This window comes from Phocoena phocoena, chromosome 3 (assembly GCF_963924675.1).
Source record: "Phocoena phocoena chromosome 3, mPhoPho1.1, whole genome shotgun sequence".
NCBI lineage: Eukaryota > Metazoa > Chordata > Mammalia > Artiodactyla > Phocoenidae > Phocoena > Phocoena phocoena.
In genome coordinates, this window is record NC_089221.1 from 105,481,980 (window position 1) to 105,588,164 (window position 106,185).

The 106,185-nt window shown below is 41.4% G+C and overlaps 1 protein-coding gene and 1 non-coding gene across 2 annotated transcripts; one reads left to right on the plus strand and one right to left on the minus strand.

The window, feature by feature from the left end:
* The first annotated feature begins 31,870 nt into the window (after window positions 1-31,870).
* On the plus strand, window positions 31,871-101,692 carry LMNB1 (lamin B1). The gene is made up of 11 exons (XM_065873304.1): window positions 31,871-32,589; window positions 65,175-65,331; window positions 65,969-66,094; window positions 69,079-69,249; window positions 70,670-70,795; window positions 85,204-85,424; window positions 86,487-86,712; window positions 88,556-88,660; window positions 91,847-91,966; window positions 97,227-97,334; window positions 100,901-101,692. Exons 1-11 carry the CDS (start codon window positions 32,231-32,233, stop codon window positions 100,940-100,942), a joined length of 1,761 nt encoding a protein of 586 aa, XP_065729376.1. The 5' UTR covers window positions 31,871-32,230; the 3' UTR covers window positions 100,943-101,692.
* TRNAG-ACC (transfer RNA glycine (anticodon ACC)) lies at window positions 54,066-54,138 on the minus strand. Its single transcript has one exon. It is a non-coding gene; the product is annotated as a tRNA-Gly (tRNA).
* Window positions 101,693-106,185: the final 4,493 nt, after the last annotated feature.

The window sequence follows — 106,185 nt, forward strand, 5'->3', positions numbered from 1 at the left end:
GGCCTTAATGGGATTGTTTTCTGATGTTTTACCATTAAATAGAATGTTGACTTTTGGTTTGAGATATACACTTTTTTTTTTTTCCTGCGGTACGCGGGCCTCTCACTGTTGTGGCCTCTCTCGTTGAGGAGCACAGGCTCCGGAGGCGCAGGCTCAGTGGCCATGGCTGATGGGCCCAGCCGCTCCACGGCGTGTGGGATCTTCCCGGACCGGGGCACGAACCCGTGTCCCCTGCATCAGCAGGTGGACTCTCAACCACTGCGCCACCAGGAAAGCCCGAGGTATACACTTTTTAAGTCAGGTCAAGAAGATATTCATCTTGGACTAGTCAAAATTCTTGGTTTCAAAATCCCAAATAGAATCTGGGTAACTTATGGGAAGAAAATTTTGGAAGCCTATTTGACAGCCCATGGAATCTCTGGGACAGCTGAAGTTCCAAACTTGGCTCATAAGAACAAGAAAGATTAAGAATTATAAAATTGGGGGTTCTCTTGAAATTTTGGGTTTTGTTTATTTCTGGACTGAGAAACATCCAGTAATAAATCTCCAGTTTGCAAATATGAGTTCATCTGGTCCAAGTATCCATATGATATTTGACTCTTCACTGCAACATTCCTATCAAGTGGAGATCAGTTAGCCTCTGTCTAAATGCCAATAATGGTCTTGCCAATTCTTTTAGACTTCCTATAGCATTTACCCATCGTTACTAGTTTTATTTTTTTATTTTTTTTGCAGTACGCGGACCTCTCACTGTTGTGGTCTCTCCCGTTGTGGAGCACAGGCTCCGGACGCGCAGGCCCAGCGGCCATGGTTCACGGGCCCAGCCGCTCCGCGGCATGTGGGGTCTTCCCAGACCGGGGTACGAACCTGTGTCCCCTGCGTCGTCAGGCGGACTCTCAACCACTGTGCCACCAGGGAAGCCCTCGTTACTAGTTTTATGTCTTGGGTTATCGGAACAAACCCAATGCATTCTGTTCCCTCTACCAAGAATGCTTTATTCCCACCTTCAAAAGAAACAATAATACTGATCTTTTAAATGTAAAATAAAATTATATCTGTTCTAAAAGAAAAAAAAAATGCTGGGAAGCCAGACTGCAGACAAAATTAGGCCCCAAGAGGAGTCAGGTTGAGACTGCCTCCTGCCACCTGTACTTCTTTGTATTACCCACTTCTGACTCAGTACCAGGTGAGGGTCTCTGGTTGACCAGGTTTGGGTTGGTGCTTGCACTGTGTCTCCCAGGGTCAGGAAAAGCAAGTGCCTGGCTTTTCTAGTGGGACCCCGTGTCCCACCAAGATTCACACAAACTCCATTCCGCAGAATAGGAAGCTGATGCTGGTTAGCTAAAAATATAAATGACATGTGTCTACCACTCAGCTATTCTGACTTTACTAAAAAATTTCACCAGGACTCAATACTGATTACCTTTCCAGCATTTGAAATGACCATATGATGTTTTTGCTTCAGACCTATTACTATAGTAAATATATTAATAGATTTCACTGAACTATCTTTCCAAGTTTGGAATAAAGCCCACTTAGTTGTGATATTGTATTCTTTTAATATACAGCTGGATTCTATTTGCTAATATTTCATTTAGGATTTCATGGTTAATTCATAGGTGAGGTTGGTGTGCATAATCCTTTTCAGGATTTGATATTCATATTTTGATTCCATTATAAAGTACTTTGCATGATTTCCCTCTCTGTCCTCTGGAACAGTTTAAATACTTGCAAACATATATTACATACCATGTACTTCTAAGTGTGTTACATGTATTAATTAATTTAATCTCTGCAACAACCATATGAAGTAAGTACTGTTATTTCCATTTTATACAAGGAAAAACTGGGAGAGTGATTTAGTAACTTGCCCAAGGCCACAATGGTAATCAGCATCAGGATGACATGTTCATTGAAAATTAGAAAGATTTTACCTGCAAGATATATCCAGGAACGGTATTTACTTGGATAAGGAGCTCTTTTAAAATTAAAAAAATAAATTCCAAGACAGGGGGTCTCACAGTGTGGTCTTCAGACCAGCAGCATCAACGTCACTTAGAAAGAGATCTGCTGAATCAGAAACACTGGGGTGGTCCCCAGTAATCTGTGTTTTAACAAGCTCTCCAGATGTTTCTGATACATGTTAAAGTTTAAGAACCAATGAGCCAGAAATATAACCGTATTAGTCAAACGTTCAGTGGAACATGGCTGAACCAAAAGGTAAGGGCAGATCTGAATTTGGAATCTTCAGGAATGTCTTTTGGTTTTGTCCATGTAAAAAGCTCTTCCTTTGCGGAACTCGTTCTCTCCCACAGCAATGCAATCGTGTGATTTTGGTGGGGCTGCTAAAACCAGGACCCTATTCCACAGTGGGCACAGAACATTCCTGATATCCTGCTTACCTGGCTTTAGTAGGCAAAGGCATGCAACCCAAGTCAGGCCAATGAAAATCCCTCCGGGATTTTACATTTAGAGTTGGAGGGGAAAGTGCTTTGCTTTTCGCATTGTGGAGGTGGGGGTAGATGTTAACTGGGGGACATGGTCTGATAATTTGCCTGCCATGTGGAAAAAGCCCACCTGCACAGAAGCGAATAGGTCAAGAACAGTGAAAAAGCATAGCTGAGAGACCTAACAAGTTCATCCGAGATCTTGGATCTGTCATCCTGAAGCCAGCCATAACCCGAAATTACCAGTTACAGTAAACTTACCAGTAAGGTTTTTTATTTACTGGCAATACCAGAAATTACCAGTAAACTCTCTTATGCTCAGACAATTTTACATCGGGTTTCTGTCACTTGCAAGGGAAAGCATTCTGCTTAGTACACTAGAGGCAGGGCGTGTATGGAGGGTGTTAACGTATTTCATAATCACAACATTTTAATTTTCAAATCTACTGGTATTTTAGTAACACCAAAGGGCTTATCTAAATTATGCTTTTATGCTACTTCCTACCTTAAGCATTGTGTAACTAAGGTAATTTGCTTTTTGTATATTGTTGGTCCATAGACTTGCAATTTTTTTTGAACCCAAGCCATTACTGCCATCTGTCACCAGTGAGCTATGACACTGTATTTCCCTGTGGCTGGCAGCTGCTACAGAAAACATCAAGTCTAAACTGTGGACTCCTTTGGGAGTTTGTTCACTTGGAAGAAAACTGAACAGGGCAAACCTTGGCAGCTCTCTTTCCTCTGTTTGGCTTAACCAAAAAGAAACCCTAACACATAGGAAGCACTCAATAAATATTTATTGAATACATGAAATAGAACCCGGTAGAAACTTAACAATTTAAAATGAAAAACACTGCAGCTAAATTTAGTATCCATGCATGAATTTAGGAAATGTATTCACTTCGGCAAATGTTAAGTATCAGGGGTGAGTGTAGTTACAGTAACAGAGATTGGATCATGGTGTCTTGAAGCCTTAGACAGGAACAACCAGGACACCTGCACTTCACAGCCTGGTGTCTGGGCTTGTCAGGTGGGAGGTGAACTATAAACGTTCAGTGGGAGCTGCTTATCTCTGACCCAACTTCACCCTCACAGCTGTCCAAGTGGATTACTGTATTGTCTTGGCTCCTAGCCGAGGCTGGCTTAGATGTGTATTTTTGAAATGTTTATAGCTGGTGAGATTCCAGCCTGAGTGGTGCTAAGCATTTACTCCACTGAGATATCATTCCTAATGGGATATACATTCCAGTGAAAAGGAAGCTCAGGGAGACCTATTCATTCCCATTGGAGTACTAGAAAGATTCCCTTCACAGTTGTGGTTTTCTTTGGGTTTCTGGCATTTTTGAAAATTGGCCTTGTTAACAATGAAGTCTCCTGGCAAATTCATTTGTTTTTTTCCTAAAAGCAAATTTATTTAACCTCCAAATATGAGTATCCTGTGGCTACCTGAGTCTAAAAAGTAGATGCTTTAAGAAATGAGCCCTTTGGGCTTCCCTGGTGGCACAGTGGTTGAGAGTCCGCCTGCCGATGCAGGGGACACGGGTTCGTGACCCGGTCCGGGAAGATCCCACATGCCGCGGAGCGGCTGGGCCCGTGAGCCATGGCCGCTGAGCCTGCGCGTCCGGAGCCTGTGCTCCGCAACGGGAGAGGCCACAACAGTGAAAGGCCCGCGTACCGCAAAAAAAAAAAAAAAGAAAAAAAAGAGCCCTTTGAAAAAATCCGTAACTGAAACTTTTATGTATCCCAGCTGTAATTTGCTAATCCTTTCTGGGCATTCTGGACATTCATAGAAAAGAAAAGAATATGCCTCATGTTTTGAGTCAATCTGTTTTTTAAAAATTTTGATGAATTGATGCTGCTACTAAATCAACACTTTAGTCTGCTTTTGATGTTTCCTTTGGGTTATTCCTTTAAAGATCCTAAGGTTTTGATTCTAAATGGATTTAATTAACTGAAAGATTCCAAATATTTAAAACGTGAAACCTAGCCAATATTCTTCTAGAGTTTTCATTGGATATCATAACTGTAATGGTCCATATAGTAGACCCTCAATATTTGCAGAGTCGGTCCAATTTCTTTTTTTTTAAATACATTTATTTATTTATGGCTGTGTAGGGTCTTTGTTGCTGTGTGCGGTCTTCCTCTAGTTGCAGCGAGCGGGGGCTACTCTTTGATGCGGTGTGTAGGCTTCTCATTGGGTGGCTTCCCTTGTTGCAGAGCATGGGCTCTAGGTGCCTGGGCTTCAGTAGCTGTGGTACGTGGGCTCAGTAGTTGTGGCTCAAGGGCTCTAGAGCGCAGGCTCAGTAGTTGTGGCGCACAGGCTTAGTTGCTCCACGGCATGTAGGATCTTCCCAGACCAGGGCTCAAACCCGTGTCCCCTGCATTAGCAGGCGGATTCTTAACCATTGTGCCACCAGGGAAGCCCAAATTCTTGACTCAAGCAGATTATACAAGTGGCTATGTTTGAGGGATTTTCTGTAAATCCCACCTCAACACAACCAAATTGATACAGCTCTCTGATGACATTTATCTTTTGTTAAGATATTAAAAAATAATCCTGTAGATCTGTTTCTGCAGATTGGATTTTGTTTGATTTTGGGGAGTAGACAATTTCACCTTTCTTTAAGTAGTTGAGGAACAAACAGAATCACATTATTTATCATGGAAATATACAAGCTCTAATTTGCTAAAATAAAGCGTCTGACACATACCGGGGAGGTTTTGGCATGCCCAAAACCATATGATCATGGGTGTCTTCTGAACCATGTCACAGGCACTCCCTTTTGGGCATGGAAAGCTTTGGGAACATAAACTAAGAAAACAAAAACAACACCTCTTCTTACAGAGTATTTTACATAGATATGTACTATTACAAAATAGAAGTCAGTTCCTTTTTAAAACTTTGTCACATAATACCAAGGATGATGACAAAGTTAAAAGATTTTTAAGAAAAAAATTTTACTTCAAATACAAATATCCAATAGACGCACTTCTTTAATTATGTATACTAGCTGTCAAGTTGAGTTCAAGAGCTTTAAACCTACATAAACACTATTTTTCCAAACTTATTAGAAGTTACTGACTCAATCAGCTCTCTCAAATAATTGAATCTAATTCTTTTTTGGTTTGTCAGAGCCACTTGCCTCTGCTCCATTCTACCCTATGTTTTGTGACATTGACCTCAAAACCTCTTTTAAACTTTCTTATTCTTCCTATGTGTTCTATTCTGGAACATTCCAAAGCATTCAGCCTGACCAAGCAACATTCTATTAGTAGAATGTAAAGCTCTGCTTTAGGCAATTACTAAAGCCTCTGAAATTGCTCTGGAAGTTTCTCATTCCTCTGCTGTATTGGAGGCGTTCCTTATTCTTACCTTCTCTGGCATCTGACTCCCCCGGCTCTGCACCTCTCCCGGTTCCTGTCTCTGGCCACTTGCTCGCTCTGATAATTCATTTTAGACACACCTTCCCGGATGGTGCTCTCTTGGAGGGACTGGATCCATACACTGTAGCTGGGGGTGAAAAGTGCTCATCCCCAACCTGACCCTGAGACCAGCAGGACCAGAAGTTTCAACATATCAGCCCTGCCCAGCTCTATTGGGTGCTCCGCCTTTGCTCTTAGCTGTTTCCGATGAACACTGTCAGGCTCTTTGTGAGTGAATAACCCAGACCTGACCTTTAAAAAGTAAAAGAGGGTTTCCCTGGTGGCGCAGTGGTTGAGAGTCCACCTGCCGATGCAGGGGACACGGGTTCGTGCTCCGGTCCGGGAAGATCCCACGTGCCGCGGAGTGGCTGGGCCCGTGAGCCATGGCCGCTGAGCCTGGGCGTCCGGAGCCTGTGCTCCGCAACGGGAGAGGCCACGACAGTGAGGGACCCGCGTACCGCAAAAAAAAAAAAATCAGACTAGGTACTTTGGGCAGAAATTCCACAGATTTCTCAGTGCACTATATCAGGAAGCACATGATGTCAATTTGTTCTCTACCTAATGATTTTAACTTTTATCCCTGGATAAGAAGCTGTTTGCCAGTTTTCTCCACTGTAAGGTAACTAATTTTTCTCTTAGTAATTAAGAAGCATATTGTAGGGACCTACGTGTCTCAACCGCCAAGCCCAAGCTCCTCTTGGGCCAGGTGGGAAGCCTAAGGGTGCATAGGAGGCCCGCTCCGCAGCTCACCTCCTTCTCCGCCCCGCCCAGCCTGCGCCAGCAGGTCTCAGCCCCGCCGGCCCTTCCCCCGCGGGTACGCCCTCAGGGTCCACCAACCTTCCTTAGCTTTCAAGGCGCTCTGCTTCTCCACGCTTCCCGGCCTGTGCTGTCATTTGTCCTTCTGTAAATGGTTGCATAACAGTCAGTAGACTGCTCACTTCTTGGGGGCAGGATTGGGTTTTATTTATTTTTGTGTCTTGGAATGCGTTAATTTGTTGCTTTTTTCAATGAATGGGTGTTTAGGTAGGGAGAGACCTAGGAAAAGTGATTTGCTTGGCTTTCAGTGCTTGTGTCACGTCACTGGGCCTCTAGACTTACTGAATAGTGAAATGTGAAAGCAGCTCTTTTGAAAGATAACAATAAAGACTCTTGCTTTTAAATTAAACAGTTTATTTCTTGTAAAGACCTAGGTGACCAGATATTCCAATCCTGGAGTTTTTTTTTTTTTTTACAAAGGCGTAGAGAGGTTAAAGGATCCCCAAGATGAAGCACAGCTGGCACTATAAACTCAAGATTCCGAGTCCAGGGCTTCCTCACAGTGCTAGATTCCTTCTGGTCTTGTCCAGCCCTTTACAGACACAAAGTAGGATGGACAAATTTAATGACCCTGGAAAGATTTTAACAGCAAATTAAGGTTGCTCCACTCTTTTTTTTGGCCACACTGCCCCACATGTGGGATCTTATTTCCCAGACCAAGGATCGAACCCGTGACCCCTGCGGTGGAAGTGCAGAATCTTAACCACTGGAGAGCCAGGGAAGTACCCCCCACACCTTTTTTTTTTTTAATTGGGATAAAATTCACATAACATAAACTTAATTATTAACGATTTTAAAGTGTACAGTTCAGTGGCATTTGCTGTATTAGGTTTTTGTTTCTTGTTTTCTTACTTAAAAAATATCACATGTGAGATCCCATTAGACCTGGTTCCACTTAAACTTCAGATAGAGTTATTTTCAGAGGCAGATGAGTGAAAGCTTGTGTAGAGAAGGAATGAAGTCTGTACTCCTGCTGCCCCCCTCCTCTCACACAAACTACGGGGCGGGAGAGACGCTGAGTTAAACCCTTCAGTAGACACTTGCCAAAGACAATAAATGTCACTCCTTCGAGCGCACTGTTTTATTATGAAGGGTTTGGGGTTTGTTTTTTTGTTTTTGTTTTTTGTCTTTTTACTCTCCGTGTTATGCCTTAGGTGCAAAAAGAACAGAGGGAAAAATCCTAGCAGCTTTGATGACAGTTTTGGTTTGACTCATCAACCAACAGACGAGAGTAGGGTGGTGACTATTTATGAAGCTCTGTGGAGGTGGGAGTGGTCTGACTCTCATCCAGTCACTGCAGTTGCAGTGGGTTCCACCTCTCACCTGAGGCTTTCCTCGAAATCTCCAGCCCCACCACCCCTTCTCTGGGGACTACTCATCTGGTTCCAAGTGCAGAGCTCTGAGTTTTTGAGTGGTCTTTTTATATACCTTGTTCAGGTGCTGCAGTTTGACTGAAAGCTCTATTTTTGAAATCTCTTTGTATTTGCCAAACTTACTACTTTTTCTTTTTTAAAAAAATTTAATTTATTTTTGGCTGCGTTGGGTCTTCGTTGCTGCACGCGGGCTTTCTCTAGTTGCCGCGAGTGGGGGCTACTCTTTGTTGCAGTGTGCGGGCTTCTTATTGCAGTGACTTCTCTTGCTGCGGAGCGCGAGATCTAGGCGTGTGGGCTTCAGTAGTTGCGGCACGCAGGCTCGGTAGTTATGGTTCGTGGGCTCTAGAGCACAGGCTCAGTAGTTGTGATGCATGGGCTTAGTTGCTCTAAGCATGTGGGATCTTCCCGGACCAGAGATGGAACCCATGTCCCCTGAATTGGCAGGTGGATTCTTACCCACTGCACCACCAGGGAAGTCCTAGTTTTTCTTTAATTTGATAAATATGTGTTGCGATATGTCTTAAGTTCTTTCCCTGGGCATGAAATTTGTCTGTATTGCATGGAATCTAAAGTATAAGTCCACATGGTTCTTACTCCTTTTGAGAACTAAATTCTAATAGGAAAGATGAATAAGATATGTTCATTTGACAAATATTTATTGAGCTTCCTTCCTAATAGCCCACATGATGGCAGGTGCCGGGGATGCAAAGATGAATTGAATGGCACTCAAGGACTCATTCACAGTGTGATGAGAATTGGCAGTTTGGGCTGACAATAAGTTCACTCCTGAACTTAACTAGGGGACCCCTAGGACATGTTTGAATTTCTCATTTAGACCAGGGAAGGTGTAGTCTTATAAGACAACTTCACAAAAAGGTAGGCCTAAGAATTCTTTTAATATCTTCTCTTATAAACAATTACTTGAGTGATAAAGAACCTTAATGAACTGGTGGGAGGGGTCAGGGTCAATAAAAGGATGTTCTAGTTAGGGACAGATTAGAACTCTAACTCAAATCACCATGTCTAATCTTACCCAACACTGCCCTCAGGGCTTCCCTGGTGGCGCAGTGGTTAAGAGTCCGCCTGTCGATGCAGGGAACACAGGTTCGTGCCCCGGTCCGGGAAGATCCCACATGCCGCGGAGCGGCTGGGCCCGTGAGCCATGGCCGCTGAGCCTGCGCGTCCGGAGCCTGTGCTCCACAACGGGAGAGGCCACAACAGTGAGAGGCCTGCGTACCGCAAAAAAAAAAAAAAAAAACAACACACTGCCCCCAGTTTTAGGCCATTTATTTTTGGGCAAAAAAGGAGATCAGATAAATTCTATGAGGCCTACTTGTGCCCTCAATGGAGATTTTTCAGGTACAGAAAGATAGTGCTGCTTCCAGAAGAAAGGGGTGGGCCTGGGAGGAGCAGAGCCGTGCAATTAGTTTTCATGAGAGAGATCCTGAAGAAGAACCCAGAGCTGCTTGCTCTGATTTTAGTTTAACTGGAAACACACCCTGAATGTTAGACAAAACCAAAATGGTTCTTTCATCTGACCTTGAGAAGAATTAAAGACTCTGGGTTTAATTACACTGCCTACACCCACGCTAAACAATATGCACCTATTAATTCTCCAGAGTTAACTGGGCCTATGAAACAATATAATCCGGCCCAGTGAATGTGGCAGAACAGGATACTGTGTATTTTGTGGCTGCTACTGTTGTCTGCATGTGTTGGTAAGAGTTCTGCTCTATTTCCTGCTTTTTAAAATTTTTTTGAAACGTCACTGCCATGTAATGATTTAAGACTTTTAAATCCTGAGTAGGCGAGCAAGGACATTTATATCTGGTGCTTAAGCCAAAACAAAGACCCTCCTTTGGTTATAGGAAATTGAATAGCTTTTAGTGATAGTCCACAAATAGTCTTCTGTGTGATGCTGGGATTCTGAAAGGAAGTCTAACAGACCTTTTTATTTTTTTAAAGTTAGTGTTCAAGTTAACAAGCCCCACATTTCCCCGCAAATTCCTTAAATCATTTTCTCTCATACTGTTTTAACCTACTTCAAATAATTTGGGGTTCTTCAGAAAGGACAGTGTCAGGTAGTGTCAGTGTCAGATGGAAGATGAGTCTATGATCTTCATTCTACCATAAACCATAAATTCCAGGTTAGCACTGAAATAATGTCATATTACATATGTGTGTTGTATTGTGTTAAATTGAATTTCCTCTGTTTACAAGTGAGCAAAAACAAACAGAACTTAAGCAAAAAAGTCCTGAAGGGTGGAGGCCCTTGTGGGAGAATACTCGAGCATGGCCTTGAATGCAGGGAAGAGTGGGTAGCAGCATAACCAGGACATCTCTGGGGACCTCGGTGAACCCAGACACAGTCAGAGACTTTCTCCTTAGAGGGCTTGCTGCTTCAAACACTTCTTGGTCAAAATGTACTTCCTGGAGAACAGAAGCTGATAGTCCCTCTTTGTTCAGGGTTCTGCTCTGGACTGGTCAACTATTCTCGTAGGACAGAACCACACAGCAGAAACAAGACTTAGGATGACCCACTCATCTGGAGACAGTGGGAAGTTCTTTTTTTTTTTTAATTGTTTATTTTATTTATTTTGGCCGCATTGGGTCTTCATTGCTTTGCGTGGGCTTTCTCTAGTTGCAGCGAGGGGGGCTACTCTTCGTTGCGGTGCACGGGTTTCTCTTTCCGGTGGCTTCTCTTGTTGCAGAGCACAGGCTCTAGGCATGCAGGCTTCAGTAGTTGTGGTGCATGGGCTTCAGTCGTTGTGGTGCATGGGTTTCAGTAGTTGTGGCTCACGGGCTCTAGAGCGCAGGCTAAGTAGTTGTGGCGCACGGGCTTAGTTGTTCCATGGCATGTGGGATCTTCCCGGACCAGGGCTCGAACCCATGTCCCCTGCATTGGCAGGCGGATTTTTAATCACTGCGCCACCCCGGAAGCCCAAGTGGGAAGTTCTTAAGGAGAATGGTGGTGAGGGAGGCAGGGACGGGGGGTAGGGAGGGGTGGGGAGCAGTCCACTGCCCCCCACACATGGAGTTTAATACAATAACCATGTATTACAATTAAAAGCAAACTTTATTTTCCATAGCAGAGGGATGAACACATTAAATGATCTGTTCTTTCCTAATACTCTATTTTCAAGACTTTACAAAATTAAGGCTTAGCGCAGTGATGTGAGTCAGAGGCGTGACCAATGGAAAATAGAGGATGAGTCTGGCATCTTGATATGCAGTGGAAGGTATGTGAGAGGCAAACAACTTGCAGTTATTACTATAAACATACAATCAAAAACAGATCTCTTACTTAATTAGCTTTTTTAAAAAAATTGTATTATTATTTGGCTGCTTCGGGTCTTAGTGGCGGCACGTGGGATCTTCGCTGTGGCATGCGGGGGGCGGGGATCTTTCACTGTGCCACGTGGGTTCTTCATTGCGGCACGTGGGCTTCTCTAACTGTGGCATGGGCTTCTCTCTAGTTGTGGTGCAGGGGTTCTAGAGTGCGTGGGCTAAGTAGTTGTGGCGCACAGGCTTAGTTGCCCCGTGGCATGTGGGATCTTCCCCGACCAGGGATGGAACCTGCGTCCCCTGCATTGGAAGGCAGATTCTTAACCACTGGATCACCAGGGAAGTCCCTAATTCGCTTTTAAAATAGAATTAAAAAAATTTTTAAAGGTCTAAAATGTATCATTATTGTTCTATGCCACAGATGTTAATTGGCTTCTATTCTTGAATATGTATATATACATATAGACACATGTACATATATTTTAACATCACTGTCCTTCATCACACCCAAAAATTACGCTATGGGCTTCCCTGGTGGTGCAGAGGTTAAGAATCTGCCTGCCAGTTCAGGGGATACAGGTTCGGGCCCTGGTCGGGGAAGATCCCACATGCCGCGGAGCAACTAAGCCCGTGCGCCACAACTACTGAGTCTGCTCTCTAGAGCCTGTGAGCCACAACTACTGAGCCCACGTGCCACAACTACTGAAGCCCACGAACCTAGAACCCACTCTCCGCAACAAGAGAAGCCACCGCAATGAGAAGCCCCCTCACTGCAAGGAGGAGTAGTCCCTGCTCGCCGCAACTAGAGAAAGCCTGTGCGCAGCAATGAAGACCCAACATAGGCAAAAATAAATAAATAAAAATAAATTTATTAAAAAAAACACACAAAAATTATGCTATTACAGTCTTTTTAAATATACAGATGGAAAACCATAATTAACAATGCCTATATTATGTACATGTAAATGTAGCTGTTGGAGTCACTAGTTTGGTAGCCTGTGCTTGTTTAAAGACCCATTTTTTTTTTTTGTCTCGCACAAATGTCCTAAGTCGGTTTCCCATAGCTATATGATACATTGGACATGATACACCTATTGCAAGTCCTGAGGTGAAAAGACTGTCAAAATGTTTTTCTGGAAATCCAGAGAACGGCTCAGCATGCCTGCTATGACCCCCAGATTTGAACACTTCATTACTAGGAACAGGATTGTGTCAGCCCCTCTCCATCCCCAGTTCCTGGTGCCATTAGAAACTGTGAAGGAGGCCAAGAATGCAAATATAACTTCCTGCTTGGTTAATAAGTTGTCTTCATTTCTAGAGACACATATAAGAAAATGTTTCTCCCTCTCCCAGAACTTAATATATATGGGAGTCCTGGAAATCCTCACTCCAGGCAGCAACAAAGACTATATTTCATATAAATAAATGAAGATGTTGTTTCTTGAACTATTTATCTCATCATCGCATTGGCTGGGATTTTTTTTTTTATAGTTCTCTAGAAAAATCAACTTTGGGGTTTTTTCCTTTTTCTTCCATTATTTAGCAATAGAAAAGGTACCTATTTTATTCCCTCTGTCAACCTCAACCCACAGATGGTGAAAACACATTAGTCACGCAATTTACACCTCTGAAGGAAAACAAAACACCAAATAGAAAAAAGAAAAATCTATCAAAGCAAATTCAATGATTCTTAGATCATCAGATTTTTCCAAACAAAGTTGACATGTTTTTACCTCAACTGCCAGACTGAAATCCCAGAAATCTGGGGTAACAAAGCAAAAGAAAGTGACCCATGCTCTCAATGGAATCTGCAGTGTTCATGGGAAAGCTCAGTCTTGGAGTCTTTAGCTCTGTGCTTATAGCTCCGAGGTTCCCCAGGGAAGCAAGGTTAATTTCTCCCGCAGAGCTTATTTCTGCCCTTTGTTCTTGCAGTATTTTCCAGGAGGGCCTACAAAGAAACTGGGGTTTTCAGTCAAGCAGGCCTGGATTCCAATTGCCCCTCACACCCCCTGCTGTGAGGCTCTGACTGTTCTGTCCTTAGTATTAGCTTCTTCCTTAAACTGGAAATAGCACTGTTTGGTCCAGGACTGTGGCAGGATGGTAAGCAATAGTGTCAGTGGCACCGGGAAGGAATGCTGGAAGTGATGGTGGCTGCTAGTGGTAACCCTGGGTTCTCCCTGTAGACACCTTCAAACCTGGGGTGTGCAGGTACAGTAAGTGCCACCCTGAGAAATTTAACACTTATTCCTCATTCCATAGACTCCTGAGACTTAACTTTTAAGAAGACAGTGGGAGATGCGGAGGGAAGGCCTCCTGCTCTGGCATTTCTTCATTTGTGTTGTGCCGCAGAGAAATGCTTTGAAAGGGGTTACAGGCAAATAGATCAATACCAGAAGTATTGATGCTTCTGCCCTGAGGGAGGCTGCATGGATGAGGCTGCAAGAGTCCAGGGACCCGTTTTCTTCCAAGGAGCAGCGTCATTGTTTCACCCCAGTGTGCTGTACAAATACTCACATTTTCATGCCAAGTGCTGGTGGCACTGTAGGCCTCTAGGAAACCTTATGTACAGCTTCTAGATGAGCGTAGGCAGTGTAGAGAGCAGTAGAGGGTACGTCATTGGGATGAATGTCTAGGTACCCTATGACCCGTCAGTTCCCTCTCAAGGGGCACGTACGAGAGTATTTACCATGATCAGGTGTTTAGAGACAGGGAGCCGTGCAATCAAGGTGTGTGTCTCTGGGGATGGGTGCTAATGTAGGAGATGCCCTCCAAGAAGTCCTGAGTAACAGACTAGATGCGCACACAGCAACACTGTGGGTCTCCAAAGCTGTGCTGAGGAAATGAAGGAAGAAACAGAATGAGATCTTCATCCTGACATCACTTACATAAATTAAAAATGCAGGAGTACAAAATAACCCTACATTTACAGTAAAACAGAAAACAAAATAATATACATTCAACATGTCAAAATGGTTGCCTATGGGAACTGGAAATAGGAGTGGGGAGTGGAGATAAAAAGGGATAGAGGGATGGATGGATGGATAGATGAATGAATGAATGAATAAATAAATATGCTCCCTGTGCTGAGGGATTGGGGATATGGTTGACTCAGCCTTTTGCTTCTGTATTCCTAAATAAAAAATTATTTTTATTGGTGTGACTTTTAAAAGATTGGGAAGCAGCTGTTTTAGGTAATGCAAACATTTCCTTGGAAGCCACCAAAAGTAGCAATTAATAGCAATTCAACAAAAGTTAAATGTCAAACCAGGAGAGAAAACAATGTGCATACAGGTGTTTTTCCCATAATATTTAATTATAGAAGAATAATTTGTAAAGAGAGGCCATTACTTTGGTTTTTTTTGCTGTACGCAGACCTCTCATTGTTGTGGCCTCTCACTGTTGTGGCCTCTCCCGTTGCGGAGCACAGGCTCCGGACACGCAGGCTCCGGACACGCAGGCTCAGCTTCCATGGTTCACGGGCCCAGCTGCTCCACGTGGCATGTGGGATCTTCCCGGACCGGGGCACAAACCCGTGTCCCCTGCATTGGCAGGCGGACTCTCAACCACTGTGCCACTAGGGAAGCCCCGAGAGGCCATTACTTTGAATGAAGATGTTAAAACCACTAGCTACATTACATAAGTAATTATTTTAAAATGCCTTCTTTGATATTGAAAGATCATCAGGTGATCTAGGAAGTCTAAACTTGTAGAATGGTAGGGAGCAGTAGGGATAGTATTTTCTCTTAATACAATTTTGCTGGTCTCCCCCCTGCCAGCGATGAGAGTCATGTTACACTTCAGATCTCCATTCCCTACCCCCTGCCTGGTCAAAAATATCTGAGAGATGTGTCTGCAATCATCCCTTTGAAATCAATTTGGTTTTTCTCAGCAGCATCCCTCCTGCTGGGCCCTAGGAAAGGAGAGAATGCTATTCTGGCTGAACCTTGAGTGATCAGTAGGATTGGGAAGTCTGCTGATAAGTGGAAAGGACATTCCAGGTGTAGGGAACAGCATGAGTGATGGCACAGACGTAGGAACAGGGCAGATACAGGGACGGGTCTGGAAAACTACTCAGCAGCTGCCATGTTTGGCAGGCCTGGGCTCCCGCCGCAGCTCAGACCCTTCCAGCTGCGGTTGATCCAGTCCTGGGAGCTTTCAAGTGGGCTGTGTTACACTTTGTGGGCCTGGAGCCAGCAGCTTCTCCTTTAAACCTCATAGATTTAAAAAAAAAAAAAAAAAAAGTAGCCAATTACTGCCAAGTGTGGTTTTCATTTTCTCTTGAATATTCTCAACTTCCCTCCAGCAGTGCTGCCAGTTTCTAGGTGAGCTGTCCATCTCTGCTAGATTCTTGTGATTCGTTACATTTTATTTCTTTTCAATGATAAACCCCTGATGTATTCCAAATCTTGGGATGTTTGTGTTACTATTGTCCCAGATATATGCCTCTAACGTGCTATGAAAGGGAAGTGACTGGTCATCCATTAGACAGGAGGAACAATTTCTCAGTTCCCAAAATACCTCTTGTTCAAAAAACCAGTGTTCAGCGCCAAGTGTCAAATGTTTAAAAGTGAAGATCCCTAAACACTTAGAATAATTTTTTAACTGCTTTTTTTGAGATATAATTCACATATGATACAATTCACCCATTTAAAGTGTACAATTCAATGGTTTTTGGTATATTACATTATTAATATTTTAAAATTGTGTTAAAGTAAATCTAAAGAAATTTGCCACAGTCACCTTTTTTATTTTTGTGCGGTACGCGGGCCTCTCACTGTTGTGGCCTCTCCCGTTGCGGAGCACAGGCTCCGGACGCGCAGGCTCAGCGGCCATGGCTCACGGGCCCAGCCGCTCCGCGGCATGTGGGATCTTCCCGGACCGGGGCACAAACCCATGCCCCCTGTATCGGCAGGCAGACTCTCAACCACTGCGCCACCAGGGAAGCCCCACATTCACCATTTTAAGTGTACAATTCAGCGCCGTTAATTACGTTCATGATGTTGTATAATCATAACCGCAGTCTATTCCAAACTTTTTCATCACCCTAAACAAAACTGCTCACAATATTGCAATGGTATAATTAGGTCTAGACTGAAAGAGTTTTGTTTATAAAAGAGGGTGTTTAATATCATCATCCTCTGCCATGGTTCCCCACCCCCGGTGTTCTTACAACCCCCTGCTTCCTGTTGGTACCTGAGCTGGGAGCACCAGCCTCATGGTGAATCCCATCAATACCTGCAGGCTCCTCTCCAAGCCCGAAGGATGGGCAGCTGGGGTTTCTTTCTCTCCTGGAGATCTCAGAGGCAGAAGAAATGGCACCAGGCATGTGCGCCAGATGCTTTCAGATAGAAACTCTGCATTTTGCATGAGTTTATTCAACCATTCCCTTTTAACTCCACTCCCCACTCCTATTTCCAACTCCCATAGGCAACCATTTTCATGTGTTTAACGTACATTATTTTGTTTTATGTTTTCGTAAAATGTATACAGTTTTGTACTCCTGCATTTTTAACCTGTGTAAGTTATCTAGGCCTGGACCTAGATAAAGGGGTAAGGCTTCCCATCCTTGTTTCTAGACTATCACTGAAACCAGCCTTTCCCCATATATCCTGGACACACACTCCTGACTTACAATAAGGGAAAATATGCACATATCTCATCACTAATGAGCTTACCTTCAACTCTTTTATGAGTCATATATAGCTTCTATGAGAAATTGTTATCCATTCCCTCGTTCCTCTCTTTTAAATTCTATGTCAGTATTCCAGAGGCTCTGTGTGCCTTAAGGTTTTTGACTATAAGCAACAGAAGCTAATTCTGACTTAAGCAGAAAAGGAAAGTACTGAAAACATATTGTGTAACTCACAGAATGGTGGGAAGGCTAGAGGTCCTAGGTCAAAGGAGGCTTCATATCAGGGGCCCAGAACTTGTCTGGGAAGGTCGTTAGTGTTCCAAGTAAAAGTAGGTTCTGTAGCTGCTATCCACAAACCCTGCAGGTAGGATGGTACTCTGTCCCCAGTGCCTTTGGGAAATTGAAGGTCGATACCAGAATGGATTCGCCAGTCTTGCATTGCTTTGGGTCAGATTCTGGACCTGCTGCATCTGATTGGCTAAACCTAGGCCTGAAAAAGAAACGGCTGGCTGGCTGGCTTTTTTAGCATCTAGAGTGGGAGGCAGACCCTGTCTCTTGCTAAGACTCAAATGGTAAGGAATTCCCCAAACATAGGAAGACAGTTCAGAGTGAGCAACCAAAAAAGTTACAGATGTCCTCTACAGGTAGGAAGCATCTGGTGCTCTGTACAGATCTGAGTCACAGCTTAATTTTATCTGTGTTCGAAAAATACTCTAAACTGGTTTGTTGGCCTCCCTTTCTGTTCTTAAAAAGATACACTTGGGCAATTTATTTTAGCAAGTTCTTTTAGAAATGTAAAAATCCTGACATCAAAACCTCACAGTATTTTTGTCTTTTTCAAGTTTACATTATTGTGTTGAAATATAGCTATGGAGCAAGTCTTTTTATAGTAAACTTAACTATAGCTTACCTTCAAGATTCTAATCAGGTTCTTATTCTGACCCAATATTTACAGTTTTGTAATTTTCAGAGTTTGTTTTCTATTGTCTTTCTTCTTTTAAACTGGAAGTTAGATTTTCTTTAAAAAAAAAAAAGTACAGGGCTTCCCTGGTGGCGCAGTGGTTGAGAGTCCGCTTGCCGATGCAGGAGACCCGGGTTCGTGCCCCGATCCGGGAAGATCCCACATGCCGCGGAGCGGCTGGGCCCGTGAGCCATGGCGGCTGAGCCTGCGCGTCTGGAGCCTGTGCTCCGCAACGGGAGAGGCCACGACAGTGAGAGGCCCGCGTACCGCAAAAAAAAAAAAACAACAAAAAACCCCCCCAAAAAACTAGCCTTGCTATTGAAACTATAGATTGCTATTAGACTGTCATGTGAGCAAAAAATAAACTTTAAAAAAAAAAAAAAGTACATAGCGTGTATTACTACAAGGTATAAAAAGAGAAAAAATAAGGCAGAACAAGAGTGAAGTACAGGAAAAAAATAGTTAGTTTTGTAACCAAATCCAAGGTTAACAAGGATTTTTGTTAGTGAAACATCAGTTTATCCAGATTGCATTATTTCTCAGGTAAATAGAACCATATTTCTTGTGTGTTAATAGCTAGTCTGTGTTTGTTTACTAGTTCAAAGACTATTTATTCTTTAAAGTCCCAAAATCTTAGTCTGCTTCATTGATGTCCTATTTATCTGATATCTTTTTAATGAGTAATGACGTTTGAGCTGTCCCTGCCGTTTCACATTGAATGTACCCTCTCATCATTTCCTGTGGCTTTATGGTGAAAGATACTATATTTACTTTGTGATTTCTTATTCCATCTCTGCCCCTAAAACTAATTGCCCCTAAAGAAACTGTCGAGAGAGACTAAGTGTACAAATTAGGTACTTGCCTATCAGACTATTGTCCATTACAAAGTGGATTGGATTCCAGACCTACCAATTTCCTTGAACAGGGAAGAAAAGATGTTTCACGTAAGATTTCATCAGTGAAAGAGAGCACCATTGGTGGGAGTGGGGGAGGTAATTTGTGTAATTTCCTTTCAAATTTTAGAAATTCATGGCCCAGGATGCTGCTGAAGTCCATTCTTGTCTCTTCCTGGGATGGGCAAATGTCTCTAACCTCCCCAAGCCATAGGATGCAGAAAGAAGCTGGTGTGAGAGGGAAGGGAAGGTCAGCCAGATGGTGGAGGCATGGAGAGAAGGGTAGGGTGGAGGAGAGGAGGGAGGGTAGAGGCGTTAATTAGCTTTCCTTGGCTCACCCAGAGCCAGTGTCAAGCAGATGGCTGCACCCTTAATACCACCCTTTTTTTTTGTCCAGCAGGCAGTAGTGGTTGAACCTTGTGGTCAGGCAGAAAGCATGCACTATTTTTTTTTTTTTTTTTTCCTGTACGCGGGCCTCTCACTGTTGTAGCCTCTCCCGTTGCGGAGCACAGGCTCCAGACGCGCAGGCTCAGTGGCCATGGCTCACGGGCCCAACCACTCCGCAGCATGTGGGATCTTCCCGGACCGGGGCACGAACCCGCGTCACCTGCATCGGCAGACGAACTCTCAACCACTGCGTCACCAGAAAGCATGCACTTTTTTTTTCCTCTTCAAAATGTGGAAGTGGTGGAGAAGCATACAAAGGGAAAATCTAGATTTAAATGTTATATGTATCTAAGAAAAATAGATCGTATCTCCTTCCATCTTTTGCAATAAGTATATGTGCATTCATATTTTGACAATTGAAAGTGATTTGTTCTTTCTATTACAAAAATCAGTCCAAGGGACTTCCCTGGTGGTGGTCCAGTGGCTACTGCACGCTCCCAATGCAGGGGGCCTGGCTTTGATCCCTGGTCAGGGAACTAGGTCCCACATGCCGCAACTAAGACCCGGCGCAGCCAAATAAATAAATAAATAAATATTAAAAAAAAAAATCCAAACTAATCAAACTGTGTCTGGATATCTAAAAGATAATCGATAAAATGATAAAAACGGCTATGAAGTTCAAACTCAATACCATAGCACCTTGTGTTTGGAGAGAGGTTGGCTTATAGACAACTGTAAGAAGATTCAGCAGGGCACGTGTCAGAGGTACTAACATTGACTTCGCTCCTTGGACACCAGCAGTTTCTGTATGGCAGGGATTGTGGCTTGATCATTTCACAATTTCTCTGGAGCTGGCCATAATGATATTCACTGAAAGTTTATTAAATGGAATGAAGTTATAGTAAGTCAACCACTATATGTACTATTCAATATTTGTATAATTATTGACTTTCTGCAAGATAAATATTAGTGAGCATGACAAAGTTAAACCGTTAACATTTTGAAAATGTGGTGTTGTAACAGGCATGGATTTTTCTCAGTGCTGGTATAGGGCTTTATATGCTAAATTAAATAGCTTTCAAAATTGGGAAGTAAAGATCCTGATACCTGTTTTTGAGGAAGGGAAAGGAATAAATATTTACTAAGTACTGACTATGTAACAGATATAATTTACATACATTAACATATTCAATTCTTTCAACATCCCTACATGGTAGTTCTTTCTCTGCTTTTTACAGATGAGGAAATGGAAGTTCACAGATGTTAATTGCTAGAGGTCACATAGTGACTGAGCAGAATACACACTTGGGTATGCCTGACTCTACTGTCCTGCCTTTATTCTACCTGAACCCCAGTATCTCCATTGGTCCCCCCAATATTCTGTTTTATTTGTCCAGTGATTGGTTGAATCAGCCTACTCTACCTCTAAAGTAGTCTCCACATTCTTTCTTTCCCCCATCCCAATGGCAGACAGAGATCTGGTATCCAGGTCTTCAACTGCTTAACTCTCTCACACTAAATCATTTTTAGAGCTTTAAAAGACAAATGGGAAGTGAAATAGTATATTGCTGGTAATCCAGAACAAAGCATTAATTTGATCCTAATGTACAATTCTGCAATTCCCTTCTACCAAATTTTCAACCTTCACATTCACCTTGTACTTGCTAATATGTGACACATGTATCTTATTCTTGTATTTGATATTTATCCTATGGGCTGAACATGTTTTAGATCTAGCAACGTGTTGGATGTTAGCTAGATTCCATTTGGGGCAGGTGATACATCTTTGGTTCTCTTTCTCATTGCTTAGCATCAATTTTTAAATATGCATTTTAGGGAATTCCCTGGCTGTCCAGTGGTTAGGACTCCGTGCTTTCACTGCTGAGGGCCCAGGTTCAACTCCTGGTTGGGGAACTAAGATACCACAAGCTGGGCAGTGTGGCAAAAAAAAAAAAAAAAGAAAATCAAGTGGTCAAGTCGTTGATTTCCTCCAATTTCTTCATGATGAAGTTTGCTGGAAGCATTTGAGATGACATAGTAAACCTGAAACTGAAATAGGCTGTTCATATTTAAGGAGAAAAAGTCTTATATTACATCTTGTTATTTACTATATTTGGTACTATTTTATCAATAATAGATAGATAATCACAGAAATAAACATTATAGATCAGACTCTTATTTTCAGGCAAAAGTTATAGAAAATAAGAAGTTTTCCAAATGGAATTCTTACAAAGTCTTTAAATAATTGTTTTGGGAAGTTTTACGGGTGTCTCTTGACTCATGCTTATTAGAGTTCTTTGCTCACTTCCTCTTAGATGAGGTAGACCCATTATGAGAAATGAGAGATTGGTGAAAGGTCAGGATACTTAGATTATCCATTGTTGTATATTGCTCTACTCCCATTTGGGAGTTGTGGACACAAAAGTGACAACATTTCATCATTTGCACTGTCCCCCAGGGAAATTCTCCTACCTTAAAGAATCTTATGATTTGGTCAAAATAATGGACCAAAAAGCAATATGCTTGGTTCCGAGTGACTGCTATAGATGATCATGCCATGGGGGTTCATAGGAGGAATGACATTTAAATTATTTTGGGGTGAAACAGACATTTTGGATTCACTTTACTTTTAAAAATAATGATGCTGTGTTCATCGCTGTAACTTCTCTTTTCCCTATGACGGTTGAGATCTTGTTTTTACATCCCTCACTTTGAGATCAACCCAACTTAAATCCCTTAAAGGAAGTATATAGTAAATGAAAAGAACTAAGAAGTTAAGATTAGAGAAATGAAACCAATTTCTTTTAAATGACAACACATTTCTGAAAACCTTGTGAAGGAGTTGATTCAAGTTACCACAGGGTGACTTTTCCAAATGAAAGTCACAGTGACGGAACTTTTCTGCAGTCATGGTTGTCATGGTGGGTTGTCTGACTTAGTTACTTCAGGTATGTAATGGTATACAGGCTTGTATTGTTCTGGATGTAACTCAAGAGCCCCAGTGAGACCAATGGCAGGAGCTATGTGCTTTGCTTCCTCTACGTTCTCCACTGCAGTGTCTCATAACTTTATCATCCCACGATCTCTTTTGATAAGCATAAAAATCTCATCCGCCCCCCCAAACCTGAGAAAGCCCCTTATAAACAGGGTGCCTTATGTCCTTCCCCACCTTCAGTTGAGAATCACAGCTTTTACAAAGGCTATCTGGCCAAGAAGATTTAGTCAAACTTTTAAATATGTTTATTAAAACAATAGGTAATTTTTTTTGCTATCCTAGATTTTGATAACTCCCTTTTTTCTTCCCTTATCCTCATCCCCTTTGAAAATTTCGTCTCTATCCTTATTTAATTAAACTTGTGGTGTGTCTTTTTTGTTTAGAAAGTTGTTACATCAATAAAAGAATTTAGGTCCTTGGATTACTAGAAATAAATATTTGTATCTTATCAATAGGATGATCAGTGTCCAAATATGTCAACTTATAAAACAAACATAGTAGTAAAAAACAGAATTTCATAGGTAGAAACTACTGTTTTAGGTTTATTTCTTTCTTTAGAAATTTATTAAGTTCTCAGTTTTTTAGTATTCATATTCCAACCTTTTTAAGACAAAAATGGCAGTAGCTCTCTTCAAGTCACCAGTTTCACCCTTAACACCTGGCTTCATTACTCAAATACATGTTTTATTTATTTATTTTTTAAAAATTTTTGGCTGCGTTGGGTCTTCGTTGCTGTGCATGGGCTTTCTCTAGTTGTGGCGAGCGGGGTCTGCTCTTCATCGTGGTGCACGGGCTTCTCATTGCAGAGCACGGGCTCTAGGCGTGAGGGCTTCAGTATTTGTAGCTTGCGGGCTCAGTAGTTGTGGCTCACGGGCTCTAGAGTGCAGTCTCAGTAGTTTTGGTGCACAGGCTTAGCTGCTCGTGGCATGTGGGATCTTCCCTGGACCAGGGATCGAACCCATGTCCCCTGCATTGGCAGGTGGATTCTTAACCACTGCACCACCAGGGAAGCCACTCAAATACATCTTTTAAATCTGATTAAGTCATAGGCTTAAAAAAAAAGGTTTTATACAATTTCTGACTCCTGAAGAAATCACACAGGTTTATAGCATAGGTATAAAAAATGAAGAGTCCACAGAAAATTTAAAATTCAAGCAACAAATAAGGTGGAAATGGTATCCACTTACCAGAAAAGAAAAAAAAAAGGAATAAAAAAAGCTTCCAAGTATACCTTATGAATTTTTAAATCTAATCTGTAAGAGACCAGGTTATGTTTTCATCATGGTAAAATTTACATATAGTGAAATGCACAGATCTGAAGTGTACAATTTAATGAGATTTGATTACTGTATTTGTCCATGTACCTATGACCCTATCATTCCAGAAAGTTCCTCAATGTCCCCTTCCAATCAATCCTCACCACAGTAGACAACCAGTGTTCTGACTTCTTTCACATAGATTACACTTACTGTTCTTGAATTTCATATAAACCAGTCACATAAAATGTGCTTTGTATTGCTTGTGTGATTCATCCATGTTGTTACATGTAACTGTAGCTCATTCCTTTTAATTGCTCAGTAGTACTTACACCATGATTTGTCTATTCTGTTGATGGGCATTTGGATTGTTTCCAGTTTGGGCTATTTTGAATAAAGGTACTACAAACTTCTTGTGCAAGTCTTTCAGTAGACATGTGCTTTCATTTGTCTTGGAAATAGAACTGCTGGAATGCAGGGTAGGAGCATTTTTAACTTTATAAGGAGCAGTTAAACAGTTTTCTGAAGTGGTTGTACTATTTTACACTCCCATCAGCAATATATGAAAGTTTCAGTTCCTACTTTACGCACTATACATGTAAATCAGAGAGGTCACTAAGTGCTTTTCAATGTCATCTCTTTTCAGTGACTTTAACAGAATATTTTTGATATTGTTAAATCCCAAGCACGTGGGTATCCAAATTCTGGATACATCTTGCCCAGTTTCTAATATATGTACTAAACATAGACAAATACAAATATTTCATGAAAAATATAAAATCATTTCACTTTATGGGATAGTTCTATTCCTGAAAAACTGTGTAAAGATTTTTTTTGGGGGGGGGCACAGCATGTGGCATGTGGGATCTTAGTTGCCTGCCAGGGATTGAATCCGCACCCCCTGCAGCACAAGCGTGGAGGTTTAACCACTGTACTGCTGGGGAAGACCCTGTAAAGACAATTTTTTATAAATCAAATCACTTACTGGATAACACTTTCTCTACTTCAATGTCTAGTTAAATCCTCTTTTTTCACATTGTCCTCTCATTCTCTAATTTCTTCACTCTCTAAATTTTAGCAGCCCCAGAGATTTGACACCTGTCATCGATGTCATTCCTTTGGGCCTTTGTCACTCATGGTTTAGTTTCCTAACCTAATTATTCGCATGTATACATCTCATTTCCACACACACAATACAATACCTTTATGGAGGAAATGAACCACATTTCATACTTTAAAAAGTTTCTTTGATAGCATGTGGTGCTGCACTTTGCACACAGGAGTTACTCAATAAAATTTCCTGCTTAGTTGGTTTTCTATTTTTGTTTTGCTTTAGGCAAAAGGCATAACTGTTATTTTACGACTCAGCTTCCGTAATATTTTAATTATATGGTAATTTCCTCAATTTTCCATTTTCTTGACTAATGTAAGCCATGTTTAAAGTTAAGATTGTTGGGACTTCCCTGGTGGCGCAGTGGTTGGGACTTCCCTGGTGGCGCAGTGGTTAAGAACCCACTTCTTAACCACTTCTTAACCACATCGGAGTTCAAGCTCCGATCCAGGAAGATCCCACATGCCGCGGAGCAACTAAGCCTGTGTACCACAACTGCTGAGCCTGTGCTCTAGAACCCGTGAGCCACAACTACTGAGCCTGTGTGCCACAACTACTGAAGTCTGCCTAGAGCCAGTGCTCTGCAACAAGAGAAGCTACTGCAACGAGAAGCCTGCACACCACAATGAAGAGTAGTTCTGCTTGCCACAACTAGAGAAAGCCTGCATGCAGCAGCAAAGACCCAACACAGCCAAAAGTAAATAAAAAATAAATAAATTTTAAAAATAAAAAATAATAAAAATAAAAGCAAACAAAAAAAGTTAAGATTGTTGACTAAAATCTGTTTCCCTTACCACCTTACTAATTCCTAGTTTGAAGCACCCCCTACACAGTGTGGTTTGAAATAAAAAGCACACCACAAGGAGGTTAAGGATTCCATCTGGGGTTTCCCTCTAATTCCCCCTGGAGATGTTGGTTGCCATTTACAGGTCTCCATTAAGTACCCGATCCATTTGCCAGTCCCTGAAGACTGACATTCTTACCAGCCCAGCTCAGGGATCATCTGTCTGTGAGTGGTTTCCTCCTCCCAACTCAGAGGCCTGTCTGGTCCTTGTTGAACCTACACTACCTTGTTCATGCCTTACTTTTAGTACCGGGCACTGTGAGGCAGAATTTATTTACATGAATGTTTGCCTGTCCATCACTGGACTGGCAAGCTCCTCAAAGCAGGGATCATGCATGGACTTCAGTCATCCTTGCTCTGAATGTAGTAAGTCCTCCACAAATGTTTGATGAATAAATGCATGGATTAATGAGTGAGAAAATGGGCATGACTTTTTAGGTATCCTGAGCCTTTAAGAGTTTCTACTTTAATGTTTTTTTAATATGCAAATTTATGGAGAATTTTAGGCCAGAAGAGCACTATTTATGTTATTTCTCTTACTGTCCTTCCATGAGGTAGATATGTGCTGGGTTATTTTGTCTAGCATCCCTTCATTCCTGTTTAGGATGAACTCTTCATTGCTGATGGAATCCCATCCTATGTGGTCTGGTGAGGCCAGCCTTGACTCCTGACTCTCTCCCACCCCTGACCGTCAAACAGGTGATTTTGGGCTTGGACTTGGTTAACCAGAGTACATACTAGCTCTGGACACAGCAGTCCATTCAAGGCTGGGCATGTGACCCAAAGAGGCAAATCAGTTTTCCTGAGATTTGTTATATTGTGAGTTAGTAGAACTTTGGCTTCAGTGTTTAGAAGCCAGGTTTTCAACCTTGTGGAGAGAGCTCATGTTAGAATAAAGTCTACTTGGGAGGAAAAGCAGTGTGAAGAGATCTAGAAGGAGACCATTTTGATGATGGGATTGCAATCTCCCAGTGGCATGGACCAGTTGAGGTTTATATATAAATTATATTCGAGTTGAATATTCCAAAGATTTTTCACCTCATCCTTTCTGTCCTTAGATTGATTTTAAGTCCAAGGAGATTCTTACCCACCGTAGGGAGAGCCATCTGCCTCTTGGTTTTGCTCTGTCTCCATTCTGTGCTGGCCTTTTCTATATGTGACTTCTTTTAGTTCCTGAGTACATTGGCCTCCGTCACGCCTGTCTTCAATGCTTCTGCTGAATTGTCTGCAGTTCCACCATGCCTTGAGTGGCCAGTTCACCCAGCTCAGTCTGCAGCGTCCCTGTGCAATTCTCTCAATTCAATCTGTTGGCTTTCCTTAGCTCCTCCATTCTTCTTATGGGCATAGGAAAGGTGTACGTAAGGGTTCTCCAAAGAAACAGATCCAGTAGGGGGTGTATATATAGACAGATTTATTTTAAGGAATTGGATTGTGTGATTAGGGAGGTTAGCAAGTCCAAAATCTACAGGATAGGCTGGAAGGCTGGAGATACAGGAGGAGCCAATGTTGCAATTCAAGTCTGAAGGCTGTCCGCTGTTAAAATTTTGTCTTGCTTGGGGATATCAGTCTTTTGTTCTTTTCAGGCCTTCAACTGATTGGATGAGGCTCACTCACAGCATGGAGGTCAATCTGCTTTACTCAAAGTCCACTGATTCAAATGTTAATTTCATCTAAAACACCCTCACAGAAATATCCAGATAATACTTGACCACGTATCTGGGCACTGTGGTCCAGCTAAATTAACACATAACATTAACAATCACAGAAGGTTAGGCTGTTCTGCACTCCCCTTGTTGCTCTTCATACCCCTTGTTGCCATTGTTTTGAGGCTGCTGTCTACAATCGTTCTAAGGAAGGCTGCTCTTGGCTTCTGTTCTGTTGCCTCAAGACAGAAGGAAACAAGAGACTTTGTTGTGAGGCACAAACCATCTCTACTCTTGGATCCTTCACCCCTCTCCTCAACTCAGCTCAGGAATGGGACAAGGGACCATGACTCCCACAGTGCATCTGGCTTCAAACTCTCCTTCCTTTCCCAGCCAGGAGGCATTCACTGGGGTTGGGGTGATAGGGATGGGAAATGGGGTGGAGGGGACTGGTTTAGCCAGATTACACTTCTTTTCAAATCTTTTCTTATACCAATGTCAACGCTATTGAACTTAAAAGCTGAGAATGGTGTGATTATCTTTAGTTCTGGTTTAACCATGCCATTCTGGGAAGAATGGCATCCCAAAACTGTGGTAATGAGGAAGAAGAAAAGAACATCCTGACAGCTGGTTGAAACTTCATTCTTCTACTTTACCATATCAACTGTGCAAATATTGTAACTTCCTTTTTCCTCTGCATTCCTGAACTCAGCTGTGGGGTCTGGAAACAGTGCCCTTACTTTTCTAGATTGACCTAAAAGACTAAGTTTTATGGGGAAATATCAGGCAAAGTGACAGAGGAAGGCTGGGGGGGAAGATATTTTAGGCAAGGAAAGTCTTACCTCAATAATCTATGAACTAAATGAATAAATTAAGTGTTATTGGGAGGGATAAACCATACATCCAGATAAAGTGACTAAAGACTTTGTTTTTTCATGAAAAACTCTTTGAGTGGGGTCAGTTCCAATCAGAGCAGAAACAGCTGAATTACATGTAAACTCTACACTTAGACACCAGTCTTTTTTGTTATTTTTACCATTCTAAAGGCAAAGATGCAGAATACAGGGTGAAGGGGCATACTTTTGTACGACTAAAAAAAAAGCTGTTAAAAATCAGATGCATAGTTTAGTTTAACAAATGCTTGAAAGGTATCTTTTAAAAATAATTTAAATAAAATGTTGTAGGTTTATGAGCATATTTTGGCATAAAATAAAACTAAAATACAAAAGTGCAAATTGGTTTTTCTTTTTGAGTAAATCACAAGCGATCAGTCAGATGGAACCATTGAGTTAAAATAATCCTGCCAATCCTACTCTTGCCATGTATCCAGATTTTAACAAGCAATTTGGAAAACAATTTTGAGCAGTGTATAAACTTCATGGGGCTACGCTAAGAGAACTCTCTTGAGGGTGGTAAATACCCTTTAAAACTCTTAAGCTCTTTTTAAAACACAAATATTATTTTATCAGAGTTGGAGTGGATTCTGGATAGTCACTCAACCTTCTAAAACATGATTTATTCTTATGTTTTTACGATACCTAGAAAAAGTATTAACTTTGCAAAGTATATTAAATAGAAACAATCTGGTCTAGTGGAAGACCATGTATTAATTTATTTCGTCATTCAAATATTCAGAAAACATATACTGAAGGGATACCAGTTAAAAAAAGAGACACTGCTTAGCAATACTTCTCTTCATTTTGTACCGCATCCCTAGCTTCCCCATTTGTTTACACTGTATACTCAGCTAACTGCCAGCTGTCTCCCCCATCTCCTGGGACAAAATTGGGTTACTTGCTAGCTTTCAGTCTCTCCTTCTCTTCTCCCTTCCCACCTACCCCCATCCTAGTCTGGGTCCCTTCTGCCCAGACCTGATAGGTATCCTGTGTTGTTTTGTCCCAGATCCATAAGACATACAGAAATTAGGGCAAATGTCAAATAAATTCGCTGCATGTAGCGAGGCAGCTGTGTGTTTTGGGAGGAGTTTCAAAGAGGTAAGTGATGCCATGGGAAGTTGAAGCTTGGTGGCAATATATATGGCCTAACCACTAATCAGAATACGTGCACTGACAAGTAAGTGAAGGTTTATAGAAAACAATCAGACAGAATATTTGAAATCATGATTGTCTTTGTAAATGCAGGAGCATTGTCACCATACTCATACAGTATTTGCTACTTCCCATTTATTGGGGAAAACAGTGGTGGTAATGGGATTGCAGGAATTCTTTAAATGAAGAGGGCTGGGCACATTTAGTATGAAAGAGCAGGGATGAAATAGGCCTTATTCCAGGTACAGAGTTATGCTTGGGAAAAGCCAAGAGAATAAGAGAAGTTTACATTTAGTAAAGTGCCTGACCAAATGTTTGCGCAAGTACCTAATTCTAAGGCTAAGAGGTTTTCCATCTTTTTTCATTGCTTTTGGTAGGAGACACAGGATTACTATTAGTAAGGATTACTATTTAGCCTTCCCATATTATGTCTAAACACTACACATATTACTTTAATTATTGCAAACCCCTGCAAGGTAGGAATCATCCCCATTTCCTATGAGGAACCCGAGGAGTAACTTCCATAAAGTTACATTGCTATCAACAGCAAATCCCCAACTGTCTGACTCCAGTGTATTTGTTGTTTCAGCTAATAGGATATAATCTGAGTTTCCTAAAACAATGAGATTGAGGGATTCTCAAGCTTTCAAGGGAAAGCTTAGTGGGGTTGAGAGCAGTAGAAATCATGCCTGAAATCACTTCACATACAGTCTTCAAAAATGGAGAGAAAATAACTTTCAAATATTTCCAAATATATTTTTTTAACGTCTGAGGTAAAAGGAGGGTATGGAGTGAAAGCCAAGCTGTCAGTGTAGTGGAAAGGGCCTCAAGAAGACTGGAATTACATTGCAATCCGGATTCTACCACCTTGGACCCAGCACTCACCTTCTTTAGGCCTCATTTCTTTATAAGTAATTTAGATTTTCAAGGTCCTTTTAAGTTATTAAAACTTTACTTGAATACTTATAAACTCCTAACACCAACTTCAAAAAAGAACCTTTTCAACTTTTTAATTGTCAAGGGCGTTAAGGAAGGAGGTATTATAGATAACAAACAGGGTAGGAAATAGAACCGTTAACAAGAAGAGTATCGCCACTAATAGAGTGCCCGGAAATTCAAGGAGGATGATATTCAACCGGTGCCCTTCACTAATTCTTATGTGCATGATTAATATTTAAAGAACATTCTAGGGCTTCCCTGGTGGCGCAGGGGTTCAGAGTCCGCCTGCCGATGCAGGGGACACAGGTTCGTACCCCGGTCCGGGAAGATCCCACATGCCGCGGAGCAGCAGGGCCCGTGAGCCATGGCCGCTGAGCCTGCGCGTCCGGAGCCTGTGCTCCGCAACGGGAGAGGCCACAACAGTGAGAAGCCCGCGTACCGGAAAATAAATAAATAAAGAAAAAAAGAAAGAAAGAAAGAAAGAACATTCTAGTCTTCATTTCTGCCATTATTAAGGTAACTAACCTGTAATTACTCTACTGATGCGTCCCTAAAGGGTTGAGTTGGCCTTCCAGCTTATAGTTGAGGGCGAGGCTCTGGAGGCGATTGAAACCGCCTGGGTTCAAAGGCAGTCCTGTCGCCTGCCGGGCTGCTGTAAGGAAATTCATCTATTACGTGGATACATTTTCAAATGGAAGGAATCTGGTTCCCACACCACAGAATGTGTGGATGGATAATCCACGAAAAGCCCAGGGCAGGGCACATAGTAAACTTCAATAAATGTTAAGTCTAAAAGTTTAAAAGTTTTAAAAGTTTTCAAAGGGATTGATGGACATTCTATTAGAACTGTGGTCAATTACATTTCAGGGGAATCCCTTTTCAAAGCAAAAAGCATTTCTACTTAAGTTTTCACAAGTTTCGATTTTGATACATGGGATTTTAGTGAAGCATGACCATGAAGAGCTTGTGCTATTTACTTAGTAACATGTTAATCATATCACTTGTGAGGTGGTTTTGATTTTATAAAGCCCTAAATTGTTAAGAAATAAACGGATCGGGGACCGCCCATCAGCACTGGCTTTTCTGTGGTCTTTATCCATCCGCTTCAAGACACGCGTGCGTCAATTTGATGGGAGGAGGTGTTTTGCTACACCGTTTTCCACCTGAGAGAAAAATAAAGGTTTGCACTTGGAACGCGCACGCAGTTGGTCTTGAACCTCGGACACCAGCGCTCATTATATAACTCCACAGCGGCCGGGCCTCCAGGCCTTTTTCCGAACCCTCACCGCGGGGCGGGGATAAGGTTACAACGCCCGCGGTCGTCCCGGGCTCTACGAGTTGTGCGTGTGTCAGTTAGAGACGTTTACATTTGAATTTCCCTGAACCGCCGGGTGTGGGCGGCGGCACGGACCCGCCCCGGAAGCCTCTGGGCCCCTTCCCGCCATCCGCCGATCCGACCCGACTAGCGGTCCCCGCGGGCTGGTGGGAAAGCACAGCCGGCGCGGAGCCCAAAGCCGCCGCTCGAGCAGTCCCCGGGACCCCTCCCCACAGCCCTCAGTCCTTCCGCCCGCAGCCACGCCCAGCCGGGCGCGCCGAGCCGACGGTTGCCTGAGGGCCAGATTTTGAATTTACAGGCCCGGCCCCCGAGTTGCCGGCCCCCCATTGGCCAGAGACGGTCACGTGGATACGCCGGAGCGCGCCGGCCATCTTGGGGAGCGCGGCGCCGCGGCCCGCGCCACCTCCGCCCCCCGCGGCTCGCAGCCAGACCGCCCCTCCGCCCTCCTCCCCCCGCCCGCGGCTCAGCGCCGCCTGAGAGGAAACAAAGTGCTGCGGGCGGGAGACTCGGCGGCGGCGGCGGCGGCGGCGGTGGCGGCGCGCGGACTCTGCTCGGCTCTCCCGGCCACCCTCACCCTGTATTTCCTGAGCGTGTGTGAGTGTGTGCATGTTTTCTTACAAAGGACGTTTTACGTTTAATTGATTCGTAGTCCTCTCCCTTTGCCCTTTGTGCTGTAACCCCTCTCCCGCCATCCCAGGTGCTTCGTCCTTCCCCCGACGTCTGCCTCTCCGCGAGCGCGGATCGTCGGTTCGTGCTTTCCCTCACGCTTCTCCGACTGACGCCCCCTCCGTGTTCCGGCGCTGCCCGCGGCCTCAGCGCTCAGCTCTCCTCGCCGATCGCCATGGCGACAGCGACCCCCGTGCAGCCGCGGACGGGCAGCCGCGCCGGCGGCCCCGCCACGCCACTGAGCCCCACGCGGCTGTCGCGGTTGCAAGAGAAGGAGGAGCTGCGCGAGCTCAACGACCGGCTGGCCGTGTACATCGACAAGGTGCGCAGCCTGGAGACGGAGAACAGCGCGCTGCAGCTGCAGGTGACGGAGCGTGAGGAGGTGCGCGGCCGCGAGCTCACCGGCCTCAAGGCACTCTACGAGACCGAGCTGGCCGACGCGCGACGCGCGCTCGACGACACGGCCCGCGAGCGCGCCAAGCTGCAGATCGAGCTGGGCAAGTTCAAGGCCGAGCACGACCAGCTGCTCCTCAAGTGAGTGCCGGGGGCGCAGCTCGGGCGGGAGGGCGAGGGCCGGGGTGCTCACGTCCTTCGGAAGGGGCAGGGTCTCGGTCTCTAAGAAGGAGAAAGAATCTAGTGTTTTTCACCGGGGGCGGGGGTCGCGCGGGGGTCTCAAGCTGTAGTGATGGTGGGACCGGGATGCACATTTCCCGATCCTGGATACCCAGTGGGACTCGGCGAAGTGCGCGCCTGGGGCCGCCAGCGACAGGCGACCGGCTTCGGGCCTCGGACCCCGGGATCCAGAAAGCTTTAAACGCGCGGAGATCGGGCGGGCGCCAGGTGCGGGGAGGTTGCGTCTGGGCGCGCGCTCGAATGCGCGCCCCGGTTTCCGGCCGGGCCCGAGACAAAGCGTCTGGTGGGTTTGCGGTGCAGGAATGGCCGGCCGGGGAGGACCGGCTGCCCGCCTGGAGAATGAATGAGCTCTGCGCGGGCGGAGAGAGGAAGGGGAGGGACCTGCCTCCGGCGTCCCGGTCTCCCGGGGGTGGGTCCCGCTTTGGCGCGCTCAGTCTTGGCCCTGTGACATTTTGCGATCTTTCTGCGCCTGCCTTGGGCGAAGAGGGAGGGGCGGAGTCTGAACTGCGCGCCACTGTCGGCTCTGGGCAAGTTGGGTGTTCAAGCTGGTTAGCTTTCTCTGGAGAAAGGTGTTCTTTCTTTATGCCGAGACAGGCCGCGGTCTTTGGGTGTTTCTCTGCACCGGACTCCGCAAGCTGGGTTTTTTCACGTCTTGGCCACCGTTCTCGGATCGACGAACCGCCTGCCCTCCCGCAGCAGTCCTCTCCCCTAGCTTTTGTATCGCCCAGACATAGTCACTTGCTTTTTCGGGTGTAGAGGAGACCCAGCTCAGTCCCCGCATCTGTCCTTATGTTGACAGGCCAGGGCAGGTGAAAGGGTGTTGTGTAAATGTGGAGAGTTGTGGCGAGGGAGGGCTTGTAATTTTTTCACATAAGAGGGTCTGAATTTTTCAGTTAGGGCACACGGATAAACTAGCAAGCCTTTGCCGATCCTACCTTGCCTTTCTGATGAGCAAAATGTCATAGTTATCCTCAGTAGGCAGCTAGTGTTGAAGTCACGCTTTAGAATATTGCTCGGTTTGCCTCCAGAATTCCGGTGGTCTTCATCCCCTCTTGCCAGTTGAAATCTGTGGAGATACCTGATTCTGACTTTGACTTTGTGTTCCCCTGAATGTCCCTCTGTCTCCGTGTAAATGTTCCTGTCTCAGTCTCTGTGATTTTCACTATGTGAATCTCAACTTCCCCATCTTGTTCAATACTTGAAAAACGGTTCATAAAGAATGTGTGCACTTGGTAAAAAAAAATGTATAGATGGGCTTATAGTGAAAAACGATGTCTCTTGCCTTCTTCCAGGAGACAATCACATTTAGCCTTTTTTGTTTTTATTTCTTTGAGTATTTAGTTCCACAAAATAAAAATAATAAGTTTATGTTTCTGTTTCCTGGATTTTCTAATCTTTGGAGTCGTCTTTTGAAATGGGTCAGTTCACTCACTACTGTCTCCATCTTCCTCCAAACTTTTCATTACTGAATTTCTTCATATCTTGGATGCCATTGCTTATATGATTCACCATTATCACATGTACCACTAAGAAGAAAAACGTAAGGGCCCACTATGCAGGATCCATCCTGTTGGACCCACCCTGTTTTCAGAGATGTTAAAGTGTGACACAGATTAAGTATGTTACCTGCCAGTCACTGTTTTATGTAGAGGATACAGAGATTTGAAAAAAATAAGTTACTGCCCTTATGTTGATGATAGGGGAGATACCCAGCAAGCGAATAAAAATTGTATTTCAGCTAATCTGAAACATTTTGATGCTGGTGCTTTTATAATCTTTTCAGAAGGTATCCACTGAAGGTTTTTCACACAGTAACAAGACTGCCACCTGGCTGACTGTAGTTGTAAAATGCTCTGCATGGATTGTAAAAATGCATGCTGGTTTCATCAAGATTAAAAAGTGAAGAATATATGTGTTAGAATCAATGAAATCAGTGAATGTGATATAATGTTAGGATAACAGATACTAGGGGAATAAAAATAGAGCAGGGTGAAGGGATGGTATAGTTAAGGAAGGCCTGTCTGAGGGCTTGACAATTGAAAACAATTTTCTTTGAGATATCAGGTAGTGTACTGGGATTTTATAGATAGATAAATGTCTATATATAACTATATAGAGAGAGCCTGAACATATATATCTATTAGGATTAGATGTATTTTATTTTCTGATGTGCCATCAATTCCTCAAAACATACCACATTTTACTTTCATATTTCAATCCTGACTTTCTTTGTACAATTTTGTTCCTAAATAGCCTTCCATTTTTCTTGCTGATTAAAGAAAATTTTGCCTTTAGCATATCTTCAAACTTTTAAAAGATATCTAATCATAATATCTATTATATGAGGCTACTTTCTTCCCTTAAGCTCTCTGCTCTTAAGACATGATGTGCAGTTGACGTCTTAGGAATTTACCTGATTTAGACCCAGTTTCCTCCTGTATCATATATTTTCAGTTCCTTGGTTTCTTCCTTCATTTTATTGGAGAACATCCTTAAGTTACTTATTCAGAAAAGATGGCAGGAGGTAGACTTTCCAAGTCTCGTGTATCTGAAAATAATTTTGATTTTTGTCTCATGCTTGATGAATAGTTGGGCTAGGTATAGAATACTGGTTCAACATTTTTCCTCACAGCTTGGAAAGTATCATATTGCCCCGTTGTCTTCTAGTAGCCAGTTGTTGTTCATGTCTACCTAATGCCAGTCACAGTTACTTTCTTTTGGTAATTGCTTTGCCTCTCGGGAAGCTTTGGAATTTTCTTTTCTCCTGGTTTTCTGGGATTGCATGGTGATAGGTCTAGGTATGGATATTCTCTTATGCATTGTAGTTGTTATAAGCAGGTCCTTTCCATTTAAAGTCTTGGTCTTTGTTTAGCTCTGGGAATTTTACTTTATTCTGTGTTTTCTGTGCTCCATTTTCTTTGTTCTCTCCTGTTGGAATGTTGAACTCTTGGGTTTCTTGTTTCCTTATAATTCTTTTTTTCATCCTGGGAAATTACTTTGCTCTTCTCCAGCTCAATAGTGACATTTAAAGGCACAAGTCATACTTTTAATTCCAAGAAATCTTTTTGTACAGGTATCTCTTTTTTTCAGCTTGTGAAATCAGTGAATGTGATATAATGTTAGGATAACAGATACTAGGGGAATAAAAATAGAGCAGGGTGAAGGGATGGTATAGTTAAGGAAGGCCTGTCTGAGGGCCTTTTTATTTTTAAGGATGTGTTTATTTTTGTGTTTATTTTTAAGGATGATTATTTTCTTTAATCTGTCTGTGGGTAATATTTAGGGTTTTCTTTTTGTGTTTATTTTTTTATTTTTTTATTTTTTTTTTTTTGCGGTACGCGGGCCTCTCACTGTTGTGGCCTCTCCCGTTGCGGAGCACAGGCTCCGGACGCGCAGGCTCAGTGGCCATGGCTCACGGGCCCAGCCGCTCCGCGGCATGCGGGATCTTCCCGGACCGGGGCACGAACCCGTGTCCCCTGCATCGGCAGGCAGACTCTCAACCGCTGCGCCACCAGGGAAGGCCCTTTGTGTTTATTTTTAAGGATGATTATTTTCTTTAATCTGTCTGTGGGTAATATTTAGGGTTTTCTTTTTAAATTCTCTTCTGTTAATTGGATTATCTCTTTTCCCTCCCTGGTCACTTGTTCTTTTTGTTTGGTTTGCTTTTTATCTTCCTACTCATTTTTGTCAATTGCTGATCCTTGGTTGTCTACATTTTCAAATGAAGAACTAGGTAATGCTTGAATATTACTGCCGAGTTATTTAGGTATCTCCTTCCCACTTTTCTGAGTGTAAGAGCATATTAGGATCTCTTTATGTAGGAATGGGATGTATTCTTGGCCAACTTGTTGGAAAGCCTGCAGTTATGTTAAGGGGTGCCCAGGAGGGCGAGGTGCAAAGCTGTTTCATGAGTTAATCCCTCATTTTAAGTCTGCCTCACTTTCTCCTGTAGCCCCTGTGTGCACGTTCTGTGGTAGGTACTTTTATCTATATATTTTTTTAAGCCACTAAGTTTTTATTTTTTTTTAATTAATTAATTTATTTATCTTTGGCTGTGTTGGGTCTTTGTTGCTGCACACAGGCTTTCTCTAGTTGCAGCAAGTGGGGACTACTCTTCATTGTGGTGTGCAGGCTTCTCATTGCAGTGGCTTCTCTTGTTGCAGAGCATGGGCCCTAGGCACGCAGGCTTCAGTAGTTGTGGCGTAAGGGCTTAGTTGCTCCGCGGCATGTGGGATCTTCCCGGACCGGGGCTCAAACCCATGTCCCCTGTATTGGCAAGCAGATTCTTAACCACTGTGTCACCAGGGACGTCCTCTACATTTTATCTACTAGAAATTTGTTGAAATGTTTGCTAATGATTCTTTTTCTGTTCACTTTCTTGCTGAGGGTTTATTTGTTGTTTAGTGCTTTTTTCCCTTAATATTTATGTTTATTTTGGGCTGCGTTGGGTCTCCGTTCCTGCATGCGGGCTTTCTCTAGTTGTGGCGAGCAGGGGCTACTCTTGATTGCGGTGCGTGGGCTTCTCATTTGTGGTGGCTACTCTTGTTGCTGAGCACGGGCTCTAGGCGCACAGGCTTCAGTAGTTGTGGCACGTGGACTCAGTATTTGTGGCTCGTGGGCTCTAGAGAGCAGGCTCAGTAGTTGTGGTGCACGGGCTTAGTTGCTCTGTGGCATGTGGGATCTTCTCAGACCAGGGATCAAACCTGTGTCACCTGTGTTGGCAGGCGGATTCTTAACCACTGCGCCACCAGGGAAGTCCCTACTGCTTTTTTATTAGGGTCTAGTGGGGAGGTCAGTGCCTGTGCATAGTAATCCTTGGAAATCTTGGAAATATTTTAATTTTGAACAATAATTGAAGTACAATTTGTAAGATGAAAAGGAAGAAATGTTTTATTATCTGTTTGGGTCCATTGAGCTCTTTTGTTTAAGAATAATTTTCTGTAATTTATTTGGAGTTAGAGTCTTTGTAATTAGTCTGTTAGGTGGATTTAGATTAAGAAAGCAATTCTTGGGGCTTCCCTGGTGGCGCAGTGGTTGAGAATCTGCCTGCCAATTCAGGCGACACAGGTTCGAGCCCTGGTCTGGGAAGATTCCACATGCCGCGGAGCAACTAGGCCTTTGAACCACAACTACTGAGCCTGCGCGTCCGGAGCTTGTGCTCTGCAACAAGAGAGGCCGCGACAGTGAGAGGCCCGCGCACCGCGATGAAGAGTGGCCCCTGCTCGCCGCAACTAGAGAAAGCCCTCGCACAGAAGCATAGACCCAACACAGCCAAAAATAAATAAATAAGCTTTCATTTAAAAAGAAAGAAAAAAAAGAAAGCAAGTCTTGAGAGAATTATAGATTCCAAAATTACTTAGTCCCTTTTTGGTTCTTTAGCATACAACATACCTCAAAGACAGAAGAATTCTTGGAGACACTTGTCCTGCTAGAACGAATTTGACAACGGCTTCTGTGCAGGTGGTCTCTTACAGGGAAACTGATCTTAGATCTAAGATATAGCTACTCCAGTTCATTCCAAGCCTAATTATATTTCATTGGAAGCTTTTTTGAATACTTGCCAAGAATGATGATGAATACCATCAGTCAACACTTTAAACAAAAAAAGCAAAGAAAAATTGACTTAATTGAGAATTTCAGTATTAAATAATTCTGCAGGAAAACTAAATGTAAGAGAAAGTTATGTGGAACAGTTGTTCAGTAACTAATTTTGTAGATGCATACATTTTTTTTTCTTCAGTGGTACAGATCCATAGTCTTTTATGTAAAACCCTTATAGCCACAAGTGTTTGGAATTAAAAGCAATTCCAACTTTAAGAAGGTAGTATGATGCGTATACTGTATATGACATCCCAGTGGGGTCTGGGGTAGCACTCTAGGTGAAACAGGTATTTCTGCAGGGAAAGATTAATAGTCACAGTAAATGGAGAAAGACAACTAAAAATAGCCTCATGTCCATTCAGGTCAAGTTTTGTCACCAAATGAATTAATGAAAATTTAAGTTTTAGAGCTCTGGGATTACATATAAGAGTAATGATTCATGTTTTTTAATTGACTACTTCTTAGTAACTTTGCTTGACTCATCAGGTTCTAGAAGTTGTGCTTTATTCCTCAAACACAAATAAATTTGATTGATTGATTGGTTCACAGTAGATATTCAAGCTTGAAAGGATGCAAAATTAACTCTAAAGTCATTTTCTCTTTTTTGAGAATTATGAATTAATTAGGAAACTGGAGATGGGGGCTCACTGGAATATAACTAATATAATGGATGCTGTAGCATTGTTTGAGATGCTGAGCAAGTCAATTTACTGTCCCTTCATTAAAAAAAAATTTTTTTAAAGGATGTCCCGGGACTTCCCTGGTGGCATACTGGATAAGAATCCACCTGCCAGGCTTCCCTGGTGGCGCAGTGGTTGGGAGTCTGCCTGCCGATGCAGGGGACGTGGGTTCGTGCCCCGGTCTGGGAGGATCCCACATGCCGTGGAGCGGCTGGGCCCATGAGCCGTGGCCGCTGGGCCTGTGCATCTGGAGCCTGTGCTCAGGCGGCGGGAGAGGCCACAACAGTGAGAGGCCCGGGTATCGCAAAACAAACAAACAAACGAACAAAACAAAAAAAAGAATCCACCTGCCAATGCAGGTGACACAGGTTTGATCCCTGGTCTGGGAGGATCCCATATGCCATGGAGCGGCTAAACCTGTGCGCCACAACTACCGAACCCACATGCTGCAACTACTGAAGCCCGTGTGCCTGGAGCCCGTGTGCCTGGAGCCCGTGCTCCACAACAAGAGAAGCCACCGCAATGTAATGAGAAGCACGTGCACCGCAACAAAGAGTAGCCTCCACTCGCCACTAGAGAAAGCCTGCGCGCATCAACAAAGACCCAGTGCAGCCAAAAATATAAAACCAAATCTTAAAAAAAAATAAAAAGGATGTCCCAAGAAACATAGTTTAGTGTATTATAGGTATTGGGCCTCAAAGCCAGTGTTTTCAAATTAGTCTTTGAGATACTGGACAAAAAATTTGTTATTTAAAGCAGAATTTTATATCTTTTCAAAACAGATGGTGCTTCTTTTTAAATATAATTTCATGAAAAGAAAAGTTTTTCTTAAAATAGAATAAAGTGTAATGTTGCTTGTATTTTTTTCACAGTATATATGCACCTGAAGATTTGTAGGCTTCCTACCTTCGTCCCCAAGCAAGTTTTTTTTTTTTTTTTGCGGTACGCGGGCCTCTCGCTGCTGTGGCCTCTCCCATTGCGGAGCACAGGCTCCGGACGCGCAGGCTCAGCGGCCATGGCTCACGGGCCCAGCCGCTCCGCGGCATGTGGGATCTTCCCGGACCGGGGCACGAACCCGTGACCCCGGCATCGGCAGGCGGACTCTCAACCACTGCGCCACTAGGGAAGCCCCCCAAGCAAGTTTTGAATAGGATAGGTTTGAGGTTGAGGGGATCAAGCCTACATAGTATATCCCTTTGGGCAAACGACATTCCTCTGATTTTGCTTTGTCAGTACGTTAATAAGGAAACTTCTGTTGGGAAATTTGGATTTGTGTGTTTTCGTTAAAAAATGTGTACAGATGTTCACGTGCTACTCGCATGTATAACTGGGACACTTGTCAGTCACAGTAGCCTGAGATACAGTAGTGTTAAGCAAGAGTGCTACATGAAGTTGCACCTTCCTACATTTTGTGACTTGGGGCAGGTATTAATACTTTAATTCTTTGAGCTTTCATGCCTCATCTGTGTAATTGGGATAAGGCATAACTAGTAGTTTTCTGAATCTCAGGAAGAATTAAGAAACCCAGATCTTTTTCTAGCCTGTCATTTACTTGTCTCATAATAATGGGTGGATTTTTATCAGAATTGGCTATTTGAAGAAATTAGGAAGTATATGGAAGTGAAAGTAAATCAGATAAACTTTTTTCTCTTTCTTTGGGGAGAAGGGGGTGCTGGGGATTTACTGTATATTTGGACTTATTGTATATGTTTACTGTGTTGACTTTCTACATATTTTGGTCACACAGAATGAAATTTAGGTGCAGGGCTAAACAGTATCTTCAGGGTTGTTTTAACATTAATATTTTTCAGTTTTCAAACCTAAAGTAATAAATGCTAATCTGCTCTAGGGACTTTCCTTTGTAGGTAGGATAATTAATTGAAAAACAAAAATCTTGATCCCATATATTACTTGGTCTTTTGTTTATGCCCTTATTTTGCCCTGGTAGAAGCAAGTTGCCAGTAACACCCTTGCCTTAACATGAGAGGTATAAAACTTCATGGTAAATATTACTTTAATTTTCAAGGGAAGAACAGGAAGGATAGACGACTAGAATTGGTGTTAAAGTCTAGGTGACAGGTCCTAAGTAATGAAACCATCATGATGCTTCCTTCCCATGCTTTCAAAGGATGTTTGGTAGAGCGTATCTTTTGGAGTTGTTTATTTAAACTAGGAGGTTAGACTAGGTAATCTTTTGGTGTACCCAGGCTCAAGGAAGTAAACACACAGAATGAAAGATAAAGCACTGTAAAAATATGCTGCTGAATGTTTTTTTTTTTTGTCCATATACTCCATTATGCTTGTTCTTTTCATTTGTCCAGATGACTTCACCTCAGGTATTTCTGAGTTAGAGATCTTTAGACTTTTACATCATCACTGTAGGTCTATTTCATGCACAAATAGTGAGAATGAGCCTTAAGTGTTAATTGGGTGACGACACCCTGTCTAACTGAAGTTCCCAATTATTTCTGGGATCCAGGGAAGTTTCCTAATCAGAGTTTTTAACTTCTTTTTTTTTTTTTTTCCAATATATCTCTCTGATGAAAGGGATTGTGTTTTGGCTGTTATATTTGGGAAATTTTAAAAAACTATTTTTTTTTGTTACACAATAATTATATATTCATTATGGAAAATTAGAAAATACAGATAAACACCAAGAAGAAAATAAAAGTCACCCTTGGTTCCATAAGAGCTCTGCAGTTCTTTTTTTTTTTTTTTTTTTGCGGTATGCGGGCCTCTCACTGTTGTGGCCTCTCCCGTTGCGGAGCGCAGGCTCAGTGGCCATGGCTCACGGGCCCAGCCGCTCCGCGGCATGTGGGATCTTCCCAGACCGGGGCACGAACCCGTATCCCCTGCATCGGCAGGCGGACTCCCAACCACTGCGCCACCAGGGAAGCCCTGAAGTTTTTCTTTTTATATCCATATTATTAACGAAAAATGGGTTCATGATAAATATTGATGCGTAACCTTCTTTCATGCTACACTGCTTTGCGAACTTCTTTACATGTCAGTAAATGTGCTGTATCGTCATTTTGAAGATACGTCAACAGCCTTTAATGGGTAGGGTTAGTTTACCGTGACCAGAGATGTCGGCTTTGCAGTGACTACCTAATTTCTCAGAGGCCATAGAGGGCCATGATTATCCTCTTCCCACTTACTGACAATATCAAATTTTTTCTCCTGGTTAACATATTGATAAAAATGGTTAAATGTTGAACTAATTTACTGGTGAAATGTTAACCATTGCATAAAGTAATTACAACTTTGCCAGTTTTTGATGCCAGTAACAGCATATGGGTGTCCATTTGGGGGAATTTATTTTTAATTTCTGCAGGTTCTTTTTAGTTCTCGATCATTTTTATTGTTATGCTCATGTTGCAAACATAAAGGAGTAAAAAGATCCACATTTGGGTCATAATCTTAGGTTTCTGCTGATATCTTTGCTGTAGACCTAGATGATAAGTGAGACTTTCCCTTTTTTTTTTTTTTTTTGCGGTACACGAGCCTCTCACTGTTGTGGCCTCTTCCGTTGCGGAGCACAGGCTCCGGAAGCGCAGGCTCAGCGGCCACGGCTCACGGGCCCAGCCGCTCCGCGGCATGTGGGATCTTCCCGGACCGGGGCACGAACCCGCATCCCCTGCATCGGCAGGCGGACTCTCAACCACTGCCCCACCAGGGAAGCCCTACTTGGTCCTTTTTAAATTTAATTTTTTGCCTTTGTCTGTCTGTATTTATGTATTTATTTGTTTATGCACGCGATACGAGGGCCTCTCACTGTTGTGGCCTCTCCCGTTGCGGAACACAAGCTCCTTAGGCGCAGGCTCAGCGGCCATGGCTCACAGGCTCAGCCACTCCGCGGCATGTGGGATCTTCCCGGACCGGAACACGAACCCGTGTCCCCTGCATCGGCAGGCGTACTCTCAACCACTGCGCCACCAGGGAAGCCCCGCATTTGTGTTTATTGATCATAGGATTATAGCACTTTTATAGCTAGGAGGGGACTTGGATCATCTGATCTATCCAGCCCACTGTGTAGGTTCAGAAATTGAGACCTAGAGAGATATGAATACTGGTGCAAGATGTGGGACAAAAAGAGCTAACATTTATCTTCTGCTTATTGTGTTTGCCAGGTACTATGCTAAGTGCTTTACAGACACTGTCTTTTAAGTGTTACGATAACCCTGTTTGATGGGTGAGGAAACTTGAGGCTCAGAGAGGTTAAATATTTTGCCTGGGATAACTTAGCAGATCAATGGCAGAGCTAGAATAGATCCTAGCTCTGTCTTCTAGCATTGTTACAGGGTTTTTACGTGGATCATGCCATTTAATACCGACCTGAAGCAGGCTCATGGAGCACTGTCATCTGTCCTTGGACTTGAAGTTTTACATAAGACAGCTGACTTTCAGGTTTGGGTGCTACTTTTGGAAATGGTACTAGATGTGAGTTTTTCACAGTGATATTTGAGATAATCTTGGATTTGTCAGGAGGGTGCAGTAACTGAGGCAGCTGTTTGAAATACTGAGGGCTTCATTTGCTAATAAGGAAAGGATAAAAATGAATTACTGAAAGAGACCTCTTTTGTCTTTTCTTCCTTGTTGAAAAACTTTCCTACTTTACTCCGTGCCTTAATAATAACTTTAAAATAAACTAAAATCTCTAAATAAGTCTTGAATACTCATGGCAGAAATATTGTTTTCATTTTTTATTCAGCACACATTTGTGGGACAGGTACTGTTACGAAGTGCAGACTTGTACTGCTCCCCACACAGCAGGCCAGTAAATTGAGAAACGAGTTGTTGGGGCAAAGAATAGTGACTTTATTTGGAAGGCTAGCACACCAAGAAGATGGTGGACTAGTTTCCCAAAGAACCATCTTGCCTGGGTTTGGGTGCTAGTTTCTTTCAGAACAAAGAAGGGGAGGTGAGGGGTAAAGTAAAAAAGGTGATACGTTGTTGCTAATATTTCCTGGTTCAGGCCAGAACGGGAGGGGATATGTTCATTTCTTCTTACCTGCATCCATTCTCAGGTGGGCCTGGTTAGGGTATTCCAAGGGTATTCCAATACTAAACCAAGGTATTTTAGCTTAACTGGGAGACAGGGTTCCTGGAGATGGCTCATTATGTATACTTTAAGCTGTAGGCAACATCCATTTAATGATTAACTTATAGCAAAAGCAATAGAATACAAAGGTTAAAGTAGAAGAAACAGATCAATATGGAGTCAGGTTCTTCCCTATTACAAGTATTACCTGCCAGGCCTTGAATCAGATGCTGGTAACAGGGAGATGGGACACTTAGTGCCTGTTAACAAGTTGCTTACAATGTAGTGAGGAAGACATAAAATGCACTACAGTATTGTGATACTGTAACTGCAATATGCTAGTACAATGTAACAAGTGCTGTGATAGCAGTATCCACATCTTGCTATGGAGAAAGGGGCTACCCCTTTCTCCATACCACGTAAAGCAGAGTAGGAGCTTTGTAAAGTTTTCAGAGACATCCCAGAGGAATTGGGGAGGCAGTGAAATCTGAGTGTTGAGAGATAAGTAGGGTTGGCTTCTAAATGGAAAACATTAGTAGAGGCGTTGTCCTGAAAGGCAAGGAGAGTTACAAAGGAATGGTAGTACAGTTTTGGTGTGATAAGGCCTAGAAAGTATCCATTGACTTTGGTTCGTGGGAACTTACTGTTGACTGTGAGGAGCATCTAATGGTAGAGAAGAGCAGTAGGGTCAAAGCCACTGACCATAATTAAGGAAGAAATGAGAATAAAGGTCATGAGTTTAGGTCATAAAGAGTGTTTGATGTGAAAGGAAGAAGACATTCTTAAAGGTTGATTTAAAGTAGGTTCTTACTCAATGTTTATATAACAAAACATTGGATAGGGTACCAGAACATTTATCCCTCTAACATTCTTCACTAAAAAAATGATTGCTTCACCGCCTTTGCTTAAAACACTTTAAGTGGTTTCCAGGATAGTAGCTTCTAGGATGAAGAGTAAAATCCTCAGTATTACTTAATACTGGGGTGACCGTACAATTTAGCATTCAAACAGGGTTACTTCCTTCTTGGTGTGAAAGAGGGAGCTATTGATAATTATGCTGGGACACTGGCATCAATGGAAATTACCCTAGACAAACTTGGACATACCTAAAAGTTCTTCTCTTTATGAGCTGGCTCCTGAATGACTGTGGGTTCAACTCACACCATACTTGGTCTTGCTCTCTCCTCCCCAACCATGAAATTTTTTATTCAGTCCTGTTTACCATGCTGTCTCTTAATAGGGCCTTTGCATATGCAGTTTCCTTTGTCTGGACTTCTGTCATCATTGGGTTAACTCCTCCTTAAACATCAGATCTCTAATTCATTACTTAGGGAAGTCTTCCCTATCTGGTTTTGTAAATGTGAGCTTTTACCAAAAAAACCCCAAAACCTGTGACTATCCAACAAATGTGTATGTGTGAACATAATTTAAGGATTCAGAGATCTCCAAGACTTCTTATGAAAAAATTACCTTCAGCTATTTTAACTGCTCATTTGATATTTATCTTGATATCTAAATGGCATTATTGACTTTGTGCCATGGAAGATGAGGAATTGACTTTTTCATTTTGTTCTTCATAACAAATTTTTCTTCCTCTTATCCTCCCAATAGTCATACATTACATTTTAGTTGAGATTAGTTTAGATCAGTTTTGGTATATAAAGTATTATTTCACTGTGTTCTGCTGCAAATGTGTCTGTAGCACCAATTCACTCATATGTGACTGGTAAATAGAGAAATGATATTGTAATTAGAGGTTGTATTGACTTATATATGACTTTTCCTAGTAAAGGAGAGTCAGAATATCAAGAGTAGAGTTCAGAGGGAAAGAAAGCTCTGATTTCAACTCTATTTTAAGAAAGTTAAAGGAGTGCCTGCACCCAGGATTCCCTCCCCCAGAGAGGTGTGCACCACCTTTGTTCTTGTAGCCGGGGTTGTGTTCAGAGTCTATTTCTATCTCTAATGTCTCAGTTCCTGCAAACCAGCATGGCCACTCTGATGTTGTTGTGCATCTCTGAGCATCTCTTGAGGCAGCTCTAGACACACTGACTGCTTGCATTGTCCAAGTCATCTCCTGGAGTACTAATTATCATCATTATTATTTTTAAAAATTTATTATTATTTTTTTAATTTGTTTTTGGCTGCATTGGGTCTTTGTTGCTGCACGTGGGCTTTCTCTAGTTACGGTGAGTGGGGGCTACTCTTCGTTGTGGTGCATGGGCTTCTCACTGGTGGCTTCTCTTGTTGCGGAGCATGGGCTCTAGGCGCTCGGGCTTCAGTAGTTGTGGCATACAGCCTCAGTAGTTCTGGCTTGTGAGCTCTAGAGCGTAGGCTCAATAGTGTGGCACACGGGCTCAGTTGTTCCACGGCATGTGGGATCTTCCTGGACCAGGGCTCAAACATGTGTCCCTTGCACTGGCAGGTGGATTCCTAATCACTGAACCACCAGGGAAGTCCCTGGGGTACTAATTATGTTACTGCTAGTGCTCTGGTTACAAGGTTGCATAGGTTTTTAGTGGTTTGTTCCAACCTTATTTTTCCCATTCTTTGTTAATTTTAATATGTGCAGAATGTAAGAGTTTTCAGGAACACATATATTGTGTTATAGCAAAAATACCTATACTCTATGAACATAACCCCCAGCAGAATTCAACAGTGTACTATACTTAGTTTCCCTTCCCTCTACCACCTTTTGATTGCTTGTGAAAATAGGATTTTTTCCTACTTACTTAGTTTTGTCTAACTATAAAGAAAGATGATACCAGTTGTTAAAACACCAAGTCATTCAGAATCAGGAGGCTTTCTATTAGTTTTATCTTATTTAAAAGAAAATATTTATTTATTTATTGGGCTGCGTTGGGTCTTAGTTGTGGCACACGGGATCTTCATTGTGGCATGTGGGGTTTTTCATTGTGGTACGCGGGCTTCTCTCTAGCTGTGGCACGTGAGCTCAGTAGTTGCAGCACGCGGGCTCTCTAGTTGTAGCACGTGGGCTTTCTAGTTGTGGCGCGCAGGCTCCAGAGCACACGGGCTTAGTAGTTGTGGAGTGTGGGCTTAGGTGCCCTGCGGCATGTGGGATCTTAGCTCCCCGACCAGGAATCAAACCTGCGTCCCCTGCTTTGGAAGGTGGATTCTTAACCACGAGGGAAGTCCCAGTTTTATCTTATTAAAGAAGTATCATTTGGAGTCTGTGCTGTTTTCTAGTCTAGTTGCATTTCATAAGCATTGATAGTTTTGGTATAGAATTCTAAGTTGTAAAGAATATTTCCTCAGGATTTTGAAGGCATGCTCTACAGTTTTCTAGCTTCTGTTGTTGCTAAGAAGTACTAATGAGTGAAAAGTTAAAAAGCTTGTATCATCTTTGTGGTCTAGTTCTTAAATTTCACAAGGATGTTCCTTGGTGTGGATCTTTTTTCATCCACTGTGCTGGTCATTTGGTGAGAATTCTTCAGTCTGGAAATTCATGTCTTCAGTTCTTGGAAACATTCTTAAATTATTTTATTGATGATTTCTTCCTCTTATTACTTTTGGAGACTCCTGTTTTTCAAATGTTGGATCTCTTAAATTGATCCTTTAGTTTTCTTATCTTAAAAAATCTCTTTTTCTCTGCTAGATGTTCTCAATTTTATCTTCCAATTTTTGCTTTCATATTCGAAATTTCCAATAGCTTCTTTTTATTCTTAATGGTTCTTTATAGCATACTGATCTCATTTCAGTTTCATGGATGCAATGGTTTCTCTTTTCAGAAGTCTCCGTTTTCCTTCATAGTTCCCGATTGTTCCAAGTTAATTTCTTTTTCTAATTGTTTAGGTCTTTGTATCTTTCAGGAAACCAATAGATATCTTAATCAGAAAGGAAAACAATATGGAAAGTAGGTGCTTATAAAAAATTATTAGAAGGGTCAGAGAAGCAGTAACAATACCTCAAACACTGTAGAACTGATCTTCTTTGGGAGCTTTTATTTATGTCTGAGGTCACCACTGAAACCACTGAATTGAAAAAACAGTGTATAGCTATACTTCAGGACCAGGAAGCTGTCACTGCTGTTGCTGTAAGAACAACTGCCTCATGACACCAAGCAAGCTGGAGAATGGACTTAGAATGGACATTATTTCAGAAAAACTTTACAGACCAATATCCCTTATGAATATAGGTGCAAAAATACTGGCAAACCAAACCCACCAACATGTAAAAGGATTATACACCATCACCAAGTGGGATTTATCCTGGGAATGCAAGGTTGGTTCAGTCTGTGAAAGTAAACAGTGTAATATACTGTTATTAATAGAATGAAGGACCAAAACCATATGATCATCCCAATAGAGGAAGAAAAAGCATTTGACAAAATGTACCAGTCTTTCATGATAAAAATATTCAAATGAGGGATAAAAGGGAACTTCTTAACTTGGTAAAAGGTATCTGTGAAAAACCTGTAGCTAACATCATATTTAATGGTAAGGACTGACTGCTTTCTCCCTAAGGTCAGGAATAAGACAGGGTTGCCCACTCTTACCACTTATATACAACATTGTATTGGAGGTTCTAGCCAGGGCAGTTAAGGAAGAAAAAGAAATCAGGCATTCAGATCGGAAAAGAAGTAGTAAAACAACTACACAGTTGACGCTTGAACAGCATGGGGGTTGGGGGGGGCCGACTTTTGCAAGGCAAAAATCCATGTATAACTTATAGTCAACCCTCTGTAGCCAAACAACTGCAGATCATGTAGTACTATAGTTTTTAGTATTGAAAAAAATCTTCACATAAGTGGACCCTTGTAGTTAAAACCTTTGATGTTCAAGGTCACCGGTGTCTCTATTTGCAGATGAAATGATTCTAAGAAAATCCTAAGGAATCTGTAAAAAACAAAAACTAAAAGCTCTTGAAAGCTAATAAACAAGCTCAGCAAGATTTCAGGGTATGAAAGCAATGTACAAAACTCAGCTGTATTTCTGTAAACTAGCAGTGAACACTTTCAAAAATGAAATTAAGAAAACTTCATTTTCCGTAGCATCAAAGAGATGAAGTACTTAGGAATAAATTGAACAGAAGAAGTATAAGACTTGTATACTGAGAATCACAAAACATTGTTGAAAGAAATTAAAGACCTAAATAAGTGGAAGGACATCCTATATTGATGGATTAGAAGACTTAATATTGGCATATATATATGTATTTTTGGCGGGGGTGGTGTCAAGAAGCAAAAACATCTACTGAATATAAAACTAAAAAAGACAGAGTCCTCCTGGGCCCAAGAGACCCATGGCAGGGAGCCAAGAGTTCTGCATCAGCACTGCTCTGGGGAGCCCTGGAAGAAGTCATTGCACACGGTAGTGATGAGGGGTAGAAAAACAGTGTACTCCTGGAAGTCCACCTACTGGTTGCTGTCCTTGGTCCAGATCACCCATCAGCTTCTTCAGGCCCTCCTCATCCACCTTCTCCGCCACAAAGTTGGGCAGCTCCCTGTGCAGAATTCCTTCATCTCCCCCTTAGTCAGCTTGAACTTGTTGCCCTCTTGGTTGGAGTACTTGTGGAAGGTGGTGACCATCACAGCCAGAACCTGCTTCAGGGGACTGGACATCTTGGATCTGGGGCTGCTGGTCTTGGAGGGTCTCCTGGGGAGGTGGGGGTTGGCTGTGGTTCTTCTGGGACCATGAAAGCTGGTGGCAGACATTTTGGGGAGTATCCATCTGCATGAACTCTCCTCGAGGTGGACATCTTGCCCAGGTAACCAAACTGAGACCTGGCTCCACCCAACAGTCTGTAGGCTCCAGTGCTGGGACGCCTCAGGCCAAGCCGCCAACCAGGTGGGAACACAGCCCCACCCATCAGCAGACAGGCTGCCCTAAAACTTCCTGAGCCCACAGCCGTGTCTAGACACCTTAATATTGTTAAGATGGCAATTCTCCCCAAATTGACCCACAGATTCAGTGCAGTTTCTATCAGAATCACAGCTGCCTCATTTGTAAATTGAGAAGCTGAACCTAAAACTTAAATGGAAATGCATGGTATCCAGAATAGCCAAAACAATCTCAAAAATTGGAGGAGTCAGTTCTTGGTTTCAAAGTTTACTACAGTAATGTGTGTGGTATTGATATAGGACAAAAGAATTTCAGGGTTTTTTTTTTTTTTTTTTTCCCCTTTGTGGTACACGGGCCTCTCACTGTTGTGGCCTCTCCCGTTGCGGAGCACAGGCTCCAGACGCACAGGCTCCGGAAGCGCAGGCTCAGCGGCCATGGCCCACGAGCCCAGCAGCCGCTCCGCGGCATGTGGGATCCTCCCGGACCGGGGCACGAACCCGTGTCCCCTGCATCGGCAGGCGGACTCTCAACCACTGCGCCACCAGGGAAGCCCAGAATTTCAGGTTTTAATGACCCTGCTTGTCAGCAGCAAAATTGCCACAAAGACCAGGACGGTGGCCCCATGATACTTCCTTCTTTCATTGCTTATGGATGTATTAGAGTACCTAATTTTCATCCAGAAGCCTAGCTGCAAGAGATTCTGGCAAATGTAGTTTTTAGTTTTCTAGTTTAAGAAAGTACAACTGGGAGGGTGGTATGGCCATTGGGTGAGTCAATTCACAGAGTTTTTCTCTGAGGTCTGATGACTATTGTATGTCCTCTGTATTCAGAAGTAGGGCTCTAAAAATCTGATGGGAAGCTCTACGCATGAGTGGGGCTTCTTGACTAAGCTTCATTGTGTAACAGTGGAATCATTTCACTGGGAACACCCAGTATCAGTGTCTTCAGGTCTTCTCTCTTGGGCTTTGGCTGCACAGTGTACTTTAAGCTGAGGGAGATTGAGAGGCAACATCAGCATCTGTAAAAGTCCACTGGAATTCTCCTGCCTTTTCAGTATGGTAGTGCTGCCTTTGGCTGTACCAGGTGACACCAGGTCTGAGATTCTGTTTTATTCCTTAGAGAGTAAACCTTTCCTCTTTTATCCTGGTGAATGAAGGGCCATTGGCCCAGGAGCATGGAGTGCGATCTGCTTTGCTTCTTAGATAGATTTTCATCTAGTCCTACTTCAGAGTACCAGGGTATCTCTTGCTATCAGCAGTATCTGCAGTATAAATTAGGTTACTTCTCACATAGCCCTGTGTCTGACTTTGGGATTCAGCACTCTTGGGTGGACTAAGCTCGTTTTCACTCATCTAATTTCAGCTTCTAAAATTTTGTTCTTTCCTTGTCAGTTGTTTTCATTGTGAATTTGTTCCTCAGTTGTTTAGTTGTGTTTCTGGAAGGGGTAATAGTGGAGTAATGTCTAATGTGCCATTTTTACCCAGAAGTTACATCAGGTGTTCTTGCAGCACTGTGTACTTTTTTGTCTTAGACAAGAAAGTTGCTGACAAGTTTGATTTGTTAAGACAATTTTGTGTGATTGATTGATTCCCTTATTAGAGTGGAATCTCTCTGTGGACAGGGCTAGTGTCTGATTTTGCTTCTTGTATCAGCACATTTCCTAGCACTCTCTAGGCTCCCCCCAAATAATTATTGACCTAGTAATAACCATTTTTTTAGGAGACTATTTTCCTATAAGATTGGGTTGCATATAACCCATAGAGGAGCAGTGAAATAACTAATGATACTAGTAACTGTATTGTTGGATAAAATCTGGGTTTGAAAAGTGATTTTCTGATGTGAAAAATGGCTACTGGCATAAAATCAGTCTCTTTCTGACCACACTATATAAAATGATCACCCTCCCCTCTTCTCTCTCTCTTTTTAAAAAATAAAATTTATTTATTTATTTATTTTTGTCTGTGTTAGGTCTTCGTTGCTGTGCGTGGGCTTTCTCTAGTGGCGGCAAGCGGGGCTACTCTTCGTTGTGGTGTGCGGGCTTCTCCTGTTGCAGAGCACGGGCTCTAGGTGTGTGGGCTTCAGTAGTTGTAGCACGCGGGCTCAGTAGTTGTAGCTTGCGGGCTCTAGAGTGCAGGCTCGATAGTTGTGGCGCACGGGCTTAGTTGCTCCACAGCCTGTGGGATCTCCATGGACCAGGGGTTGAACCCGTGTCTCCTGCATTGGCAGGTGGATTCTTAACCGCTGCACCACCAGGGAAGTCCCTCTCTAACTCTTTATTCTGATTTATTTTTCTTCAAAATACTGATTACCCCGACTGTATAGGTATTTGTTTATTGTTTGCTTCTCCCCAGTATAGGGTACCTTCCATAAGATCAGATGGTGTATGTATATATATATATATATATATATATATATATATTTTTTTTTTTTGCCGTACGCGGGCCTCCCACTGTTGTGGCCTCTCCCATTGTGGAGCACAGGCTCTGGACGCGCAGGCTCAGCGGCCATGGCCCACGGGCCCAGCCGCTCCGCGGCACATGGGACCTTCCCGGACCGGGGCACAAACCTGTGTCCCCTGCATCGGCAGGTGGACTCTCAACCACTGCGCCACCAGGGAAGCCCAGCTACTCTTATATAAGGTGAACCTGACAATCTATAATAGCTTCTCAAAATTGCTAAGAAGTGATCTAAGCAACCAGAGAGTTGCCTAGTATTTTGCTATAGAATATTATGAATGGGACTTAAAACTGACCTCAGAGTTAGTTTTGGTTTCCGTAAGCTGTTGTTTTATCTGACATGTGAAGGCAGTCATTTAAAAAATCCAGATGTGGGCTTCCCTGGTGGCGCAGTGGTTGAGAGTCCGCCTGCCGATGCGGGGGACGCGGGTTCGTGCCCCGGTCCGGGAGGATCCCACGTGCCGCGGAGCGGCTGGGCCCGTGAGCCATGGCCGCTGGGCCTGCGCGTCCGGAGCCTGTGCTCCGCAGCGGGAGAGGCCACAGCGGTGAGAGGCCCGCGTACCGCAAAAGAAACCAAAAAAAGCAAAACAAAAAAAAAAAATCCAGATGTTTGAATTTCTATTTTTTATCTTTAGAAACATGAATGTTTCTTGTCTGTTTTTTTCAGATGTGTAGCTTTTAAAAGTCTGTATTCTTAAGTCTATCAATATTATACTTTGGGTGAATTTTTCCATAAGAATACACATCTCCAACAGATTTTATGCATTTAGCAAGCATTTGGTGAACACAAATTCTTGCCCTTATCTATTCTTGTATATATGCAGTGTAATAATCTTTGGTGGGTTTCATGGAAATGCCATTTAATATCCAAAAACTAATTTTGTATACCTTTTTCTAGATATGTAATTATTCTATCTCTAAGAGACCATCTAATAATTTAGGTCTCATTTTCAATTGCTTTATGTAACACTTTGTTCTTATATTTCTGTATATGAGAATCAATGAACAAGGGCAAAAGTACTTGCAAAAAAAGTGAAAATTAATGGCGCTTGTAAAAGAAGGAATCCAAACCCAAGCATGTGTATAGATCCCATACTGAAAATGAACATGGATTCTTTGTTCACGGGTACATAATAGGTGATTTAGAAAAGCTGAGTTCAGGGACTTTTGTGGCTGTGTTACTAGTCAAACTAGAAAATTCATTCAGCTGAGCGTCTGTGATACATACTGACTTGTATGGTATAAACTGACCAGTGAAATGTTAACAGAAAGGCAATAATTTGCCAATGCTTGATTAATTAAAACTGTAATTTTTAATTAACAGTTTTTTAATTTAAAAACTGTTCTGTAATGTGTTTCAGATTATGTCCTAAGTATGTGTTTGTCCCTCCAGTTCTGCTTCTTAGTTTTTGTTTCACACTAATTCTTTGTTCCCTGTTTAAGTGGTCAGTCTAATTTTTCAAGTGTTAAAATTACAATATGATTCAAGTAGTTATTATATCTTACTAGGTCTTAAGTTATTTTCTGTCATATATATGTGATATGACTTTATTTAAATGCTCTACAATTACTACCTAGCAATGATGCATTAACCCTCATTCATTTTCCAGCAATTCTGTAATTGGTTGCATTTTCTTTCTTTCTTTCTTTTTTTTAAATATTTATTTATTTTGGCTGTGCTGGGTCTTAGTTGCGTCACATGGGATCTTCATTCCGGCATGCAGGATCTTTAGTCACGGCACGTGGACTTCTTAGTTGCAGCATGCAGGCTTCTTAGTTATGGCATGCATGTGGGATCTAGTTCCCCAACCAGGGATTGAACCTGGGCCCCCTGCATTGGTAGTGCGAAGTCCTACCCACTGGACCGCCAGGGAAGTCCCGGTTGCATTTTCTAATCTCCACTTCCTTATTGGTGGGAGTAGTGTGGAATGGGGTACCCTTAGACAAATAAAGGATACCCCTGAGGGAGTGGGATACTTGAGTCATCCAAACAGAAAGGATAGTACACAGTCCTAAGCGAGCAGACACTGAGTTCCAGAGCCAGGTAGTTCATTCAGTGCGGAAGCCAGGGTTGAAATGCTGATCCGAAAACAAGTCAAGTTCAAAGAGTTGGTAAGTTGAAAAGCCAAGATGATTAAAGCAGTGAAGTACAGTGGTATTGCTGGTAGTCAGAGGTGGTCAGGAGTAATTCAGAAAGTAGCAAGTAACGAGTTGCATTTAGGTTAGTCCTACAGGTCTCAGGAGATTATAAGGACAGGTCTCAGATTGTTAATTAGAACCAGGTTCTGTTGGAGAAGTACATCACTGAGGCTATGTCTTAACTCTTGACTCACTGCTATAGAATGTTAACAGGAATGTAAATGTATCCTTTCCAGTTGATTATTTTTTAATGGTCAGATATTCGATTAGACCTGGTTGCTTGCTATGACTGACAGTCAAGCTTACTTGAAATGAAAGCTAATTTTATTTATTTTTATTTATAGATAAGAGTTTTAAAATATTTATTTTATTATCATTTATTTTTGGCAGCGTTAGGTCTTCATTGCTGCACGTGGGCTTTCTCTATTTGTGGCAAGCGGGGGCTACTCTTCACTGGGGTGTGCGGGCTTCTCATTGCAGTGGCTTCTCTTATTGCGGAGTATGGGCGCTAGGCACGTGGTCTTCAGTAGTTGTGGCTCGCGGATTCTAGAGTGCAGGCTCAGTAGTTGTGGCACACGGGCTTAATTGCTCCGTGGCATGTGGGATCTTCCCAGACCAGGGCTTGAACCCATGTCCCCTGCATTGACAGGCAGATTCTTAACCACTGCGCCATCAGGGGAGCCCTAATTTTGTTTATTAAGGAAGGAAATTCTTTTTTAATTTTTTTTTTAAGGAAGGAAATTCTTAATTAGAATAGATTGTTAATTACATTTTATAAAACTTTTTTTTTTTTTTTTTGCGGTATGCGGACCTCTCACTACTGTGGCCTCTCCTGTTGTGGAGTACAGGCTCCAGACGCGCAGGCTCAGCGGCCATGGCTCACGGGCCCAGCTGCTCCGTGGCACATGGGATCTTCCCGGCCCGGGGCACGAACCCGTGTCCCCTGGATCGGCAGGTGGACTCTCAACCACTGCGCCACCAGGGAAGCCCTTTATAAAACTTTTTTCTTAGCTGCAATTAAAGTTTAGTTTCTCACGTGAACATTTACAGTAAATCGGTATGTTTTCTGACTTACACTCAGCAGTGTGCATACTTGAGAATGTCTCTTTATCTGGAGGTAGGAATAGGCAGGTCAGTAAGTGAACAAATCCAGTTAGGAAATATACTCAAAGAAAAATGCCAACCTCTTCAGTGATACTTTCTGATAACTTTGGATTCCTGTCTAAATTACTCTTTGTTCCGGAGCATTGTCAGATGTTACTCTGTGCTTAGGTAATGTGTATTTTTCTATTCATGTGCGAATGTTTTATGATGTCAGTTTTGCAGGTTTCTGCACTTTGACCATGTGCTGGTAATTAGCTCAAGACGTCCTGCATCATTTTTTTAAAAACAAATTTATTTTATTCATTTATTTTTGACTACATTGGGGCTTCGTTGCTCTGTGTGGGCTTTCTCTAGTTGTGGCGAGCGGGGGGCTACTCTTCATTGCAGTGTGTGGGCTTCTCATTGCCGTGGCTTCTCTTCTTGTGGAGCATGGGCTCTAGGCGTGTGGGCTTCAGTAGTTGTGGCATGAGGGCTCAGTAGTTGTGGCTCGTGGGCTCTAGAGCGCAGCCTCAGTAGTTGTGGCACATGGGCTTAGTTGTTCCGCGGCATGTGGGATCTTCTCGGACCAGGGCTCGAACCCGTGTCCCGTGCATTGGCAGGCGGATTCTTAACCACTACACCACCAGCGAAGCCCTCCTGCATCTTTTTTTTTTTTGTTAATGATAATAAGGGTTTATTTCTCACTCCTATGTCCTATAAAGGCTCAGCTGCCACTCCGTTCCATATCTCCATACTGAAGCCAAGCTGATGGAGTAGCCTCTCCTGGGAACATTTCCTGTCATTGAGACAGAGGGAAAGAAAGATGGGAAACTATGTTCTTAGTGTCACTTCTGCCCACTTTTCATTGGCCAAGTGAGCCCATAGCTCCTCTGGAGTTCAGCAGGGCAGGCTTTTATTTATTTTTTTGTAAGTATATTTATTTTTGAATTTTATTTTATTTATTTTTTTATGCAGCAGGTTCTTATTAGTTATCCATTTTACACATATTAGTATATATATGGCAATTCCAATCTCCCAATTCATCACACCACCACCACCACCCCGCCACTTTCCCCCCTTGGTGTCCATGTTTGTTCTCTACATCTGTGTCTTAATTTCTGCCCTGCAAACCAGTTCACCTATACCATTTTTCTAGGTTCCACATATATGCGTTAATATATGATAGTTGTTTTTCTCTTTCTGACTTACTTTACTCTGTATGACAGTCTCTTGCTCCATCCACGTCTCTACAAATGACCCAATTTCGTTCCTTTTTATGGCTGAGTAATATTCCGTTGTATACGTGTACCACATCTTCTTTATTCATTTGTCTGTCAGTGGGCATTTAGGTTGCTTCTGTGTCCTGGCTATTGTAAATAGTGCTGCAGTGAACATTGGGGTGCATGTGTCTTTTTGAATTATGGTTTTCTCTGGGTATATGCCCAGTAGTGGGATTGCTGGGTCATATGGTAATTCTATTTTTAGTTTTTTAAGGAACCTCCATACTGTTCTCCATAGTGGCTGTATCAATTTACATTCCCACGAACAGTGCAAGAGTGTTCCCTTTTCTCCACACCCTCTCCAGCATTTGTTGTTTGTAGATTTTCTGATGATGCCCATTCTAACTGGTGTGAGGTGATGCCTCATTGTAGTTTTGATTTGCATTTCTCTAATAATTAGTGATGTTGAGCATCTTTTCATGTGCTTCTTGGCCATCTGTATGTCTTCTTTGGAGAAATGTCTATTTAGGTCTTCTGCCCATTTTGGGATTGGGTTGTTTGTTTTTCTAATATTGAGCTCCATGAGCTGTTTATTTATTTTGGAGATGAATCGTTTGTCCGTTGATTAGTTTGCAAATATTTTCTCCCATTCTGAGGACTGTCTTTTCATCGTAGTTTCCTTTGCTGTGCAAAAGCTTTTAAGTTTCATTAAGTCCCATTTGTTTATCTTTGTTTTTATTTCCATTACTCTAGGAGATGGATCAAAAAAGATCTTATTGTGATTTATGTCAAAGAGGGTTCTTCCTATGTTTTTCTCTAAGAGTTTTATAGTGTCCGGTCTTACATGTAGGTCTCTAATCCAGTTTGAGTTTATTTTTGTGTATGGTGTTAGGGAGTGTTCTAATTTCATTCTTTTACATGTAGCTGTCCAGTTTTCCCAGCACCACTTATTGAAGAGACTCTTTCCTCCATTGTATATCCTTGCTTCCTTTGTCATAGATTAGTTGACCATAGGTGCATGGGTTGATCTCTGGGCTTTCTATCCTGTTTAATTGATCTATATTACTGTTTTTGTTCCAGTACCACATTGTCTTGATTACTGTAGCTTTGTAGTATAGTCTGAAGTCAGGGAGCCTGATTCTTCCAGCTCCATTTTTTCCCCTCAAGACTGCTTTGGCTCTTCGGGGTCTTGGGTGTCTCCATACAAATTTTACGATTTTTTGTTCTAGTTCTGTGAAAACTGCCATTGGTAATTTGATAGGGATTGCATTGAATCTGTAGATTGCTTTGGGTAGTATAGTCATTTTGACAATATTGATTCTTCCAATCCAAGAACATGATATATCTTGCCATCTGTTTGTATCATCTATAATTTCTTTCATCAGTGTCTTATAGTTTTCTGCATACAGGTCTTTTGTCTCCCTAGGTAGATTTTTCCTAGGTATTTTATTCTTTATGTTGCAATGGTAAATGGGAGCTTTTCCTTAATTTCTCTTTCAGATTTTTCATCATTAGTGAATAGGAATGCAAGAGATTTCTGTGCATTAAGTTTGTATCCTGCAACTTTACCAAATTCATTGATTAGCTCTAGTAGTTTTCTGGTGATATCTTCAGGATTGTCTATGTGTAGTATCATGTCATCTGCAAACAGTGAGCTTTACTTCTTCTTTTCCAATTTGTATTCCTTTTATTTCTTTTTCTTCTCTGATTGCTGTGGCTAGGACTTCCAGAACTATGTTGAATAATAGTGGTGAGAGTGGACATCCTTGTCTTGTTCCTGATCTTAGAGGAAATGGTTTCAGTTTTTCACCATTGAGAATGATGTTTGCTGTGGGTTTGTCATATATGGCCTTTATTATGTTGAGGTAGGTTCCCCCTATGCCCACTTTCTGGAGAGTTTTTATCATAAATGGGTGTTGAATTTTGTCTAAAGCTTTTTCTGCATCTATTGAAATGATCATATGGTTTTTATTCTTCAATTTGTTAATATGGTGTATCACGTTGATCAATTTGCATATGTTGAAGGATCCTTGCATCATTGTGATAAATCCCACTTGGTCATGCTGTATGATCCTTTTAATGTGCTGCTGGATTCTATTTGCTAGTAATTTGTTGAGGATTTTTGCATGTATGTTCATCAGTGACATTGGTCTGTAGTTTTCTTTATTTGTAGTATCTTTGTCTGGTTTTGGTATCAGGGTGGTGGTGGCCTTATAGAATGAGTTTGGGAGTGTTTCTTCCTCTGTAATTTTTTGGAAGAGTTTGAGAGGGATGGGTGTTAGCTTTTCTCTAAGTGTTTGGTAGAATTCACCTGTGAAGCCATCTGGTCCTGGACTTTTGTTTGTTGGAAGATTTTTAATTACTGTTTCAATTTCATTACTTGTGATTGGTCTGTTCATATTTTCTATTTCTTCCTGGTTCAGTCTTGGAAAATTATACCTTTCTAAGAATTTGTCCATTTCTTCCAGGTTGTCCATTTTATTGGCATAGAACTGCTGTAATAGTCTCTTAGGATGCTTTGTATTTCTGCAGTGTCTGTTGTAACTTTTCCTTTTTCATTTCTAATTTTATTGATTTGAGTCCTCTCCCTCTTTTTCTTGATGAGTCTGGCTAATAATGGCTTATCAATTTTTTTTATCTTCTCAAGGAACCAGCTTTTAGTTTTATTGATCTTTGCTATTGTTTTCTTTGTTTCTATTTCATTTATTTCTGCTCTGATCTTTATGATTTCTTTCCTTCTGCTAACTTTGGGGTTTTGTTTGTTCTTTCTCTAGCTCCTTTAGGTGTAAGGTTAGGTTGTTTATTTGAGATGTTTGTTGTTTCCTGAGGTAGGATTGTATTGCTATAAACTTCCTTCTTAGAACTGCTTTTGCTGCATCCCATAGGTTTTGGATCATCGTATTTTCATTGTTATTTGTCTCTAGGTAGTTTTTGATTTCCTCTTTGATTTCTTCAGTGATCTCTTGGTTATTTAGTAGCGTATTGTTTAGCCTCCATGTGTTTGTGTTTTTTATGTTTTTTTTTCCCTGTAATTGATTTCTAATGTCATAGCATTGTGGTCAGAAAAGATGCTTGGTAAGATTTCAATTTTCTTAAATTTACTGAGGCTTGATTTGTGACCCAAGATGTGATTTATCCTGGAGAATGTTCCATGCACACTTGAGAAGAAAGTGTAATCTTTTGTTTTTGGATGGAATGTGCTATTAATCTCAATTAAATCTATCTGGTTTATTGTGTCATTTAAAGCTTGTGTTTCCTTATTAATTTTCTGTTTGGATGATCTGTCCATTGGTGTAAGTGAGGTGTTAAAGTCCCCCACTATTAATTGTGTTACTGTCGATTTCTTCTTTTATAGTTGTTAGCAGTTGCCTTATGTATTGAGGTGCTCCTACGTTGGGTGCATATATATTTATAATTGTTATATCTTCTTGGATTGATCCCTTGATCATTATATAGTGTCCTTTGTAACATTCTTTATTTTAAAGTCTATTTTATCTGATACGAGTATTGCTACTCCAGCTTTCTTTTGATTTCCATTTGCATGGAATATCTTTTTCCATTCCCTCACTTTCAGTCTGTGTGTGTCCCTAGGTCTGAAGTGGGTCTCTTATGGATAGCATATATATGGGTCTTGTTTTTGTATCCATTCAGCAAGCCTGTGTCTTTTGGTTGGAGCATTTAATCCATTCATGTTTAAGGTAATTATTGATATGTATGTTCCTATTATTTTCTTAATTGTTTTGGGTTTGTTTTTGTAGGTCCTTTTCTTCTCTTGTGTTTCCCACTTAGAGACGTTCCTTTAGCATATGTTGTAGAGCTTGTTTGGTGGTGCTGAGTTCTATTAGCTTTTGCTTGTCTGTAAAGCTTTTGATTTCTCCATCGAATCTGAATGAGATCCTTGCTGAATAGAGTAAACTTGGTTGTAGGTTCTTCCCTTGCCTCACTTTAAATATGTAATGCCACTCCTTTCTGGCTTGTAGAGTTTCTGCTGAGAAATCAGCTGTTAACCTTATGGGAGTTCCCTTGTATGTTATTTGTCGTTTTTCCCTTGCTGCTTTCAGTAATTTTTCTTTGTCTTTAATTTTTGCCAGCTTGATTACTATGTGTCTCTGCGTGTTTCTCCTTGGATTTATCCTGTATGGGACGCTCTGTGCCTCCTGGACTTGGGTGGCTATTTCCTTTCCCAGGTTAGGGAAGTTTTCAACTATAATCTCCAAATATTTTCTTGGGTCCTTTCTCTCTCTCTTCTCCTTCTGGGACCCCATAATGCAAATGTTGTTGTGTTTAATGTTGTCCCAGAGGTCTCTTAGGCTGACTTCATTTCTTTTCATTCTGTTTTCTTCATTCTGTTCTGCAGCAGTGAATTCCACCATTCTGTCTTCCAGGTCACTTATCCGTTCTTCTGCCTCGGTTATTCTGATATTGATTCCTTCTAGTATAGTTTTCATTTCAGTTATTGTATTGTTCATCTCTGTTTGTTTGTTCTTTAATTCTTCTAGGTCTTTGTTAAACATTTCTTGCATCTTCTCGATCTTTGCCTCCATTCTTTTTCCAAGGTCCTGGATCATCTTCACTATCATTATTCTGAATTCATTTTCTGGAATGTTGCCTATCTCCACTTCATTTAGTTGTTTTTCTGGGGTTTTATCTTGTTCCTTCATCTGGTACATAGCCCTCTGCCTTTTCACCTTGTCTGTCTTTTTGTGAATATGGTTTTTGTTCCACAGGCTGCAGGATTGTAGTTCTCCTTGCTTCTGCTGTCTGCCCTCTGGTGGTTGAGGCTATCTGAGAGGCTTGTGGAAGTTTCCTGATGGGAGGGACTGGTGGTGGGTAGAGCTGGCTCTTGCTCTGGTGGGCGGAGCTCAGTAAAACTTTAATCTGCTTGTCTGCTGATTTGTGGGGCCCTCCCTGTTGGTTGTTTGGCCTGTGATGACCCAACACTGGAGCCTCCTCGGGCTCTTTGGTGGGGCTAGTGGCAGACTCTGGGAGGGCTCACGCCAAGGAGTACTTCCCAGAACTTCTACTGCCAGTGTCCTTGTCCTCATGGTGAGACACAGCCACCCCCTGCCTCTGCAGGAGACCCTCCAACACTAGCAGGTAGGTCTGGTTCAGTCTCCTGTGGGGGTCACTGCTCCTTCCCCTGGGTCCCGATGGGCACACTACTTTGTGTGTGCCCTCCAAGAATGGAGTCTCTGTTTCCCTGAGTCCTGTCGAAGTCCTGCAATCAAATCCCACTAGCCTTCAAAGTCTGATTCTCTAGGAATTCCTCCTCCTGTTGCCGGACCCCCAGGTTGGGAAGCCTGACATGGGGCTCAGAACCTTCACTCCAGTGGGTGGACTTCTGTGGTATAAGTGTTCTCCAGTTTGTGAGTCACCAACCGAGCTGTTACGGGATTTGATTTTATTGTGATTGCACCCCTCCTACTGTCTCATTGTGGTGTCTCCTTTGTTTTTGGATGTGGGGTATCATTTTTTGTGAGTTCCAGTGTCTTCCTGTCGATGATTTTTCAGCAGTTAGTTGTGATTCTGGTGCTCTTGCAAGAGGTAGTGGGAGCACGTCCTTCTACTCCACCATTTTGAACCAATCTACCTGCATCATTTTTAATGAATGAAAAAGAATACAACTAGAAAACTATGACATCAGTTATGTTCAAGATGTTAACTTGCTGCTTGGCCCACGTTTGTCCTTGTTGTGCTTGTATGGCATATAAAACTTACTGATTTGTGGCTTCTTAGCAGATGGAGACTTGAGTGTAAGCAAAAATTTCTTTCATGACCCATCTAGCCGTGGAAATTGGCAAGGTAATAGGGAGGACATCTAGGAATGTGAATTTTAGAGATTACAGAAGTGTCACAGTTATTTTTTCTTGTAGGAAAGGACGTGATATTTTACATCGCATAAAAAAAGCAGAGCGAGTTTTTGGGGGGAGTGTATGGGGGATTTTCATTTAACAATTACCAAAACACTCATTGTCTACAGGTTGTCTATACAGAAGATAAAAGAATAATAAGTCATGGCCTTTGCCCTCAAAGAGTTCTGTCTCTCAGGGTAGATAAGTATATCCACAAATAGTTAGGGTCAGTATGGTAAGTGTAATATAAGTATGTGCCACGTGCAGAAGCAGTTTTCGACTCTCTTCCCTCAAGCCAGGGCGTATATGGGGTTAGCTTTTATTTGTTTTAAGCACATTTCCAACTTCTGATGTATATCTGCTTAATTTGTTCAGTAATGTAAAAGTTACAACTTTAAGAAAGAATTTATAATGGAACAATTTATATTTTTACAGAGTAACGGTGGTATAAGTGACTAAGAACTTGACATCAGATTTCAGCTGGTACCATTGCAGGGCTAGAGGGTACCTATCACAATAAGATAATAGCATATCCTACTCATCCCCTTAGTCCACCACTCCTTGTCTTATCTGGTCTTGATTTTTGTTGAAGAAATCACCATATTCTAGCCATTTAGGTGTACTGTCGTAATTTTTGGCTTCTCGAATTTCCTACACTCCACAAGACCATTGCGCAGTAATTTCACTTGTGCTACAACATTCTGAATTTGGAATCATGACATGTATTATTATCTATTAAGCCAATGAAATCAAACAGACAGAACATGCAGTAGCCAGTAAAATTGGTGTGAATTTTTTTTTTTTTTTAATTCAGTATCCTTCTTGGTGTGCCATTTTGGTTTCTGGGAAGCACAGGTTCACTCTCCTGCCTTGAGGCACCATGTTCAGAAGCACCACATTATGATCTGAGACTTAAATATTGGACAGTGGTGCAGTAGAATTTTTGTAACTGTTAAGTAATTTTGAGTAAGTAGCTTTTGTAAATATTGTGCAATTCTCTATTATGGTATTTTTCCCTGTCAGCTCTGGTCATTTATATAGTGAGGTAAAGTAATAGCTCCTCCACAAGCACTGATTCTTTTCTATGGTGTTCCTAGCTTTCAGACCCAGCACTTGTATGAACTAGGCATTTTTGTTACAAAGTAGTGACTGTATGGAATTTTTTTCCCTCCAACAGTCCATCCCCCACCACCACCTTCCTAAACAAAGTCTTCAGGGAAAGGCTGCCATCTTGTGGTTTTTAAAAATACAGGATTTAAGAAAAAAATTATTGTGATATGACTGCTGAGATTTTATGTGTGTACGTAGTTGTTGTATAATACCAAAATGAGTAAGAAATGAGTACTATTAAATCTTCTCTTCAAACTACCTTTGCTTATCCTTTGGATAGCTGTTTTCTTCATTTTATTATAATATTACAATATTTTTAAAAAGTTCTATTAACTAAAGATTCCTCTGTTAAACCCACTCTCACACATCAGTAGTAGAAATACTTGTCTGTAATATCAGTTTTAATTAAGAACAGCTATCAAAAATTTTTATGTTATTAAGCTTTGCCCATATGACTAATTAATGATAATGGACTTATTTGGATTAAAAAATACTGATCTTTAAAATATAATTATTTGACAAAATATATCCTAAGGAATCTTAATTTTATAATGTAGAATTCCATTGAATAAAAAGTGATATTTAGAAGTAAAAGAAACCTTAATTTGAGTTTCATTCTTGGGTAGTTAATAGTATAAACAGGAAAAATTAACTTTTTCCTTTTTTTTTTTTTTTTTTTTTTTGCGGTACTCGGGCCCCTCACTGTTGTGGCCTCTCCCGTTGCGGAGCACAGGCTCCGGACGCGCAGGCTCAGCCGCTCCGCGGCATGTGGGATCCTCCCGGACAGGGGCACGAACCCGCGTCCCCTGCATCGGCAGGCGGACTCTCAACCACTGCGCCACCAGGGAAGCCCAGGAAAAATTAACTTTTCTTCAAAATACTAGGAAGCCCCTTATTTGTAGTTAAGGAAATTTTAAAATCACCTCTTATGTAAGAAATGGAAACTACTTGCAAGCTTAGGGTCAGTTAATTCTTAGGTAATGTCAAAGGGGGGTCAGTTAATTCTTAGGTAGTGTCAAAGGAGTTTCTATATATCATCAAGTCATAAAATTATTTTTCAAAGTAACATTTCATTTTCACTTAATCTCATCGTTTATCTTGATTTATGTCTCCTGTACATCTTGTTTTATAATATTCATTGTATTTAAAAATAGCAAATTTCCATTTCTTCAAAAATGTTTTAGTGAAGCATATAGATGTCTCTTTATAGAAAAAGGAGGACTTGTGCTCTCCCTCAGAGACAACCAGGATTCTGGTACGTTGGGCCTATGGACATTTTAGACCTAGAGTCATTCCTAATCAGGGAAGGGAAATCATTGAAAGAGAAAGTTATTATTCACCAAAAACTCTAGATATAGTGTTCCTGAATTGCTCCTGTAATTTTACTAGGTATGGCAGCCTTTATTTAAATTGCCTCTTCTTTTATTTCCCCCTTAAGCAGGGAGGGAGAAGGCTTCAAGTCAGAGGTATAATTTGATTTCTTGCACTTTTTCAAATGTCTTGCAGTTATGCTAAGAAAGAATCTGATCTTAATGGAGCCCAGATCAAGCTTCGAGAATACGAAGCAGCGCTGAATTCAAAAGATGCAGCTCTGGCTACTGCACTTGGTGATAAAAAAAGTTTAGAGAGTGATTTGGAGGATCTGAAGGATCAGATTGCCCAGGTAAGGTAAACTCTGCTCTTGAGCCGTATTTGGCAGGTTAATTGCCCCATTTGTCTTGATTGATTGATTGTAAAATTTATTTTATGCTTTTTACTTTTAAAAATTTATTAAGTTATTTTGGTGGGTGGTTAACCTGCAAGGATAGCCTTGAACTAACATGTAAAGCACGCTCACCTCTCAGTCCTTGTGTCTGGATTATGCAGATCTTGTTGCTGCTCTCCGTCCTCTCTGTTGTGCTTATGCTCATTCTGTTTCTTGCTCTCACAGCCTATTTCATTATTGTACCAAAATGTGAGCTAAGAAGAGAGAAGGTGTCATAATGGTGCTCTGCACACAGGAAAAAATGAAAGTGGTAGCTAAAATTGTTAGTTTGAGTTTTGAAATGTAAGTCATAGGTTTCTGTTCATTCCCTGTTGCCGTTTACCAAATTTGAGAGGTGTTTTGATGTGACACTCTGTGGGTGGGACCAGCAGTTGAACCCACAGTTCTGTGATAAATGTTATCATGAGGGACTCTCATACATTAACAAATAGATAGAAATTGTAATACTTGATTTGATTCAATCCGTAGGTATCTATTAAATTCATTGCTAAATGGTTGCTGTATAATTTTCATTAATTCTTTTTCCTTATATTAGTTGGAAGCCTCTTTAGCTGCTGCGAAAAAACAGTTAGCAGATGAAACTTTACTTAAAGTGGATTTGGAGAATCGCTGTCAGAGCCTTACTGAGGACTTGGAGTTTCGTAAAAACATGTACGAGGAGGTAATTATATATAATTTTATTTTTTTAAGGCATGGAGAGATCCCAAAAGGCTTTGTTATAAGCTATACGTATGAAAAATGGGAAGAATTTTGTAGGCAAATTATTTAAGGCACTGATGCTAAAGGACTGCGAGGAAGAACTCAGGGTGCTATGGTAAACTTAAAAGCTTTTACTTCCATCTAACTTAAAAAGGCTTGGCTACAGCTGTTAATTACTATCAACCTCTGCATTTGTATTAGTTATATGTTTTGCCTAACAAATTACTTCAAATTAACAAATTACTTCAAAAACTTAGTAACTTAAACCACGGACTTTTATTATCTCACAGTTTCTGAAGATCAGGGATCTGAGAGCTGCTTAACTGGATGGTTGTTTCAGGGTCTCTCATGAGGTTGTAGTCAGGCTTTCAGCCTGGGCTGCAAGAACCGGTTTGGAGTTCATTCGTAGGTTTTTGGCCAGAGGTATCAGTTCAGCATGGGCTTCTCTATAGGGCTGCTCATGATAGGACTCTTCGAGCGGAGTGATGAGAGAGAGAGCAAGACAAGCCACATTAACTTCTATTAACTAATCCCAAAGTGATATACCCTCACTCCCCATCACACAGACCAACCAAGATGCACTATGGAAGGGGAATCACACAGCGGGTGAATACCGGGAGGCAGCAACCACTGGGGGCTGGTTACCCAGAGCTTATAGTTATATATGTATATCTAACAGTATCATTTATAAGCCGTAACTTCTGGTTAAGCCTTGAGGGTGAAGGTAGCAACATTTGCCAAAAAAGAAGTATACTGTAATACAGTTGAAGAAAGGGGAATATATATTTTCTCAAAATTGAAGAGGGTTGGAGTTCACCCAGGTTAGAGAACATGCAGTTAAATACATAATGTTTTTAAAAGTAATGTAATTTTGAAAACGGTGACTAACAATGCTTTTAAAATAGAAATTTTTGTAGAAGTTAAATAATTTTTTTTATTTGGAGAAAAAATAATATAATAAAAATATGACCATTTTTATGACAATATAGTATTAAACTAGGTATTGTGGGGGCAAAGTGCACTCACTGCATGAGCAGCCAGACTTTGGACAGTTCTTGAGTCAGTTTCCTATTTAAAAATGAAATATCAGTACCTGCTATTTTTTCTTCAAGGTGTGGTGAGGATCAAAGTGGAATATTGTGTGTGATAGCTTCTTGTAAACTACAGTGAATGCTGTCATATAATAATAATAATTATTATCATTATTATTATTTTCAGTAAATCTATTTATTATTTATTTTTGGCTGCATTGGGTCTTCGTTGCCGCATGCGGGCTTTCTCTAGTTGCGGCGAGTGGGGGCTACTCTTTGTTGTGGTGCACGGGTTTCTCATTGCAATGGCTTCTCTTGTTGCCAAGCACGGGCTCTAGGCACTTGGGCTTAGTTGCTCCGCGGCATGTGGGATCTTCCTGGACCAGGGCTTGAACCCGTGTCCCCCTGCATTGGCAGGTGGATTCTTAACCACAGCACCACCAGGGAAGTCCCTGTCATATAATTATTAACTACAGTTCTGCTTATAAATTGAAGTATCTTTATATTAAGTTGACCTACATTTTTGTTTTGTTTTGTTAAAATTGTCCGTGATTTATTATTTCTTACTTTTGACGCTGTGTGTACTCCCGCATCTTTAAACCAGGAATTGAGTATTTTTTTCTTTGTAAGTCACTGATTCTACATAAAATGTTAAGTGAAAAACGGCATCAGTAAAAAGTAATTTAGTATTTTTAGAATGTTTGGGTAGCAACTTTGAATTTTGGGGTTTTGCCTTTTTGAGAATGAATTTAAAATATTCCTCATTTCTTTTTTTTAACATGGAGAATAAAATTCTCTGCAATAAATATACGTAAATTCCTTATTATGAACAGTTTAGGGGTAAGAAAGAGGAAGGAGAAAAACAGGAAGAAGAGGAAAGGAGGCAGACGAAGTGCAAAATGATTAGTAGGTACTCAATATTTGTTGAACTAAACCTTTCATTTGCATATTTTTATGATTTAAGTATCATTCGCGTCATCATATAGATGTGAGCCTTGGGAGATTAATGGCAGAACTGGAATTTGAACCCTGGGTTTCTGATTCTATCGAGTGCATCTTCCTCTGGTTAAGAGAAAAATGAGGAAATGCAAAGAAAAACTGCATGCTGTAAGATGATACAGAAACATGTTCTTCTTATATCCCCCTCTTGTGGCCTCTTTAATTATTGCCATTAAAGACAGATCCGTTGTATTTTCAGAGCTAGAAGCTAGAATGAAAATTTTATTCTTGGACTTGTGTTCCTAGCCATTCAAGTTTGGATAGTTCCTTAAAACATAATGTGAAGGATTATGCCTATTATTTCTATTCTTTAATAGTGAATTGTCATATGTACTTGAGATAGCAACATAATATTGTCAGTAAGATTCTGTATCAATTGATGTTGATACCTTAGCACACTACCAGCTGTTAGGATAAGTCATGTAAATTAGCTTGCTCTGTCTATTGCATCTTAGTATGCCTAAGAAAAGTTTTATTATGTATAAGTCTTCTAGTTGAAGTTTTGCTGATAAGTGTCTAACTAACCTTGTAGATTTTTTTCAGAGTTGTCCTTAGTATCATCAGTACAATTTAGAAAAATAACTACGTGCTATTCAGTGTACCTAGTTCTCCACGATTGCCTGGTACTTTAGTAAGTCTTCCAGCCATTCCTTGCCTTTAGAGAAATAAATAGGTATGCCACTGAAAAGAAACATAAAATTCCTAGGGCTTGAGATGCTACCATTTCTGTCATTAGTTCCAGCTCAAAAATCTTCTTACTTGAAAATGAAGGCAAAAAAGTATCTATTCACATACTTGCCCTAGGACAAAACATGAGGAGCTTGGTGTGTAATACCTCAGATGGCCTTGATGTCACTCAGACTTGTACCAGTGCAGCTATGGTAAGTAACTTGGTTTTATGTCATCCCCCCCGCAGGAGATTAATGAGACCAGAAGGAAGCATGAAACTCGCTTGGTAGAGGTGGATTCTGGGCGTCAGATTGAGTATGAGTACAAGCTGGCTCAAGCCCTTCATGAGATGAGAGAGCAACACGATGCCCAAGTCAAGCTGTACAAGGAAGAGATGGAGCAGACTTACCACGCCAAAGTGAGCAGACTCTTCCGGGGATGGCTTTACACACTTGAAGCCTTTGTTTCATAGTCTCCCTGAGAACATGACTTGATGTTTGGTTTGTTCTAGTTTTCTTAAATGAATTCCCTTAGTCTCCATGGATATTAAAAAATGGATTTTTTTTTTAAAGAAAGCAGTTTTTAATAAAGTAAATGTTATTAGAGATTATTCAAAGAAAGTAGGGTTATTCCACTTTTATCAAAGGTAAGGTTTTTCTCTTTGTCCAACTGATCATTCATGTCAAGTCATATTAGTTAAACTCCAGACATCTGAAAATAGCTTTTCCTTCAGTAACAAGTACTAATCTTGTTGGACTGCATCTAGTTCTGACTTCCATGTCATCATTGTACATAGGTTGTGACCACCACACTTTGGACTTTTTTGAACAAAGGCCAAATGGACAGTGTCTGCAGTTTCCTCTGCCACTAATTATTCATTAAAAAAAGACTATAGAAACTTCTCTCTTGTATTAGGAGACCATGCAAAAATTTATTAACTCCCTGAGTACGGGCTTTCATAGTAAATAATTTTACCCCAATGTGTTAAATGTTACATGATTTGATTAAAAAGAGTTATTAGTGGAAGACTTAGAAAATTAGGGTCATAGAGGTGTTGAAAATAATTTCCATTGCATGGCCTCAAATTGTTCATGTTGCTTTTAATCCACGTCATGAAGTAGTAATTGCCTGGTGAGAGGGAGAGATCTTTTAATCCCTACATTTAGTTGTTCCGCACTTACTCAGTGCTGGCATTGTGCTGGGCAGTGACAGAGCTAAAGTAAGGATTAGTCAGTCAAAGAGACTCTGGCCTCAAAGGGAGCCAGGGAGGAGACATACATAAAAAACGTGCCTGAGACACATGCAGAACAGAATGCTGTGGGCATTTGGAGGAGCGGGATATTGTTTCTACCAGAGGAGCTGTTTTTTGCTTCTGAAAAGAAGTGTGTCTGTTTGGTTTGAAATAATCTCTAAATTAGTACTTTCTGCTTATTGCTTTATATTCTGTATCAGATTTGGTGGGTTAGGGGTATATGATGCTTGTTTTCCTACAAATGCCACCACAGTTAAATTGCTCCTGTCCAGTCTCCTTATTAGCAGTGTTATCTGAGACATTAGAGATGTAATGGATTATATATTGAAGCACTAAATTTTGGGTAAAGACCCAGGTATATCAGCATTGTTAAGCTCCTATATTGGGAATTGAGCCGAAAAGGCAGAAAGACTTTTAAGGTAATTCATAGCACATCAGCAAACTTCATGATGCTTTTCCTGTTTCATCAACTAGTTACTGGCAGGGTTTAGGTTTGAAATGAGATGCCTTGAGATGAATCATGGTTCCTCATTTGTTTGTTCTAATTCACTAGATAAAACTGACTATGGTCTGCTTCTTTATTTAGCTTGAGAATGCCAGACTGTCGTCAGAGATGAATACATCTACTGTCAATAGTGCCAGGGAAGAACTGATGGAAAGTCGTGTGAGAATTGAGAGTCTCTCATCTCAGCTTTCTAATCTACAGAAAGAGGTAAGTAAGCATGGGAGTTGTACTTGAAGGCCACCTCCACCACGGTAGTCTACCTGCTCAGCTCTGCCTGAAATCACTTTTCAGAGAGGATAGTATTTTCCTGAATTCTGGTTTCACAGTACTGTCCAGATATTTTTCTATTCGTCATTTCATAAGCATCCTCTGAGCAGAGACTGTTGTTCCTGACCTAATAGATTACTCAGAGCTGCCCTTGAGGGTGCAACCTGCTGGCTTATTCCTTGGGTTTACCCCAGGGCCCAGGTTTTCTGACCCATCCAGCAGCCTGATCTCCACATAGTGCTCTTTCCAACGTACTCTTTTTCATCACATTTAGAAACCATAATGAAGAAAAACCTGCAGAAATTCTGTGTGGGTGGTAAATGCTTTGTGTTTCTAGACAAATTCTTTCCGTGCTTAGAATACCCAATAGTTAGTATCTTGGGAAGTAGCATCAATTTGCGTCTTAGTTAAGAATTTAGTGACTCATTGATTCATTGGCACACCTAACTGTCGCATGACTGTTACTGGTTGTGTTGATGGGTGCCTGTCAGTATGTGATGGTGCACACTGAGTGCAGTGTAAGCAGGTGTGGACACTGCCTGAAATCTGGTTTTTAGTCTAAGGGTGATGTCGATGTGCACACAAAGTACATATACAACCATATAAGTATGCAGAATGTTTTGATAATCTACTCACCGTAATTACTTGGGAAGTAACTTCAGCTTCTGTTTTCCTTAAGGGAGGAAATTTTGTTGTTTTAAATTTTCCACATGAATAAACTTTTTTATTCTTGATTAAGCTTTCTTTTTCTTTTGTTTTTAGTAATATCCTTTTTTGATTGTAAAACTGAAGACATTTATTGTAGGAATTTAGAAAGCAATGAGTTATGTAAAACAGGGTGATGTAAAAAAAGTTAATTAAAAAACAGAAGTTTTTACAGTGCTTATCATGTGTACTTACTTTATTACTCACAACATAAATTTAAAAATTATTTTGGACCTATTTTGTCCTGATAGTATTTTGAAGTTTTCGTGTAACAGTAGAGCCGGAGGGACAAGGACCTTTGAGTTCATTCAGTCTGACCACAGACCTGGGTGAGTTTAATGACCGGTCCAGAGAATGTAGGCTGATAAATGGGTTTCTTTCATAGTTCCCAGTTTTTCCCTTTACACCTCACTCTCTTCAAAGATTTTCTTTTAAGAATTTAACAATCTCACCACCTAGAGGGGTGGGATAGGGAGGGTGGGAGGGAGACACAAGAGGGAGGAGATGTGGGGATATATGTATATGTATAGCTGATTCACTTTGTTATAAAGCAGAAACTAACACACCATTGTAAAGCAATTATACTCCAATAAAGATTAAAAAAAAAAAAGAATTTGGCCTTTCAGAGAATGCCTGTGAGAGTAAGTGCATTCTAGAAAAAAAGAAAAGAATTTAACAATCTCTTTTCCATTGAACCATTTAATAGGTACCTGTCCAAAAATAGTCCTGGCTGTTTTTACTCCGAGTTGACATTTACTACTCTTATCCATCTAATAAATCGTATTCTAATTATCCCCTCTTCCTCAATTTTACAATTCCCTGTCTTTTGGGGGGTGTGGGGATGTGGCTGGTGCTTAATCCACTTGATTATGCTAGGTATGGATGTTTTACAGATGAAAAGACTAAGACTTGCCTGTGGTTAAATAGTGGTAGGCTCTGAAATTTGGTAGCTACGTCTTCTGACTCAGGTCCAGGGCTGTTTCCCTGTTTGCCTGGTAGTTAGGTTCGCATCTTCGCAAGTTTTTTGGTTAACTTCATGTTAGTGGTTTTTAAAAAATGTCAGGCAGGGCCCTGGGGGTTTTGAGGAGCTCACTCTTTAGGAAATAGGAGAGAAGCACCTCCTTCAGCCAGAATAGTTTAAAATTTCTCTCTAAATTTCAGGGGGATGGGGAATGATCCTTTCATCTATTCATTACTGGTATCAGATTTTATGATAAATAATATATCTTAAGGGATATCTTCTTTGGTTGATAAATTTTAACCTTAAAAAGATCACCAAAAAGAAAAAAAGCCATATATTGTAAGATATATTGTATATCTTAATTGTATTTGTTGTGGAGTCTTAGTTTCGTCATGCTGCACGTTAGGCCATAGAACTTCCTTTTTGGTTAAGTGACTCATGTTAGTGAAGTACTTCTTTTTTTTTTTTTTTTTTTTTGCGGTACGCGGGCCTCTCCCATTGCGGAGCACAGGCTCCGGACGCGCAGGCTCAGCGGCCATGGCTCACAGGCCCAGCCGCTCTGCATCATGTGGGATCCTCCCAGACCGGGGCACGAACCCGTGTCCCCTGCATCGGCAGGCGGACTCTCAACCACTGCGCCACCAGGGAAGCCCCATGAAGTACTTCTTTAGTTTTACTTAAAATTGACATAGCCTTTATTTTTTATTTAAAAAAATTTTTTAACATCTTTATTGGAGTATAATTGCTTTACAATGGTGTGTTACTTTCTGTTTTATAACAAAGTGAATAAGCTATACATATAATATATCCCCATATCTCCTCCCTCTTGCTTCTCCCTCCCACCCTCCCTATCCCACCCCTCTGGGTGGTCACAAAGCACTGAACTGATCTCCCTGTGCTATGCAGCCGCTTCCCACTAGTTATATATTTTACATTTGGTAGTATACATAAGTCCATGCCACTCTCTCACTTTGTCCCAGCTTACCCTTCCCCCTCCCCGTGTCCTCAAGTCCATTCGCTATGTCTGAGTCTTTGTTCCTGTCCTGCCCCTAGGTTCTTCAGAACTATTTTTTCTTTTTAGATTCCATATATGTGTTACCATACGGTATTTGTTTTTCTTTCTGACTTACTTTACTCTGTATGACAGACTCTACGTCCATCCACCTCACTACAAATAACTCAGTTTTGTTTCTTTTTATGGCTGAGTAATATTCCATTGTATATATGTGCCATATCTTCTTTATCCATTCACCTCTTTTTTTTTAAGATGTTGGGGGTAGGAGTTTATTTATTTATTTATTTTTGCTGTGTTGGGTCTTCGTTTCTGTGCGAGGGCTTTCTCTAGTTGTGGCAAGCGGGGGCCACTCTTCATCGCGGTGCGCGGGCCTCTCACTATCGCGGCCTCTCCTGTTGCAGAGCACAGGCTCCAGACGCGCAGTCTCAGTAGTTGTGGCTCACGGGCCTAGTTGCTCCGCGGCATGTGGGATCCTCCCAGACCAGGGCTTGAACCCGTGTCCCCTGCATTAGCAGGCAGATTCTCAACCACTGTGCCACCAGGGAAGCCCTATCCATTCACCTCTTGATGGACACTTAGGTTGCTTCCATGTCCTGGCTATTGTAAATACAGCTGCAATGAACATTGTGGTACCTGACTCTTTTTGAATTATGGTTTTCTCTGGGTATTTGCCCAGTAGTGGCAATGCTGGGTCATATGGTAATTCTATTTTTAGTTTTTTAAGGGACCTCCATACTGTTCTCCATAGTGGCTGTATCATTTTACATTCCACCAACAGTGCAGGAGGGTTCCCTTTTCTTCACACCCTCTCCAGCATTTATTGTTTGTAGATTTTTTGTTGATGGCCATTCTGAACAATGTGAGATGATACCTCATTGTAGTTTTGATTTGCATTTTTCTAATGATAAGTGATGTTGAGCATTCTTTCATGTGTTTGTTGGCAATCTGTATGTCTTCTTTGGAGAAATGTCTATTTAGGTCTTCTGCCCATTTTTGGATTGGGTTGTTTGTTATTTGATATTGAGCTGCGTGAGCTGATTGTAAGTTTTGGAGATTAATCCTTTGTCAGTTGCTTCATTTGCAAATATTTTCTCCCATTCTGAGGGTTGTCTTTTGGTCTTGTTTATGGTTTCCTTTGCTGTGCAAAAGCTTTGAAGTTTCATTAGGTCCAATTTGTTTATTTTTTTTATTTCCATTTCTCTAGGAGGTGGGTCAAAAAGGATCTTGCTGTGATTTATGTCATAGAGTGTTCTGCCTATAAGAGTTTTATAGTGTCTGGCCTTACATTTAGGTCTTTAATGCGTTTTGAGTTTATTTTTGTGTATGGTGTTAGGGAGTGTTCTAATTTCATTCTTTTACATGTAGCTGTTGAGTTTTCCCAGCACCACTTATTGAACAGGCTGTCTTTTCTCCATTGTGTATTCTTGCCTCCTTTATCAAAAATAAGGTGACCATAGGTGCGTCAGTTTATCTCTGGGCTTTCTATCCTGTTCCATTGATCTGTATTTCTGTTTTTGTGCCAGTGCCATACTGTCTTGATTACTGTAGCTTTGTAGTATAGTCTGAAGTCTGGGAGCCTGATTCCTCCAGCTCCGTTTTTCTTTCTCAAGATTGCTTTGGCTGTTTGGGGTCTTTTGTGTTTCCAAACAAATTGCAAAATTTTTTGTCCTAGTTCTGTGAAAAATGCCATTGGTAGTTTGATAGGGATTGCATTAAATCTGTAGATTTCTTTGGGTAGTATACTCATTTTCACAATGTTGATTTTTCCAGTCCAAGAACATGGTATATATATCTCTCCATCTATTTGTATCATATTTAATTTCTTTCACCAGTGTCTTATAATTTTCTGCATACAGGTCTTTTGTCTCCTTAGGTAGGTTAATTCCTAGGTATTTTATTCTTTTTGTTGCATTGGTAAATGGGGGGTGTTTCCTTAATTTCTCTTTCAGACTTTTCATCATTAGTGTATAGGCATGCCAGAGATTTCTGTGCATTAATTTTGTATCCTGCTACTTTACAAAATTCATTGATTAGCTCTAGTAGTTTTCTGGTAGCGTCTTTAGGATTCTCCTCTATGTATAGTATCATGTCATCTGCAAACAGTGACAGTTTTCCTTCTTCTTTTCCGATTTGGATTCCTTTTATTTCTTTTTCTTCTCTGATTGCTGTGGCTGAGACTTCCAAAACTATGTCGAATAATAGTGGTGAGAGTGGACAACCTTGTCTTGTTCCTGATCTTAGAGGAAATGCTTTCAGTTTTTCACCATTGAGAACGATGTTGGCTGTGGGTTTGTCATATATGGCCTTTATTATGTTGAGGAAAGTTCCCTCTATGCCTACTTTCTGGAGGGTTTTTATCATAAATGGGTGTTGAATTTTGTCGAAAGCTTTCTCTGCATCTATTGAGATGACCATATGGTTTTTCTCCTTCAGTTTGTTAATATGGTGTATCACATCGATTGATTTGTGTATATTGAAGAATCCTTGCATTCCTTGGGTAAACCACACTTGATCATGCTGTATGATCCTTTTAATGTGCTGTTGGATTCTGTTTGCTAGTATTTTGTTGAGGATTTTTGCATCTATGTTCATCAGTGATATTGGCCTGTAGTTTTCTTTCTTTGTGACATCTTTGTCTGGTTTTGGTCTTAGGGTGAAGGTGGCCTCATAGAATGAATTTGGGCGTGTTCCTCCCTCTGCTATATTTTGGAAGAGTTTGAGACGAATAGGTGTTAGCTCTTCTCTACATGTTTGGTAGAATTTGCCTGTGAAGCTATCTGGTCCTGGGCTTTTGTTTGTTGGAAGATTTTAAATCACAGTCTCAATTTCAGTGCCTGTGATTGGTCTATTTAAATTTTTCTATTTCTTCCTGGTTCAGTCTCGGAAGGTTGTGCTTTTCTAAGAATTTGTCCATTTCTTCCAGGTTGTCCATTTTATTGGCATACGGTTGCTTGTAGTAATCTCTCATGATCCTTTGTATTTCTGCAGTGTCAATTGTTACTTCTCCTTTTTCATTTCTAATTGTATTGATTTGAGTCTTCTCCCTATTTTTCTTCATGAGTCTGGCTAGTGGTTTATCAATTTTGTTTATCTTCTCAAAGAACCAGCTTTAGTTTTATTGATCTTTGCTATTGTGTCCTTCATTTCTTTTTCATTTATTTCTGATCTGATCTTTATGATTTCTTTCCTTCTGCTAACTTTTGGGGTTTTTTGTTCTTCTTTCTCTAATTGCTTTAGGTGTAAGGTTAGTTTGTGTATTTGAGATGTTTGTTGTTTCTTGAGGTAGGATTGTATTGCTATAAACTTCCCTCTTAGAACTGCTTTTGCTGCATCCCATAGGTTTTGGGTCGTTGTGTTTTCATTGTCATTCCTTTATAGGTATTTTCTGATTTCCTCTTTGATTTCTTCAGTGATCTCTTGGTTAGGTAGTAGTGTATTGTTTAGCCTCCATGTGTTTGTATTTTTTACAGATTTTTTTCCTGTAATTGATATCTAGTCTCATAACGTTGTGGTCGGAAAAGATAGTTGATATGATTTCAATTTTCTTAAATTTACCAAGGCTTGATTTGTGACCCAAGATATGATATATCCTGGAGAATGTTTCGTGAGCGCTTGAGAAGAAAATATATTCTGTTGTTTTTGGATGGCATGTCCTATAAATATCAGTTAAGTCCATCTTGTTTAATGTGTCATTTAAAGCTTATGTTTCCTTATTTATTTTCATTTTGGATGATCTGTCCATTGGTGAAAGTGGGGTGTTGAAGTCCCCTACTATGATGGTGTTATTGTCGATTTCCCCTTTTATGACTGTTAGCATTTGCCTTATGTACTGAGGTGCTCCTATGTTGAGTGCATAAATATTTACAATTGTTATATCTTCTTCTTGGATCGATCCCTTGATCATTATGTAGTATCCTTCTTTGTCTCTTTTTAAAGTCTAATTTGTCTGATATGGGAATTGCTACTCCAGCTTTCTTTTGATTTCCATTTGCATGGAATATCTTTTTCCATCCCCTCACTTTCAGTCTGCATGTGTCACTAGGTCTGAAGTGGGTCTCTTGTAGACAGCGTATATACTGGTCTTGTTTTTGTATCCATTCAGCTAGTCTATGTCTTTTGGTTGGCGCTTTTTTTTTGTTGTTGTTTGTTTGTTTGTTTTTTTGTGGTACACAGGCCTCTCACTGTTGTGGCCTTTCCCGTTTCGGAGCACAGGCTCCGGACGTGCAGGCTCAGCGGCCATGGCTCACGGGCCTAGCCGCTCCGTGGCATGTGGGATATTCCCGGACCGGGGCATGAACCCGTGTCCCCTGCATCGGCAGGCGGACTCTCAACCACTGCGCCACCGGGGAAGCCCTGGTTGGAGCATTTAATCTATTTACATTTAAGGTAATTATTGATATGTATGTTCCTATTACCATTTTCTTAATTGTTTTGGGTTTGTTATTATAGGTCTTTTCCTTCTCTTGTATTTCCTGCCTGGAGTAGTTCCTTTAGCATTTGCTGTAAAGCTGGTTTGGTGGTGCTGAATTCTCTTAGCTTTCGCTTGTCTGTAAAGATTTTAATTTCTCTGTCGAATCTGAATGAGATCCTTCCTGGGTAGAGTAATCTTGGTTGTAGGTTTTTCCCTTTCATCTCTTTAAATATGTCCTGCTACTCCCTTCTGGCTTGCAGAGTTTCTGCTGAAAGATCAGCTGTTAACCTTATGGGGATTCCCTTGTATGTTATTTGTTGCTTTCCCCTTGCTGCTTTTAATGTGTTTTCTTGGTATTTAATATTTGATAATTTGATTAATATGTGTCTTGGCGTGTTTCTCCTTGGATTTATCCTGTATGGGACTCTGCACTTCCTGGACTTGCTTCACTATTTCCTTTCCCATGTTAGGGAAGTTTTCAACTATAATCTCTTCAAATATTTTCTCAGTCCCTTTCTTTTTCTCTTCTTACTGGGACCCCTGTAATTCGAATGTTGGTGCGTTTAATGTTGTCCCAGAGGTCTCTAAGACCGTCTTCAATTCTTTTCATTCTTTTTTCTTTATTCTGCTCTGCGGTAGTTATTTCCACTATTTTGTCTTCCAGGTCCCTTATCCGTTCTTCTGCATCAGTTATTCTGCTATTGATTCCTTCTAGAGAATTTTAAATTTCATTTATTGTGTTGTTCATCATTGTTTGTTTTGCTCTTTAGTTTTTCTAGGTCTTTGTTAAACATTTTTTGTGTTTTCTCCATTTTATTTCTAAGATTTTGGATCATCTTTACTATCATTCGTCTGAATTCTTTTTCAGGTAGACTGCCTGTTTCCAATTCATTTGTTTGGTCTGGTGGGTTTTTATCTTGCTCCTTCATCTGCTATGTATTTTTGTCTTCTCATTTTGCTTAACTCACTGTGTTTGGGGTCTCCTTTTTGCAGGCTGCAGGCTCATAGTTCCCGTTGTTTTTGGTGTCTGCTCCCAGTGGCTAAAGTTGGTTCAGTGGGTTGTGTAGGCTTCCTGGTGAAGGGGATTAGTGCCTGTATTCTGGTGGATGATGCTGCTGGATTTTGTCTTTCTGGTGGGCAGGACCATATCCAGTGGTGTGTTTTGGGGTGTCTGTGAACTTCTGATTTTAGGCAGCCTCTCTGCTAATGGGTGGGGTTGTGTTCCTATCTTGCTAGTTGTTTGGCTTAAGGTGTCAATCACTGGAGCTTGCTGGTCGTTGAGTGGAGCTGGGTATTAGCGTTGAGATGGTGATCTCTGGGAGAGCTTTTACTGTTTGATATTATGTGGAGGTGGGAGGTCTTTGGTGGATCAATGTCCTGAACTTGGCTCTCCCACCTTAGAGGCAAAGGCCTGACACCTGGCTGGAGCACCAAGACCCTGTCAGCCACATGGCTCAGAGGGAAAGGGAGAAAAAAGGAAAGAAAGAGAAAGTGGCAGGGGGTGGTGGTGGTGGTATGATGAACTGGGAGATTGGGATTGACATATATACACTAATATGTATAAAATGGATAACTAAGAAGAACCTGCTGTATAAAAATAAAATAAAATAAAATTCAAAAAAAGAAAGAAAAAATAAAATAGTTATTAAAATAAAAAATTTATTAAAAATAAAATAAAATTTAAAAGTAATAAAAAATAGAAAGAAGAGAGCAACCAAACCATAAAACAAATCCACTAATAATAACAAGCATTAAAAACTATACTAATAAAAAAACAAAAAACAGAAAAAACAGACAGAACCCTAGGACAAATGGTAAAAGCAGAGTTGTACAAAATGTCACAAAGAAGCATACACATACACAGTCAGAAAAAGAGAAGAAGGTAATAATTGTATATATCTATATATATATAAAAAAAGGAAGAGAGCAGCCAAATCAATAAACAAATCTACCAATGATAATAAGGTCTAAATAGTAAACTAAGATAAACGTAAAACCAGAAAAAAAATTAGATGCAGAAAGCAAACCCGAAGTCTACAGTTGCTCCTGATGTCCACCGCCTCAATTTTGGATGATTCGTTGTCTATTCAGGTATTCCAAGTTGCAGGGTACAACAAGTTGATTGTGGAGGTTTAATCCACTGCTCATGACGCTTCTGGGGGAAATTTCCCTTTCTCTTCTTTGTTCGCACAGCTCCTGGGGTTCAGCTTTGGAGTTGGCCCTGCCTCTGCATGTAGGTCTCCTGAGGGTGTCTGTTCTTTGCTCAGACAGGACAGGGTTAAAGTAGCGGCTGATTTGGGGGCTCTGGGTCACTCAGGCCGGGGGGAGGGAGGGGTACGGATGCGGGGCGAGCCTGCAGCAGCAGAGGCCAGCATGACATTGCAACAGCGTGAGGCGTGCCATGTGTTCTCCCGGGGAAGCTGTCCCTGAATCTCGGGACCCTGGCAGTGGCGGGCTGTACAGGCTCCTGGGAGGAGAGGTGTGGATAGTGACCTGCGCTTGCACACAGGCTTCTTGGTGGCTACCGCAGCAGCCTTAGCATTACATGCCCATCTGTGGTGTCCACGCTGATAGCCGTGGCTTGCGCCCATCTCTGGAGCTCATTTAGGTGGTGCCCTGAATTCCCTCTCCTCATGCATCCCGAAACAATGGTCCCTTGCCCCTTAGGCAGGTCCAGCCTTTTCCCCGGACTCCCTCCTGGCTAGCTGTGGTGCACTAGCCCCCTTCAGGCTGTGTTCATGCAGCCAACCTCAGTCCTCTCCCTGGGATCTGACCTCCGAAGCCCTAGCCTCAGCTCCCAGACCCCGCCTACCCCGGCGGGTGAGCAGACAAGCCTCTCAGGCTGGTGAGTGCTGGTCGGCACTGATCCTCTGTGTGGGAATCTCTCCACTTTGCCCTCTGCACCACTGTTGCTGAGCTCTCCTCCGTGGCTCCAAAGCTTCCCCCCTGACCCACCCCCCCGACTCCCCCAGTGAAGGGGCTTCCTAGTGTGTGGAAACTTTTCCTCCTTCACGGCTCCCTCCCAGAGGTGCAGGTCCCGTCTCTATTCTTTTGTCTCTGTTTTTTCTGTTTTCTTTTGCCCTACCCAGGTATGTGGGGAGTTTCTTGTCTTTTGGAAAGTCTGAGGTCTTCTGCCAGTTTTCAGTAGGTGTTCTGTAGGAGTTGTTCCACATGTAGATGTATTTCTGATGTATTTGTGGGGAGGAAGGTGATCTCCATGTCTTACTCCTCTGCCATCTTGAAGATCTTCCTGACATAGCCTTTAAAATGCTGACTTAGAGGGGCTTCCCTGGTGGCACAGTGGTTGAGAGTCCGCCTGCCAATGCAGGGGACACGGGTTCGTGCCCCGGTCCGGGAAGATCCCACATGCCACGGAGCGGCTGGGCCCGTGGGCCATGGCTGCTGAGACTGCGCGTCCGGGGCCTGTGCTCTGCAACGGGAGAGGCCACAACAGTGAGAGGCCCACGTACCGCCAAAAAAAAAAAAAAAAAAAAGCTGACTTAGAAAATATTTTTTAAGATATATATATATATATATATGATAGTGTTATGTTTTGGAATTAGGAGTTTCATACATTGCTTATAGCATTTCTTTCATTTCTATCTAGATGTTTGACTTTGGCCAAATTAATTGATTGGTCAGAGACTGTTTGAGTGGCAAAAGAGTCTCCAGTGGCACTTTGAGATTACCTCTACTTTTTGTTTTTCTAACACCCGAACTCTGGAAACTTCTGTTGCAGCTAGATCATAATAAACTGGTACAATTATGTTACATACTTTAAAACAAAGAAAACCCAAGACCATTAGAAACCAGTTAGTAAAATATTAACTCTACAGGCAGAATCTTAACGGATAGTTTAGTTAGACCTCTTCATTTTCCTAATGTGGATACCAGTTTAGTGAGGTATGTTACAGTTAATGGCAGAATCAGGAAGAAGAGTCTAGGTCTATCTCTCATGTTGTGTTCTTTGTATTTCACTACAAAGCAGGTGTAGAGCAGCTATTTAAACTACATTTAACTATTTCTATTTAAAATACAAAATGACTCAGAGTAACTTTAAAGCTTATTTATACCTAGATTGTGATTTTTCCCTCTTAAAAAACTCTATAACATCAAAGGCGGACAAATAGAGACATTTTGGTGTTTTACAAATTGAGGCTCAGAAGTTAAGTCTGAATCTTGGGTGATTTATGTCCCTTTAGATTCCACGTTGTTGCTCATCTGTTTCTCCCACATGGGAGATAAAAGTGAAGAGATTGATTGAAGAGGAGACTTTTTATTTATTTTTTTTGGCCACACCCCGTGGCCTGCAGGATGTTAGTTCCCCGACCAGGGGTTGAACCCGTACCCCCTGCAGTGGAAGTGAGGAATCCTAACCACTGGACCGCCAGGGAGTTCCCAAAGAGGACACATTTTACACTTCTTATATTTTCTTCCTCCAAAAAAGATCATAAGCCTGAGAGGGAGAAAAAATGGATTTCTCAGTTTATAGCCTGGTTTTTTGCAAATGCAGTTAAATGCAAATTCTCTGAGGCAGGATTTTGTTTAGTATCACTCTTGAGATGAATGCCTGCTTCTGATATAGAATGTCTGGATTTTAATAAATTGATTAGTTGATTTTTTTTTAATTAAAAAATTTTTGGCTGTGTTGGGTCTTCATTGCTGTGCATGGGCTTTCTCTAGTTGCAGTGAGCAGTGGCTACTCTTCGTTGCAGTGTGCAGGCTTCCCAACGTGGTGGCTTCTCTTGTTGCCGAGCATGGTTTCTAGGCACGTGGGCTTCAGTAGTTGCAGCATGAGGACCCTAGAGTGTGCTGTCTTCAGTAGTTGCAGCACGTGGGCTCAGTAGTTGCAGTGCATGGGCTCAGTAGTTGCGGCGTGTGGGTTCTAGGGTGCACCAGCTTCAGTAGTTGTAGTGCATGGGCTCTAGAGCACAGGCTCAGTAGTTGTGGTGCACGGGCTTAGTTGCTCCGTGGCATGTGGGATATTCCCCGACCAGGGATCGAAGTCCCCTGTGTTGGCAGGTGGATTTTTTACCACTGCGCCACCAGGGAAGTCCCTGGTTGATTATTTTTTAAATAACCTTTTTATTTTGGCATAATTGTAGATTTACAGAAAAGTTAGAAAGCTGGTACAGACAGTTCCCTTATCTCCCTCCCTGCGTTTTTCCCCCATTGTTAGCATCTTAGGTGACTGTGGTTCATTTGTCAAAACTAAGACACTGACATTGGTACATTACTATCAACTATACTCTAGGCTGTACTGTAGTTTTTGTGTTTTTTAGGATACCACAGGTCTCTGTAAGTCTCCTCTGGTCTGTGACAGTTTCTTAGGCTTTCTTTGTTTTTCATGACCTTGAAAGTCTTGAGAAGAACTGGCCAGGTGTCCTGTAGACTGTCCCCCAATCTAAGTTTGTCTGGTGCTTTTCTCATGATCAGCCTGGGGTTATGGATTTTAAGTGCCCTTCTTGTTACATCATATCAGGGATTACGTGACATACACACAACGTCACTGGTGATGTTAACCCTTATCATTGATTAAGACAGTGTTAACCAGGTTTCTCCACTGTTAAGTTACTATTTTCGCCTTTCCATACTCTGTTCTTGGGAAGCAAGTCACTAAGTCCATCCCACTCTCAAGGGTAAAGGGCAGGAATTTAGCTCCACATCCTGAAGAAAGTATTTACCTTTATTAAATGGAATTCTTTCGTAAAGATTCATCTTTTTTCCCCCCTATTTGTATATTTATTTATTCATTAGTTTATATCAGTATGGACTCATGGAAATGTTTTTATAAAATGTTTTTTAGTATAATATCGAATACTACATTGTTTTACTGGCTCAGATTGTTCTAGCTTTGGCTGTAAGGAGTTCTGTCCGATTGGCTACCATGTTCCCCCTTTTTTTGAGCACTTCTTTACTTTCTGGTTCTATAAGATGCTCTAGGCCCATCTTGTATTTTCCCTGCCCCAGCACTAGAATCAGCTATTTCTGCAAATAGCCCTGGTTCTTTTTATTGGAGAGTGGCATCTAGAATTAAGCTCTGGGCACTGAGTATGCTCATTGGTATTGGGGTGTCATTGCTTCTAGGCCTGCTTGTGGGCAGAGCTAGGTAATAAATGTGTATATGCTAACCCATGTTTACACATTTATCTGTAATTGTATCTCTGTCCACTTGTGTTTATATTAAGGTAACCAAGAGTTTATACATATGTCTCTGACTTTAACCCTGTACCACTGGGTTCACTTTAGGCTTCCTTCCTTGCTTACCTGTAACTGCTCTCTGAGAGTAAGAAACCTGGTTTCTGCCATCCCATTTACTTATTTATCCAGCCCCAGTATACATGCAAAATAATTTCGGATTTTTTAACCTGTAACCCTGTGAGAAATAAGTTCACTAACCTGGAGTGTAGTGTTTCTGCATAACATAGAGCTCCTTTTTATCTTTAGCCTTCTAGATTTAACTTTTGCACAGTATGTGCCCTTTCTCTCCTGCTTTGATGCACAGGTACTTGTGTTTTAAGGGCCTAAGCTATACATCAGTCTTTCTGAGTTGATTACCTTTGTTATTTTCTGAGGTTATGGAGATGAATTCTGTCTTGGAGAAACACAGATGAATAATTACCTAGTGAACCACAGGGTTTCTAAGATGAACCTTCTGGTATAGGATGTGTGATTTTTCATTTTTTTAATACCAAATATGAAGTTTCTATGTTTACAATAATATTTCCAGACTACCATATATCATATAGTCTTTGCATGCTGATTGAGCGTGGGAAAGAACAACAGTTCTAAAGTGGTAACTGGAATCGCTTTTCTTCAGTTTCTCAACAGTTCCAGCATTTCTCCAAAAGATACTAGGTTTCTTTTGTCAATGAGTTTTCTATCTTTTAATTCTTTACTTTTGTTACTTTATTCTTTTGAGCTCAGTGGTTTGTAGGGTAGCCAGACTTGACTTTTACTAAAACCACAGCTTACAATTTTGCTTTATTTGGTCAAGTAAAGAAAAATTATATGTACATTTATGACACATTTGAGGAATATATCTTTTTCTAGCCTTTTTATAAGATAAAACTTTCCTGAGGGCTATATTTTGTATTGGAGACATTTTTGGTTTTTAATTTCTTAAAATAAAAATTTTCTTGGATTCTGGTGTCAGAGATTGGATTTGTTCCAGTCCAGGAAATAGTTTAGAATAGCTGCCTTGTGCTACTGTTGGAATGTTCCTAGAAAGTAAATGTGTTCCCTTGAATCTTAAGTCTAGAGCATGTTTGGAGAGGATTCAAGAGTTGGAGGACTTGCTTGCTAAAGAAAGAGACAACTCTCGCCGCCTGCTGTCTGACAAAGAGAGAGAGATGGCGGAAATATGGGATCAGATGCAGCAACAGCTGAACGATTACGAACAACTTCTTGATGTAAAGTTAGCCCTGGACATGGAAATCAGTGCGTACAGGAAGCTCTTAGAAGGCGAAGAAGAGAGGTGAGTAACTTAGTTGTTACCCTACCTCATAGTCTGCTTTTTGCCCCCACCCTTTCTATTTAAAGAAAAGTAAATAGGTTTTTGGTTTTTTTTTTTTAACAATTAAGGCAACTTTAAATATTTTCTTGTTTCTTTTAATACCTAGCTGTAGAGATCGGTAGTAATAGATCATACTTTTACCTCAACAATAGAAGATGTTCAAGCAGTCTTATTATTTTAAATGCTGAACTCTGTCAGGATAGAGTCTTTCCTTTGAAATTTAAAATGTTTTGATAATTTACTATATTGCAAAATATCAGATTTTTTGAAAGAGACTTTATACTTATTTTTCAAATCTGGTTAGTGTATTAATCCTTTTATACCTTTTCTGAGAAAAAAGTTCCAAAGGGAAAGTGTCTGATTTAGAATAAAAGCCATTTAATTTCAGTATTGTATACATTGTGACTGTAATTTTGTAAAAAGAAAAGGCAGGTATGAAAAACTTAAGGAAAGTATACTAAGTGTAACAGGGGTTGTGGTAGGGTGGTGGTAGATGACATGTTCACCCCAATGTCCTCCCCTCATCTCCCCACCCCCGGGTTTTCCAAACTTCCTACATTATGGTTATAGTCTATTCCTACCTAAAACATTCAAATAATACTTTTTTAAAAAGAAAAAAAAGTATGACAGTGGGCATTGTAGCACAAATAAGTTTCTCTTCGTTAAGATGTATGTGGGGCTTCCCTGGTGGTGCAGTGGTCGACAGTCCGCCTGCCGATGCAGGGGACATGGGTTCGTGCCCTGGTCCGGGAAGATCCCACATGCCGCGGAGTGGCTGGGCCTGTGAGCCATGGCCGCTGAGCCTGCGCATCTGGAGCCTGTGCTCCGCAACGGGAGAGGCCACAACAGTGAGAGGCCTGCGTACTGCAAAAAAAAAAAAAAAAATGTATGTTGGCTTTGTCTAACAGATTGTCATTAATGTTTTGCTTTAGTAATGCATGTGCAGGATATTAATATCCTTTTTTTTAAGGTAAGGAAGGGCATATGTGTTTCATAATTGGAATGTTTTATTCCTCCATGTAGATTGAAGCTCTCTCCGAGCCCTTCTTCCCGTGTGACAGTATCACGTGCATCCTCGAGTCGCAGTGTGCGTACAACCAGAGGGAAGCGGAAGAGAGTGGATGTGGAAGAATCCGAGGCCAGCAGTAGTGTCAGCATCTCTCACTCTGCCTCAGCCACTGGGAATGTCTGCATTGAAGAGATAGATGTTGATGGGAAATTTATCCGCTTGAAGAACACTTCCGAACAGGTGGAAACACAGGCCCCTTTTTGTCCAGCGTGGCTTTGCTGATTGGTGTCTTGCAATTGTAATAACTTCTCAGCCTTTATTTGGATTCAGTCTTTGTGGAATAAGAGTTTCCTTCTCCTTTTTAACCTAAATTCATGAAATGTAGTATAAATTTAAATAGGAGGAGCAAGAGGGATGGTGCGCTTAGTAGTTTAAAGATTTTATTCTTTAGCTCTTCTTCAGAGAGCCAGGGCTCTTTTTCACATCTGGTCATTTTGTCACTGTGGCCTTCCTAAGGATGAATTATTAATATTCCCTGTCCTACCTAGCCAGATTTGTGAAGAAGTTAGATTATGGATATAGATGGTAGATATTCTTTCCCAGCTGTTAATTTTATGGAAGGAAGGAAATACAAGCCCAGACTCGGACACGTGTAGGGAGTGTTTTTCTCTCTAAATAAATGAATGAATAGTACTGATTTAATTTATATCAAGACTAGTATGAAGCCCTATCTTGAAATTATTTGTTTAAAAGTAAACATAAAATATTCATAGCAAGGGGCTTCTCTTCTGGCGCAGTGGTTGAGAGTCCGCCTGCCGATGCAGGGGACGCAGGTTCGTGCCCCGGTCCGGGAAGATCCCACATGCCGCGTAGCGGCTGGGCCCATGAGCTGTGGCCACTGAGCCTGCGCGTCTGGAGCCTGTGCTCCGCAACGTGAGGGGCCACAACAGTGAGAGGCCCGTGTACTGCAAAAAAAAAAAAATTCATAGCAGGGAATTCTGAACTTTTGCGCTGGGGCTTTTGAGAGCTCAGTAGTGGAGGTCTTGGGAATACCCTGGCTAGGCATCATTGAGCTGGGGTCGTGAAGGGGTATCAGGTGATGCCAGAGGAAGGCAGGTCTGGGGTGTATTGGGGATGCAGTGGGATGGATGTCACTTCCAGAAGCATGTTCAGGATTTGTAAAATGTTTGTAAAATCACTCCTTTTCTCACCAAAGCTATTGAAACTATCTTGCATGTGGATGAATAAATACTTTGGATGGGCAAAGGAGCTTTAGCAGTCCTGATATGGAAGAGCATAGGTTCTAAGCCCTCTTAGTCACGACTTCAGAAACTAAAGAACAGAGTCGCCTCTGCTACTCCATTGTAGTAGTTTGGCTGTTTTTCAAAAGGCATTGCTGTGCTTTGTGGAGCTATTCTGGAGCTGGCTCTCAGCCTTGTTTACTCCTGTCTTTGAGTTAGAGATGGATATAAATAAATTAATTCAGCCAATTGCTTTAATACCCTGCACCGTTCCTCAGGAGAGTCAGGCAGCTCTGGGCAGCCTACGGGCTAGCGTTGATAGCCGGTGCTTGGGACTGGCTCATTATGTCATTGACCCATTTTTGAGCCCCTTATGCTTTAAGGTAAGAGTTAAATATGGGCAGAAGTGGTACAGATGAAGAAAAAGGACATATTTTCTTCCTTCTCTTTCTAGGCTTTATGTGTGTATATTTTAAAAGCTTAAAGCAATCAAAAATTAGATGTTTATAATGGTGGTTATGAAGCTAGATTGTGTTGTAAATTTAAATTATATACCTGTTCTAGCATTGAATATCACCATTTAATTTGGTTCACATCCCTTTTCTTGCAGTTTTGTCCTCTTTAAAATTAAACACTTTAATAATTAAAACTGCAGCATTGTCAAAGTTTCTGTTTTTCTGAATGACAAAACCATGTTTTCTTTTCATAGTAGGAAAATATGAACTATGGGAAGACAGTCATAAAGTTGTCTTAGTTTAACTGCCTATGGATTGATTTATTTGATTATTCCATAACTTTCTGTATATTTGAAGTGACCTTGTTTTATTTTGTTCTTTCAATAGGATCAACCAATGGGAGGCTGGGAGATGATCAGAAAAATTGGAGACACATCAGTCAGTTACAAATATACCTCAAGATATGTGCTTAAGGCAGGCCAGACTGTTACAGTAAGTTAATTTAGTCATCATTTAATTTAACTTCATTGTCTTAACCAATAGTTAAAGTAATTAAAACCATTTTGGCTTAAAGAGAAGCATTTTAGAAATGGGCATTAAAATGTTTTTGACAGGGCTTCCCTGGTGGCGCAGTGGTTGAGAGTCCGCCTGCCGATGCAGGGGACACGGGTTCGTGCCCCGGTCCGGGAAGATCCCACATGCCGCGGAGCGGCTGGGCCCGTGAGCCATGGCCGCTGAGCCTGCGCGTCCGGAGCCTGTATTCCGCAGCGGGAGAGGCCACAACAGTGAGAGGCCCGCGTACCGCAAAAAAAAAAAAAATGTTTTTGACATTATTAGGGAATTACAAGTGCTATTAAAGATTTTTAAAATTCTTTGTTATTGAGAGTGGTAAGTGACTATTAAAAGTGAAAGAATTGACCTTTGAATTATTTTTATTTTCTCTACTCCAGTAGAAATTAGCAGCTGACACCCCCCCTTCACCCCTAAAGAAGTTGAGGTGACTGTCTCCTTTTATCAATTCCTTTGTAAAAATATTAAATACATGTTTAAGATTTTATGATTGATACACACCTTACTGAGTGTTTAAGATCAAAGGCTCAAACAGGTTAGAACTTCTCTTTTAAAAAGTGTATTCATAGAACTTGCCACCACATTGTGAAAATATCAGATGCTAATTTTGTAATAATGGGTAAAAATTGGAAAAGATATCCTAATCAGCTATCTTTTCTTTTCTTTAGTAATTATTGTAATGAGAGCAAATTTCTCAGCCCTATTATGTGTCTTACGGAAGCTGCATAATGTGATGGAAAGAATCTGACATTTTTAATTCAGAAGATTCAGATTTGAGTGTGCCCTTTATTTCTTTAAAAGTATAAAACCACTCTGCCAATCATCTGCTTTTTCCACTGGATACAGTTCCTCAGTGACTATATATATATATTCTATAGGTCTAGTGGAGAACTCAATTTTCACATAAAAAAATGTAAGGCATTTTTTTTTCCTTTGGTAGCTGGCATAAATGTGTTAAGAAGCTCTTTGGAATGTGGTAATCATAAGTGATATTTCTATAAAATTGTACAAGGCAGGACAATAGCAAAGATCAGTTTAAAACTCCAGAACAGGGGCTTCCCTGGTGGCTCAGTGGTTGAGAGTCCACCTGCCAATGCAGGGGACACGGGTTCGTGCCTCGGTCTGGGAGGATCCCACATGCCGCAGAGTGGCTGGGCCCGTGAGCCATGGCTGCTGAGCCTGCGCATCCGGAGCCTGTGCTCCGCAACGGGAGAGACCACAGCAGTGAGAGGCCCGTGTACCGCAAAAAAAAAAAAAACAAAAAAAGCAGAAAACCCCCTCCAGAACAGAAGTAAGGGAACTACTATGTAATTTTAAATTTTCTTGTAGCCGCATTAAAAACAAGTGAAAAAGAAAGATGTGAAATTAACTTTAGAACTATGTTTTAAATTTAACCCAATATATCTAAAATATCATTTCAACATCTGATGAATATAAAAGTTATTAGATCACTTTAAAAAATATCTATTTATTTATTTATTTTGCTGCACTGGGTCTTAGTTGTGGCCCACAGGATCTTTGTTGCAGCATGTGGGATCTTTAGTTGTGACATGGAGGATCTTAGTTGCGGCATGTGGGATCTAGTTTCCTGACCAGGGATCGAACCCGGGCCCCCTGTTTTGGGAGTGTGGAGTCTAAACCACTGGACAACCAGGGAAGTCCCTTTTTTTTAAAAAAAAAAAAAAACCTAAATCTTGACACTTCGAGATACCCTTACAGCACACCTCAGTTGGGACTAGCCATGTTTCAAGTGCTCACAAGCCACATATGGCTACCATATTGAACGACACAGCTCTAGGACATATTAGTTTTAGGTTAAATTACCCAGTAAGGTTACTGACGTGTTACGATTATTATTAAACACTAAACCAACTCTATGATTCCATATGGACTAGTGAAAAGTATAGCTTGAGGTTAGATTAACATTCCACATAACTTGAAAGTCAGCCCAGATCCAGTTCTCTTTTCAGTTTTATCCTAGTAATGCTCCTTGCCCCTTTCCATTTATAATGGTGATGGAAGATCTGGAAGCTTCAAGTGAGCACTTGAAGAGGAAGGGGTCTCTCCTAATTAGTAATTGATAAGGTTTTCTCCCCATTTAAAAGAATACCTGCTTATACTATCTCCAGTCTTCATTCTGCTGTCGTATGGCTCTTTATATTGCAAGACAATTTATGGAGTACAAAACTTTCCTGTCTCTTTTCATATGGTCTTTTAGAAAGATCAGGACTGGTAGTAGTGTCCCTACAAGTGAGGACATAGAGGTTTGTAGAGGTGTAGTGTTATGTCCATGATACAAAACCAGGTTTTCTAACTCTCAAGTGTTCTCTATTCTACCAATGCTCTTCTGCCAGTAAATACATAAAAAATGTTGCAGAATTTCCCTGCTTATGAAAAGGGAAATCTGTTTCTTTTGCTTATTTCTGTAGCAGTCATATTTTCCATTGAATAATGGGTTGTTTCCTGAATTCTTTTTGGAATTCAGACTCAGACACTGGGTATTATGACACTGTCTCTGGTTGGATATATACCACCTTCCATTAGAATATTCTAGATAGGCTGTCTGCTGCAGAGCTTTTGAGAGAAGTTGGTCATCTCCTCAATTCCTGCTATAGGCAGCTGGAGGATACCATTGGAACGGGTAGAAGGCTCTAACACGGAAGGGATGGCTCATGAAACCCGTAGAATAACAGAATGCTAACAGTGAGAGCTTATATTCATTGAGTCAGCCATCTCCTCCATGTGGGTAATCATTTTTCTTCACAACAGTCCCGTGTATTATCAGTACCATTTCTGTACCATTGGAGGGTAAGTAAGGTAGCTTGCTCAAGGTGAGCTGGCATGTAGGCGAGCTAGGATGTGAATCTAGGCAACTTCACTTCAGAGTCTCGTGTGTCAACATTTTTATTTATCAGACTGGGAAGCTGAGGCCTAGCTAAGCTCTATGGGATGTACAGCTAGTTAATATAGCAAGTCTAAAGCTAGGCCATAGTTCTGGAACTTTTAGAATCAGTCCTCTTACAAGGTGTTAAAGTCTCATCATTATGTTGTTATTGGCACGTGGGAAAGCTGGGCTCTGTGTAGAATGATTTCCTTTTTTCTTTCTAGATCTGGGCTGCAAATGCCGGTGTCACAGCCAGTCCTCCCACCGACCTCATCTGGAAGAACCAGAACTCTTGGGGCACTGGCGAAGATGTGAAGGTTATATTGAAAAATTCTCAGGGAGAGGTATGGTCATTTTATTGGTACCACCACAGTGTCAATTTTTTTTTCTTCATTGAAGTATAGTTGACTTACAATGTTGTGTTAATTACTGCTGTACGGCAGAGTGATTCAGTTATACATATATGTACATTTTTTTTTTTTTGGCCACATCACGCAGCCTGTGGGATCTTAGTTCCCTAACCAGGGATTGAACCCGGCCACTGGCAGTGAGAATGTGGAGTCCTAACCACTGGCCTGCCAGGGAATTCCTGTGTACATTCTTTTTTTAAAATACTTTTCCATTATGGTTTATCATAGGATATTGAATATAGTTCCCTGTGCTATGCAATAGGACCTTGTTGTTTGTCCGTTTTATATATAATAGTTCGCATCTGCTCATCCCAACCTCCCACTCCCATCCCTGCCCCAACCCCTGCCCCCTTGGCAACCACCAGACTCTTCTCTATGTTCGTACCACAGTGTCAGTTTCACCTGAGAGTTCATCATGCGAGTGTGATTTCTTTTCAAAAATCAAATTTAAATGTGAAGTAACTGATTGCTTAAATCAGACCAAGGCTGCTGAGTCAATGAAAGAGATGCTAACTCCAGGTTTTAGGAATGAAATATGATTGTTAGTACAGGTTCCAGAGTCAGTCTGTGTCCAGTTTCTGTCTTCACTGCCCAGTGACTTTGGGTAAGTTCCTTCACCTCTCTTAGTTTTATCATTTTAAAATGGAGATAATAATAAGATAACTAATATAAATAAGATAATATAATGAGAATAATATAAATGAGACAATCCTTGGGAAATGGTCAGAATAGTTTCTGGCCACTGGTAAATGCTTAGGTTATTAACCTTGTTACTGACTTTCAACATGCTCGTGAAACTGAGTTTAAGGATTGTGGGGTGTACATTTGCTTGATGTGTATGTTTTCAACATGTCAGTCCTAGAACTCTTGTCAAAGAACCTTACCTACCCCCACTGTCACATAAAGACACTCCCAAATTCCCCCAGCCACGCACACATACCAAGAGATGAAAGTGTCTTCAAGGATGGCGTGGTTTCAGGTCAAAGTACAGTATCCCCTTAGGGGTTTCTTCTCTGCTCCCATAGTGCCCAGGCACAGACTTTGTCTAGCTTGTCACGTTGTCCTCTCTCACTAGAGTAATAAGCATGTCAAGGGCAAGGACCTGTTCTGATTTTTCCTGGCACATAATAGGCACTTAGTGAGAAATTACTGGATAAAATTTTAGGAAAATCAAACATGGACCTTTACTTAAGTTCAGAGAAATAAAGTGTAATTAATAACATTCATTCTGGGGGTCTGAGGTGTTTGCATACGAGAAGTCCTCTGCCCAGCCATCTTTCCAGCCATCCCTCACTGTAAACATCTGCTGGTGTTTAGACTGCTCTTAGTAAGGAATTCACTGTCTGCTGAATGAAGGATGCCCTTTATCTCAGACTGAGGCTGAAGATGAAAGGGCATCTGATGTTTTCCACTGCAGACTTCAGTACAGTTCACCTCCAAATACTTGCTGGTTCTCAGGCTGTGGGCGTTTATAGGTGCCTTCCGGAATTCACAAACTTCGAGGAGCTGGATCTCCTCCTGTTCTCTGTGTGGAGCCCTGCTCGCTTTTTGCCTTTGGCACTTTGGAATTCTTCCCGGTCGTCACTGGTGCTGCTGCCCAAGTGCTGAAATTACTGCAGCTCCTATGCTGGTAGTTCCTTCGACATCTAAAATTGGCAGAATACATGTCTCTTTCAAAACAGTGTTACGAGTGCCGATTTGCCCAGATTGAAAAGCACGGTTTTAAGGGGCTGTGGTAGATGAAATAGGTTTTCATGAACCATGGAATCTAGTCACCACCTTTTTCTGTGTGAAAATGTGTTCCAAGTTAGAAACGATCTTATAGGAGGATATTTGGAGTGCAGCGGGTTTAAAAGCGCACAAAACAGATACGACAGGTGAAAAAGTAGATGCCATGACATGGGATATGTCTGGAGGTAGTATTACCAGTGATGTTTCAATTAAGCTGAATGAAGCTCAGGTTTCCCTTCATAATTCAAACCACTGAACTCTGTAATGGATTATTTGGTTGGTTTGTTTTCCTGTTCTTTTAATAAACTTCTGCATTCTGCTTGTTAGGCTCCATGAAGTGACCTCTGTCAGAAATGAGGAAAGTATTATGAATACAGTTCTCATTTCTGTGATGGTCAGGCAAGTGCTTTTGGCACTTATTCATTTAATTTTGTGAGACCATGTTTATTAATAGATCCCGGACCATATTTACAATAATTCATAATTACCATCCTAAGGACCACTTTTCTGTAAGATTGTAGGTAATTGGCTTAAGTCAGTGTAATTTTTTTACGTATATTTTCTTGCTGAGACATTGGAGATATCAGGAAACCCAATTAAACTGGCTTTAAAATAATGGGAATATATGAGTTCACAAAACCAACCATCCAGAGATAGTGGACTTGATCCATTGGCTCCCCCAGTGTCCCCAAGGATCTTTCTGTTGTCTGTTTCCTGAGTGTCTTCCTCAGGTGCATCATTCTAGGTTTACTTCTCGTGGGCAAGAGCATTGTGCCTAGTCAGGTCCTCGTCTGGGCTTTGCTCTCGTAGTACCAGCCTGGGTCATGTGCCCACCTCTGAGCCAGTTCCTGGAGTCAAGAGAACAGAGTTAGAACTTGAGCCTTCTCCATGGCTAGATCACATTCAGCTTGTGATACACATGTCACATCTCCATGGGAGAGAGGGTACCCAGGTAAAAGTAGGGGCTCTTACTGAGAAATGGCCGGGGAGGGGTGGTCCTAGGGATGAAAAACAGCAAATGTCACCAAAGAGAAATAAAATGTTTTTTTAATGAGGGAAATAAAAAATAAAGCAGTCTCTCTGTACCTTCTAGAATATAGGCATCACTGAAATTTTTGTATATGCAGATGATTACTTATGTATACAGAGATACTCTAGTTTAACAGTCAGCTCCTTCATCAACAAAAACTGCCTTGATTTTTAGTATTTGCTGAACTGTGGTGATTTCAGGATACCCACACGCTGTGACTGAGCACGGAGTTGAAGAGGCAGCACGTGAGCAGGCGCTAGCTGGCCCTGCAGCACTGCTGGGGAGATGGGTGTACCTTTATGTGCCCAGGGCTTTACCCAGGCAGACTCATGGCATGTTGATAGAGACCATTTTTGTGTGCCTTTCAGGGCACTTGATAGGGTTGGGTGTCTTGCTGAGAGGAATGTTTTTGGTAAAGACATTTGTCTTTTAGCACCTTGACTAATAATTTCCTGGGCCTAAACCTTCCAGCAACTTTTGGTTCTAAATTTGTTTTATTATTTTTCTATTTAATTTTGTCAACATTTATTTAGCTCACTTATATTCCATACAGGCTTTCTGCATTAAATTAACTGATTTTTAAATGTTGTCAAATGAAAAGTGCTTAACAGCAGGCTTACATTAAAGGCAGTTATGCTGAAGTAATTCATAATTAATGAAGTTGGGCAAGTTGCTCTTTTCTAAGCTTCTCATTTGAGGCTCATAGTCTGGTGTTTTATCACAAGCTTTAAGAGCTGGTGTTTCCATATGGGATGTATACACTGTCATGAGTTGCTAGCAGCTGAAATGTGAGAATTCTATAACAGATTTTATTTGACTTTTCTTTCCTCATTTTAAGATGAGTTGAGGGAAGCTAGGTACTCTGAAAACTTTTTGGGAATCTTTTTTCTGTTTTGTATGCCATCATCCCCCAGTGGATATCTTAGTTCAAAGAGTTGTAATTGATCTAAGGATTCACATGCTTTTTTTTTTTTTTTTTTCACATGCTTTTTTATTAGTACTAATTTGGTTAAAGCAAGTGTTATTTGTGAAAAGACTATTTGTGTGTATAAACATGGACTGATCTCACAGAATTGAAGTTTCTGGCTAATTCAGACTCAAAATGGTCTATCTTCCTCGGCCGTGCAACAATAATCAAAATTCCCTGCAAAATACTACTGTACTACCTTACTTCATTTATAAAATATATATGTTGTAAATAGAACTCTCATTTCTCTGTCACTGTTCTCTGGTTTTCTTCCTCTGCCATTTTAAACTAGCTGGTCTGTGTTAAATTTCAGGTAAGCTTTTACTGACGTGATTTTAGTGTCTTCATCTGGAGTTATCTTTCTTGAGTAACCTTAGGACATGCATGATACAGAGTAAAATTAGACATTCTGCAGTACCCTAGGACACACTCATTTACTTGCTGCTAGATCATCAGGTTAGCCTTGTGCTTAAACAGAAACACTGCTGCATTTGTGCAAGTCAGCATTCTCTACAGGACAGTCATTTGTATTTGCGCCTTTCAGTAGAAAATGGAAATGGTTACTTTCTGTTATGCCTCCAGTGAATAATAGGAGATCTGTTTTTTTGTACAGAGTACATTGGAACTTCACTGGTATGTTATTAGTAAATAGTGTTCCTGTGTCTTGATTCTGTTTCATTCAAGAGGAACTAGCTGCTGAAGGAATGAAAGTTTGTCCTTTTCATCTCACTCATCAGGTGGTCCTCTTGCCACCAAGGTCCCTGAGAGCACAGCAGTTAGACTCTGACTTCATTTTATTCAGCATTTATTTAGCACCTTCTCTTTGCTAGGAGCCAAGATCTTTAAGCTGAATTCATGTTGAGTGTTATAAAGAATTTAGTGTGCCAAATCATTTACAGAATTCTTAGTAACAGAATGGGATAAAAAGCAGTGGAAACTTCTCAGCAGGTATTTCAAATTGGATACCAGTAGCTCCCCTGCAGGGAATATTGAAAATCTAAGAACTGCTACTAATTATGCAAAAATTTCTGTTCAGTAGCTGAAGCTATTGATGAGCCACTTAAAAAAAAAAAAAAAAAGTCCCTGACGTAGGAACGCTGTTGCTTAAATTTACGCAACGAAAAGATGTCGTCCTCCCACAGTCTTTGTGATTTTTAAGTATAGTGGGTTTTTTTTTTTAATTAATTAATTTTTTATTTTTGGCTGCGTTGGTCTTTGTTGCTGCGCACCGGCTTCCTCGAGTTATGGTGAGCGGGGGCTACTCTTCGTTGCAGTGCGCGGGCTTCTCATTGTGGTGGCTTCCCTTGTTGTGGTGCACAGGCTTAGTTGCTCCACGGCATGTGGGATCTTCTGGGACAAGGATCGAACCCGTGTCCCCCGCATTGGCAGGCGGATTCTTAACTACTGCACCACCAGGGAAGTCCCAAAGTACAGTGTTTTAACTTAAATCAAACTCTTGTGTTTAGGAGGTTGCTCAAAGAAGTACAGTCTTCAAAACAACCATACCTGAAGAGGAGGAGGAGGAGGAAGAAACAGCTGAAGTGGCTGTCGAGGAAGAACTTTTCCACCAGCAGGTATTACTTTAATATATGTCTTTTAAATTTTATTAACAGAATTACATGAAAACCAAAACCAGTAGTGGAGCTTGTTTTTTCCCTATTACTTGATGAACTAAGTCAGTGATCTACCAAGTGGGGTTTGTTTTTCCTGAGGGGATCTTCAAGATACAGTACATTTGGGTACTGGAAGAAAATGTTTGCACTTCTTTTTTAAAAATTATTTCTCATATCAAATTTCAGTTTTGTCTTTTGTTTTATAATGTATGTAATATGTTATGGTAGGGCATGTATGCCACATAAATAAGTATATATGGATTGGAATGCATGCTAAAAATTATTTATTGAAGGGTTCTTTGATTGAGTTTAGATGACTAAATTGGAGCAGGTATCTGCATATAAACTCAAAAGAAACAAAGAGTAGGGACTTCCCTGGTGGCGCAGTGGTTAAGAATCCACCTGCCAATGCCGGGGACACGGGTTCGAGCCCTGGTTGGGGAAGATCCCACATGCTGCAGAGCAACTAAGCCTGTGAGCCACAACTACTGAGCCTGTGCTCTAGAGCCCGCCAGCCACAACTACTGAGCCCGCGCGCTGCAACTACTGAAGACCACGTGCCTAGAGCCTGTGCTGTGCAACAAGAGAAGCCACCGCAATAAGGAGCCTGTGCACCGCAACCAAGAGTAGCCCCTGCTCGCTGCAACTAGAGAAAGCCCATGTGCAGCAAGAAAGACCCAACACAGCCAAAAAATACATAAATTAAATTTAAAAAAATCATTACCTGATTAAAAAAAAGAGTAATGTTCAGCTTCAGTGTGAAGCAAAATTCTTGCTGTCTTAAGTTTTTAATCATTTAATTGCAAGATAGATTTTAGCTGATGCTTGGACTTTTGAGAGTCCTTGAAATAAACTCCCAATTTGATTTTAATTAATTAAATTGGAATTATTAATAAGTAATGAGCCTTCAGTTTATATTCTCAAGCTGTTCATGTCTACCATTAATCAAAATTCCTACCCTTATCCTTATAAGATGTCGTCACCATGTCTCCAGATTTATAAATCTGTTTGTTTTGCTTAATTAGCCCCAGTCCTGCTCCAAATAAACATTCTCTTATGTGTTCAGCCTCCAGAGTTGAGAACCACTTGAGGTAGGTTATAGTAGAATGAATTTTTGGCATGGATACTTCCTCGTACATTTTGGAGGAATATTTAAGAACAGGTGTTTTATACTTGGTTTTAACAAGAAACAGGTACAAGATCCATTTTCTGCCCTTATTTGAAACATTATAATGACTGGAAGTAAAATAACAATATAAGAGATATCTCAGGGTGCCAGGCTAGTGGTTCAGAGCATGAGTTGTAGCAGGTCAGATGCTGGAGAAGGCTGTTTAGGCCACCAGAACAGTTGAGAAGATCTCTGGAAAATAGGCTTATCCAGTATTTTGAAGGATGAGCAATTATTTGAGTATTAGAAGGCAGATGGTAGTGTTCTGTGGTTGTTTGAATTATCTGTTGCTACATTAGGAGACCACCTTAAATTAAAACTCAGTGACTTAAAACTGATTTCTTAATTCCTATGACTCTGTGGTCTGACTGGGCTCCACTGGGCAATTCATTTGTTCCCACCCGATGGAGAGTGAAGTCAGTCATGCAGCTGCATTCAGCTGGAAGCTTGGCTAGGGCTCGAATGTTCTCCATGTCTGTTTCCATGTGGTTTCTTATCATTTGGTTGTTTAGCCCAACCTTCTTTACAGCATGGCAGCTGGCTTCCAAGAGAGTGAATACGGAAAGCATTAGATTTCTTAGCCCATATTCTCTTAGTCAAAGTAAGTCATAGGCCAGCTTCAATTCCAGGGGAGGGTAAATAGTCTCCACCTCATAATGGGAGGAGTGGCAAGGAATTTATCATGATCTTTAATTCATCACAGGGTATATGTCAAGACCTGAGCACCAAGTATATCTGTCCATCCAGTTGTGTTTGTAGGGTGTGAGTGAGAGATAAGTGAAGTGGGGAGGTTGGTGTTAAATCAGCATACTCTGGAATGCCTAGGGAAGGAGCTTCTGCACACTTTGGAGCAAGGAGAAGTTGAGACAATATCAGAGGGATGACTGTAGAAGGGAGATTGCAGACACCCTGAGAGACTATGCAAATGGAGATTCATTAATTAAGGCATAGTGACTGAACTTGAGGGGGAGAAGAAAAAAAATCAAAGATGTGCGAGGTTTTTAGCTTTTGTGATCAGAAGAAATAATGATATAAAAGTTCAAAAGAGGGGACTTCCCTGTTGGTGCAGTGGTTGAGAGTCCACCTGCCGACGCAGGGGACATGGGTTCGTGACCCGGTCCGGGAAGATCCCACATGCCGCGGAGTGGCTAGGCCTGTGAGCCATGGCTGCTGAGCCTGTGCGTCTGGAGCCTGTGCTCTGCAACGGGAGAGGCCACAACAGTGAGAGGCCCGCGTACCGCCAAAAAAAAAAAAAAAAAAAAAAAGAAGTTCAAAAGAGGAAAGATGGAAGGACAGATCAACTATTTTGACTTCATATTAGAGAATGAATCCAGTGGCCTTTCGAGTTGATTAGAAGTTTTTCTGGTTGACCTTCAAGAAACCAATTTCAGTAGTCAAGTGGTGTTTCACAGTCATGTTGTGAGATTTTAAGGAATTAGTGAGGGATAAAGAAATGGATAGAGGGAGCCGTTTTGGCTTCACATTTGAAGACGAACCCAATGCACATGCTTCAGGATATGAAAGCTGAGGATCCAGCAAGCCATATTTCCTGATGTGGTTGTTCAGAATGCCGTCCACTGAGCTCCTGTTTCCTAAGTTACCAAAGGATGTTATTGAATAGGAATTTTCAACTTCAGCTGCTTATTAGAATTTCTTAGGGAGCTTTAAAATTACATATAAATAGATACTGTTCCCCAGTTAAATGAGAAATTCTCATTTATTTAAAAAAAATTTGTTTATTTATTTATTTTTGGCTGCATTGGGTCTTTGTTGCTGCGTGCGGGCTTTCTCTAGTTAAAGCGAGTGGGGGCTGCTCTTTGTTGTGGTGTGCGGGCCTCTCATTGCAGTGGCTTCTCTTGTTGTGGAGCATGGGCTCTAGGTGCGAGGACTTCAGTAGTTGTGTCATGCGGGCTCAGCAGTTGTGGCTTGTGGGCTTTAGAGCTCAGGTTCAATAGTTGTGGCGCACGGGCTTAGCTGCTCCGTGGCCTGTGGGATCTTCCTGGACCAAGGCTTGAACCTGTGTCCCCTGCATTGGCAGGCAGATTCTTCACCACTGTGGCACAAGGGAAGTCCGAAATGAGAAATTCTCATTTAATTGATCTAGGGACCTAGATCAGAATTTTGTTTTAAGAACTCCTCAGGATCTCAATGTGCAGCTAGAGTTGAGAATCACTGTTCTGGAATTTGTTGGAGTATTCTAGGGGAGAAGTCCATAAGAGGAGGTTAAAAAGGATAAGTGAGAAGTAATAAACGTTCATTTGAAGTTAGGTAATAATGAATTTGTAGTATCTCTGCCTTATTTTAAAATACCATGATCCATTTTCTTAGCACTAATTTTTTTTTCTGTTTTCCTCATCAGGGAGCCCCAAGAGGTTCCAATAGAAGCTGTGCAATTATGTAAACTTCTCACATCAACTGTCTTCCTCAAAATAAAGAAGTATGGTAATCCTTACCTACATGCAGTGCAGAGCCTTCTCAGAAGCACAGAATATTTTTATATTTCCTTTATGTGAATTTTTAAGCTGCGAATCTGATGGCCTTAATTTCCTTTTTTGACACTGAACGTTTTGTAAAAGAAATCATATCCATACACTTTGTTGCAAGATGTGAATTGACACTGAACTGTGTACTGTTTGAAAAGGGTCCCTCAAATTTTTTGACATTTTTTTTGTATGTGTGGTTTTTTTTTTTATGAGGAGGGGAGGGTAAATAAACCACTGTGTGTCCAGGTTTAATTTGAAGATTGCTCCATCTAGATTAGCAATCTGCTCTTGATTATTCTCTGCTATATATAACGGTGCTGTGAGGGAGGGGAAAAGCATTTTTCAATATATTGAACTTTTATACTGAATTTTTTTGTAATAAACAATCAAGGCTACAAAAATTTTTTTTAAATAGAAAAGAGAAATTTTGTAAGAAGGCAATATTAACCTAATCATCATGTAAGCACTCTGGATGAAGGATTCCACAAAACTTTGTTTTATGGTTACTTCTTCTCTTAGATTCTTAATTCACAAGGGGAATGGGGGGAGGGGGGAGGGGGGAGGGAAGGGTTTCTCCTAAAACGCATTAGTTGTGTTTTTTAAGATAGTGTAACTTGCTTAAATTTCTTATGTGACATTAACAAATAAAAAGCTGTTTTTAATATTAATCTGCTGTCTTTTAACTTTAGAACTGTTTTGGGGGAGACAAGCGTTGTTTCAGTTTTACTTTTGATAAAAATAATTTGGCTTTTTGTTTGAACTAGATTTTTCTTTAAGACTGACAATGGGGAATATAAACACACAAACTGTTTTGGGGTCTCCCCTGTTTTCAGTACTCTGTTGTCATTAATGATAGCACTAATAAAAGCCATAATAATAGCTAATTTTTTGGAGCCAGACACCATGCTCAGTGCTTTATATTTTTTAGCTTATTAACAATAAGACCTTTGAAAATCTCTTTAAGAAAGCCATTTAGGAACATTAGGGACAGTAGGAGAAATTGGGGAAGACACTCCTTTTAAAGGAAAAAAATGGAGATAATATTTCTGGAATCTAGTTTTACTGTCTTCTCCCGTTGCGGAGCACAGGCTCTGGACACGCAGGCTCAGGAGCCGTGGCTCACGGGCCCAGCCACTCCGCGGTACATGGGATCTTCCCAGGCTGGGTCACGAACCCGTGTCCCCTGCATCGGCAGGCAGACTCTCAACCACTGCGCCACCAGGGAAGCCCAAGTTTTACTGTCTTTCGAAACACAGAAGAGACACTGATTACAAGGAGTACAGTATGAATGATAGAAAATATGTGTGTGCTGTATGGGGTAGTTACGTATGGTGGTAACTAGAGTGTCATTTTTTACGCATTTGGAGAGTTTATCTTGTGATTGCTTTAGCTAAGTGAGTTAGTTCATCTTGTAGAAAGTAGAATATCCAAACCATCCCTAGAATGAACTGTTGATAACAATTCAGAAGCTAATCCAGAGTCAGTGTTTGCTTTTCTCTTAAAATGTTCCTGCAGTAAGCTGCACAGACTAGCGACTTACACTTGAGAATAACTCACAAAGTCCCAGAATTACTGTGCTTTGCAGATTTACTGCATTCGCTGGTGCTGTCGGAGACACAAGATAAATGCTGGGTTAGAAATTCTGTCTGGTGAAGCAGACAAAATGATAACTTCTCCACACAGATTTATCTTCAGAATGAGAATGGCAGTGCAGGGTATGGCCCAACTTGCTTGTGAAAAGTGTTGCCACAAGAGAGGATTCTTGCCATCAAAATTCATTCTGGGTACTTTATTGCCAGATAAATTGGGTTATAGGAATCACTTTAATTAGTTAAGCATTAAGAAAATTTGGCAGATTTTCTTTTTCTTTTTTTTTTTTTTTGCGGTACGTGGGCCTCTCTCACTGTTGTGGCCTCTCCCGTGCGTAGCACAGGCTCCGGACGTGTAGGCTCAGCAGCCATGGCTCACGGGCCCAGCCGCTCCGCGGCATGTGGGATCTTCCCGGACCGGGGCACGAACCTGTGTCTCCTGCATCGGCAGGCAGACTCTTAACCACTGCGCCACCAGGGAAGCCCAGGCAGTTTTAATACAGAGGAATATTATATACTCTAGTGAAATTTAGAGTAAGAACCCAGGACTCAGTTAATACATAGCTGGGTGCCTCTGAATATGTGGCAGGAGATTGTTGAGTCGATTTAAGCTGACAGACTTTACGCTAAATAGAAATTTTCTGGAAGTGAGCTGCACCTACACCTGTTCCCACAGAGCATCTGGGAGGCAGAGGCTCAACGGCTGCCTCTCTGTAGTAAGTGCTTCTCCCCATCAGTGGAGGCTACGGCTGCGTATCTGCATTATTGAACTGTTTCATAACAAGCGTGAGATTTTCCTCCCTTATTTCATCTGCAGTGGTCTAGTTTCACCACTATGTTTAGATACAGATTTATTTTCCTCTTGCTCAGCTCTCACCTCAGGGTTTTTGACTAAGAGAATTCTGGATGTTCGTATTTTGTTGAATATCAGCTCATCCCTGTTCGCTGTTCTTCTCTTCTGGGATTTCTTTTAGCCTTACATTGAAACTATCCTCTTTCATATGTTTTAGGTTTCTTTGTGCTGTATTCTCGGTAACTTAGTACTTATCTCACTAATTATGTTCTCAGCCCTGTCTAATCTGTTTATCCCATTTGTTGTAGTTTCTAGTTTCGTTAACTGTACTTTTCATTTCTGAAATTGTGCTTGATTCTTTTTCAAAATTTGCCTGTCCTCTTTTCAACTATTTTTTTCTTAACTATAGTTGTCATCTTTTAAAAAGGTCATTTTCATCGTATTTATTTTGTAGTCTCTAGTCTGTGTTCTTGAGTATGCCCATTTTTTTTCTCTCAGCTGCAGAAAAATTATTGGTGGTTTGCTTCCTCGTGGGGTTTTTAGGATTGTGAACTTATCTTCAGTAAGGGCTGTTTATTTTGTGAGTTGTCCCTGTCCCAGGGTTTTGCTGTAGAGTAACTTGGAGGTTTCCTGTGTTGTCTCCCCAGTGATGAGGTGGTATAGTGGTCTGGACCTCTGTTGCTGTTTTCTCACCTTGCGGTGGTGAAGGTCCACTACGACAGTTGTGCGGAGTGTTTGCTGGTTCTTGCAGGTGACTTTCACATGCAGTCCCCCGGCCCCAGCAGGAGCTGGGTTTTGCTCTGGGCCAGCAGGCGGTCCGTGTTCTGCTTGCCTGGGCTGTGGGCTGCACGGCATGGTCCTGTGCCTTGTGCACCGGGCCCTCTTCCTTGCATGGACTTAAAGCCATGTTTCCTGTCCCCATCTCCAGCCCCCGAGGCTTCTCCTTAAGACTTTGAGTTCTTTGTTCCTTATGGCACCCGGGCATTTCTTGTTTTTTTAGGCTTAGTCCTAGATTAAAACAAAAATAAGTTCTAGTTTATCAGTTTTATAGTGGAAGGAAGGGGTCATCTTGGCCAGTTCCCTCCACCATCACACACACATACAAATACATGCACATTTATTTTCATATGTGTGTAGTTTTAAGAGATACAGATATGCTAAGTCATGTTCCTTTGGGTTTCAGTTTCTTACCCATCATCATCCCTTTTTTTTTTTTTTTTTGTGGTACGTGGGCCTCTCACTGCCGTGGCCTCTCCCGTTGTGGAGCACAGGCTCCAGACGCGCAGGCTCAGTGGCCATGGCTCACGGGCCCAGCCGCTCCGCAGCATGTGGGTTCTTCCCGGACCGGGGCACGAACCTGTGAACAGCCCTGCATCGGCAGGCGGACTCTCAACCACTGTGCCACCAGGGAAGCCCCCAAATCTTAAATTACAAAGAAATTTATTTGAATGCCCCTTCTTTTCCTGGCCAAATCACATGTTTAACACAAAGTGAGAAATTGAAGAGACGCTTTGATCCACGCTTCTGGATCATTGGCTTCTGAACAAAATGCAGGTCTTTCTAGTTCCACTGCATGAAGTAGCGGCATGGGTGTGAATTTTAGGAGGTACCACCAGAGGAGAATGAGTCTTAGGGTTCAAACTTCTGAGCCCCTGAAGCAAGGTTCTGGAATTTCCATGATATTTACCGGGCAGAATTCTGAAATTGGGACTGACTCCTTCCCTTCTTACCAAAAACAGGCACTGAAAGAGGTGGTATTTAGGATTCGGTTTTTCTGCCATTTGTCTACCTTACTAAAAGAACATTCAGAACAAAGTTGATGGGAATGAGGAAAATATTTAGGCAAAATACATGTAAAGCTCACAGAGGTCACAGTTCAAGTTGGAGAGGGAGCTTCACATTAACATGTTGAATGGGAAGAACAGTGAATTAATGCAGACAGGACTGGGAGTGGATGCGGCTTTGCTGTTTTGGAAGGTTAGAGTGCGGGCCGAGGACAATCACAGAAGTCCCCTGGGAGCCAGTTTGCCCTGGAGACATGCACCCGACAGCGGGGGAATCACCTCACTCCCTACCTCCTATCCTCGCTTTCATGATACGTAGTTTTCCTTTACTTTAACAGCACAGTAAATCCTGTCTTCTGCTGATGTTTCTCAAGAGACAAAATGCACCTCTCAGTTTAAGGAGACAGCTTGTTCAGTAGTTTGATTACTTATAACAATAAAACACATATTCATGCAGATTTATTATGTGAGTGCCCCAGTCTGTGTACCTTAATGATTTCTCTGCATTTTGTATACCTTTTTCTTGATATTGGTGTTTATTTCTGTGGTTTAAAACATCATCCTCACCTGCCTTTTAAGCCTTCTTTCCCGCAGCTTGTGTGCCCCAATGCCCTTTGCCACTAGTGTCTGGTCTGCCAGCCTTCTGACTTTCTTCATGCATCTGGCTTACGGCAGACCTCCCCATACAGCTGTAACAGTTGGGGGCGCGTACCTTCCCTAGTCTTTGTTTTTCTTCAGCGCTTTGTGACTCAATGTGGATAATTATTTTCAGACTGTCTGGTTTGGCCTGTTAAATACGCTTGGGTATTTCCACAACCCCCTCCATATAATCCTGTGTCCTATGATGTAAATTAGCCGCGAGTGTTAGCTAAGTGTCCATTGTGTGACCACACCAGAGGGACATGTCTCCAGATAGCAGGTCTCACTCTGGCAGAAACCGGCTTTCTAGCTTAGTGGCCAAGAGCGGTCTTAGAGACAATGATCTTAGATCATTG

Bases quoted from the DNA above. Each gene is read 5' to 3' on its own strand.
- LMNB1 (XM_065873304.1), top strand. From the start codon at position 32,231: ATGGCGACAGCGACCCCCGTGCAGCCGCGGACGGGCAGCCGCGCCGGC. The intron at 69,250-70,669 runs GTGAGCAGACTC...TTCTTTATTTAG, and splicing joins AGCAGACTTACCACGCCAAA to CTTGAGAATGCCAGACTGTC. The intron at 91,967-97,226 runs GTATGGTCATTT...TCTTGTGTTTAG, and splicing joins TGAAAAATTCTCAGGGAGAG to GAGGTTGCTCAAAGAAGTAC.